General features: G+C 44.4%; 3 protein-coding genes across 45 annotated transcripts; 1 reads left to right on the top strand and 2 right to left on the bottom strand.

Annotated features, from left to right (window-relative positions):
* Positions 1–37,789: 37,789 nt before the first annotated feature.
* On the bottom strand, positions 37,790–98,940 carry SH3YL1 (SH3 and SYLF domain containing 1). Of its 6 annotated transcripts, none has more exons than XR_014078766.1 (10): positions 98,729–98,940; positions 79,049–79,159; positions 75,815–75,928; positions 73,191–73,255; positions 64,822–64,934; positions 63,543–63,671; positions 60,076–60,330; positions 59,293–59,409; positions 45,936–45,992; positions 37,790–38,621 (listed from the first exon to the last, which is right to left on the bottom strand). XR_014078766.1 is itself a non-coding variant. In XM_081576475.1 (10 exons), coding segments are annotated over exons 1-10 (1,029 nt in total). In that variant the 5' UTR covers positions 98,730–98,940; the 3' UTR covers positions 37,790–38,430. The 6 variants fall into 6 exon arrangements, 5 of the variants coding, with proteins under 5 accessions (XP_081432601.1, XP_081432580.1, XP_081432562.1 ...); XM_081576475.1 differs by having other exon boundaries at positions 45,936–45,988; positions 59,289–59,371; positions 60,162–60,330; XM_081576454.1 differs by having other exon boundaries at positions 59,293–59,371; positions 60,162–60,330.
* A 610-nt stretch (positions 98,941–99,550) lies between these two features.
* On the top strand, positions 99,551–115,551 carry ACP1 (acid phosphatase 1). Of its 37 annotated transcripts, none has more exons than XM_081576650.1 (8): positions 99,551–99,578; positions 100,869–100,896; positions 102,988–103,177; positions 104,106–104,179; positions 104,267–104,380; positions 112,458–112,519; positions 114,336–114,441; positions 114,592–115,551. In XM_081576650.1, exons 3-8 carry the CDS (start codon positions 103,135–103,137, stop codon positions 114,667–114,669), a joined length of 477 nt encoding a protein of 158 aa, XP_081432776.1. In that variant the 5' UTR covers positions 99,551–99,578; positions 100,869–100,896; positions 102,988–103,134; the 3' UTR covers positions 114,670–115,551. The 37 variants fall into 37 exon arrangements, 36 of the variants coding, with proteins under 36 accessions (XP_081432776.1, XP_081432653.1, XP_081432815.1 ...); XM_081576527.1 differs by having other exon boundaries at positions 102,988–103,614; XM_081576689.1 differs by lacking the exons at positions 100,869–100,896; positions 104,267–104,380 and adding exons at positions 100,961–101,037; positions 104,428–104,541 and having other exon boundaries at positions 99,551–99,609.
* A 1,509-nt stretch (positions 115,552–117,060) lies between these two features.
* Positions 117,061–125,316, bottom strand: ALKAL2 (ALK and LTK ligand 2). 2 transcript variants are annotated; one of them, XM_081576419.1, is made up of 6 exons: positions 124,918–125,316; positions 123,962–124,269; positions 122,625–122,678; positions 122,458–122,538; positions 120,027–120,092; positions 117,061–117,658 (listed from the first exon to the last, which is right to left on the bottom strand). In XM_081576419.1, the coding sequence occupies exons 2-5, from the start codon at positions 124,215–124,217 to the stop codon at positions 120,028–120,030; spliced, it is 456 nt and encodes a 151-aa protein (XP_081432545.1). In that variant the 5' UTR covers positions 124,218–124,269; positions 124,918–125,316; the 3' UTR covers positions 117,061–117,658; position 120,027. The 2 variants fall into 2 exon arrangements, with proteins under 2 accessions (XP_081432545.1, XP_081432553.1); XM_081576427.1 differs by lacking the exon at positions 124,918–125,316 and having other exon boundaries at positions 123,962–124,750.
* Positions 125,317–144,179: the final 18,863 nt, after the last annotated feature.

Genomic DNA, 144,179 nt, shown 5'->3' with positions numbered 1-144,179 from the left:
AGCAGGTATAAATCACTACAGGCTGTTGTGACTTACAGACTTTAACCAGGAAACCCGTATTTGCCATCAGTGACTTTATTGCTGTTTATGAAGAGATTTCTTAACTGAAAGAGGTTGTGCTGAGTTCCCAGACATAGCCTCTTTTAACAAGAGATAAAAGTGTATGCTCTTAAATCGGTAAAAGTTTCCTTCTAACTAACATTTGGTTGACACTTTGAATAGCCTGGGAGTGGTTTAGTCGCTAAGTCGTGTCCGACTCTCGCAACTCCATAGAGTGTAGCGCGCCATGCTCCTCTGTCCATGAGATTTCCCAGGCAAGAATATTGGAGTGGGTGCCATTTCCTTCTCCAGGGATCTTCCTGACCCAGGGATCAAACACAGGTCTACCTGCATTACAGGCAGTCTCTTTACCAACGGAACCATCAGGGATTGTGAAAAGACTAGAACTTAGAAAATGAAGAGAAAAGAGATCTCTGCTACAGTGCTGCACAAAAGACATTGCTTCTCAAAGAACAATTGACAAAGGGAAAATTCACTTGGATTTTAGATCACTTTTTGTCTCAATAATTACAGGACTTCAGTAAATCCCTTGGCTCTTGTCTATGAAAAAACAGAATTGAATCATATCTTCTTCGTAATTTCTTCTTATGCAAAATTTCTAGAACTATTTGACTGATGGATTTCAAACAATGCCTATTAAAATGGTAAGCGGACTTTGAAAGGGATATGAGTATTATTATTCTTTCAAGTTCCCAGGATAATTGTAATATGTAGCCAGTTTGAGACCACTGGGCTATGAATGAGTGAGTGAGTGAAAATCTCTCAGTTGTGTCCAACTCTTTGCAGCCCCAGAGACTATACAGTCCTTGGAATTCTCCAGGCCAAAATACTGGTTTTCCTCTTCTCCAGGGGATCTTCCCAACCCAGGGATTGAACCCAGGTATCCTGCATTGCAGGCAGATTCTTTACCAGCTGAACCACAAGGGAAGCCCAAGAATACTGGAGTGGGTAGCCTATCCCTTCTCCAGCGGATCTTCCCAACCCAGGAATCGAATCAGGGTCTCCTGCATTGCAGGCAAATTCTTTACCAACTGAGCCATCAGGGTTGTTACCTAAATCACTTTTCAAAGGCAATGAAAAGTAACCAGTCAAATGTCATGTTCTGGTCACAGTCTATACTTCTCGTGTTTTCGGAGTCTCCTCTCATTCTTAGTTTAGAAAAGTAACCTGAATCAAGGACTTGAAAAGCTCAACCTACCAGAGGGCTGAAAAGAGGTGAGTTTTGGTAATGACAGTGCTCATAATGATGGTACTTTCTGCTTTCCACAGCAACTGAATATTTATGTTGTTTCACTAATGTTCTAAGACATTTGTAAAAAAAGCATGGAGATTCTGTGCTTCTGTTCACCTGGAATCATGTCAAAGCCCAGAAATCTGTGAGCAGAAATAAAATTCACCCCTAGGGTCGGGTCGTTCATGTGAAGAGACACATCTAGAGCTGAATGGCTTCACACTGCACCTGTGAAGTGGAGTGTCCCATGGAACCTGTGGCTGATGCATGACCATTATGTCTTAACGCTCAACACGTGGCTCATATCCAAACGATGAGCTGGAAAGCTGTGTGATGACAGGCTCAGGAATTGCTGAGCTGGACAGCACAGTTCACTGGGATAATGGCCTCAAGAGAACTCAGTGCCCCCTGGAGGACCGGGCCTGGAGCTGTAGGGTGAGCCCGGGACCAGGCCTCATGGGCACCATGGTGCACAGCTGCCGCCGTGCAGGGAGGGCTCCGAACAGGAGCCGTGTGCTCTGATCGCTCCACCGCCGACCCTCCAGGCCGGGGCTTCTGTCACCAGGTCAGCACTGCCTCCAGTTCCAAATGGCCAGGATTATTAATGCTAGACTTCTCTATTTTCTGAACTAAGCTGCAGTAATTCCAAATTACTCAAAGAAACTCTTTAGCTGTTGTTGAGGAACTGGAGAAAGTGGACCCTTGAGCTGAGGTGACTTAGACTAGGACCTTCTGGGACGAGGCAGAAACGGTGCCCTGACACCTGAAAGTGCACAACCGTCAGCAGAAGTTCTCAGCTGACGTGGCAGCCGCGCCACCTCTTCCTTATTGTAAACGCACAGAAAAGCACTGCATTTTGTTTTAGTTTTTGAAGGAAGTAAGGAAGATCAACTTGCAACATCATAACCTTGCAAAACCTCAAGATTTTAGACATAAACTGTGTACATGGGAAAATTCTAGTGCTGCTTATGAGCTACAGCCCTTTGGTGCAAGCGTCAGGACGCTGACAATAGGGCCTGTTTATATCTATCAGCAAACAAGAAGGGGCGCTCCCAGAGAAGGCGGACGCCAACCTCCTGAGGTGAGGAAGAGGGCCCCGCTCAGCGCAGAGTCAGAGTCTGTGTGGCCATTCACACAGCCGTGGAGCCTGCACTTTGTGGAAGGGAAGCGCTCTTCAAAAGACCTACAACCTGCATGCATGCTCTTCCATAATTTGCTTTATAAATACAGTGTTGAATAAATTATATCAAACACCAAAGCACTCCTAGTTTGAGCATTGAGGCAAGAACTTGCGGGGGAGATGTGGGGATCCCAGAGAAGATTCAGCGGCACCCACTGGCACTGGCGCCATTCCTTAGGGCCAGAGCTAGGAGGGACACCCTAACCTCTGTGCACCATACACAGCTTCGCGGTGTACACACGTGGAGAGCCATCACATTTAGTTCTCTTAAAACGTATTAGTTACTGTTCACAGATACAGGACTTTATAGAAATTTGGAGTATCTTTAGTAAAGGGTGAAAATGACAGATTTCAAAATACTACAAAATTATGATCTCAAGAATGTAAAGTGTGTAAATATATAAAAGCAATGTATGAAAACTCCCCTTCAGGGAGACACTTGCCCTCTGTCTGGCTCCTCTGACGTCCCCAGTCTGTGTGCTGACTTGACAGTGCTTCTCCACGAGAGACACACGGGCCGAGGGGCCTGTCCCAGCTGTGTGCTCTGGGGGTTTCTTCATGCTGCCAGCAAGCTCATTCGAACAAAAGTATATACTGGAAATCTTGGACTCTTACCACACTTGTAATGGGGTCAGTTAATTCAGGAAATGACATCAAGGAGTGCCATTTGTCAGAAAAGTTACCTTTGAAGAACATCAATCTAAGGCAAGGAAGCTCACTGGGGTCATCATGACTTGGGACTTGGTGGAAATGGACTTTCTAGAAATTCTGCCATCGGAAGGTAAGGAAATGTTTTCAATGGCTAAAACAAATGCTGCTGACTTGGTGCTCAAGGTCTTACTGAATTACATCACTCCAGTTCTTCCTGGATTGCATCATCCTAACCATCTAGAATCCAACAGGGAAAGCCATTTTGTTTCTGTGGTAACTTAGGGCTCTTTAAAACCCTATATCATCCCCAGGCTTCTGGACAGCTGGAATGATTAACCCATACCCTATAGAATTCTTTGGTTAATTTATATCAAGCCAGTGACTTACAGTGGCCCAGAACATTGCTACTGCTTCTATTAAAACAAGGTCGACTCACAGCAAGCATGCTAATTTTCCCTTGGAGTCAGTGTTTGGAGATCTGAGCCTTTAGAAGTTAAGCCTACTCTTGACCTGAAAACACCGTGATCAGAAACTGCGAGTTAGCTTGTCTCCCTAGCTCATGATGCCATCGTGTGTCTGGACGCTGGAAAGTCAGCTGAAGAGGACAATCCAGTGTCCACCAGGAGCGGAGCACCGGGCCGAGAGTGTCTCGGTGACGGCTGAGCAGCCGCTGTGCTGAACCCAGCCACGCAGAGGACCCTCGAAATGAAGGAGAGACATGCTTCACACACGAGGGTATATACCAATATAGAGCAGCTATAACTCCCATTAAGGGCCTGAGGCTTAAATTCTCCAGACAGTAACCTCCAAGTCAGGGACCTGTAATTAGAACTAATTCATAAACACTATGAAACAGGGCAGTATAATTAAAAAAACATAAAACCTATCATTTACAAAGAATTAATAAAATGAGAGCAAAATATTTGCAGTTTATGAACCTTAAAAAGTTAGAAAGCAATATTGTCAATACATTAGTGATGAACCATACATGCTGTTGTTGTTTAGTAGCTAAGCTATGTCTGACTCTTTGATGACCCCATGGGCTGTAGCCCTTCAGGCTCCTCTGTCCATGGAATTTTTCCAGACAAGAATATTGGAGTGTGTTGCCATTTCTTTCTCCAGAGGATCTTCCCCACTCAGGGATCAAACTGCGTCTCCTACACTGGCCGGCAGATTCTTTGCCACCGAGCCACCAGAGAAGCTCAATGAACCATACGTACACTGGCACTATCTATCTGATGAGAAAAGCAACAATATAAATTTGAACTATTAAAAAGTTCATAGTCTTTGTCTAATTAATTCCACTTTGCAGTGTCCATCCAAATTAAATGATCACATTTGTTTAGGCACATTTGTATGAAGAAATATAAGGCAGAAAGTGAAGAAGAAATAGTTATTAAAAGCCTCCCAACCAAGAAACTGGTTTAAATAAATTGTATCTTTTGGTTAAATGAGATTTGATTTAGCCAATAAATGTCATTAATATTTTTGATATAAAGTATATACAGCATAATGTTTAAACAAGAAAACAGGAGACAAAATAGCCTAAAAACCTTATCTGGAAGAAATCCTGCCAACTGCTGACAGTAACTACTTCTCAGCGCAGGGCTTTCACCCCGTTGCTCCTGCCCTGGTTGAGGATGCTGTCGGCTTTGGCCTGGGTATTCTTGTTGAAGGAAGGCCCCCAATTCCCCCCAAGTCCGGGAGGCCAGGAAGCAAAGGAGTGAGCCCTCCTCCTTCTGCCTTTCCTTCTTTCCAGACCCTCAACAGACAAGATGATGCCCACTGCAGAGGGAGGGCTGTGTGCATGGCTGATTCCACCGATTCAAGTGCTAACCGCATCCAGAAACACCCTCACAGACACACCTAGAAATAACCCTTACCTGGGCACTTTTAGGCCTCAAGTTGACACATAAAAGTAAGCACCACAGAGTTATTGACCAGAGAAACACTAGCCAGATTTTATATGAAAGCAAGTGTGGAAAGCAAAACCATGCAAGTTCAATTTATATCAGGAAAAGTTGCAGAAGTTAATCTAACAACTGTCAAAATATTCAGTGTTTTGTTCCCTGGGCAGAAGTTACTTCAGTTGGATAAACTGAAAGGAAAAAAAGGCCATTGGCATGACAAACAGAGATAAAAACCACAAACTATAATTGATAGTGGCTATGGAAATGGAGCGACTATTTAGTTATAGTTTCTACCGGCTCCGATACAGGAATGCAGTTTGGAGGACAGCATCCATAATGATACATAGGTGCGAGGCTATCGCTCTAACGGGTCAGGTTCACGTGATCCCAGAGGACGGGCAGGAGGCAGAAGGACCGCCCTGAGACAAAAGATCATTTGGACCACAGTTTAAGGAGAAAAGTGCCACCAGCATCTGAGCTCCGAGAAGTCCTCTGAGGAGCACCCTCCCCCGAGAGCAGGGCAGCCGGCCCTTCTCCCGTCCTGTGAGGGGCCAGCACGTGGGGGTCACAGGGCCGGGAGCGAGGCGATGCCCCAGAGGGGGACTAGGATCCTGTGGGGCTTCCCCGGGCTGCACACGAGGCCGGTGCCCTGGTGCAGAAGACGAAAAGAAACTTGTGAACTGGAATTTTCCACATCCTGACACGTAGGAACTTCCACTAGATATAATTTGACTTCTAAAAAGAAAGATATATGGTCCTCTTGCATCTAAACACTGAGGACTAGGTAATGATTACAGCCTGAATGTTCTCGATGTTGAGATCCTTTTAACTGACCATTCACCACCCATGAGTTGATACTTTTTCCTAGTGACCAGAGACCTCACTGCATCAACAGTAATGGCATCTTGACGTCAGGAGTATTAAAACGTGATAAAGTATGCCAGGAATGGAGGAAACACAATGGTTAAGCAGGAATTTAAATATAAAATTTAGACCTTATGAAGCTCCTTGGAATTCTCTCAACACATTTTGAAAACTACTGACTCTGATAACATCAAAGGTATTCAACCTCTCAGGTATCACTAATCTAATCAGATAATTTACCTCTATGTGGGCACCTATTTGGAGGAGGGTAAGAGTCGTCGGACAGACTGAGTAACTAACACTTTTCACTTTTCACACAGCAACCCACTCCAGCATTCTTGCCTGGAGAATCCCATGGACCGAGGAACCTGGCGGGCTATGGTCCATAAGGTCGTAAAGAGTCAGACAGGACTACAGCGGCTTGGCACACACACACAGGAACATATTTCCCTGGAGGTGGGAGACTCTGATAAGCGTCCTAGAGTCTTCTCTGCAGGCTGGACCTCGGCCACAAGGGGGCGGCATGAGAATGCCAGGGTCGCCGCCCAGGACAGAGACCCCTGAAGCCAGTGGGCACCATGTGCCACGCACGGGGACGTGGCCACACAGACCCCTCTCAAATCTACCTGCACGCTACACACCAACAAAAGAGGAGAGACACGAATGTGAGCTTAGTGTGTGAAGGCTGACGCTCACAATTAGCCTTGGCCAAGAAATTCGGAAGGATGGAAGAGAAAGAACATTCAGTTACAAAACATAACATCAGGCCCCATTTCAACTCCACTTGAAAAGTTTCTAAGGCTCGGTTTATGCCTCTGGGAAAGGGTGACAGTGAGAGCTACCACCTTCTCCTTGTTCTCCTCTGAAAAGTCCCCATTCCTTCCTTGTTCCCAGCTGGATGCCCAACTGTCTTGCTCGGTCGCTCAGTCGTGTCTGACTCTTTGTGACCCCGTGGGCTGCAGCACCCCAGGCTTCCCTGTCCTTCACCATCTCCCGGAGCTTGCTCAAACTCAGGTCCGTAGAGTTGGTGATGCCATAAATATCAGGTCATTTTGTCTTAACCAAATGTTCCATGAAAACCAATAAAGACATTTAGAATTCCCAAATAATATATGTTTTGCAAAGTACAATATCTTTATCTGGGGGAAAATTTATGTAGAGAAAAGAATGAATTTTTTCCTCAAATAAAATTTGGTTACACCCTAAGTAGGGCATTAAAGAGTAGTTAAGTAATTTTTTCCAAGAAAACCTATATCAAAATTTGGTCTGTATTTTCCGAGGGTGAACAATATGACACAAGATTGGCATAATATATTTAAAACAAAGCCGAAGCTAAATAATCAACTATTCTCTTATCTCCACTTTCAGGAAACACAATAAGTTGGTGCCTTAAAATGTTAAAATTGTCCCAAAAGTTAAGTTACTGCATATGTTCTCAAGTTTTGCTGTCAGAGGAGAAACCTTCCAGCTTAAAGATGAGAACCAAATATCCCCCTTATTGCCCTTTTCTCCCAAGAAAGCAGTGTTGTTACAGTATCTCTTTCATAGCAGGTGCCTTGAAGCTCACACAAAGTGAAGGAAACCACAGTCCACACACATGGGGAGGAGCTCTGGACACTGAGATTCAGGGCATCTGGAGCAGAAGAGAGACACCCCTCTGAAAACAGAGGGGTTTATGAAAACCTGTACCCGGAACGGTGAGCCCGCAGTGCCCAACCCCACCCTCCCTGCCACCAGTGAGCAAGGGGACAGCAGCCGTGCACCCTGCTCCCAAGAGGAGACGAGGGACTTGTCTCTAGAGAAGCGAAGAAGTCTAGATCAAAGACACCACTTTCTCATATTTGGGAAATTTCAGCTTAGTGAGCACTCCCGATCAAATTTCCCCAAAGAAAGCCCCTTGCTAATGACAATGTAGAGTCTGTTCACCTTTTTGATGTGACAATGTTAAGTTTGAACAGGAAATAAAGGATCACCAGACATTTAAGGGAAACAATCTCAAGGAAAAAAAAAGATGAAAGTAAACAAGCAGATATGCTTATTCTTGAGAAACTAACCCTTTAGCAAAATGAGACACAAATAACACTTGTATGTTGTTCATCTAATGGCCATGTTTAGGTTTTAGCCATGCAAATATACCACTTTGCTATATTTTTAATTAGTAGGATAAACCACATGAAAGTGACTTTCTTACAGGTGAAAATAGTCTAATACTAGCAATTTCACACATAATAATTTCTTTAAATAGAAAGGATAAAATTAATTCAGTATCCAGGTCAGCAACCAAGGAAGAAGCAAGGAGTGGAGGATTTTATAATTAAGTAAAGATACAATTGCACTGATTTCACTTGCTAGCAAAGTAATGCTCAAAATCCTTCAAGCTAAGGCTTCAGCAGTATGTGAACCAAGAACTTTCAGATGTACAAGCTGTATTTATAAAAGGCAGAGGAACCAGAGATCAAATTGCCAACATTCATTGGATCATACAGAAAGCAAGAGAATTCCAGGAAAATATCTGCTTCATTGACTACGCTAAAGCCTTTGACTGTGTATATCGCAACAAATTGGAAAATTCTTAAAGAGATGGGAATACCAGATCACCTTACCTATCTTCTGAGAAACCTGTACGCAGGTCAAGCAGTAACAATTAGAACCAGACCTGAAACAACAGACTAGTTCAAAATTAGGAAAGGAGTGCAACAAGGCTGTATATTGTCACCCTGCTTATTTAACATATGTAGACTACAGCATGCAAAATGTGAGGCTAGATGACTCACAAGCTGGAATCAAGATTGCCAGGAGAAATATCAATAACCTGAGATACACAGATGATTCCACTCTAATGGCAGAGAGCAAAGAGGAACTAAGGAGCCTCTTGATGAGGGTGAAAGAAGAGAGTGAAAAAGCTGGCTTAAAACTCAATGTTCCAAAAAACTAAGATCATGGCATCCAGCCCCATCACTTTATGGCAAATAGATGGAGAAACAATGGAAACGGTGACAGATTTTATTTTCTTAGGCTTCAAAATCACTGCAGATGGTGACTGCAGCCATGAAATAAAAAGATGATTGCTCCTTGGAAGAAAAGCTATGACAAACCTAGACAGCATATTTAAAAGCAGAGACATCACTTTGCTGGCAAAGGTCCATATAATTAACACTATGGCTTTTCCAGTAGTCATGTATGGATGTGAGAGTTGGACCATAAAGAAGGCTGAGCATCACAGAAGTGATGCTTTCAAACTGTGGTGTTGGAGAAGACTGTTGAGAGTTCCTTGGATAGGAGATCAAACCAGTCGATCTGGAAGGAAATCAACACTGAATATTCACTGGAAGGACTGATGCTGAAGCTGAAGCTCCAATACTTTGGCCACCTGATGTGAGGAACCAACTCATTGGAAAAGACCCTGATGCTGGGGAAGATTGAGGACAGGAGGAGAAAGGGACGACAGAGGATGAGATGGTTGGATGGCATCACCGACTCAATGGACATGGGTTTGGGTGGACTCCAGGAGTTGGTGATGGACAGGGAGGCCTGGCGTGCTGCAGTCCACAAGGTCGCTAAGAGTCAGACATGACTTGGCAACTGAACAACAATGATTGCAAGATCTGAACTTTACAGTTTAAAAAATGACTGATATATACTGTCTTGTTTTTACTGTAAACAGCTGTGTAGTTAAATTAATATGCCTAAATATTGTTAACTGTGGAGAAGTCCAAGACCAAATAAATGAAGCTTCCTCTGGACATCACTTTAATTGAGCGAGTAACTGGAGCTGGGACCAGTGTGAAGGCTGACTGACTCTATGGCTTCTGCTTCCCCTGCCCAAAGGATGCTGGCCAAGATGAGACCCTGGAAAGAACGTGGGACAGAGGCAGTGGGGACAGAGCAGAGGGAAGGGCAATACGCAAACAGAGGTAAGAGAAGGGAGCCTTAGCTACAAGAGCTTATGCCGATGGAGTCAGAACTCGAAGGAACCATGTAAGCAGAGAGCATCATGTTGGCAGCAGACTCTTGAACTGATCCAGGGAAGGAACGTTCATGACACAATTCCAAAAACGGTGAACTTGACGTATTCCAGATGTGAAGCAATTAAACCCTCGCTTGGAAGGAATGACCCAGATAACTGCACAAATGTCCATGTTAAGGAATTAAAATGAATTTATAGCCATATAAAAATTTAGGAAGGACTGACTTAGATGTTGGGAGACTAAATTAGCAAAAGTACAACCCATATCAGGGCTTCCCAGTACCTACAATGCAGGAGACGCAGGGGGTGTGGGTTTGACCCCTGGGTAGGAAGATCCCCTGGAGGAAGAAATGGCAACCCATTCCAGTATTCTTGCCTGGAGAATCCCAGGAGAGGAAATCGGAGGGTTACAGTCCACAGGGTTGCAGAGAGTCAGACACAACTGAGCATGCACACGCAGGCACACACCACACACACACGCAATGCACACACATGTAGAGGCATGCACACAAACACATATATGTACAAACACACGTGAACATACATGTAGAACACAGGACTCCGTGAGCACACACATGCATGTGCATAAGTGCACATATATACAGACATGCGTACACATGCAGGCACACAAGTGACAAACGCACATAAACATGCATGTATGTGCATGGTCTTGTGTACGTTGTTCATATATGAGTGCATGTCACATGTTCACTCACACGTGTGTGCACATATGTGTTTAGCTGTTCAAGCAAAGGACAAACAAGTTACCTGGGTGGCGGGAGGGGGCAGGGTCACCGCTGTCTCCGCTGGAATCTTCTTGTCTTGAACTGAATCCCATTCACCACTAATGGCCATGTGGTTGCTGAATTCAGCTCAGCTCCTTTTAGAACCAAAAGACGCCTCTGTGACTCATCAGAACTGATTTCCTTTCCATTTTCTCACACAGGCTGTAGGAAAAGGGCAGCTGTGAGAGAGGGAGAAGAAGTAGCGGCTGGAGAGACATGGGGCCCGGAGAGGGGCATGAGCCCCTCAGAGCCCCGATAAAGCACAGACATCCCCGGGGTGTTAAAGACACCCCTGAAAACCAGCAAGTGCAATGGAGTCACAGCTGTGCGGTGTGCGTTTCGCTGCAGCCTCGGGGGAGCGGTGAGAAGCGGAGACGTCAGACTAGATCAGAGGCCTGGTGTTCTATAAAGATATAACACACCGCCACCTCTGTCGATGCAGCAGCGTCGAGGTTGGCAGGAATTCCCCATTTCTTCCCCACTCGCAAACCTCCACTCAAAGCCCAGATCCCTCCGCGGAGGTCAGGGACGCTTGGGATAAACACCTGCCTTGCCTCATTCCCCACGCTGGTGGCTGGGCGCGTCCGCGGGCTTCCATACAACCGCCACTGAGACCAAGCGGCTGCCTCTCCGCTGTCCCAGCTAACGGCAGGGCCTCCTGGGATAAAGAGGCGAATCACCACTCACTCAGTTCTGGCGGCTTCAGACTCTTGGAGGTGAAAGGCGCTGCTTGTCTCCTGTGTGATACAATGAAGCGTGTTCTTGCTACTCTCTTCAGATTTTTCATGCCATGTGAACACAGACCTCTTTGATCTTTCAACTGATCTGTTTTGGAAATGTGTAAAAATAAAACAAGTTGCAATTGTGAGACTCTCAAGACAAAACATTCAGTTTTAATCTTTGCAACCTAGAGCATGTTGCATTACTAATGATGGTGATTTCAAATGCACTTGACATTCCTATCTTGAATAATAAAGAACAATAGAACAAGCTCTTTGCTCTTCTTCTTCTAAACTTTGTGAACATTAGCAAGTCACGTTAATCCTCAGGTTGCCTGTTTCTTCTTTTGGAAAAAAGGGGGAGCCACTGCATAAGACTCTGGACCCCGCGAGAACGCAGGGCGCACTAACTGAGTGTCCTGGGGGATTAGAGTGGGTTATTCTTAGACACCATAGCTTTGCTTTATTGACACCTTATATTAAACAGGTCTCACTTGCCAAATGCCACAGGATACAGGCCGACAAACGTGCTTTGAAAGTTCCTGTGAGCTAAGAGCATCTTGGATGCAAAACACTGAGACAGTTAAAGAGAACACGCGTGTCTCCACACAGCGCAGCCTCCCTGGAAGCCTCAGCAAGGAGATCTCAGTGGCACCATCCCTTCTTTTAGAAATGTGTTTAGATTTTGTAGATTTCTCCTAGATTTTGTCATGTAAGCTTTATATACCAAAAGGTCTTAATTAAAGATTTTTAAATGTTGAGGAAAATGTTCACCAGTCTAGTTTGTAATATATATAATGAACCTGTCATATAATTTATTTTCCTCAGAAACAAGCTTCTTATATAAATTGCCTATAGAACTTTTATTTAGAATTTAAGGTCATTCAGGGGTTAGTGTCATGTAAACAAAATTCTCTAAAATGTTAGGGTCTTTGAGGGGTGTTGCATTCCTACAAGCTGTGATCAAGCCAGGTTTAGTCAGCTATTGGAAAAACAAATCCTTCTTGGTCTAGGAGCTCAAATGCCTAGGGCTAAGCCAGATGAAGTTTTCTATCCTGAGTCATAAATTCCTCAATGCAGTGTATTACAGAAAAAAGACCACCTTTAACTTTGGCATTGTGATCTGGCAAAGGCCTCAAATACCTCTATTGCCATAAAAGTTGCAAAAAAAGACTATCTTGCTAGAGGGCTCTGATTCAGAGTAGAAAGTTGTGAAGAATCCAAGTTCTCTCAGAGCCCTTTGTCCATCAGGAAGTAACTGGACTTGGAGTAGAATGTGGAAAGGCACTGGGTTTCACAGCTTGGACACTGAACCTCAATTTTCTTCTAGTTAAAGAAAAATAGTAATATCTGTGTCTTAGGGCCAAAGTGTGGATGAAACGTGTGGCCTGGTGATGTGCCTAGAACAATGTTGAACCGCACAGGTTTATTCAGTACTGGGTGCCGTGTGAGCCAGGGCAGCAGCAGCAGCTTCGGAGGGCTGGGCATGCATGTGGACCATGCGGGAGGAGAGCTGTGGTTGTACCAGGAGAGGGCAGGGCTCCATCTGGGCCGGCGGCTAACCCTCGCGATTCTTCACTGCTGGGCCTCTCTTGGCAGACAACCGTTTGTGTACCTTTTCTACTTGCCACTCAGTTATTTCTGAGCATCTCTTGTTTCCCAGTAGCCACAGGAGCAGGTTAAATACAGGGTCGGGCCTGGCTCAGGATTTCCCTGAATGCTTTCAGAGTCAGAGAGAAAATGAAGGGAATAAGTGGGCCCAGCCCCAAACCGAGATCTGTCCTCTGCCTCCAGAGGTGAGAGTGTTGGTGGAGGTGCGTCCTGGGGCCCTGGGCCCTCGTGCTCAGAGGACGTGGCCGCCCAAAGCCCCCCGGGTCCTGGCATGTCCCCCAGAGCAACACGCTTGTCCTTAAGCCACGAAAATGATCCTCGGTTAGTCCGACTGAGCACGGGGTAAAGCGGCAATCAGGGAGCCCACAGAATTCAGTTGTGTAAAGCTCCCTTTGCATATTTACAGAAAAATAAACAGAATGTTATGTCTTTTAAAGAAAATGTGAAAATTATTTCATGGCTTCAAAATATTCACTGCTCTTCATTGTGGAAGGGACACTGTTATGAATACGATTTGTATTCTCGTTCCTCCAGAAACGTGAATGTGAACTAATCAGAGGGAGATTAATATTCCATTTACATCAGTTAAGTAATTCATCAATAGAAATGTGTTTCTATTATAAATATTTGAAAGCATTATTGGTTCTTGTTGGTTTTTTGTAACATAAAGCACACATAACCAGCCTGACTTGGGAGAACGTGTTGCGACATTCAGCCTCAAAATTGGTACATGTATTGGAAGTTCTCTAGAGATGGGTGGTCAGAATTGCTCAAATCTTTCTTGCTGTAGGCAGCCCTGAGGTGCCCCCCCAAATGATCCTGTCTCCTGGTTCTCATGCCTTTGTACAAACTCCTACCCCTAGGGTGGGTTGAAATGGTGTTGCTGCTATTCAGTCACTCAGTTATGTCTGACTCTTTGTGACCCCATGGACTGCAGCAAGCCAGGCCTGCCTGTCCATCACCAACTCCCGGAGACTCATGTCCATCAAATTGGTGATACCATCCAACCATCTCATCCTCTGTCGTCCCCTTCTCCTTCCGCCTTCAATCTTTCCCAGCATCAGGTTCTTTTCTAATGAGACAGTTCTTCGCATAAGGTGGCCAGAGTATTGGAGCTTCAGCTATAGCATCAGTGCTTCCAATGAATATTCAGGGTTGATTTCCTTTAGGATTGACTGGTTTGATCTCCCTGCAGTCCAAGGGACTCTCAAGAATCTTCTCCAACACCACAGTTTCGAAAGCATCAACTTTTTGGCATTCAGCTTTCTTTATGGTCCAGCTCTCGTATCCATACATGACTACTGGAAAAACCATGGCTTTGACTAGATGGATTTTGTCAGCCGAGTGATGTCTCTGCTTTTTAGTACGCTGTCTAGGTTTGCCTGGTGACCCACTTCTAACAAACACTGTGGAGGAAGTGCCGGGATGTGCTCGCAGCCGCGGTGTCAGAAGGACCCTGACTCCTGCTTGCTGTGCTCTCTCGCTCTCAGCCCTCCTTGCTCTGACGGAGGCCTGGCATCCTGCTGTGCGTGTCCCTGTGCAGTGGTCCACGTGGCCAAGAGCTGAGGGTGGCCTCTGGCAAGCAGCCATAGGAAGCTGAGACCCCGCAGTCCATGGAATCAGTCCCTGCCAGCAGCAAGGGCCAAAGCAGCGCCAGAATCAGTCACAGCTTCAGAGGAGAGCACAGCCTGGGAGACGAGACGAGCGCAGAAGAGCTGCTGTGTCACCACGGATCCTAAAGCACAGAAATACTTGTTGCTTCAGTCAAGTATGTTTTGGGTAATTTGTTCTATAGCATTAGATAAATCTATTCCTCCACTATCAATTCTCACTTTTAAGAAATATCCACCTAAGTTTCTAGGGATACAGTGGCCCACTGTCTCCGAATTACTCTCAAATGGTTCAGAAGAAACAATATGCACATATACAAACAGATAAATGTCTGTGAAATAATAAGCAGAGGAAGCAAAATACAAACAACCGGAGAAAAAGAGTAAAGTCTTTATAATAGTCTTAACATTATTTCAACTTATAGCAAAATAAAAAATTACCCTTAAGGCCAATGGGAAAGATCAGTTTAAGAAGAGAATAGTTAAAACTTATAAAAATGGTAATTAATAAAATTGCGAGAATAAGCAGAAATGCAAAATTAAAATTTTCATCACAAAAAAATTTGTAACTATAAATGGTGATGGATGGTACTCAGACTTACTGTGCTGACTGTTTCATAATATGTACAAATATTCAATCATTACATTGTACACCTGAAAGTAATAAATACAATATTACATGTCAATTATACCTCGATAAAAAAAATTAAATGAAATAAAAAGAAGAAATTATGTTTAAAAACAAAAACAAAGGAGTTTATATTTTTGATTAGTTACAAGTGTGTTATCTACAAATGGAATCCTGTGGTCAGCATATCAAAGATACAGGATCTTGAAAATCCTGTGCCATTATCTAGTCCAGAGTAACAATAGGCAGTAAGAAAGAAACTTGATTTCCCTAAATAAAGAAAACTTGTACAAGATAAAAGCACCGACCTACTTAGTTTTTAAATAAAGTTATCACTTTTCATTTGAAAAATCAAAAAACAGCCTTTAGGAAATATATGGATGTTTAGCTATTTTAGCTACTTCTTTGCTTATCATCTTTATTTTGATAAACAAAAATGTATTCATCTTTAAATGCACACCTGTATAGTTGTTCATCTTTAAATGCATGCTTACATAGTTGAAAGTGGAAGTCTTAGCTGCTCACATGTGTCCAATTCTTTCCTACCCCACATTCGGTAGCCCTCCAGGCTCCTTTGTCCTTGGGATCCTCCAGGCAAGAATACAGGAGTGCGTTGCCATTCCCTTCTCCAGGGGATCTTCCCGATCCAGGGATTGAACCCAGGTTATTCGCGCTGCAGGCAGATTCTTTACCATCTGAGCCAACCTTCTTTAAATGCACGCCTACCTAGTCGTTCACCATTAAATGCACACCTGTATAGTTATTCACCTTTAAATGCACACCTATATATACTGGGTTGGGAAGATCCCCTGGAGAAGGGAAAGGCTACCCACTCCAGTATTCTGGCCTGGAGAATTCCATGGACAGTAAAGTCCATGGGGTCGCAAAGAGTCAGACACGACTGAGCGACTTTCACTTTCACTTTCATATAGTTATTCATCTGTAAACACACACATTTATAGTTATTCACCTTTGAATGCATACCTATATAATTCTAAGCAGCATGCCTCTATGATTTTTTGGAAACATCATATTGAGAATACTTATTTCTATTGATGTTGAACAAATTGGTGCAACTTATTAAAGAAACAATTTGTTAATATACATCAAAAGTTTTGAAATATAGCCTTTGACTAGTATTTTAGAAGTTTCCCTAGGCAAATGGGTGCTATAAGAAAACTTTACACACAAAGATGTATATGACAATGAAAGTTGAAAATAATCCATATGTATAACAATTAGAAATTATTTGGCAATTGGAGAAAAATAGAATATTATGTAATAATGAAAATTATGTTCAGGGCTTTTTTAAACATGGAGACATGCTAAAATCTAGAAAACAGTATAAAAATAGCAACACACAATGCAGTCTCAATCATTTTCTAATTCTTATAAAGATTGGAAGAAACATTCTTTTTTCCTTACTACTGTTACATATTTTCAAATTGATCTGTATAACTTATAGTCATGTGCATATATGCTAAAAGTACGCAATAATATATATACATATCATACTCCATTTTTTGTAGGAGAAGAGATAATGGCTTATCTGATATTTTCTTTAATAATTAATAGAGTTAAGTCAGCTGTGTTGAAGAAATTTAGCAAAATATAGACATAATTTGTTAAAGTGGACACCAGGAGAGAATTAAAAGGAGGGATTTTGTTGTCATTTTTCAAGAATATGTGTGCATGCCAAAATTCAAGAGCAGTTTCACAGAGAGTTTATTTTTTAAAGACTATTTATAAGTGACCTTGAGAGAGATGCTTTATTTATATTCTTTGAGTACAGTACACGTCAAATATAATTGAAATAATACTAAGCTAGTTGTTTAGTGAACAAATTGTATCTCCATGTTGGCTTCAAACCATTTGCTGATTAGATTTTTTTAACTAAAAAGAAAGTATAAATTCCTCTAAAATATCAACACTTTCCCTTGGAGTCATTTGTATTCCAAAAGTTTAACCAATGGAGAACCTTCAAAAGGAGAATTAGTAGATATCTTCCTTTGGACTCTCTCACCCGTGCTGACAAGGCACACAAAATCACCCTCACTGCAGTGTGTGATATTGCTTGGGTGAGAAAGGCTAACCTTGATAAAGCAGGTATTTGGTATCTTGAGTAACAAGTAGAATAAGACTTCAGTGAGGCTTCAGTATCAAAATGACTCCTGGATCTCATTCAGTTAAGTAAGTGATTCTCAGCTAGGGGTGTCCAGGTCCCTGTCCCCACAACACGTGGCAGTGTCTGAAGTCGTGTTTGCCGCTGGTGAGGGGGACAAGTGTTACTACATATGCGTGATGCACAGAATAGCCCCCACTGCACAGATTATCCAGTTCAAACTGTCAGCAGTGCTGATGTGGGGAAGCCTGAACTAAATGAAATCTAAAAATGATATATTTTTATTTTTAACGCTTGTATATAAACTCTAATATCATATTTTAGGCACATGTATCACTTAAGGGAAAAAATAACTTTTCTTTATTAAGGCAATTGTATCATTTAACAAGTTCAGAAAAACATCTGCTTCTGTTTCATTGACTATGCAAAAGCCTTTGACTGTGTAGATCACAACAAACTGTGGAAAATTCTTAAAGAGATGGGATACCAGACCACTTTACCGTCTCCTAAGAAACCTGTATGCAGGCCAAGAAGCAACAGCTAGAATCGGACATGGAACAATGGACTGGTTCAAAATTGGAAAAAGAGTACAACAAGGCTGTATATTGTCACTCTGCTTATTTATTGTTACTCTGCTTATTTAATTTATATGCAGAATATATCATGTGAAATGCTGAGCTGAATGAATCACAAATTGGAATCGAGAGTGCCAGGAGAAATATCAACAACCTCAGATATGCATATGATTCCACTCTAATGGCAGAAAGCAGAGAGAAACTAAAGGGCCTCTTGATGAAGGTGAAAGAGGAGAGTGAAACAACTAGCTTAAAACTCAACATTAAACAACTAAGATCATGACATCCGGTCCCATCACTTCATGGCAAAAGATGGGGAAAAAGTGGAAACGGTGACAGATTTTACTTTCTTGGGCTTCAAAACCACTTATTTTGTCCAAAAGACTCTGATGCTGGGAAAGATTAAAGGCAGAAGGAAAAGCGGAAGGCAGAGGATGAGATGATTAAATAGCTTCAGAGACTCAATGGACATGAGTCTGAGCAAACTCCGGGAGACAGTGAAGGACAGGGAAGCTTGGCGTGCTGCAGTCCATGGGGTCACAGTCAGACACGACTGAGCAGCTGAGCACAGCACAGCACAGGCTTCAGCAGCAGCAACAGCCACAGAAGATAATAATCTCGTTAAAAATTCTTAACTGCAGCGTCACAGGAATCCACACACATGATAAAATGATATGAAACTCTCTGCACACATTGCATTAATGACTATCTTTTAGTTTAAATATTTGACTATCATTATGTAAAGTGGGCGAATGATATAGAGAAAATCTTGATGCTATTTTGACAGCTTCTTGTGAATTTTTATGTTTTAAAATAAAAAACTTAAAAATAAAAAAAATGGGCAAATGACTTGAAGAGACATTTCTCCAAAGAAGATATGCAAGTAGCCAATAAATAGGAAAAGCTCCTCAATATCACTAGTCATGACAGAAATGCAAATCAAAACCACAGAGAAATACCACCTCACACCCACCAGAATGGCTTCAATCAAAAGAATGAAAAATAACAAGTCCTATGAGGACTTGCCTGTTGTTGCAGATTAGACCCCAAAGTTTGCATAATTTTTCTGCAACCTCAACTGCAAGTTTTCAAATGTCTTATTTCTTTTTGTTTTTCCTGGCTCCCTGGCCCACAGCTTGCCACTTTGCAGAGAGTGAACCCTCGAGACTAATGTTCACTGTGGTTAAGAACTTAGTGTAATTCTCAATCAGTGTGGTGTCAGATCACACAAACCTCGACTTAGGCGTTTCAAGAAGAGGAGAGGACTTTATGACAATGGAGAGGATTGGGGTATTCAAGCATGTCCAGCTCGGGCAGGAGAGACTTTGCCTTTCTGAGGAGCAGTGGACACGGGTGGAGAGAGGTGTGAGCCGTGGGCGAGACTGACGGAGGAGGTCAGACGTCAGCTGCTCATTTTAGTGCTCAAGGGAGTCCGAGTTCAAGGGCCTCTAGCGGGAGAGAATCTAGGCCCAAGGTTGGTTCATAAGCCAACAGGATTTTGTTCTCTGCATCAGTGGAGACAAAGCAGCTGAGCTGGCCGTTTGTGGGCAAAGAAGGGAACGTGCAGTGTCTGCTCCTGGCCTTGCTGCGGGCGAGCAAGGGGATTCTCGTCTCAGACGCAGGGAGGGTGTTCGGGGCGGGGCACAGGGTGGGGCGCCCAGGGCTCTTTGCTAGGACCCTGGGGCTGGGCAAAGTTCAGCACTGTCAGTAGTTAGAAGTAACTTTTGTTTGGGATGGATCTAATTGGGTATCCAGAGTTCAATTTTGTATGCAGTTCTGGTGCTACAGTGTTGCTGACTTCTTACCTTAGGTCCCTTACACCAGTCACGGCAGTATTGAGCTCACAATACTGAGCGCTTCTTCTTAGGAGAAGAATTAAACTGAAAGCAGCACTTCCATTCCATAGAAAGTGGATCCCGAGTGAAACCACTGTAACTGCCTGGGAAAGAGAAACTTGAGGATTTTAATCATCTTGTTTCTAGAATGATGTGGTTTGTGCCTGGTTGCATATATTATGAACTCAACCTTTTTCAACTACACATCTTAGAGCATTTTCAAAGTTCTACATTTAAGAAACCCTTCAAATACTGTTGAGAGCTAAAAACTTGGATCACGTGTGCCCCACTTAACTGCTGCCGCCCCCGAAGGCAGACCTGGGCAGGGGCGGTGAGAGGCCTGAGCAAGGGTCCCTCTGGTGTGGCCCAGCCAGGGAGCAGGAGGCCAGCCCGGCCACTCCCTGTCACTCCTGTTCAGCAGGAGACCATTCGCTTCCGGTGACGGAAACAGGAAACGTACTCGGTAGGTGTGTACACTGTTGCAGATGGCTGCCCAGGCAACTTTCAAAGCCTAGTGACACACTAACCCGTCCACACTGTGATGCGCCGACGTGGCTTCTACAGGGTTGCTGTGCAGCCTCCCGGGAAGTCGCTCCTCAGAACCGACATTGTAATTATAATCCTGAAGCTGCTGCCAGGTTTGGCAAAGGTCCGCCAAACAAAGAAGAGTAAATACCCTGGCCCTTTGGAAAAAAAAATTAATTTCTACTTGAAATCTTTTTGAGGTTTTATTATTATTAAGAAGTAAGACGTGATAGAAAATGTCAGACAAAGGAAAGTCTCGCTTCACAGCGCCCTAGCACACAGTCCACAGCCACCTGTGTTTTCCCTTCCAGCCTCCAGTCACTTCCACATTTTACTGTCATAATGCATATAAAATTGTGTATTCTACTTTTCTCTGAACAATATATTGTAAGCACTTTTCTGAGTTGTTATTTAGTTGTCATAATCATAATTGTAAAGACTGTATAATATTTCAGTGTTTCTCAACACTGCTCATATGACTGTGAATAAAATAATATTGAGCCATGATGGATCTTAAAAAATTAAACAGTATTTCCTGCATGGCCAACAATAGCTGGATTCTCCTTGGGCTTCACATACTTTGAAATTCACTAACTATTTAAAAATAAAGCTAATTGATCCCATTTCTGCATCCTTGGTTCCTGTCTCCATGGTTGGGCCATCTTGCTGTGGTGAATATCTTGTAGCACAGACATTAGGGTCACCCTCCCCGTCATTCTCTTTTCTCCAGCTGGGTCACCTGCAGTCTCAAGGTTTAAAGTTTGTTTTAAACTTTGTCTTTTCCCATGTTCTTTGCTTCTTTTAGATAATGTGCATGCAATTATAAAAATAAATTCAAATCAAGGGTGCCTTTGGAGGGGTGGGTACCGCTCAGAACAGCCAACTTCTGTAGAAAGAGGTATTTCTCCTCTGCTTGTGCTGACTGCAGGAGAATAAAGCAATGAGACCATTTTACAATAATTTGGGGGATAAAAGTCCAAAACACTGACTAAAAATTAGCCTTGCTAGTCTGTTGATCATTTTTGAGTTCTGCAAACATATGCCCATATGTATTTAGGTCTTTTTCTGCCTAAATTTGGTTTTCAACTTCTTTGAAGAGTGCAAGCTACAGACGCTTCAGCTTAGCTAGGCCTTTGCCCACCTGACATGCGCTCTGTGAAAGGCTGACAGAGAGAAGGTGAGCAAGGCACAGACTGCCCATCGCAGCTCATGGCCAGGAAAAGCCTAGTATCTGGTGGGCTCGTGTTCTGACTGTGGGAAGCATCTGACTTCAAGGTGTCTGGGGCAGGAAGGAGAGGGTCAGAGTTCATGCAGCCTGGATGACTTCCAGTTTTATTTCATAGCATCGCATCAGAAGAATGCCAAACACTGCTCCTAATGCCTCCTTGTGTATTTTTCTAGACCCTGGTGAATGACAAGACTGTTGGCATCTCCTATTTTGCACCAATACGGTAATAAAATTTTAACATGGGAATTTTAAGACTCACCCAGCTTCCATTTATTACACTGGCAGTTTAGTTAGTAGGTGAAATTCCAAGGGCACAATGGCAAAACTTCTGTCCTATCGGGGAGATACGGAGATGGAAGCAGGCATAGAAAATACAGTGAACAATATATGTGGGTTCAGTCCTCAATAAACATGCCTCAGAAACAGCAGTTAGAACCAGAAGGTATTCACACAGCCCTTGGGTGCAGAGATTGCTGAATTAACAGTCCTGTGTGACACTCCAGGACCTCCCACTTTCATGTTCCTTGATGATCATGTCTGTTGATGACTGTGCCAGGAAGTGGCAAGAGCTAAATGAAGCCTATTGGCTCTGCAGGCGGCTGAAATCTGAGCACCCAGATGTGTTTATGCATATTGATTAACAGTGATCACTTGTTCAAGTTGCAAAGTTTATGTGACGATAGCAATAATGCTTTGATAATGCTTACTGAGCATTTCTTAGACGACGATCACTCAATGATATTACTTACATGTGTTACCTTGTTTCATACCCATTTTACATATGGTACACCTGAGATTCAAATATGGAAAGTTCCTTATATAAATCATAGAGCTTGTAGACAGTTGAGTCCAGGTCTGGATTTAACCACTGTGCTCAACAGTCTTAATTCTAGTATATATGTTAACTTAAAATTTATATGACTATATAACTCCTTATTGCCAAATTCAGACTTAAACTGAAGAAAGTAGGGAAAACCTCTGGACCATTCAGGTATAACCTAAATCAAATCCCTTATGATTATAGATTCAAGGGATTAGATCTGATAGACAGAGTGCCTGAAGAACAATGGATGGAGGTTCATGACATTGTACGGGAGACAGGGATCAAGACCATCCCCAAGAAAAAGAAATGCAAAAAGGCAAAATGGTTGTCTGAGGAGGCCTTACAAATAGCTGTGAAAAGAAGAGAAGTGAAAGGCAAAGGAGAAAAGGAAAGATATACCCATTTGAATGCAGAGTTCCAAAGAATAGCAAGGAGAGATAAGAAAGCCTTCCTCAGTGATCAGTGCAAAGAAATAGAGGAAAGCAATAGAATGGGAAAGACTGCTGCTGCTGCTGCTAAGTCGCTTCAGGTCGTGTCCGACTCTGTGCGACCCCATAGACGGCAGCCCACCAGGCTCTGCCATCCCTGGGATTCTCCAGGCAAGAATACTGGAGTGGGTTGCCATTTCCTTCTCCAGTGCATGAAAGGGAAAAGTGAAAGTGAAGTCGCTCAGTCGTGTCCGACTCTTAGTGACCCCATGGACTGTAGCCTACCAGGCTCCTCCATCCATGGGATTTTCCAGGCAAGAGTACTGGAGTGGGGTGCCATTGCCTTCTCCATGGGAAAGACTAGAGATCTCTTAAAGAAAATTAGAGATACCAAGGGAACATTTCATGCAAAGATGGGCTCAGTATAGGACAGAAATGGTAGGGACCTAACAGAAGCAGAAGATATAAAGAAGAGGTGGCAAGAATACACAGAAGAACCATACAAAAAACATTTTCACGACCCAGATAATCACAATGGTGTGATCACTCACCTAGAGCCAGACATCCTGGAACGTGAAGTCAAGTAGGTCTTAGGAAGCACCACTATGAACAAAGCTAGTGGAGGTGATGGAATTCCAGTTGAGCTATTTCAAATCCTGAAAGATGATGCTGTGAAAGTGCTGCACTCAATATGCCAGCAAATTTAGAAAACTCAGCAGTGGCCACAGGACTGGAAAAGGTCAGTTTTCATTCCAATCCCAAAGAAAGGCAATGCCAAAGAATGCTCAAACTACTGCATAATTGCACTCATCTCATACACTAGCAAAGTAATGCTCAAAATTCTCCAAGCTAGGCTTCAACAGTACATGAACAGTGAACTTTCAGATGTTCAAGATGTATTTAGAAAAGCCAGAGGAACCAGAGATCAAATTGCCAACATCGGTTGGATCATTGAAAAAGCAAGAGAGTTCTAGAAAAATATTTACTTCTGCTTTAATTGACTATGCCAAAGCCTTCGACTGTGTGGATCACAATAAAATGTGGAAAATTTTTAAAGAGATGAGAATACCAGATCACCTGACCTGCCTCCTGGGAAATCTGTCGGAGATCAAGAAGCAACAGTTACAACTGGACATGGAACAACAGACTGGTTCCAAATCAGGAAAAGAGTAAATCAAGGCTGTATATTGCCACCCTGCTTATTTAACTTATGTGCAGAGTACATCATGAGAAATGCTGGACTGGATGAAGCACAAGCTGGAATCAGGATTGCCGGGAGAAATATCAATAACCTCAGATATGCAGATGACACCACCCTTATGGCAGGAAGTGAAGAAGAACTAAAGAGCCACTTGATGAAAGTGAAAGATGAGAGTGAAAAAGTTGGCTTAAAGTTCAACATTCAGAAAACTAAGATTATGGCATCTGGTCCCATCACTTCATGGCGAATAGATGGGGAAACAGTGGAAACAGTGACGGACTTTATTTTCTTGGGCTCCAAAATCACTGCAGATGGTGACTGCAGCCATGAAATTGAAAGACACTTGCTCCTTGGAAGAAAAGATATGACCATCCTAGGCAGCATATTAAAAAGTAGAGACATTACTTTGCCAACAAAGGTCTGTCTAATCAAAGCTGGTTTTTCCAGTAGTCATGTATGGAGGTGAGAATTGGACTATAAAGAAAGCTGAGTGCCGAAGAACTGATGCTTTTGAACTGTGGTGCTGGAGAAGACTCTTGAGAGTCCCTTGGACTGCAAGAAGATCCAACCAGTCAACCCTAAAGAAAATCAATCCTGAATATTCATTGGAGGGACTGATGCTGAAGGTGAAACTCCAGTATTTTTGCCACCTGATGTGAAGAACTGACTCATTGGAAAAGACCTTGATGCTGGGAAGGATTGAAGGTAGGAGGAGAAGTGGACGACAGAGGATGAGATGGTTGGATGACATCACCAACTCAATGGACATGAGTTTGAGCAAGCTCCAGGAGTTGGTGATGGACAGGGAAGCTGGCGTGCTGCAGTCCGTGGGGTCACAAAGAGTCAGAGATGCCTGAGTGACTGAACTGAACTGAATTGATAAATTACTTCAAACACGGGATCCTGAAAGGTTTGGAAGAAAGGCCCTGAGTAGCAGATGGTGAGAGCCATCAGTGAGACAGCTGGTGTGCCCACGGTCTCAGAGCTGGTTGGCACGCCTGTGTGAGTTTGGAACCAGCACTCCCACCTGTTCTGGAGCTCTGGTTCTGCCATTTACTAGCGGCATGTGGTTGGACAGGACATTCAGTTTCTGCACCACTAATATTTGTACAGTGATACTACATTCATCTGTGAAGAGTAAATGAATGGTTTTGAAAGTAACTCATAAACCATGAGGCCTGAAATACACATTTATTTGACATTTTTATTTGACTTAAATTAAAGCATGGACATTTCAACATGTTAAAAAAACACGGTCTACTTTTGTGAATATAAAATAATTGCATGAGATTTTAAACATTTGTTTTATTGTTGTTTTTAACTAAATTATTTAATCACTATCTTTGTAGTATGACACAGAAGCTATATTGATTTACACTGTGACCAGTAAGGATTAGAGGGTATTTGATGGAGAGATCAGTCTGATAGAGTGAACTAGCCCTACAGAGTTTATCTGAACATGAATCTTAATCATCTGTGAAAACCAAATGAAGTCTGGAAACTACCAGTGGAGCCAGCTGGTCAAGGAGCAGTGTGTCCACAGCTTGGCTTTGTCCAGACCGAGAAAGGAAAGAGAAATCACTCAGGACTCATTTTTGTTTCAAACCAATGTCCAATACTGGGAAGCTTTCGCAGATTCTGTCTTCCTACGTGAGCAGGCAGCCCTAGGACCGCCGGGTGACCTGCTCATGAGATGGAGCCCTTGCTTTGCTTCGGGCAAATCTCCTTCCTGGTCTCCACTTCCCACCCTTTGCTGACGTGGGTCCCACAAGAGCTGGGTCTGAAGACAGACAGCTCTGCTTACTCTGCTATGATAATAAAAACACAGTTATGAAATAATGTAAACGTGCGTATAAAAACATTCAGAAAAGCCAAACACAATAACAACCCAGCCAAGCACAGCAACTTAGCCTAAACCCCAAAGAATGCCAAGTAGAGGGATTTGGGCCTTAAAGCCATACTCAAGCAACGTTTAAACATGCAAACCTTTTAAAAATCTCTTCAAGCACAAAAGTTAATTGCAATTGTGCATAGTTTACTTCGACATACTTCTAGACTTACAGAAAGTTTGTAAAACTACTAGATAGATTTTTCTGTCTTCTTCCCATGTTAATATCTTATTATCAAAACGATTAACGTTAGACTTTATTTGTATTTCACATTTTCCTACCCATGCCCTTTGCTGTTCCAGGAGTCTGTCCTTGCTCTCCTCCAACATGCAACATTGCTCGGTCTCCCATCTTTCATGATGAGGAAGTGCTTCTGAAGAGTACGCAAACTGCTGCTCAATGCTATTATTGACGCTCTTAGCCTTGGTCACTTGGTGAAAGTACTACCTACTGGACTTTCCCATTGTAAGAGTATCATGTTCCCATTTAAGTCAGCTATCTTGGGGAGACACTTTGAAATATGTATGAATCTCCTGCCCCTAATTGTGAATCTGTGAGTGGACCTGGCCTGCTAGAATGATTACTATTGTGTTCTTAGGGGATTTTATATTTTCTTGATTCTTTTCACACTATTGCTTGGAATTCTTCCCTGAGGAAGAGCTGCCCTCCTTTTCCATTTACTTATTTACTCAGTGAGTAATAGCAGTATGAACTCTGGGTGTTTATTTTCTGGGTTATAATAGAAAGCTTTCATTACTTTGCTGCTCAGATTATTCAGCCTGGGTCACTGGGCGCTCCCTTTGGTGAGGGCCTGGGCCCTCCCCACATCCCAGACCCTTTCTGAGCACTTCCTTACTTTCTGGCCCCACAAGATTTCTCAGGCTCATCTAGTATTTTCTCTGCCTCCGATAGTGACATCAGCCAATTCGTTTATTGACGTTTAGATGCTATTGCTGTTTTCATGGTTTTTCAGAACGAGGGTCTGGGGGGCTGGGTGAGCTCATGACAGCAGGGTGTCCTGGCTCCGGGACCCTCTCAGTGCAGAGCTGGGAACACGTGGTGTGGACGGTCTGTGTCCATTTGTCTGCACACGATTGCAAGCCATGAGTGCCTGTCAGTGCCTCTGATTCCAACCCCAAACCGAGGGCTCTTTCTCGTCTTATTCCCGGCGGCTGAACTTGTAACTTATTTCCTGTGAGAAACAGGGCCTTCCTGTTTGTCTAGTCCCCGGGCAGCACAGTTACGACTGCTTCCCCCACCACTGAGCACAGGTGCTAGCTCGAGTGTGGGGCGCGTGCGTGATTTTGAATCTGCTTTTCTCAGTCAAAATCCTGTACAAGTCAGACTAAGGCTTTTCCCTCCTGCCCGCTCCAGGGACTCGCCTGGAGCACAGTAAAGCTCATTGTATGGGTTTCCTGTCATGTTATGTCACGTTCACGTTCTTTGATGCAGTTTAAAACGATGCTTTATTTAATGCAGTTTAAAACGATGCTTTATTTACACGGTTATCTCCAAAGACTGCTGTGAAGTTTACTGGAAACTGCACTCTAGACGTGAATATCAACATTGTAGCACCTTAGACGTCCACTTGGGTTCTTCTACATAAAGCCATTTCCAAAAGCATGAGAACAGAAATAGAGTCCAGAAAAGCACAAAAACTGTCCAGTCTGAGGAACTGTTTCTCAAACATCAGTCATTTATATATAATTTCACAATTTCTTACCACTTTAGAAAACCATCTTCTCTGTTACTAAACACTTATTAAAAGGAAATTTTATTTTGTATTGGCATGCTAGATGGAAAACTGGTATCATCTGACATGAATGAAAACATGAAATATTTATATGTAAGCCTGAGTTCAAGGAAAAGGATCACTTTTTAAATAAAAATAAACATATTCTAATATAGCTATTGGGTTTTACAAAATGAAAACTTAGATAGCTCCTAAATAAGAAAGATTGTAATTGATGAAGAGTTAGCAACAAATGACAAACAAATCAGTTCAGTCACTCAGTCGTGTCTGACTCTTTGCGACCCCATGGACTGCAGTATGCTAGGCCTCCCTGTCCCTCACCAATTCTTGGAGTTTACACAAACTCATGTCCATTGAGTTGGTGATGCCATCCAACCACTTCATCCTCTGTCATCCCCTTCTCCTCCTGCCCTCAATCTTTCCCAGCATCGGGGTCTTTCCAAATGAGTCAGTTCTTCACATCAGGTGGCCAAAGTATTGGATCTGAAGCTTCAGCATCAGTCCTTCCAATGAATATTCAGGACTGATTTCCTTTAGGATGAACTGGTTGGATCTCCTTGCAGTCCAAGGGACTCTCAAGAGTCTTCTCCAGCACCACAGTTCAAAAGCGTCAATTCTTCGGTGCTCAGCTTTCTTTATGGTCCAACTCTCACATCCATATATGACTACTGCAAAAACCATAGTTTGGACTAGACAGACTTTTCTTGGCTAAGTAGTGTCTCTACTTTTAAACATGCTGTCTAAGTTGGTCATAGTTTTTCTTCCAAGGAGCAAGTGTCTTTTAATTTCATGGCTGCAGGAATCATCTGCAGTGATTTTGGAGCCCAAGAAAATAAAGTCCGTCACTGTTTCCACTGTTTCCCCATCTATTTGCCATGAAGGGATGGAACCAGATGCCATGATCTTCATTTTTTGAGTGCTGAGTTTTAAGCCAACTTTTTCACTGTCCTCTTTCAACTTCATCAAGAGACTCTTTAGTTTCTCTTCACTTTCTGCCATGAGGGTGGTGTCATCTGCATATGTAAGGTTATTGATATTTCTCCCTGCAATCTTGATTCCAGCTTGTGCTTCATCCATCTAGCATTTCTCATGATCTACTTTGCATATAAGTTAAATAAGAAGGGTGACAATATACAGCTTTGATGTACTCCTTTTCCTATTTGGAACCAGTCTGTTGTTCCACGTCCAATTCTAACCGTTGCTTCTTGACCTGCATACAGATTTGTCAGGAGGCAGGCCAGGTGGTCTGCTATTCCCATCTCTTTAAGAATTTTCCACAGTTTGTTGTGATCCACACAGTCGAAGGCTTTGGCAAAGTCAATAAAGCAGAAATAGATGTTTTTTCTGGAACTCTCTTGCTTTTTTGATGATCCAATGGATGTTGGCAATTTGATTTCTGGTTCCTCTGCCTTTTCTAAATCCAGCTTGAACATCTGGAAATTCATGGTTCACATACTGTTGAAGCCTAATTTGGAGAATTTTACGCATTACTTCGCTAGCGTGTGAGATGAGTGCAATTGTGCAGTAGTTTGAATATTCTTTAGCATTGCCTTTCTTTGGGATTGGAATGAAAACTGACCTTTTCCAGTCCTGTAATCCTGATAATCTCAATAGATACAGAAAAAGCCTTTGACAAAGTTCAGCATGCATCTATGGTTAAAACTCTTCAAAAAATGGGCAGAGAAGGAACCTACATCAACATAGTAAAGGCCATATCTGATAATCCCACAGTAAACATTATTCTCAATTCTTCAGTTTCTTACTGAAAGCATTCACCCTAAGATCAAGGGAACAAGACAAGGGTGTTCACCTTGACCACTATTCAACATAGGTTTGGAAGTCATAGCTACACCAATCAGAGATGAAAAAGAAATAAAAGGAATCCAGATTGGAAAAGAAGAAGTAAAGCTCTCACTGTTTGCAGATGACATGATACCATATATAGAAAAACCTAAAGTACTATCAGAAAATTACTAGAGCTAATCAGTGAATTTAGCAAAGTCACAGGATACAAAATCAATACACAGAAATCACTTACATTCCTATAAACACTGAAAAATCAGAAAGAGAAATTAAGAAATTAATTCCATTCACCATTGCAACAAAAAGAATAAAATATCTAGGAATAAACTTACCCAAGGAGACAAAAGAACTGTATACAGAAAATTATAAGACACTGATGAAAGAAATCAAAGATGACATAAACAGGTGGAGAGATATTCCATGTTCCTGGGTAGGAAGAATCAATATTGTGAAAATGACTATACTACCAAATGCAATCTACAGATTCAGTTTGATCCCTATCAAATTACCAATGGTATTTTCCACAGAACTAGAACAAAAAAAATTTCACAATTCATATGAAAACACAAAAGACCCCAAACAGCAAAGCAGTCTTGAGAAAGAAGAATGGAGCTGGAGGAATCAACCTTCCTGACTTCAGATTATACTACAAAGCTACAGTCACCAAGACAGTATGGTACTGGCACAAAAACAGAAATATAGACCAACGGAACAAGACAGAAAGCCTAGAAATAAACCCATGCACCTATGGGTACCTTATTTTTGACAAAGGAGGCAAGAATATACAATGAGGCAAAGACAGCCTCTTCAGTAAGTGGTGCTGGGAAAACTGGACAACTACATGCAAAAGAATGAAATTAAAACACTTCCTAACACCACACGCAAAGATAAGCTCAAAATGGATTAAAGGCTTAAATGTAAGACCAGAAACTATAAAACTCTTAGAGGAAAACATAGGCAGAACACTCGATGACATAAATCAAAGCAAGATCCTCTATGACCCACCTCCCAGGGTAACGGAAATAAAAACAAAAGTAAACAAGTGGGACCTGATTAAACTTAAAACCTCTGCACAGCAAAGGAAACTATAAACAAGGTGAAAAGACAACCCTCAGAATGGAAGAAAATCATAGCTAATGAAACAACTGACAAAGGATTAATTTCCAAAATATACAAGTAGCTCATACAACTCAATACCAGAAAAACAAACAACCCAATCAAAAAGGGGGGGAAAGACCTAAACAGACATTTCTCAAAAGAAGACATACAGAGGGCTAGCAAACACATGAAAAACTGCTCAACATCACTCATTATTAAAGAAAGGCAAATCAAAACTACAATGAGGTATCACCTCAGACTGGTCAGAATGGCCCTCATCAAAAAGTTTACAAATAATAAATGCTGGAGAGAGTGTGGAGAAAAGGGAATTCTCTTGTACTATTGGTATGAATATAAACTGATACAGCCATTATGGAAGACGGTATGGAGATTCCTTTAAAAAACTGGGAATAAAACCACCATATGACCCAGTAATCCCACTCCTAGGCATATACCCTGAGGAAGTGAAAACTGAAAACGACACATGTCCTATTGTTCATTGCAACACTATTTACAATAGCTAGAACATGGAAGCAACCTAGATATCCATTGACAGATAAATGGATAAAGAAGTTGTGGTACATATACACAATGGAAAATTCAGTTCAGTTCAGTCCCTCAGTCATGTCCGACTCTCTGTGACCCCATGGACTGCAGCATGCCAGGCTTCCCTGTCCTTCACTATCTCCCAGAGTTTGCTCAAACTTGTGTCCATCGAGTCAGTGATGCCATCCAACCATCTCATCCTCTGTCATTGCCTTTACCTCCAGCCTTCAGTGTTTCCCAGCATCAGAGTCCTTTCCAACGAGTAGGTTCTTCTCATCAGGTGGCCAAAGTATTGGAGTTTCAGTTTCAGCATCAGTCCTTCCAATGAATATTCAGGACTGATTTCCTTTAGGATGGACTGGTTGGATCTCCTTGCAGTCCAAGGGACTCTCAAGATTCTTCTCCAACACCACAGTTCAAAAGCATCAATTCTTCAGTGCTCAGCTTTCTTTATAGTCCAACTCTCACATCCATACATGACTACTGGAAAAACCACAGCTTTGACTAGACAGACCTTTGCTGGTTAAGTAATGTCTCTGCTTTTTAATATACTGTCTAGGGTGGTCATAGCTTTTCTTCCAGTGAGCAAGCGTCCTTAATTTCATGGCTGCAGGAACCATCTGCAGTGATTTTGGAGCCCAGAAAAATAGTCTCTCACTCTTTCTATTGTTTCCCCATCTATTTCCCATGAAGTGATGGGACCAGATGCCATGATCTTAGTTTTCTGAATGTTGAGTTTTAAGCCAACTTTTTCACTCTCCTCTTTCACTTTCATCAAGTGGCTCTTTAATTCTTCTTTGCTTTCTGCCATAAGGGTGGTGTCATCTGCATATCTGAGGTTATTGATATTTCTCACAGCAATCTTGATTCCAGCTTGTGCTTCATCCAGCCAAGCATGGGGTATCACTCAGCCATAAAATGGAATGCGCTTGAGTCAGTTCTAATGAGTCAGAAAGAGAAAAATAATTATCGTATACTAACACATATATATGGAATCTAGAAAGATGGTACTGAAGAATTTATTTGCAGGGCAGCAATGGAGAAACAGACACAGAAAGCAGACTTATGGACATGGGGAGAGCGGAGGAGAGGGAGAGATGCATGGAGAGAGTAACACGGAAACTTACATTACCGTATGTAAAATAGAGAGCCAACAGGAATTTGCCGTATGTCTCAGGAAACTCAAACAGGGGCTCTGTATCAACCTAGAGGGGTGGGATGGGGAGGGAGATGGCATGGAGGTTCAAGAGGGAAGGGATATATATATATATACCTATGGCAGCTTCATGTTGAGGTTTGACAGAAAACAACAAAATTCAGTAAAGCAATTATCCTTCAATTAAAAAATAAATTAAAAAAAAGAAAAAAATTAGCAAATGCATAGGAAAAAACAGACAAAAAAAAAAGGTGGCCAAGAGAAATATCAATAACCTCAGATATACAGATGACACCACTCTTAGGGCAGAAAGCAAAGAGGAATTAAAGAGCCTTCGCTCAGTCGTGTCCGACTCTTAGCGACCCCCTGGACTGCAGGCTCCTACCAGGCTCCTCCGTCCATGGAATTTTCCAGGCAAGAGTACTGGAGTGGGTTGCCATTGCCTTCTCCAGAAAGTGAAAGAGGAGAGTGAAAAAGTTGGATTAAAACTCAACATTCAAAAAGCGAAGATTATGGCATCAGGTCCCATCGCTTCATGGCAAATAGATGGGGAAACAATGGAAACAACGACAGACTTTATTTTCTTGGGCTCCAAAATCACTGCAGATGGTGACTGCAGCCATGAAATTGAAAGATACTGAAAGGTTGTTGCTGAACCATGAGAGACACCAGGATTCTTGGCCTCCGGAGGAGAAGAACTTAATTGGGGGCCAGAGCCAAGGCTTGATCGTTCAGAGCTTTTGTGTAATAAAGTTTTATTAAAAAGAGATAGAAAAGGCTTCTGACATAGACATCAGAAGGGGGCAGAAAGAATACCCTCCTTGCTAGTGTTAGAAATGGAGTTATATACTTTTTAATTACTTATTACAGTGAATCAAAAGGATGTCTGGGGTTGTAAAGATCTTACTAGACCCACTCCCATAATTTAAATTTTAAGATTACAAGATTAGCCAGAAGGTTTTCTTCAGAAACTGGCCTCAAGCAGGATACATTATTGTTATATAATCCTAAGGAATGTAGAGGGAAAAAATGTTTGTCCTTTCCCCCTCCTTGAGAATTCCAGACCACTCTCTCCTTCGGGACCCCTGGACTTCTTATCAACCTGCCTAGGAATTGACTCACTCAATGCTTGTTCCTTGGAAGAAAAGCTATGACTAATCTAGACAGCATTTTAAAAAGCAGAGACATTACTTTGCCAACAAAGGTCCATACAGTCAAAGCTATGGTTTTTCCAGCAGTTGTGTATGGATGTAAGACCTAGACCATAAAGAAAGCTGAGCACTGAAGAATTGATGCTTTTGAACTGTGGTGTTGGAGAAGACTCTTGAGAGTCCCTTGGACTGCAAGAAGATCAAACCAGTCAATCCAAAAGGAAATCGACCCTGAATATTCATTGGAAGGACTGATGCTGAAGCTGAAGCTCCAATACTTTGGCCACCTGATGCGAAGGACTGATTCATTGGAAAAGACCCTGATGCTGGGAAAGATTGAAGGCAGGAGGAGAAGGGGATGACAGAGGATGAGATGGTTGGATGGCATCCCCGACTCAACAGATATGAGTTTGAGCAAGCTCTGGGAGTTGGTGATGGACAGGGAAACCTGGCGTGCTGCAGTCCATGGGGTTGATGAGTTGGACATGAGTGACTGAACTGAACTGAACTGATTGTTTGTAAGTGCAGCTCTGATGGACAGCACACAGTATTGAGTCCCAAAGGCCAGACCACTCAGTGTGACCACAAATTAACATGACAATTAAATAGACAGGAAAATGAGATTACCGAAATTGAAGAGAGAGAGTACAGAAAATACTCCAGATGACAAAAGACAAAACTCAAAAGGTGTTTAGGCATCTAGCTTTTAAAAAAAAAAAAGTATTCTCACTTCTGGTTGAAACTCTTGATAAAGTTTTCAAATTGTAGATAATATTGAAGAAATACTCAGGAGTGTCTTGGATGAACAAAGAAAAGTTTATCTTTTTTTTTTTTTAACAAAAGCTGGCTCTAGGGAAGTCTTAGATATAAAACAAATATCCTGTGATATATGAGTAATGGTTGGAGGATTTTATTTAATCCCATTAAACACAGGGTGTTTCTATAGACTCAGAAGAGTGCATTTTAAGTTCCAGTTCTTAACATGTCCATGAGTCTTGGCAAACTGTTTAATTGTGTTGTCCTCTATTTTTTTCTCAGTTGAGAAATGGAAATTCATTCAGTAACAGAGGATTTTGCTGGGCACTGAAAATAAAAAATTGAGTAAGGCTTGCTCTTCTCCTCAAGAGCTTTGGTGAAAGGAGCAGCATATGAACAAGTGTGATGCTGAGACATTTAAAGTAGGTAGATGCAAAACTAAAATATCCACAAACGTGATAAAATGCCAGAAACTTAGCAGAAGTATGCAAGTGTCATGTGAGAACTTTAGAATACTTCTAGAGACAACATTAGACTTGGACAAATACAAAGACATCCATTACAACTGAACATCATAAGGATAATTTTCCTTATGTTAATACATTTATTATTAATATAACTTAACAAAAAGCCACTAAAAAATAGTAAGTCTATTTTCCTGAAGAGGGTTAAGTTGATTCTTAAGTTCACATGTAACATAAGCAAAAAGAACAGCCAGGGAAACATGCAGGAAAAAAGAAAAAAAGGTGAGAAGAACTGCTTGCCCTGCTACATGTAAAAAATACCATAAAGTCTTGTAATTGATCAGTTTGGGAAAATGTGCAGACAAGTCTTTCCTGTGTTTTCAACTCGCTATGCTTTAGATCTACCGTCCGTTCTCTGTTTGCTGAGTCTAAATTATCGTTTAATCCATTTATTGTGTTCTTAGTTTACTTTCTCATCCCAATTTTTTTCATTTAGTTCTCCCTATAGTGTCAACTTTCTGTTGAAATTCTCCAACATGTTTTTAATTCCTTGAATGTATACATCATAATTTCTGATAATCTTATTGCAAATGAGTACATTCAAGTATAATTTTTAAAAATTTAAAAGTTTAATTTTCATAAGCTTTCAAGTATGCAAGACAATACCACATAGTGCTTAGGGACACATGCATAAATAATACAAATATAAAGAAATATATGGAATTAATAAATAGCTAATTCAGCATGATGATTATCTTTGAGTTAGAAAAGGAAGTTTGTTTTATTTCTTGCTGGGTGATGATAATATGGGTCTTTATTCTCCTTTTTCCATGTTGAAAGAATTATTGTATGAAAAAGTCTACACATTTATGCATAAACTGTAAGGCAATGAGATCACAAAGTAGGATAAAAAAGCTGAAGTACGAGGATCATTTGGCTGCTGTGTGGAGGCAAGAAATTGAAACTGGAAGCTGAGAGAATAGTCTAAGTCTAGCATTAAATTCAGCGCACTCTACTGTTGTAATTGTGGTGGTGGTTAAATCACTTATAAATCTAATATGGATGTTAAATGACAAAGTGCTAAAATAACTGTAAGAATTTGCTGATGGACACACAGATAAAAGAGATAAATTGTAACATTAAAGATACAAGCAGGGAAAGGGAGAGTGAAACTGCAGAGCTATGTATGATATGTGTGCTAAGTTGTTATCAACCTAAAACAGACTCTTACAAACACGTGTTATGTAAGCCCTCACGGTAACCACAAAGCAAAAATCTGCAGTAGATACACAAAATCTAAAGAAAAACGAATGAGCATACCACCACAGAAAACCATCAGATCACAAAGAAAGAAGGGGAGATGGGAACAAAGGAATCGCAGAACAGCCAGGAAACAACGACCACAGCGGCGACAGTGAGCCCACACCGCTCGGCTATTACTTTAAGTATAAACAGACTAAATTCTCTAATAAAAACTCTTAGAGAGGCCAAGTGGATTTTTTTAAAAAAGACTCAACTATATGCTGTCTGCAAGAGACTCACTTCAGCTTTAAGGACACATGTAGACTGAAAATGAAGGAATGGAAAAAACATTCCACATAACTGGAAACCAAAAGAAAGCAGAGGTAGCTATACATATATCAGGAAAAACAGACTTTAAGCCAAACGCTATAATAAGAACAAAGAAGGTTGTTATATAACGATAAAGGGGTCAGTTCAACAAGAGGCAATGGCGTTTATAAACACTTCTGTGCCCAACATAGGGGCACTTAAATATATAAAGCGAGTAGGAACAGACGTGAAAGGAAAAACAGACGGCAATACAGTAATAGTGCAGAACTTTGATATCCCACTTTCACCAATAGGTAGGTCATCCCGACAGAAAATCAGCAAGGAAACATTGTCCTTAAAGAAGCTGTTAGGCCAATAGCAGCAGAACGCACGTTCTTCTCGAGCGCTCGTGGCACACTCCCCAGGACAGAGCCTGCGTCGGGCACAAAACAGGTCTTCATGAAGTCAGGAAAACTGAAATAGCATCCAGCATCTTTCTGACTACATTTCATGAAACTCGAGTAAGAAGAAAACTGGAAAATTCACAAAGAAGTAGAGATTAAACAACAAGCTTCTATATGACCAGCCCACAGTTAACATCATACTCAACAGTGAAAATGTGAAAACTTTCTCTCCAAGGTCAGGAACAAACAGGATGCCATTGTCACCGCTTCTGTTTAGCCTAGTACTGGAATCCTTAGCCAAAGCAATGAAGCAAGGGAAAGAAATAAAAAGCATCCAAATTGGAAAAGAAGTAAGGTTATCTGTGTTTGCAGATGGCATGTTACTATCTGTAAAAATCCCAAGCGTCCATCAACAGAAGAATGGACAAAGAAAATCTGGTATACATAAATAAAAGCAAAGAATCCTGGAACTTGTGACAATATGGCTAGACCTAGAGGGCATTACGCTAAGTGAAATCAGTCAGTCTCTCTGAGAGAAAGGCAAACACTGTATGATCTCGTGGGGGTGTGCGCACATGCGTGCTCAGTTGTATCCAACCCTTTGCAACCCTGTGACCTGAAGCCCGTCAGTCTCGTCTGTCCATGGAATTTTCCAGGCACAAATACTACAGTGCGTTGCCATTCCCTCCTCCGGGGGGTATTCCTGACCCAGGGATTGGAACTGCGTCTCTTGTGTCCCCTGCTCCGGCAGGCGTGTAGTCGTTACCACGGAGCCACCTGGGAAGCCCGTATGATCTCATGCGGCAATCTGAAAAAGTCACACTCACAGAGACAGTCAACTGGTGGTTATCAGAGACTGGGAGGAGGGGAAATTCAGAGATACAAGTCAAAGGCTACAAACGTCTAGTTTCTATGAGCAATACGTTCTGGCGATCTAATGTACAGCATGTGACTATGGTGGATAATATTGTGTTATATAACTGAAACTTGCTAAGACAGTAGAACTTGTGTTCTCATTAAAGAAGTAAATATGTGAGGTGATGGATGTGTTAACTGGGAATCCTTTCACAATGCATATGTATTTCAAATCATCATGCTGTGTCCTTTAAATATTTTACAATTCTGTCAATTACATGTTAAGAAACCTGTAAAAAAAAAAAAAAGAAGTTAGCAACACAGTTGTGGAGGTGGATTTTAACCTCCAGACCAACCACAGACCTCTGGTTACAAAAAGAAAATAAGAAAAACAAAATCAAGACAGTAACTTAGCATTTTAAAAACATTTATTTAGAGACAATGGAACCACGTCAACATAACTTTATTCTACTGCTACATATGAACGAGCACAACCTCATAAAGAAGGAAAGCTAACAGATGTCATCTTTTTTTAATGCATAGTTGAATTTCTTTGAAATTCTTTGTAATGTTTCATATATACATAATTTTTGAAGATATAGAGATAATTTTTAAGGATTACTATTCTAGTCAATATCTCCAACTCTAAGTATTATTTAATATAATATTTAAGCTGATTTATTCTTTTCTAGTCATTTTGCAAATATATGAAGTGGTATTCATACCCTAATCCTTAGATTCTCAAGATACAATCAAGTTACCATATACATAGCCAAATCAAATGTTTAGTGTATGTTTGAAAACGAACATAAGAAAAATGTGATATTAACTATTAAATAGTATATGTGATAAAAAAATCAGTGGAAAGTAAAGATATGTAAGTTAACCATATATATATATAAAACCAAAATCTTTGACACACTGGATAGAAGTTTCAGGAATAAACAGAGGTGTCTTCACATTCACACTAAACATTATTTACCTGAGTAGTAAATCCCTCCAGTGTAGAACGAATGTTTTTGTGATTCTCAAAGAACAAATAATACAAACTTTAATTCATGGTAACATAGTTGGCTGGAAAAATGCCAGTTTGACCTCGAAGCTTTCCTTCCCACCAATCAAAATGTGAATCTGTTTTTGATATAACTGTGATTCTGTCTCCAGCTTGAAAATTCAAATCTCCTGGCTGTTGTCCTTCAAAAGAATATAGTGCTGTCACTTCTACGGGTTGGTTTGAATTGCCTAAAACAAGAAAAAAATATTTATTCACATTTTTATTATGAGAAAAACAGGAAGTATGTGTAGGGAAGAATAAATTAGCAACTCAGGGCTTGGGATTCTAATGTGGGAGGCCAGCAGAGCCCAGAGCACACGGTGTGTGTGATTTTTCGTCACATCATTAACCTTATGTTTTTCTTTGTAAAGAGCAAATATTTGGTAATAACATTTCCTAAATCACACAAGTCAAACTGTACATTATTATATACTTAAATATGTGTTTGGCAAATATCTGTGGTTATAACTGTTTAAATTTGTCTAGTCTATAAGATAATATTATTACGTTTTCCCTATTTTAATAGAATAGTCATGGTAGCTTCACTGAATTACGTTATTAGGTAAAAGCTGATATTTTACACTCTTGATTGTATCATAAAAGATTAAATTTAAAAACCATGCTCTGTGGTCACTGATAATGAGGGATACAGCTCAGAGGCATTTGCTGTTTCATCAGTAGACATTTATTTCCCCCTAGGCTTTTATGGCTGTTTTCATTTCTATATTTGATTCTTTCTCTCAAAAGAGAGACAAAATTCAAATTAGCACATCAAGAAGCATGTCTACATAAGTTTAACCAGAACTTCAACAAGTATTCGGAAAAAATACTTTGAGGACCGAGTGGGTAACATGAGCAAAAGACATTAACGATTATAAATTGTATAGAATCATAAGAGATTAAAAAAAAAACAACAGACACTTGCTGTATACTCAGCTACATGGAATTTGGTCTTTCCATGTTTCACATAATTTTGTGCATGAATTAGGCAGTTAGATGCTTGTTAAATGCACCTTAGTACAGATATATTGAAAGCATATATAAGCAAACTCTAAATCCAGTTACTTGCTTGAATCTATAATACTATAATCATAAAAAATAAAGTGACCCTGACCTATTAGTAAGAAATGAAAACAGTCAACACTCTAATAAAATTACATTTACTGAAGCACTGAATTTGTATCTCACACAAGATGGTGCTACAGTTCTTTCAATAAAGCATGTACCATGTAGTTGAATTCTCCTAAAGAAATAACTTTAATAATAACTAACATAACTATATTAGTGATATTGCTGGTACAGTTTTTATCTATAAAACACAGAAGTTCTATATATTTTTATATTTTATACTATATTTACTTTTAACCTGTTACTTTAACAAAATAAGAGTAAAAGTGTGTCACTGAAAGAATAAAGTTTTGCTATAGTCTGGATAAACTCAGAGCAGTTAAGTGACTATTGACATATATGAATGAATGGTCATCACTGCACACTGTGAACAGTGGCTACACCACTACACTGAGAGGGATGTGCAGAGAGTCTGCGTGACAGGCCTCACTGCGATCAGATCGGAAGAGTGCAAGCTAATGTCAAAGAAAAAATCACTCTGAAAATGATGTTATCAATAATTATATCTATGACCTCCATACATACACAAAGCTCAGTCTCAATATACCAAACGTAATTAATGAAAGCCCTCAATAACTCCTCCTCCCCCTTCTTGTCTCCCAAACATTTTCGATAACACAAGCAAGTAAAAAGAGTGCCTGTGAATATGAGGGAATGTTCTGGAAGCTACAGCCACCTTAGCTGCAGTACAAGCACACACCTGTAGCACTAATTACACAATTAAGGACGCACAGGATGGTGAACACCGTGATAGCAGGCGCCACTCCACGTGGATACAGTAGAGAGAGCCGCTCCGGGTCCCTGAGCCAGGCGATGTGATGAACACACTTGCTCCTCACTTCCAGGGAGGGCGCGGCTCACCCCACTTCACAGAATACGAACCTGAGACTTGCAAATGTTAAGAGATCTGCCCAGGGGGTGAGATTTGAATCTCGGAAGCCTGTCTCCAGGCAATCTTAATCACTACTGAGATTAAGCCACAGGGTCTTCAGCAACCATAGGAGTCTTAAATTGCATTCAATAGATTGAACTTGGATCCATCAGTGTATTTTACCTTCTTAAAAAATTATTTTATTCTTAATGGAAGGATAATTGCTTTACAGTATGCCATGATCTTAGGTTTTTGAATGTTGAGATTTAAACCAGCATTTTCACTCTCCTCTTTCACCTTCATCAAGAGGCTCCTAAGTTCCTCTTCACTTTCTGCCATAAGGGTGGTGTCATCTCCATTTCTCCCTGCAATCTTGATTCCAGCTTGTGCTTCATCCAGCCCAGCATTTCACATGATGAACTCTGCATATAAGTTAAATAAGCAGGGTAACAATAAACAGCCTTGACGTACTTCTTTCCCAATTTGGAACCACTCCATTGTTCCATGTCCAGTTCTAATTGATGCTTCCTGACCTGCATACAGATTTCTCAGGAAGCAGGTAAGGTGGTCTGGTATGTCCATCTCTTGGAGAATTTTCCAGTTCATTATGATCCACACAGTCAAAGGCTTTGGTGTAGGCAATGAAGAAGAAATAGATGTTTCCCTGGAACTCTCTTGCTTTTCCTATTACCCAACAGATGTTGGCAATTTGATCTCTGGTTCCTCTGCCTTTTCTAAATCCAGAACATCTGGAAGTTCTCAGTTCACATACTGATGAAGCCTCGCTTGGAGAATTTTGAACGTTACTTTGCAAGTGTGTGGTAGTTTGAGCATTCTTTGGCATTGCCTTTCTTTGGGTTTGAAATGAAAACTGACCTTTCCCAGTCCTGTGGCCACTGCTGAGTTTTCCAAATTTGCTGGCATATTGAGTGCAGCACTTTCACAGCATCATCTTTCAGGATTTGAAATAGCGCAGCAGGAATTCAATCACCTCCACTGGCTTTGTTCATAGTGATGCTTCCTAAGGCCCACTTGACTTTGCATTCCAGGATGTCTGGCTCTAGGTGAGTGATCACACCATCATGGTTATCTGGGTCATTAAGATGTTTTTTGTATAGTTCTTCTGTGTATTCTTGCCACATCTTCTTAATATCTTCTGCTTCTATTAGGTCCACACCACTTCTGTCCTTTATTGAACTCATCTTTGCGTGAAATGTTCCCTTGGTATCTCTAATTTTCTTGAAGAGATCTCTAGTCTTTCCCATTCTATTGTTTTCCTCTATTTCTTTGCATTGGTCATTGAGGAAGGCTTTCTTATCTCTCCTTGCTATTCTTTGGAACTCTGCATTCAGATGGGTATATCTTTCCTTTTCTCCTGTGCCTTTTGCTTCTCTTCTTTCCTCAGCTATTTGTAAGGCCTCCTCAGACGGCCATTTTCCTTTTTGGCATTTCTTTTCCATGGAGATGGTCTTTCTCCCTGTCTCCTGTACAATGTCACGAACCTCTGTCCATAGTTCATCAGGCACTCTGTCTATCAGATCTAGTCCTTTAAATCTATTTCTCACTTCCACTGTATAATCATAAGGGATTTGATTGAGGTCATACCTGAATGGTCTAGTGGTTTTCCCTACTTTCTTCAATTTAAGTCTGAATTTTGCAATAAGCCGTTCACGATCTGAGCCCCAGTCAGCTCCCGGTCTTGTTTTTGCCAACTGTATAGAGCTTCTCCATCTTTGGCTGCAAAGAATATAATCAATCTGATTTCGGTATTGACCATCTAGTGATGTCCTTGTGTAGAGTCAACTCTTGTGTTGTTGGAAGAGGGCGTTTGCTATGACCAGCGTGTTCTCCTGGCAAAACTCTGTTAGCCTTTGTCATTTCATTTTGTATTCTAAGACCAAACTTCCTGTTACTCCAGGTATCTCTTGACTTCTTACTTTTGCTTTCCAGTCCCCTATGATGAAAAGGACATTTTTTTTTGGTGTTAGTTCTAGAAGGTCTTGTAGGTCTTCATAGAATCGTTCAGCTTCTTCAGCATTAGTGGTTGGGGCACAGACTTTGATTACTATGATACTCCATGGTTTGCCTTGGAAATGAACCAAGATCATTCTGTTGCTTTTGAGACTGCCTCCAAATATGCATTTCGGACTCTTTTGTTGACTATGAGGGCTACTCCATTTCCTCTAAGGGATTCTTGCCCACAGTAGCAGATACAATGGTCATCTGAGTTAAATTCACCCATTCCGGTCCATCTTAGTTCCCCGATACCTGGAACATCTATGTTCACTCTTGCCATCTCCTATTTGCTTCCAATTTACCTTGATTCATGGACCTAAGATTCCAGGTTCCTATGCACTATTGTGCTTTACAGCATCAGACTTTACTTTTACCACCAGTCACATCCACAACTGGGCATTTTTTTGCTTCGGCTCAGCCTCTTCATTCCTTCTGGAGTTATTTCTCCACTCTTCTCCAGTAGCATATTGGGCACCTACCGACCTGGGGAGTTCATCTTTCAGTGTCCTATCTTTTTGTCTTTTCATACTGTTCATGAGGTTCTCAAGGCAAGAATACTGAAGTATTTGCCATTCCCTTCTCCAGCAAACCACGTTTTGTCGGAACTCTCACCATGACCTGTCTCTGGGTGGCCCTACACAGCACGGCTCATAGTTTCACTGAGTTAGACAAGGCTGTGGTCCATGTGATCAGATTGGTTAGTTTTCTGTGACTGTGGTTTTCAGTCTGTCTGCCCTCTGATAGGGAAGGATAAGAGGCTTGTGGAAGCTTCCTGATGGGAGGGACTGGCTGTGGGGAAAACTGGGTCTTGCTCTGGTCGGGAGGCCACGCTCAGTAAATCTTTAATCCAATGTTCTGCTGATGGGTGGGGCTGTGTTCCCTCCCTGTATTTTGGTTAGGCAAACTGTTTTCCTGAATCACTGAGTTATCCAGACTGCACAAATAATAGGAATATCTGCTGCTGCTGATCCCTGAATTTGATAACTGAATTTGTTCTTAGCAGTTTTAGAAATATATTTTAATGAATAATTAGAGGAAGAAATATATTATGACCTGAAGAAAAGACAGACGGGATTGCAGAGCAGGTTCAATCTCTGCCCCTGCCCCCACTGGAGGCTGCCTAACTGCCTCTGAATTGCGTTTCCAAATAAGATAAGGATAAAACAGTAACAGGAAAAACGGGTCTAAGGACCAAGCAGGGGTTCTGAGTCGCAGCAGAGGACAAGGCAGTGCCGCTGGGTGGGAGGAGGCTGACAATGAGCATTCCTCCTGGCATCCGTTCTGAACAGAGGTGAAGCAGAGAGGGAGGGGTCACTGCTGGCAGAGCTGGTGAAGAGCGTGGGCAAGAAGGCAGGCAGAGGTGTGCCAAATTCCTCACCAACTCACCAGTCAGGCAAATCCCTCTATTCTAGGAGGGTGCAGGAGGATCTTGAGTTTAGGGATTGTTGGGAAACTTCATCCACAGGGAACAAAGGAGAGAGCTGGGCCTGGGTGAGAGCAGGTGCCCCCGGCAGAGATGGGTTCATGCCCACTCAGTGCCAGGCCCCCTGCTTTTTCTTCAATAAACTCAAAATGCAACATTCCTCTTTACTGTAAATAGTAGGGACAGTTTCCATAAGGAGGAGGAGTTTAATGTCCACAGTATAATTCATTAGAAGAGCTCAGCCAGGAGGATGCGTCCTTCCAGGAAGGGAGACAACCTTGGAGACCAGGGAAGTAAAGCCCACAGGGTCACTAAAGCAGCCAGTGTCCACAGACGCCTTCCCTGCTGAGGACACATGCCTTCAAGATCTATATTCCTACAGTTAAAAAAAATCTGGAGGATCTTTGAAGCAATTAACTATTTTATATCCAAATATTCAAGTTTATTCAAATAGAGGTTATTTTTCTCTCCCAAATCAGGGCTACACTTAACAGGAAGATTACAGTCAGCTTTGGTGACTGGCAGCTGCTCTGAGTTCATAACTAGCAAGTCTGTGTCCACGGGATGCTACTACTTTATTTCACTTCTCAGTGGAGCCTGCATAATGTGACCCATATGGCATCCACACATCTGGCCCCAGACATGACTCAGAAGAATCTCAGACCTTGGAAGGTCCCCTCCAAGACGCACTAGAAGTGGCGCCTTTGCTGCTGTGATGAGCTGGGCAGCTGACTTGGCACCCACATGCCCCAGGATACGGGTGGGGTCCACGACCCTTAGTGACCGCGATCTCTGCAGGAGCGTGAGTGAGCTGGATGGGGCCACCAGGAGAGGTCACGAGACCCGCAATTCTCAAATGGCAAAGTCAAAAGATGAAGAGCATTCGTGGTTGTCACATTTGGGGAGGGGGCACTACTGGCATCGAGTGGGCTTCATCCTCAGGCACACACAGCTCAGGACAGCCCCACGGCAGATGGCTGTGCACCAGGCCCAGATGGCCCCGGCCAGTCAAAGGGTGGACAGGGGGCGGTGATGGATGCTGACCAAGGAGGTTCGGACCTCCAGTTACGAAAACCTCAGTAAACAGGGCTACGGATGCTCACCCCCCCGCTTTACCGTGAGGCCAGAAGACTTGGAGGCTGGAGCTTCCAAAGGTGTGAGGCAAAAGCGCACACAACCTGGAGAGCCATCGCTGTGCTCACTCAGCGCGGAGCGGGCCCAGGAGATCCGGCCTGGGGGCCAGGTGTCCTGCTCAAACGGGCTTCCACTCAAGCCTCAGGACTGAGGGGTCACAGGGCTGGGAGTTTTCTCTGCAAGGCTGATAGACCAGGTGTAAGGAAGTCCTCAGTAAGAGTTTAACTGGTTTCACACAGCAATGTAAAGTAAGCTTTATTTTTAAAATAGACTTTAAATCTTTCCTTGCATTTTCTTCTTCAAAATCCCTTATATTTTGAGAAAGACCTAAAATAAATTAATATTAACTTATTACCTACTGTTTGAAACAATTAGCTTGTGCTACCCTCAAATATAAAAGCAAAACCCAACCAATCGACCAACCATGGGAGGCAAAGTGTTTGGAACATGCAGCCAGAGAATAAAAGTACCAGCTGTAAGTCTGAGCCTCTGTCTCCAGATCCCACTTAGGGTTTTGTTTCTTACCTTCCCTCACTGCTTTTTAAGAGACATTTCTAACGTTTATCGGGTACTTAGACTACAGGTGCAGACTTTAGAGGGATCTGAGAAAAGGAACCTAGTCCCCAGACTCACACTGCCAATGCCACTTCTGCCCAACTGCAGTCAGGGCCCCTAACCCCTCAGGGCCCCTACCCCTCAGGGCCCAGCGGCCCTTTCTCAAGCGGGTCCAGTCTATCTGCTGACCTCATCAAGTTTGATCAGTCCAATTGTGCAGCGTATGTTTTAAATGAAGTGCTTCTCAAAGTAATGTGAATATCTTATAAACGAAAAAAGAGGTATTGATACTTTCACAACCTGCCAAATTAGTTAGGAAGTTTGTGATTATAAGATGGTTACAGATCTTTTTAAAACAGAAATATTTTTACTTACCAACTCTCTCACGATAGCTGGAAAGTTCAGGATACAGATTATATTCCTTTCTGCTACCTGCAAAAAGTAAACAGATACATAAAAGAGGGAACATTTAGAAAAGGTATTAGTATATAGTATATAAGATACCCAAAAATGCCAAGTACTGTTCTTGATAAGCAGGTATTTTAAATCACTCTAAGTGATCAAAATATAATTATTTTATCCTCTTTTAATCAGGAGGAATACCTGAATATACACAGAAAATAGACCAAACATAAGGCAGACAGTAAATGTCTCATAGCTGTATGACCACATGCACATAAACTACAGCTCAAGGTGCTGCAATTACACATCACAGAAAACACAGATGCATCTTTTTCCAAAAAACCAGACTAAGAAAACCTGCAATCACCAGGCCAGTGGTCTTCAGACAGCCTTGCTTGTTTAACATCTAAAATAACTTTTAAAGAAGTATTCACATGTATATCTTTAAACTGATACCTAAAATTGTTAAATGTAAGATTAAGGATGTATTTTTAGCATATTTTAATGTCAATTACTTAAAATCGTATCACTCCCTTTTTGGATAAAAGGATCTAAATATGATAGTGATCTGAACCCAGCACCATTCATTAAAGAAAATCAACAAGATGTCTTTAAGATTCAGAAATTATATACTCTTCATTTTTAATCTTCAAATCATATTTTCATTTGTTCCAAAGATTTTTAACCAGTGTATTAATATTGTACTTTTGAACTGTGGTGTTGGAGAAGACTCTTGAGAGTCCCTTGGACTGCAAGGAGATCCAACCAATCCATCCTAAAGGAAATCAGTCCTGAATATTCATTGGAAGGACTGATGTTGAAGCTGAAACTCCAATACTTTGGCCACCTGATGCAAAGAGCTGACTCATTCGAAAGACCCTGACGCTGGGAAAGATTGAGGGCAGGAGGAGAAGGGGACGACAGAGGATGAGATGGTTGGACAGTATCACTGATTTGATGGACATGAGTTTGAGCAAGCTCTGGGAGTTGGTGACGGATAGGGAAGCCTGGCGTGCTGCAGTCCATGGGGTCGCAAAGAGTTGGACACAACTGAGTGACTGAACTGAACTGAACTTATGCAAGTTTCTACAACAAGAATTTGTACATAAATTCATTTTAAAAATTCTATTTTACATAACACAATCATCTACTTAATAATTTCTTATAGATTGAGTTATCATGATCATTATAAGCACACATTGATCAAAACTTTAAAAATATTATATATTCATTAATTTACTAAACATTAAAGTGTTATTTGAAATGCATTTCAACAAGTGGACCAGACTTTTAAAAATTAGTTCGTATACACAGTTCAGTTCACTTAAGTTGCTCAGTCGTGACCCCCTCTTTGTGACCCCATGGATTGCAGCACACCAGACTCGCTCAAACTCATGTCCATCAAGTCAGTGATGCTATCCAACCATCCCATCCTTGTCATCCCCTTCTCCTCATGCCTTCTGCAATCTTTCACAGCATCAGGGTCTTTTCTAGTGAGTCAGTTCTTCGCATCAGGCGGCCAAAGTATCAGAGTTGCAGCTTCAGCACCAGTCTTTCCAATGAATATCCGGGACTGATTTCCTTTAGGGTCAAGTGGTTTGATCTCCTGGCAGTCCAAGGGACTCTCAAGAGTCTTCTCCAACACCACAGTTCAAAAGCATCAATTCTTTGGCACTCAGCTTTTTGTATGGTTCAACTATCACATCCATACAAGACTACTGGAAAAAACATAGCTTTGACTATATGAACCTTTGTTGGCAAAGTAATGTCTCTACTTTTTAACATGCTATCTAGGTTGGTCATAGCTTTTCTTCCAAGGAGCAAGCATCTTTTAGTTTCATGACTGCAGTCATCATCTGCAGTGATTTTGGAGCCCAAGAAAATAAAGTCTGTCACTGTTTCCATTGTTTCCCCATCTATTTGCCACGACGTGATGGGGCTATGGTTTTTCCAGTAGTCATGTATGGATGTGAGAGTTGGACCATAAACAAATCTGAGTGCCAAAGAATTGATGCTTTTGAACTGTGGTGTTGGGGAAGACTCTTGAGTGTCCCTTGGACTGCAAGGAGATCCAACCAGTCCATCCTGAAGGAGACCAGTCCTGGGTGTTCATTGAAGGGACTGATGTTGAAGCTGAAACTCCAATACTTCGGCCTCCTGATGTGAAGAGCTGACTCATTTGAAAAGACCCTGATGCTGGGAAGGATTGAGGGCAGGAGGAGAAGGGGACGACAGAGGATGAGATCGTTGATGGCATCACCGACTCAATAGACATGAGTTTGGGTAAACTCTGGGAGCTGGTGATGGACAGGGAGGCCTGGTGTGCTGCGGTTCACAGGGTCGCAAAGAGTCGGACACGACTGAGTGACTGAACTGAACTGATGGGACTGGATATCATGATCTGAGTTTTCTGAATACTGAGTTTTAGTATCTCCTCTTTCACTTTCTTCAGGAGGCTGTTCAGTTACTCTTTGATTTCTGCCCTGTGGGTGGAGTCATCTGCATATCTGAGGCTGATACTGATATTCCTCCCGGCAATCTTGACACCAGTTTGTGCTTCATCCAGCCTGGCACTTCACATGATGTGCTCTGCACATAAGTTAAATCAATAGGGTGACAATATACAGCCTTGACATACTCCTGTCCCATTTGGAACCTGTCCGTTGTTCCAAGTCCGGTTGTAACTGTTGCTTCTACACTTGCATGTCTATTTCTCAGGAGGCAGGTCAGGTGGTCTCCATCTCTTGAAGGATTTTCCATAGTTTGTTGTGATCCACACAGTCAAAGGCTTTAGCACAGTCAATGAAACAGAAGTAGACGTTTTCCTGGAACTCTCCTGCTTTTCCTATGACCCAATGGATGTTGGCAATTTGATCTCTGGGTCCTCTGCCTTTTCTAAATCCAGCTTGAACATCGGAAGTTCTCAGTTCACATACTATTGCAGCCTAGCTTGGAGAATTTTGAGCGTTACTTTGCTAGAGTGTGAAATGAGTGCAAATTATGTGGTAGTTTGAACATTTTTGGCATTGCCTTTCTTTGGGATTGGAATGAAAACTGACCTTTTTCAGTCCTGTGGCCACTGCTCTGCTTTCCAAATTTGCTGGTATATTGAGTGGAGCACTTTACTAGCATCATCTTTTAGGATTTGAAATAGGTCAGCTGGAATCCCATCACCTCCACTAGCTTGGTTCATAGTGATGCTTCCTAAGACCCACTTGACTTTGCATTCCAGGATGTCTGGCTCTAGGTGAGTGACTACACCATCGTGGTTATCTGGATCATTAAGATGTTTTTTGCATAGTTCTTCTGTGTATTCTTGCCACCTCTTCTTAGTATCTTCTGCTTCTGTTAGGTCCACACCATTTCTGTCCTTTATTGTGCCCATGTTTGCATGAGATATTCCCTTGGTATCTCTAATCTTCTTGAAGAGATCTGTAGTCTTTCCCATTCTATTGTTTTCCTCTATTTCTTTGCGTTGATCACTGATGAAGGTTTTCCTTTCTCTCCTCACTATTCTTTGGAACTCTGCATTCAGATGGGTATATCTTTCCTTTTCTCCTTCGCTTTTCACTTCTCTTCTTTTCTCAGCTATTTGTAAGGCCTCCTCAGACAATCACTTTGCCTTTCTTTTTTTTGAGGATGGTTTTGATCACCCCCTCCTATACAATCTCACAAACCTCCATCCATAATTCTTCAGGCACTCTATGAGATCTAATTCCTTGATCTATTTGTCATTTCCACTGTATATTGTAAGGGATTTCATTTAGGTCATACCTGAATTTAGGTAATATACACAGGATAACTATTATTTATGGAATGACATAGCTTCAACATAAAATTGTATTTCGGTGTTCTTTTTTAAGGATATAGATGCTAAGAAAGCTGGTTTTTAGAAAAACTAGAGAGGGTAAGAAAGATATTTTATAAGAATATAACAGAATTCTTTTATATTCCTTCTTGCTAAGTCACTTCAGTCATGTCCGACTCTGTGCGACCCCACAGACGGCAGCCCACCAAGCTCCCCCAGTCCCTGGGATTCTCCAGGCAAGAACACTGGAGTAGGTTGCCATTTCCTTCTCCATATTCCTTCTTAGATAGAGGTAAAAAAATTCTCATAGAGATCTATCATCAAAACAATAGCAATAATAAAATATTACTTATTAATTAATAAACTATTACTACTATAATTTTTATTTTGGTGATAGCTATGTGATTTTATAAATAATTCATATATAATGGTAATATTAATTACTATTCTTATTGTAAATTCAGATAACAGTGCCATTAGATCTCCCTTTAGCTTTGTTGAAAGCTAAAAAAAATGTAATTCATCTAATTTACAAAACTATTTACTGTTCATCAGACTTACCAACTACACTAATATCAACTTTCATATTTCAAATTGTATCATTGTCCTTACATTTTGGGGACAATGCTGTAGTAGTACGATTAAGATAGTTTGGAGTTTGCTTTTCTTATTCAAGTGTGAAAAAAACTACTGTGAAAGAAGAGAAGACAAAGAGGGCGATGTGAGCATCACGCTCTCAAGGAAGAGCATGTGTGGAAACGGGCTCTCTGTAAACTGTGTCTTAAATTACCTGTGCCCAGAAGCGCTTTCCCAATCTCTGTGCACCCCTCAGGGCTTTCCTGGTGGCTCAGTGGTAAAGAAGCTGTCTGTAATGCAGAAGACCCAGGTTCCATCCCTGGGTCAGGAAGATTCCCTGCAGAAGGGCATGGAAACCCACTCCAGTATTCTTGCCTGGAGAATCCCAGGGACAGAGGAGCCTGGCAGGTTACAGTCCATGGGGCCACAGAGTGGGACATGACTGAGCAGCTAAGCACACACTTTCCTCATCTCTGTGTACCCCCTAAGGACAGAGGTGCATCAATGTGAAGGCCATTGGACTAAGAAGTTTATGAATATAAAAATATAGAGATAAGCATTGGCGAGGTGGGGAAGAGGGTATAAACATCAGAGATGATTTTAAACACTGACCAGAAGTAAGAGACGTTGGGTGGGCAACCACGTATAAGACAGAGTATGTGCAAATTAGGGCTTTCTCAACTATGAAAGGAGCACTCTGAAATATAAACGGGAGAGCATCTTCCACTCAACACAGCAAAACAAAATTACAAAGCACCTAGAATAAATTTAAAAAGAAAGGCACAGAAACTATGAAATCTTAGGAAAGACACAATATAATATCTAAACAAATGGAAAGCATAGAATAGGAAGATTATCATACAAATGCCAAATTTATTAGTTTATATATGTAATATTATTGTAATTAATATAAAAAATCATAGAGTTCATATAAGTACATAATATTACCTTAACCAGAATTGCATATTGGTAGTTGACAGGAATATTGGTAAAATGCTCTTAAATCAACTGAGGAGTAAGTATCTAATACCTGCAAGAATGAAATACTTCAAGAAAACCTAGGACACTATGAATGCAATGTATAGGAGAGAAGACCCTAACCATGCTAAAACACTGATGCTTTCAAATTGTGGTGCTGGAGAAGACCCTGAGGGTCCTTGGACTGCAAGGAGACCAAACCGGTCAATCCCAAAGGAAGTCAACCCTGAATACTCATTGGAAGCACTGATGCTAAAGCTGAAGCTCCAATACTTTGGCCACCTGATGTGAAGGGCTGACTCGCTGGAAATGACCATGATCCTGGGAAAGACTGGAGGCAAAAGGAGAAGGGCATGACAGAGGATGAGACGGTTAGATAGCATTGCTGACTCAATGGACATGAATTTGAGCAAACTCCAGGAGATAGTGAAGGGTAGCAGAGCCTGGTGTGCTGCAGTCCATGGGGCTGCAAAGAGTCGGACACGACTTAGCGACTGAGTAACAACAACAACCACAACAACAACTACAGAATATAAAATCTATAAAAAATAAGTGACAGATATATTTTTATATAATGCTAAAACTTTGATATATGAAAGTTTTATATATCAAACTTTTATGTTTCATATAGATTATGAACTACATGAAAACTGAGATCAACAAATGATACATCTAGAGAAATAAACTGTCATCCAAATGAGAAACCCCTTAATATACAAAACACTCCTACAAGTTGAAAATGCAACAAGTATTCCAATGGAAAAAAATTAACCAATGAAATAGAGACTTTTAGGATAAGATTAAATTCCAAACACCAGCAATAAGATGAAAAAAATGTTTAAATAACTAATAGGGACAAACACAGTCAATATAACCAACCCTCAGACTAGTAAACACTTCAGTGTTTTCAACATTACCAGCGACGAGGGATGACCGTAGGGAGCATAGGTGGAGTGTGCATGGTAGGGAGTGTAGATGGAGTGTGCACAGTAGGGAGCGTAGGTGTCTGATGGGGGTGTGCACGGTAGGGAGCGTAGGTGTCTGATGGGGGTGTGCACGGTAGGGAGCGTAGGTGTCTGATGGGGGTGTGCACGGTAGGGAGCGTAGGTGTCTGATGGGGGTGTGCACGGTAGGGAGCGTAGGTGTCTGATGGGGGTGTGCACGGTAGGGAGCGTAGGTGTCTGATGGGGGTGTGCACGGTAGGGAGCGTAGGTGTCTGATGGGGGTGTGCATGGTAGGGAGTGTAGGTGTCTGATGGGGGTGTCCACGGTAGGGAGTGTAGGTGGAGTGTACAGGGTAGGGAGTGTAGGTGTCTGATAAGGGCGTGCACAGTAGGGAGTGTAGGTGTCTGATAAGGGCGTGCACAGTGGGGAGTGTAGGTAGTGGGGAATGGTTGACAAGCCTCTGCAGTAGTAAAAACTTTTAAAAATCAATCTACCAAATCTGTTAAAAATTTAAAAATATATCCTTTCACCTATGATGTTTGTTCGTAGAAATTATCTTTAAATTTCCCCCACGTAGACAGCTTAAGAAATTAACCGTGACACTGCTTGGTGTGGAAAAAACTGAAAGTTCGTATCTATCAGTAGGAGAGTGGCTGAATAAAATATGTCCATCTACAGGATGGAGGACTGAATAGCCACTGCAAAGAATTAAATTAACTGAGCAATAAGTATCCGGTAACTGCAAGAACGCAGTTGACTCAGGGATTCCCATGAGATGTCACTGAGCAAAGGGACGAATAAACCCCACGAACAAAGAAGCTGTAGTGCAGCATGAGCGCTGTAGCAGCGTCTCTGAGCGGTGACAGCAAACCATCCGGCCTGTGCGTGTCCACACGTTTGTACACGTGTTTGTGCGGAACTACATGGAGAAAGTAGGGAGGAACTACAGCAACACGGAGAGAAGTGTCATTGCTACTGTTCCCGCGGGCTTGCCGGTGTGAGCATGGAGGAGAGCGACGTGCAGTTTAGGACAGTGGAGGAGTGGGAAAAGGGGAAGGACTCCTAAAAAACCATATTTATGAATCACATATATACACTTAAATAAAATTAGATATGTGAGGATATATAAGAAATTAAAAATTAAGATTTTTGTTTTTAATAAAGCACTTAGGAATAAGTCATATTTAAAATGAAAGGTTAAAAATAGATACAAATTTTAAACTCTCCTTTTATTGAATGAAAACCAGGTGTTTACAACCAGGCATAATATGCTGCATGGGAAAAGATGATGGGCATGTGAGAAAAACAGGAATCGAGCAACAAATACTGAAGCTGAAAAAGTAAAGGGAGAAGAGTGGCTGGTGAATAGAGCTGAGTCTGCAGAAACGTGCCCGGGGGAGAAGGAGCGCGGCAAGCACACTGTGGAAGCCAGCGAGAGCGGCCCCTGCCGGGACAGGACGCTTCGGAAGCCCGAGGCCACGGCGGCAAACAGACAGGCCAAGGCTGGCGCAGCAGGCAACCCGTGACCCCTAAGGCTGAGATGTTAAAATACTTGCTCAGGAAGAATATGCAAGAGAAACAAAGCTTCCAAGATTTTTCCATTGTTAGCTGAGAGGGGTTTCTTGAGATAAGGTAAGTAGCTTTTCAATCTACACTGACAAGTAACGGTAGTGAAGACCAGCAGGACTTCTACGTAGGTGTGACATAGATATCAAACCCTCAGTGAGGGAATTTTAGAAACACTATGTATTTTGAAGTATTCACATAGGTCGAATTTTATGTAATCACTCCTATCTAAAATAAAAATAGATTCAATGCTCACATCTTGCTACTGAAAATAAAAGTGCAAGCAAATCAATCACCAGAATATAAATAAAAATAGACTATCCCTTTGGAAGAAGAAAGCGGCATCCCAAGAGAACGGGATACAGAGCAAGCTGTGCCCGTGTCTAGGGCGTGGGGTGGGGCTCAGCAGCAAAGAACACGCCTGTCAACGCGGGAAATGCAGGAGACACAGGTTTGACCCCTGGGTCGGGAAGATCCCCTGGAGCAGGAAATGGCAACCGACTCCAGTATTTTTGCCTGGGAAATCCCACAGACAGGGGAGACTGGCGGGCTACAGTCCATGGGGTTGCAAAGAGACAGACACGTCTGAGTGATGGAGAGCGCGCGCACACACACACACACACACACACATTATAAAGAAGATCCTGTTCCTGAGGATCTTCCTAGACAAGGTAAATTTAGACAAGCTAAAGGCAGAGCCAGGAATCAGTATGAGGGCCATGAGTCGGGTTTTATGCTCACTTTTCACCTGGGCATGAAAACTGGGCAAATGGATACAAAACATGGAGGGGGAGGGCAGGACCAGCTTTACCTCCTTGGCAGCACTTTGACACTTCGAGTCCTTTGCCCAGACCTTATCATATACTGTTGACCCTTAAATAGTGTGGGTTTGCATTGTGTAGGTTCACTTACAAGTGGATTTTTTTTGATAACATTAGAAAATTTGTCTGAGATTTGCCACAAACTGAAAAAACTCAGGTGAAACACACAGCCTAGAAATATCAAAAGAAATAAGAAACAGCTAGGCGTGTCATGAATGCATGGAATTTATGTAGATACTATTCCGTTTTAATCATTTACTGCCGTAAAATACACACAAATCCTTTACTAAAAGTTAAAATTTATCAAAACTTATGCCCATGAACACTCACACTCTGCATTTGCAGTAGAGAGAAATGTAAACAAATGTGAAGCTGCAGTATTCAATCATAACCGTATAAATGAACATACTAATAATGAACGTACTTATTGTACATACACAAGTACATATACTGCACCACTGTAATACTTGTATAGCCACTCCCTGTTGCTGTGGTGAGGTGATGAGTATTGCAAGTACCGCTTACACTGCTGACCTTAATCGTCTCCACATGACAAGCTGTCTCTCCAGTAAATTGTGTATCACTATGGTAAGTTCTCTTTCATGGTTCTGGTATATTTTTCATTGTGTTTAAAATGATACTATAAGCCTTGAATAACACCAAGGGCACCCATGAAAAGTACCACTAGTGATCCCGGAAGTGCTCCCAAGAAGCAGAGAAGTCATTACAAGCAAAAGCTGAACTGCTTGAAGTGTGGAAACTGAGGTGTGCAACTGGGCCTGCCTGTCATTCCAACATAAATAAATTCAGTGTAAGAATCGTTTTTAAAAGAGAAAAGGAAATCCATGAAGTTGTTACTGCAGCTACACCAACAGGCACAGAAACCTTGCATCTTTTGTGAAATACCTTTTTATCTTATATTGCAAATGCAGGTTTTATGCGGGTGCAATAGACTTGAATAAGATTTGAGAAAAAGCAAAGTCAGTATATGACACCTTAAAGCAGAAAGAAGGTGAAGGATCTAAAACTGGAGAACTAAATGCCAGCCAAGTTTGCTTTGATAATTTTAGAAAGAAGTTGGGCTTAAGTAACATCAAGATAACAAGAGAAGCAGCTTCTGCTGACCAAGAGGCAATAGCCAAGTCCCAGACACCATTAAGAAAATCACTGACAAGAAAGAATGTTTGCCTGAACAAGTTTTTAATGCAGATGAAACTATACTATTCTGGGAAAAACTGTAACCAAGGACGTTTATGAGTAAGGAAGAGAAGTGAGCACCAGGATTTCAGGCAAGAAGGGACAGACAAGCTCTACTCTTCCGAGCGCAGGCACTGGAGCTCATGGTCAGGTCTGCCCTCCTCCATAAAACTGCTAACCCCCAAGCCTAGAAGGGGAACAGACAAACACAGGCTGACAACCTTTTGGTTGTACAAAAAGAAGGCCTGGATAATGCAACTCTGTTTCTTTTTTGGTTCCTGAAATCAGGAAGTACTGTGCCAGTAAGGGACTGCCTTTCAAAGTTCTTTTGATACTGGACAACGCCCCCGGCCACCCAAGGACCCCGAGAGTCCAGCTCCGTGAGCAGACCACCAAGTGGTGGTGTTGGCCTCAAACCCAACGTCTCTAATTCCAACCTCTGTACCGGGGGATCATCGGGACTCTTAAAGGCTCACTGCACATGGTCCTCCACAGAAAGAACTGTCGATGCTGTGGAAGAGAAGGTCTAGAGCGAGAACAGTATGAAAGTCTGGAAGATTACACCACTGAAGATGCCATTTCTTACAGAAAAAGCCATGAAAGCCATCAAGCCTGAAACAATAAATTCCTGCTGGAGAAAACTGTTCCAGATGTCATGCATGACTTCAGAGAATTTAACATAGAGCCAATCAAGGAAATCAGGAAATAGATTGCAAATACAGCAAAGCAGGTCAGGGAGGGGTGGCTGTGAAGGGTCTCAAGACATGGATCTTGGAGACTTTCAAGAGCTAATGGATACACATCAGAGGAACTAACAAAAGACGAAACTTGGTGCAGATGAGGGCTCCTGAACCAGTGCCAGACGATGAGGAAAAAGGCACAGGAGCCGTGCCAAAGGGAGACTGACACCAGACAATCTGGTAGAGGGTTCAGGGTTCTGCTTATTCAAGCGAAAGTGAAAGCAGCAGTCGCTCAGTTGTGTCCGACTCTTTGTGACCCCAAGGACTGCAACCCGCCAGGCTCCTCTGTCCATTGGATTCTCCAGGCGAGAACCATGGGGTAGATCTTCCTAACCCAGGGGTCAAACCTGAGTCTCTTACATCTCCTGCATCGCCAGGCAGGTTCTTTAACATTTGAGCTCCCTGGGAAGCCCCTTCTTATTCAAGACCACTTTTAAACTTCTTTTTCAACATGGATCTTGTATGATACAGGGACCGAAACTAAAGCAAACAGTGGAAGAAGGCCTGGGATCCTGTACACACATTTTTAGAGAAATGAGAAAGCTTAAAGTCAGACAGAAACGATGAGGTATTTCCATAAAGGTACATCGAGGGTGCCTGTCTCTCTTGCCTCTCTCTCCCTAACCCCCACCCACTTCTGCCAGCTCTGGGGCAGCAGGACCGCCCCATCCTCTTCCTCCTCCTTCTCCTCAGCCTGCTCAACGTGAAGAAGAGGAGGATGAAGACCTCTGTGATGATCCACCTCCACTTAATGAATAGTTAATCATCATCATGTCATTCAGTTCACAAACTTATCTGCTGTGTATGTGCATGTCCTCACGGGAAAATCCAATAATTGTGAGATGTCTTTGTGTCATCACCAACATCGCCTAAGTGTTCATCACGTAGAACACTGTGTGCAAGACCCGTATAGAAGTGGATAGGCTACCCTCACAGAGGCTATTACATGTGACTCATGTCATACGAAATTAATAACATGTTAGTTTTCTTACTGTTATATAACTTGGCTTTCAAAGAATTATATCACTGTATAGCATGCCTCTCTCTCTCTTTTTATAATTGTAGAAACTATCAGTCTTCATCACATGTAAGTGGTTTTCAAAAAATGTACCAATGTTTCTAATATTTATTATATACATGGCTGTAATACTGTGTGCCAAAAAAATTTTATTGTTCTTCATTCATCAGTATATAGGCTGCTGCTGCTGCTACTAAGTCGCTTCAGTCGTGTCCAACTCTGTGCGACCCCATAAACAGCCTCCCACCAGGCTCCTCCGTCCCTGGGATTCTCCAGGCAAGAATACTGGAGTGGGTTGCCATTTCCTTCTCCAATGCATGAAAGTGAAAAGTGAAAGTGAAGGCGCTCAGTTGTTTTCAACTCTTAGTGACCCCATGGCCTGCAGCCTACCAGGCTCCTCCTTCCATGGGATTTTCCAGGCAAGAGTACTGGAGTGGGTTGCCATTGCCTTCTCCAAGTATATAGGCTAGGCTACCATAAAGCAATCATATTGCTGCTTATTTTTATCAATGCATGAATCATTATATCTGTAATGTGAGTTTCTTCTTCCTATTAATTTTTAATTTTTTATGTTAGTATTACATATAACATTTATAGCATTTTGTATCACATAAGATAATATTGACATGGGTACTGACAGACAATTCATCTTGTAAACAGATGATGTAAACTTTTGGAATAAAGAAATACAGTACAGTACCATCAATATATTTTCATTTCCTTATAATTTTCTTAATATTTTTTCTAGTTTATTTTATATAGGAATACAGTAGGTAACATATATAACATACAAAATGTGTGTTAATCAACTGTTTATGTTATCAGTAAAGCTTCCAGGTAGCTGTGGGCTATTAGTAAAGTTTAGGGGGAGTCAAAAGTTATATATATATTTCTGACTTTGGCAAGGGGGGTTGGTGCCCCAGACCCTTGCATTATTTGAGGGTTCATGGTACTTCTTCCTGTAATTGCAGTTACTTTTCCACATGTGATCTCTCCACTCCTAGAGGGAAAGTTCTTTAAAGGCAGGAGATAAGTTAGCTTCATCACTGTGCTCTTAAAAGCCACAGCACAATGCCACTTGCATAATAGTTAATTATTGTATGAAACATTGCCTACTTCACTATATTACTATTTATTGGTAGCCTCTATACATGAAAAGCAGAATTCCAAAAGTGACTGTCATAAAAATGAGTGATGGAAAGAGGAGTAAAGGCCAAAAACCTGATGCTTTATGAATTTATTCTATTTTACAAACACTTTGTGAAACCCTGAGCTTCCAAGAATGTATGGTAAAATCAATATTCAGAAATATAAATCTATGTGTATATGAGAAAAATGGGTTTATTTGTTTTCATATCAAATCAGCAAGATAACAGTGTTTGGAAGAGATGGAAAAAAAAGAGAGAGAGAGAGAAACTTTAAAGGTAAATCTCTTTGTCACTGGAAAAAGAATTTTCTGAATGAGAATAAACATTTTCACATTTACAGGATTACAGGAATTGTAGGGATTACAGGAATGACACTTAGCCTCTTGTGTTTAGAAGAGGTCAAGTATTTGGTTTTTTCTCTTTAATATGCATCAGTTCTTCTATTGGACTCTAAAGCGGTAACTTTTGATTTCTTAACAATATTTCATAATTACTTAATTATAACTGTATTTGAATTGCAACAAAAACACTTACTCTGAGAGCCAGAAGAACTCAGTTGTACTTCTGCAGACGATTGCTGTGGTCTTGACGATGGTTTTGGAGGCAATTTAGCCTGGGAAGAGCAGGAAAAATGCACATGATTTTAAAACCCTGTTTTTACTTAGGAGCATATGACGCTTTTCCGCCCCCGCCCCCGCCAGGGCGAACATGCAAACGCCAGCCCCTGCACTCCTTAGCAGAGCACACACGGCTCTGGGCCACCCCTGGCTGAACCGGACCACATGCGGGTGACCGCAGGGGGCGCGCTTCTGCAGCCGGAAGCGTCCCTCCTCCTGGCCCCGCCACCGCCACCGCGCAGGAGGAGCACGCGCTGGGCCGAGGAGCTACGAACCCGGCGCGGAAGGCTCGCCGCACATCAGCCACCAGGCCAGCAGTGGTTATTACTATTATTAATTGATATTATAAAGGTAGGTCTATCCTCGCAGAAAGGCAATCAAAGAAAAGCGCGTTTCTTCCTGAAATTTGTATAGATGATTGTCAAGGTTTTATGACATTTTTCACGAAAACTGTATGCAAATGAAATTCCAAGGGAGGGTTAGTAGGGTGTTTAGAACCCGATATCAAGGATATGTGTGTTAGTCGCTCAGTCCTGTCCGACTCTTTGTGACCCAATGGACTGTAGCCCACCAGGCTCCTCTGTCCAATGTCCAGGCAAGAATACTGGAGGGGTAGCCTTGCCCTCCTCCAGGGGGTCATCCCTGGCTCGAGATGGAACCCAGGTCCACCGCATTCCAGGCAGATTATGGACTGAGCCACCTGGGGAGCTCAATATCAAAGACAGAATAGTCTATATGAAGAAATTCTCGGCAGCTACTAAGAAAAAGGGAGAAACCCAGCATCACCGAAGCCTTCTTCTGCTCCCGGGCAGCTCTTCTGGCATTGACTCGTTGTCCTTCGCTTTCATACTTCTCAGTAAAGGAATCAAGAATTTCATAAAGATCTTCTGCTTGAGCAGGCCGTGGTGTATCGCCAAATAAAATGTCATAAGCTCGAATGTCTTGACAATAAAATCTAACAGGAAACATATGAAGAGCATTTATTTTGCAGACATAGATCTTTTCTAGAGGTAAATGTACACCCATGTATGTGTGTGTGCTTCTCTCACCTACTGTACTTTATATATACTACTTTTCAAACACTAACTACAAGCCATAACCCATGAAAAGGCCCTAAATTTATCCCTCTAAGCTCACCTCTACAGGCAACTGCCATAAGTGGTCTCATATTTATATCGTTTTCCCAATAATATAAAAGCACTTCCCATACACATATATTTATACATAAAAACATATACATAACATTTATGTATAAACAAACATAATAAACATATATAAATACATATATTAAACACTTATGCACATGTACCTACAAGCACATACATTTTTTACAGGTTTTTGCTTTTTAAGTTTCTTATAAAAATGGTGCCAACCTATAGTTACCTAAAATGTTTATTTGTAACAAAATTATGTAAGGATTTGCCTTATGTGCTTGGAAGCCCTGCAGTTGATTAAAAAGTATATTTGGTTTACTTTATCCAGGAATTAGGTGAACTTTACTGGGAAAATCTTCCAAAGGCCTAGAATCACACATTTCTAAAAGCATTCTTAACTTAAATTTCTCAAATTAATAAAACCAGACGTAAAAGCATTTCTCTTGACTTTACAAGCTAGAGAGTTCTGCAAGCCTTACTTTCCCCCATTCCTCCCATTTTCTGGTTGTTGAGGTCTGCTCTGAACGTTACTGAACGAGTGTGGGATTCCAGGTGGAAGAGCACCACGCACGTGGCTCCTGACTCCTCTCTGTCAGCTGTAAGCGGCAGACTGATGTCCACCACCAGCGGGGCCAGCCCTGTCAGGGTCACTGCTGTGGGACTCCTGCCAGTGTCTATAAGTAGTCCTCTCAGCCCTAGCTTTTTACCTTTTTCTGGGCAATTAGACACATTTTAGTGGAAATCTGGAAGTGCAGTTTGGGGAACTATTAGCTAGATGCCAGGTTAAAGGGGAAGTTCCTTGATCTCTGTTAGGATACTTCCAACTCTTGTATTTTTTTTAGATCAAATTGGTTTGTGAGTTATGGAAGAAAGACAAAGGCTCAGTGTAACAATAGGGAATGTCTTATAATGGTGAACCCTGCACTTTTATTAGGTTGCTACAAAAGTAATTGTGATTTTGGACCGTGAATTTTAAATCATTATAACTATGTTCAAAAATATCTTTATTAATCAAAAGAGGAACCATTACAATCAACATATTTTTTCCAACAAGAAATAAGTTTGCTTATCCCTGTAAAAATCTGTGCTTCGGGATTCAGTGAGCTCTTGGAAAGCATTTTCTGCTGGTTGTGGAAGAATTTTGCCTGCAAACAGTTGTCGAGATGCGTCAAGAGTGGTAGTCAGTTGGCGAGAGATCAGCTGAATATGGTGGATGAAGCGAAACTTTGCAGCCCAATTTGTTCAACTTTTGAAGTGTCGGTTGTGTGACGTGTGGTTGGGCATTATCACGCAGAAGAATTAGGCTCATTCTGTTGACCAATGCCAGCTGCAGGTATTGCAGTTTTTGATGCATCTCTTCCATTTGCTGACATACTTCTCAGAGGTAATGGTTTTGCCAGGATTGAGAAAGCTGTAGTGGATATCAGATCAGCAAAAGACCGCCAAGCAGCGATCATGATCTTTTTTGGTGCAAGTTTGGCTTTGAGAAGCGCTTTGGAGCTTCTTCTCAGTTCAACAACTGAGCTGGTCATCACCAGTTGTCAAATAAAATCCTCCTTTCATCACACATCACAATCCAATCAAGAAAAGGCTCATTATTGTTGCTTAGAATAAGAGAAGACTACACTTCAAAGCGACTTTTTTGGTTTTTGGTCAGCTCATGAAGCACCCACTTATTGAGCTTTTTCACCTTTCCAATTTGCTTCAAATGCAGAATGACTGCAGAATGGTTGACGTTGAGTTCTTTGGCAATTTCTTGTATAGTTGTAAGAGGATCGGATTCAATGATGGCTCACAATTGATTGTTGTCAACTTCTGATGGCCAGAGACTATGCTCCTCACCTTCAAAGCTCGCGTCTCCTTGCAAAACTTCTTGAACCACCACTGCACTGTATGTTCATTAGCAGCTCCTGGGCCAAGTGCATTGTTGATACTGCAAGTGGTCTCTGCTACTTCATGACCCATTTTGAACTAGAATAAAAAAATCACTCGAATTTGCTTTTTGTCTAACATCATTTCCCTAATCTAAAATAAACATAAAATAAACAGCAAGTAATAAGTCATTAGCAAAAAACATAAAGCGAGAAATGAGCATTAAAATGAAGTGTACATAACCACATTTATTTAAGAATGTATTCCAATATCAAATGGCAAAGTTCAACCATGTAAAACTACTATTACTTTCACACCAACCTAATATGTTATGAGGATGGCTTCTTTCCTTCAACCTCATGAACCAGCCTCTGCCAGCTTCACACTTTTTTTTTCTGCAGCTTCCACACCTCTCACCATCTTCGTAGAGTTGAAGAGAATTAGGGTCTTGCTCTGGATGAGGCTTTGGCTAAAGGCAATGTGCTTGCTTTGATCTTCAATCCAAACCATTAAAACTGTCTCCACATCAGTGATAGGGCCGTTTTGCTTTCTTATCGCTCGTGCTTTCACTGGTAGAACACTTGTCACTTCCTTCGGGAACGTCTCCTTTGCAGTCACAGCTTGGCTGACTATTTGCACAAGAGGCCTACCTCTCGGTCTGTCTCAGCTTTGACCTCCCTTCCTCATTAAGCTCAGGCATTTCCAGCTCTTGGTTTAAAGTGAGAGATGTGCAGCTCTTCACTTGAACCCTTGGAGGTCCTTATTAATCTCAATGCATTGTATCTAGGGAGCAGGGAGGCCGGAGGAGAGGGACAGAGGCTCGGGGAGGGATGGTCAGAACACAGACATGCTTACTGACGAGGTTCTCCCCCCAACAGGGTGCAGCGCCTGGTGTCCCAAACAATCACAACCGTAACATCCAAGGTCACAGATCGCAAATCACCAGACCCGATGTCATAATGAAAAGTTTGACATCCTGTAGGAATTACCGAAACACGAGGCAGAGAGCAAGGCGAGTGGGTGAGACACAGCGCCGGCAGACCTGCCCGTACGGGAGCGCTCTGTACACTCCTGAGAACCACATGAACCTACAAAGCCTGATTTTCTTCAAATCAATTAACATTATTTGCCTTAGACTTACTTTCGGTTGGTTTCCTTCCTCTCAATCAAACAGCTGCCTTCTAAAGATATGCCAGCGAAGAGGCCTCTTGACTTGCAGTAAGTAAAGACGGCAGCTGAGCTTCTCAGGGAGACGTTTCCTTCTAAATTTCTGCAAAACAGAAGGTGAGCATCCCAGCACTGTGAGCATCTTCACCTAAAGGTGACTGTATGACTGGCACTAACTTCCAACCCCAAAGAAGGATCTCGCTGTATACCTACTTCTTGCTCTATACCTACTTTATTTTTATGTATTTTACTTCCTGCTGGCCTAGGCTAGGTGTGTTGAAAGTGGTTCAGAGGAAGGACAGTTCACGGCACAGACACAGTAGGCAAGATGGTTGTAAGACAAGGTGATACACGTGAAGAACACATGTTAAGCTAAGATTTTCCAACTTCGCCTTCTTTTACCAAATCAGGGAAGTGCATCTCAAGAGTAAAAGACTGTGGTTCTTTTTACTGTGAGTATTTTCATAGAACTCAAAAACATTTTTAAATGATTTTTACTAACTTCTACAAACAGTCTGAGTTTAAAATATTTAATTGCTCGATTAACTCAAGAATAGTTATTCCTTAATAGAGAAGGGAAAACCACAGTATTGTAAACCTCACTCAAGTGAAACACTTTCACTTCAATTTTTCACAATGTAGTTTGGAAAAATGCTTTTTTTTTTTCCTGATCAATGCTGCTCTTTCTCAGTTAATTAAAACTGACTTGACCTGGCTCTTTCAAAGCATCTATATAAATTTTATGTTAGTTCTGATAGCTACAACAGCCTGCACTTCTGAAAATTTAGTTTCTTTTTACATGTGTTAGCTTCAGATTTTCTCATTTTATTACACTGGCTGTGTTTTGTAAGTTTCTTATTTGTAAGCAACCTCAAAGCCTCCGTGTGTGTGTGTGTGTGTGTGTGTGTGTGTGTGTGTGTGCGCGCGCGCGCGCTCAGTCGTGTTCGACTCTTTGGACCCCATGGACTGTAGCCCACCAGGCTCCTCTGTCATGGGACTTCCCAGGCAAGAACACTGGAGTGGGAGGCCACTGCCTCCTTCAGGGGACCTTTCTTATCCAGGAATCCTCATCACTCTGTCTCCTGCATTGGCAGATGGATTCTTTACCAGTGCTCCACCTGGGAAAATCCTCTGGGACACATGTAAATCATAAATTTGTGTCATCTAATTCAAGTTTCTCTTAATGCAAAACAATACGGTTTTGAAAGTCTTTACTGTCCATAGCTGTTCAGAAAGGGTTTCAGAGCACTTACCTTCCCAAGGGCCCAACCGCCACTGTGAGGTTCCCGCCAAGTGTTAGGTTCCCGCCTTTCGCAAAAGCTTCTACTGCTCTGTCATAGTTCAAAATTATTACCAGGTCCGATACCTGAAAAGCAGAGAGCCATGTATTTTTAAATAATCCCGCCTGCATATCATTTACAATATGTTTATTACAACTCAAATCTGCAATATGTAATGCAGCAAGAATTTCAGTGCAGTCACAGAAAGAGGAGGCAAGCAGAGTCGTGCCTCACTTTCAGCTGAGGACTTAAGCAGCCCCTGTCCCCCAGGCAACGAGGGGGCCGGGCACCCGCCGGGGGCCTCCGCGCACCGCTCCAGCTTCTCCACAGCCCCGTGGGTGAGTGAGGCCGGGTGGGCTGTCCTAGTGACCGGCTCACACTCAGGTGGGTGTGAAAGGTCAGAGGACTTCCTCAAACTAAACACTCGGCGAAGGCTGAGCTGGAGAAGGAGAGGAGCAGGTTAGAAGGTCGGGGGTCCGGAGTCTGGATCCCACCTGCGTGCCCTCACCCCACCCCGCAGAAGCCGCAAAGACATGCAAGACGTCAGGAGGAAGACTTGTTCCCACTAGTTGTGCCTATCACCACGGTTAGTCCTCCAAGCACAATAAACACGAAGCTGGAGGGAGAACACGCCCTGGGAGTGCATCCTTCAGACTCTGTGGCAGGACCACCAGGAGGGCCGACAGGGTCCCAGGGCCACCAGGGGTAGGCCTTTCATACATAAAGTCCACAACAGGACCCGCCCCCCGAACTACATGGAGGTCAAGTGCCCAGAAAACAGAAGGCAGGAGGGCTTAGCTGGATATCTGGGCTAAAAATGAAAACCATCTGGGTGATAACTCCACTCTTGCCCCCTGCACACTGTGTGTGTGTGTGTGCGTGTGTTAGTCGCTCAGTCATCTCCAACTCTTCGCAACCCCATGGACTGTATCCTGCCATGCTCCCCGGTCCCTGGGATTCTCCAGGCAAGAACACTGGAGTGGGTCGCCATTTCCTTCTCCAGCACACTGTGTGACCTTGGGCAAATTGAGCAGTTCAGAGTCTCAATCTCCTTCTCTGAAAAATGGGTATAATAATAGTACCCACATTTATAAGTATATGTACTCACATAGGTATGTGTATTGTTGTTGTTCAGTCACTAAATTGTGCCTGACTCTTTGCGACCACATGGACTGCAGCATGCTAGGCTCCCCTGTCCTTCACTGTCTCCCTGAGTTTGCTCAAATTCATGTCCACTGAGTCAGTGATGCTGTCTAGCCATCTCATCCTCTGCTGCCTCCTTCTCCTTTTGCCTTCAGTCTTTCCCAGCATCAGAGTCATTTCCACGGAGCTGGCTCTTATGCATGTATATATGTGCATGCACAGACATAGTTGTTTGAAAGATTAATAGAAATAATTTGTAAAGCCTGGCCTATTCACCACATCTCAATAAAATATGCAAAGGCCAAGCAGATTAATGCTTAAAAGATGACTTCATTTATATTGTTCTTTTCATTTTTCAAGTCAATGTCTTCATCTGACAGAAGAATCCAATTATTATCAAATGTGATTGCACTTGGAAGGGCCTAGTAGAATTCCTGATACAGTTTAATTTGAATCACTTCATGAAAAAGTACACTCAGGTTCTGTAGGACTGAGTAAATATGCCAGCTAATTGACCCATGCAAAACACACTGCTGACTCATATCAATTGTTATTTCTACTTTATACACGAACAATTCTGAGGATCATGGTGTTTAATGACACAGAATTATTTAGCATTTTTCATGCAAAGTTAAGGAATTTTGCCAATGATTGTGTCACCAAATCTTACATACTTTTAAAGATAACATACATGAAAATACTTTGCATAATGCTTAGTGTATACACACTAAGTACTAAATCTCCAGTCATGACCTTGTAGGTACTTTAGTTATTATGTCTCCTTCTGCTTGGTACATCTTAGTAAAGTAAGGCACAACTATGAGTCAATAAAGAAAATAAATCAATCCTTTAAGTTTATGTCCAATCTCAATTCAGTTCTCCTAAATAAGAGTAAGATACTCCTGTGTTCTTTGGTGACTAATCAGACAGAGAGCCAGGTCCAAAGCTCCACAGTGTGAAGAGCAGCAACAGTGCCAGCGGCCCCCTGCGTACTCCCGCGGCTTAGAATGAAAAGCAGGAGGGATTTCCTGAAAGAAAACTGGAGCAGCGGAGCAAACAAGCCGCGTAAGACCGACCGCTGAGAATCTGATAAAAGCTTCTTAAGAAGTTTGAATTAAGATACAATTAACTTGTAAATAAAATGCAAGTTTTACAATTAAATCCAATTCTTAAACAAGAACTAAAAAAGAAATCACTATCGTGCAGGAAAGGCTAGGGAAACGTGTTCTCAGGAGCCACTGGCCACGCTTCCCCGACCCCCTGCCCCACACAGCACTGCCCTCTGCCCTCAGATGTTCACCCACCGTGGACCCAAGTCCCCGATGCTGCTGTCCTGTGATGAAGCCCCACATCCAGGCAACCCGGTGAGAAAGCCCAGGGCTCCTTCTGTGGTTCTGGCGAGACCTGCCCCCACCTCCTCCACCCTCTGCAGAAGGTCAGATGGTCTTTTTTTCCATCTCTCCAGCCATTCTGCTCAGGAGTCTGCCCCACTCCCCTGGAAAGCCTCCTCTTGTGGGTGAAAAGCTTCACGCTCTCACTAAGGGGCATCATCAGCCTCAACATCCAACCCAACCTTGAGAGGCTCCCAGGGCCTCTCACTCCTCACACCAACGGAACCTCTCTTGCACAGCAACCTGAGGGGCCTTAGAAACTGAACTCTGATCTCCAACAGTAGCTTCTCGGCTTAAGCCTAGATCTAGCCTTTCTCATTATTAAAGTAAAAGAGTTCATCCAAATTCTCCTAGAAAAGACTGAGCCATTTTTCTCACATTACAGTCTTGGGTGAGGTTGATCAGACTTGATGGCCCAGTGTGGATTCTGGCTTTTGGTAAACGACAGACAATGGGATAATCCGAGGTATCAGGGTTTTCAGAGCTTTGGGCTCTGTTATAATGGTCCTGGAAAGAAAATATTAGTAGCATTTAAACTAGGTCTTAGCATTCTCTTTCCTGACTCCACTGCTTTTAAAACTTTTGCTTGTTGTTGTTGTGTTTGGGGGGTGTGTATGAGTTATACAACCCTGGGAATTCTCAGCAGTTCTCTCAAGCGGACCAGTGCCAGGATGTATATTTAACTAAAGTCCAAGCTAATAAAGGCCAATAGATCCAGTCAAAAAATGACAGTCCTACGAAGGACTTCATAGCCTTAACCTGGTCTAGATTGCAAAGCAGAGATAAATCTAGACTTTCTGGTGGTCAAATCCACATGTCCACGTGTATGGAAGGGGTCACCACCCGTGGGAGGCAGCGTGGAGGGCAGACACTCACTGGGGGCCTGGGCTCAGGAGAGGGGTCTGGTCACACCGCAGGGACACCACCGGCTCCTCCAGCCCCGCACCCACCACTCAGCACACCCTCACGCTGACAGGTGGTGAGAGCAGCTGTCCCAAACACCAGCGGCTTTGTCTCTGTCGTAGGAGTCACCTCCTCTCCCTGTCATCAGACCACGGTGAGTTTAGCTGGACGACGGCCTTGCCCGGACTCTTCGCCTTCTCTGTCTGCTTCCCTGGGCCCCTCACAGTCCTCCCCTTCCCCCCGAGAACACGTGCTCAGTAAATCACACGTGCGCCAAGTCCCGTCTCAGGCTCTGTCTCCAGCGAAACCAATCAGAGACAACCACACACAACCTCTGCGCGGTGCTGAGCACCTCTGTGCACCGAGATGCTCTCACGCACGTGCCCTCAAACGCACAGCATGTTACAGGGACGGCAGTTACAGTGAAGACCGGATGGGGCACTGGAAGCCGGGAGACTCACCCAAGCAGCCCCTGAACCAAGCGCACGGAGCTGAACGTCTCTGAGCCCCCTCTCCTTGCCCGTGAAAGGCGGCCCAGACGAGACGTCTCGTGAGGGAACCAGCACCCAGGGTTGCAGACAACGTGCGAACTGTGTTTGGGGCCAGAGGCCTCCCTCTGAATAACCAGCCTGTCACTCTCTGCCTGTCTTCACTGGAGGGGTCACATAACTCAGTTATCTACACAATGACATCCTTCATGACTATGGTATGGAAATGATTCTGTAAGAAGACAAGTGAGCGTTTTATGAGACTATTAACCATTACTGCTAACTATTCCATTCTAAAACAGAATGGCAGATAATTAAAGTATTCAACAAATATTTGATAGTCTGAACCACTGACACCAGTGCTTTAAAGAAACAGACTTATTTTGTGTGTCTATTTGTTCAGTTCAGTCGCTCAGCCGTGTCCGACTCTTTGCAACCCCATGAATTGCAGCACGCCAGGCCTCCCTGTCCATGACCAACTCCCAGAGTCTACCCAAACCCATGTCCAACGAGTCAGTGATGCCATCCAACTATCTCATCCTCTGTTGTCCCCTTCTCCTCCCGCCCCCAATCCTACCCAGCATTAGGGTCTTTTCCAATGAGTCAACCCTTCGCATGAGGTGGCTAAAGTATTGGAGTTTCAGCTTCAACATCAGACCTTCCAATGAACACCCAGGATTGATCTCTTTTAGGATGGATTGATTGGATCTCCTTGCAGTCCAAGGGACTCTCAAGAGTCTTCCCCAACACCACAGTTCAAAAGCATCAATTCTGCGGCACTCATCTTTCTTCACCGTCCAACTCTCACATCCATACATGACCACTGGAAAAACCATAGCCTTGACTAGACGGACTTTTGTTGGCAAAGTAATGTCTCTGCTTTTAAATATGCTATCTAGGTTGGCCATAACCTTCCTTCCAAGGAGTAAGCGTCTTTTAATTTCATGGCTGCAGTCACCATCAGCAGTGATTCTGGAGCCCAAAAAAGTAAAGTCTGACACTGTTTCCACTGTTTCCCCATCTATTTCCCATGAAGTGATGGGACCAGATGCCATGATCTTAGTTTTCTTAGTTGAGCTTTAAGCCAGCTTTTTCACTCTCCTCTTTCACCTTCATCAAGAGGCTCTTTAGTTCTTCTTCACTTTCTGCCATAAGGGTGGTGTCATCCGCATATCTGAGGTTATTGATATTTCTCCCGGCAATCTTGATTCCAGCTTGTGTTTCTTCCAGCCCAGCGTTTCTCACAATGTACTCTGCATATAAGTTAAATAAGCAGAGTCTATTTGTGGTTGATACTTAGTCAGTCTAAGGACGTAGGTAGGAAGGACTCACAGTTCAGATAAAGGCCAGACAAGAAAATCTCCAGGCTGGAGCGTGTGTCAGGCACCCCATCTCATCAGCAGCAAGTGTCTGGTGGAAGAAGAACAGCAGAGAGGACCAGGGAGCCCAGGGAGCTGCAGACTCTGGGGCGTGGGTCTTCATCCCCCACTGGCCACGGGTCTACTGCGTCTCACTGGGACCGGAGCTGGGCTAACAAGGACATCCAGCAGCAGAACCTCTGTGGGCTCGGGGCCAACAACCCACCCGCTTCCTCACTCATCCTGGCTCAGGGGTGCGCCCAGAGGGAAACACACTCCTGTCCAGGTCTGAGATGCTTCCTGGAGGACCACCTCGGCCTCTTCCTGGCACTGAAAAGCAACTGACGGCTCTAACCTTACAGCTGCACTTAGGGAAGCAAAGCTGGGTCATATTCAAGAGGCACAAACTCCTAAGACAGTCTAATCTTTACTTGAAGTGGATATTTTTCAAAGTTAATATGTATTTTCCATGTACAGTATTTAAATAGAATTCCAGAGTTAATTTCTATACAGCCACAAGGGTAAGTTGTGTTCAAAGTTTCCACAGTTTAGTTGCTCAGCCGTGTCCGACTCTTTGTGACCCCATGGACTGCAGCATGAAAGGCCTCCCTGTCCATCACCACCTCCTGGAGCTGATCAAACTCATGCCCATCCAGTTAGTGATGCTATCCAACCATCTCATCCTCTGTCGTCCCCTTCTCCTCCTGCCCTCAAACTTTCTCAGCATCAGGGTCTTTTCAAATGAGACTCTTCTTCGCATCAGGTGGCCAAAGTATTGGAGCTTAAGCTTCAGCATCAGTCCTTCCAATGAATATTCAGGACTGATTTCCTTTAGGATGGACTGGTTAAATCTCCTTGCAGTCCAAGGGATTCTCAAGAGTCTTCTTCAACACCACAGTTCAAAAGCATCAATTCTTCAGTGCTCAGCTTTCTTTATAGTCCAACTCTCACATCCATACATGACCACTGGAAAAACCAGAGCTTTGACTAGATGACCGTTTGTCAGCAAAGTAATGTCTCTGCTTTTTGGTCATAACTTTTCTTCCAAGGAGCAAGCGTCTTTTAATTTCATGGCTGCAGTCACCATCTGCAGTGATTTTGGAGCCCAAAAAGATAAAGTCTGTCACTGTTTCCATTGTTTCCCCATCTATTTTCCATGAAGTGATGGGACCGGATGCCATGATCTTAGTTTTCTGAATGTTGAGCTTTAAGCCAACTTTTTCACTTTGCTCTTTCACTTTCATCAAGAGGCTCTTTAGTTCTTCTTCACTTTCTGCCATAAGGGTGGTATCATTTGCATATCTGAGGTTATTGATATTTCTCCCAGCAATCTTGGTTCCAGCTTGTGCTTCATCCAGCCTGGCATTTTGCATGATGTACTGTGCATATAAGTTAAATGAGCAGGATGACAATATACACACTTGACATACTCATTTCCCAATTTGGAGTCAATCTGTTGTTCCGTGTCCAGTTCTAACTGTTCCTTCTTGACCTGCTTCCAGATTTCTCAGGAGGCAGGTCAGGTGGTCTGGTATTCCCATCTCTTTAAGAATTTTTCAGTTTGTTGTGATCCACACAAAGGCTTTGGCATCATCAATAAAGCAGAAGTAGATGTTTTTCTGGAACTCTTTTGCTTTTTCTATGATCCAGCAGATGTTGGCAATTTGATCTCTGGTTCCTCTATATAGTCCATGGAATTCTCCAGGCCAGAATACTGGAGTGGATAGCCATTCCTTTCTCCAGGGGATCTTCCAAACCCAGGGATTGAACCCAGGTCTCCAGCATTGCAGGCAGATTCTTTACCATCTGAGCCACCAGGGAAGCCCCAAATTTTCCAAAGATAGCAAATATTAAGCAAATGTTATTTGAGATGGAGCCCCAAAGTCTGGGGTCAGAGGGCAGTGACAACAGGGACACGTGGGTACAGTGTCAGGAGGTGTGAGCAGGGGTGCACAACAGATGCTGCAAACACACTTTGCATATGAGCCATGTTGTCAAAGGCTATGATTTCACTGAATATACAACAAAAAGGCAGTCGTAATAGCAAAACTAAAATATGTTCCTCTTTTTATAATACAGATTTATGCAGCAGCAAGTAAAGGTCAAATAAAAATGAAAAAAAAAACAGTAGTGGAAATATTTCCTCCTAATAAGGCCACGTGTGTGGGTTCTAAGTCGCTTCAGTCATGTTCAACACTTTGTGACTCCATGGACTGTAGCCCGCTAGGCTCCTCTGTCCATGGGATTCTCCAGGCAAGAATACTGGAGTGGGCTGTCATTTCCTTCTCCAGGGGATCTTCCCAATCCAGGGATCGAACCCAGGTCTCTTATGTCTAACCAGTATTGGCAGGCAGGTTCTTTACCACTAGTGCCACCTGGGAAGCCCAAGGGCATTTTAAACTATGGCAGCAGCGCAAATTCATAAAAGGAGAGCTTAGGAAGAAACTGACTGAAATTTGAGAAGAAAATGATTTGGGAACATTAGGAGATTTGATTTACCAATCACTTAGCAGTAAAGCAACAGATGAAAGATTAATATCTTGCAGATGCTCCCTGTTGAAGCATGAAAAGCAGTGTGTGCTGGTGTAATGTCTAGTCCATTTGATAGAAACCATAATTAGAGCAAAGTTGCAAAATGAAATAATACAAAGACAATTTGTACTTAAAAAATTTGAAGTAACTTGAACATTAGTAGTAACACAAACTGGATTTTGCCACAAATGATGATACATAACGTTAAGCTGTTTGCACCCACGACTGCAATCAGAAGCCAGAAGCTGCCAATTAAATTTTGTCAGATCTGAGAATAACTGCTCTGCAGATGTGCTAAAGATGGGAACACATGATATGGTAAATGGAAGAAACTCTACAGCCGAGGAAAGAAAAAGAGACAAATGATAAACATTACATAGTTTTAGGCAGAGATTCAAGAAAATAAAGGGGAACAATTTCCACAGGTGGTTAAACAAGAACAGGAGGAAATCTCAGATCTCTCACCTTTCACGTATCAGCTGCTTTTAGAGAATACGGCAACTGTACATACACAATCACCCACTCACCTCTATTCCTAGTTCAAATCCTCCACCAAGCCCAGCTATCCCGATGGCTGAAGGCGCAGACCATTCTATTAGAAACAAACACGCAATTACTCTAACAATAAAATTCCTTGGCATATAAATACAGAGAGGAAAGATGCTAAAAGGTGAATGAATGGTGTTTATTTTTAAAATAATGAGACTTTGGCATTTTTGCCTATGTTTTTAAATGTTCTTTAATAAACATATATAATTTTTTAAGTTAAAAATGTTTGAAAGGTGTTAGATATGCATTATGAGCCTCATAGATCACAAGTCTATGTTTTCTAATCTTTCCCTATAAATATGCATAATACCAAACTATTGAATTCTCACTAAGTAACTATATGTAGCATTTGATAATTTCAACCATCACTATTTATAATGTTTTGCAACATAATTGAGCTGGAATTCTAGTCTTTAGTTAGAATTTTATCATAGATATGAGAGCAAAAGTATTCAAAAGAGTATTATAATCACTTCTAAGGGTAACATGATACTAAACTGTTTCTATTGTAAGTCTCTGAGGGCAAAAAACTGTTTTGACACCCTTTGTGCCTAGTCTGAAGCACAAGAAACAGATTATCAATTCAAGATTATTAAAATTCTAACAAGATACATATCCTGACATTTGGAAGCTAAGTAAAATAATTCCATTTGCCATGATATGGTACATTTCAGGATTATTTGTGCTTATATTTCCTGATGTAGACACAATTATGTTAAACAAGTCTAGAGAAAAGTAACTGGTGGGATGGGGGTAATCTTGATGGAGTACTGCAGGAACATGCTCACCAGAGCCCTGAGCTTAGCTTCCCTTGCTTTCAAGTTTTCTGGATGACAGGCAAGTGCCTGAATGCATCCAGAACTCATCTGTCTGGGCTTAGGGGAGTTTTGACTATAGAAATTAATGTCTCGTAATCCCAAAGTTGTTTTCCACTTTCTCTGTTAGGGACTGTCCCTGTTTAAAGACCACCCACCTGGCCAGGGTCCAGGGATTTGCTCGCCCCACTGGGTGGCTTTTGAAATACCCTCTGCAGAGTGACCACCAGCTAACAGGGAAGACGGGAGAGGGACACTCACTCAGACCAGTGGGCAGGGCCCCTGAGGCTCTGAGAGGGGCCCAGGGTGGACGGCCCTCCCCCTTCCCTGACAGCCGCCTGTCCACCGCAGCGCTGGCCTGCAGGGCAAGATGGGGGGCTGCTTGCAAACCTGGAGCCTAACAGTGGACACAATTTGAACGTGTCTGGTTGTACCGCTGAGAATCTGCCTATGAAAATTTGGGTAACGCTTCTTCTTTTGAGAAAAAGAGAATTTTGTCATTTTTGTTTCATAGCCAAGCCTGGAGCTATGAAATCTGAAGTACAAACTCAGGGGCGAACTTTCATTTACTGTGGGGACACCTCACAGGGGACGGTAAATCCCACTGACACACGTTCCAGAGCTGCGCAGCCCACACATGCCAGATGCATCTACTGCAAGTGGATGGCGCATGTTCTCTCTCAGAAGAAAATTAAATTATTGACACTAAAAAAAGCTATTAACAGAAGTGAAGTGAAAGTAGCTCAGTCATGTCTGACTCTTTGCGACCCCATGGACTATACAGTCCATGGCATTCTCCAGGCCAGAATACTAGAGTGGGCAGCCTTTCCCTTCTCCAGGGGATCTTCCCAACCCAGGGATCGAACCCAGGTCTCCCGCATTGCAGGCGGATTCTTTACCAGCTGAGCCACAAGGGAAGCCCAACACGTTAACACATAAACAGAAAAATGCGTTCAATTATATAACTGAACAGCTAATGTTAAATTCATATAGAAAGGCTTTTGGATGGTTAGGACACATCCGGTGGTGGTTTAGTCACTAAGTCATGTCTGATTCTTGCAGCCCCATGGACCGTAGCCTGCCAGGTTTCTCTGTCTGTGGGGTTCTCCAGGCAAGAATACTGGAGTTACCATTTCCTTCTCCAGGGATCTTCCCAATCCAGGAATCGAACCCTGGTCCCCTGCATTGTAGGCAGATTCTTTACCAGCTGAACTATGAGGGAAGCCCCTACACACATTTCAAATATGATAAATGTTGGTTCTTGAGATTCAAGGCAAATATATTTTGATGTCATATCTGAAAAATCAGGTATTAGATTTCACCCCAGAAAGTAAAACCAAATTATACTGATCTTGATATGATTCTGTCCTGGGGATGGATATTCTTTAAAATGTTTCTGTTTTTAAGGTCTCCTACAGGAAAAATGGGGTAAAAGCTTACAGATGATCTTTCACCTCACCAGCTTCCCTAAAACAGAAGAAAACAGTAGTACCCTGAAACTGAGGAATAAAAATTCATATTTGACAAGAGAAATATAATGTCAACGTTTAGTATTTGCTCCATGGAAGGACGAGAAAATATGTAAAGGCAGGGGCGCGCCTTCTGGTATCCTGAGCGGCTCTGGGCTGGCTGGCTACCAGAGAACACCCAGGGAGCGGCTGAAGGAAGGCGCTGCCGGTGGAACCAGAAAGCCCGCCTCCCTCCCTCTGAACCCTGTTCACAGTGCAGACAGAACACAAGTGGGACGGAGGTTCTCTGTGGCTCCCGGTGAAGAGACACTGACTTACTTCCGTCTGGAAGGCGCGCCAGGACGATCCCGCTGCCTCCTCTCGCGGTGACCAGAAACCCAGCCTTTATCACAGACAGGATCGCAAGGCCCTTGGCTTTGGCGATGACGTGTGCTGCAAAAGATGAGGACAGGTGTGCGCCCCAAAGGGTCAGACCTGTGTACAGAGCTTTGCTTCCCGGACCCAGGTCTCCTTGGTCTTAGTGGCACAGGTAACTGAGGAAAACCCACCCCGGACGAGCCTGAAGCCTTTGGTGGCCAAACCCGACAGAACGGGTGCTCAGAAATTCTGCAATGGCCACAAGAAATGAGACCCTGGGATGAGACTGTACTGATGTCTAGTAGCAGGACAAATAATTTGGTGATTTCAATTAGTTTAGAACATAATGAATAATTTTAAAATTTATTCAAAGAAATTAAGATCTACAAAGTATTAAGCAGAAACTTAAACAGTGACTGATAGGCAGTGTGTGGCAGAGTGTTTAAGCTTAAAGACACATCGCTGAGCTCACCTGCTAATAATATGGAAATCTGGATTCAAAACCAGAAAAAATTAATGATTTTGCCACTTAAAAAAGGTTTTTAACTTTATAAAAAGATTTGATCAGTATTTGAATAACACATAACTACAAAGGCACTGAAAATATAATTTGATTTATAAAATATTGGTTTATTCACATTTCAGGGAAGTTCATTCCATAAAAGGAAGGTTATTAACATAGGGCCCACTAAACACAGCGCCTCACTATCCGGTGGATTTATTTACACAATAGTACATCTTTCAAATAACAAAGGAAGCCTAAAGACTGAAATTACTCTTGGATCCCAACACTACTTTTAAGGTAGTTTAATTTACCATCATTTTAGTCATATATTATTTTGAAGAAGTCAAACCAAATAGTGTACTCAAATACACAAAAAAGAATTTGTATGTATCCCTAGGGGACACTAAATTTCAAATACAATTATGCACACCATTTCAAAATTTAAATTAATAACAGACTCAACCAAAGGCACAAGGAGGGTGACACGCAGATCGTCTCTGCAGCTGCTGGTACTGAAGTGTCAGAAGTAATGCTGTTCCGGGGCCGCCTGCTGAGGGTGCCGGAGCTCAAGTGCTAACGTGTGTAAGAAGGTAATGATAACGGGTGGTTTCATTACAAGCCAGGGAGCCTGGTTTATGCAGCACACGCGGCAGAGCGTGCTCAATGCCTCACAGGCCGTGCTCACTGCTTTTACAGTGAGCACTGCCTCTGTTCAGAAACATTAAATACAACAAGAGCAGATTTTTTTCATGAACACATTTCAAACTTCAGGTGTGTTTTTAATATCTTATCCACCCAAGTTCAGGAACAGTAAACTACCAATAATCACTAAATAACTGTCCAGTTAGTTCTTCATTTGTAACGAGGATGGATTGATTGCAAATTTCCTCTCTAAATTCAGTCTCACATCTCAGAGCCCTTATACCAGAAAACTGTGATCTCACAGCCAAGGAGGTCTAAAGCCTGGGCATTCTGTTTTAAAATGCTCTGAGATTTCATCTCCTGTTACATAACAGAGCTCCCCATAACGCCCCTCCCTCCGCATCCCACGGAAAGGCAAGTCTTGGTCCTCTGGCAGCTGGGCCTTCCTGCCTCCCACCCCTACCCCTCCACTCGCAGTCTGTATACCCTGGGAGCAAGCTCTTCCTAAGGCTCCTATGTAAACAGATTTTCATTTTCTGAGTGACAGCCAGTGAAGGGAGTTGGGTGGTCTTTAACTGGAGGCAGAAAAGGCAAGACAGAATTCTGCTGGACAAGATCCATTAGAAATAATCCATATCCAGATATTTTTATGGTAGGAAATACATCTTATCTGTAATTGGGCTAGCCTGATATGTAGCTGATATATATCAAGAAATGTCTTCTACCTCCTGCTTCAGAATAGAGCTACAGAAAATTCAGATTTCCTAGTCAAATTTGCTTCAAGTCCTATGCTGCTGCTGCTGCTAAGTCGCTTCAGTCGTGTCCGACTTTGTGCGACCCCATAGACGGCAGCCCACCAGGCTCCCCCATCCCTGGGATTCTCCAGGCAAGAACACTGGAGTGGGTTGCCATTTCCTTCTCTAATGCATGAAAGTGAAAACTGAAAGTGAAGTCTCTCAGTCGTGTACGACTCTTAGCGACCCCGTGGACCGCAGCCTACCAGGCTCCTCCGTCCATGGGATTTTCCAGGCAAAAGTGCTGGAGTGGGTTGCCAGTGCCTTCTCCCAAGTCCTATGCAGTGCTTCTCAAACTTTCACATGCATGTAACTCACTGGAGATCTTGTGAAAAATGCAGATTCTGATTCCTTGGGTCTAAGAAGAGCCTGAGCTCCTGCATTTCTAACAAGCTCCCAGGTGATGCCCAGATGTTGTTCAGTCTGCACTTCGAGTATCAGTGCTCTAAAAAGCCCTGTTTTCTTAAGATGAGAGGAGTGGCTAGGCCAAAATAAGAGCAATTATTATTATTATTATAACAAATTAGTAATTTTTAAAAATATTTAAAGGTCTGTTAAATAACTTCAGAAAATCTAGCTTAAGCAATTGAAACTCCTTTCTTTAATGAAGGATGAGTCCTGCACTGAGGGAAACCAACCTGCCCAAGCTGGTCTGCATATGAGTCTCTTTGCATCAGACAAGTATTTTCTGAAACACCTTTTAGAAACAACTGGTGGTAGTAATGAACAGACAGTGGTTCCCAAAGGCTGGCCTCTGGACCAGGTCTGCTGTAGCCAGACTGACTACAGGAGAATCACAGTGACTGATTCAGCAGGTCTGGGGGAGCTTAGGAACTGAAGTTTCTGACCCCAGGAATACAGATTTGTAGTTGTACTGGGAATCATTGATCAGTCTTCTTAAACCACTGTAAGGTATAACTATCTTATCGAGAAAGAAAAAACACAAATTTAAAATTTATTTATGAGATTAGCTAGTGAGTTTGCAAAGTCCTCAGAAACTGAGGACAAGGCCCTGTGAGTCTGGAGGAGGTGGCGCCGGCGAAGGACACGGGACACTCACGGCGACGGGCCCTGAAAAGCGGGGAGGAGCGGGGGCTTAGAAGGCGGGGGGAGAGGGGCCACCCAGAGCCTGGGGGGGAGGCAGGCCCAGAGCAGAAAGGCGGGCTGAGGACCTGTGTGTAGCCAAGGGTTGAGAAGATAATTTGGGAAATAGAGCACATGTAGAGGTGGAAAGTACATCTATTATTCACCTACCAGGAATGATCTTATCAGGTCCATTTCTGGAAGTTATTTCTGTGAATTCTCTTAGAATTTTAGCAGCCTTTTTTGCTTCAGATTTCAAATTGGAAGGTATCGGGTTGTTCACTAAAAGATTAAAAAAGTGATTTTAATGAAAAAAATCTACTAAATAGAAGTTAGAAGTTTGTTTTAATTTCATTTTTGTCATACACCATTAAGCATTAACAAACTGTATCCTACCAGACAAAGGAAATAAATTGAAAATCCTTACTTGGTGATCATTTCATCTCTATTTTCCTAATCAATTAAATTCACTCTGAGATTGGGAAACCTTAAACTCTCAAAATCTCAGAAATTTAAAATCATGGAGCTCTAAAAGGACTTAGTGACCAAATAGCAATAATTTGGAAGGAGCACATGCCGAGGTGGGCTTCTCTCCTGTGCTGAAGCTTCCAGGCAGAAAAGCAGGAAATCGTGGACCTCACCTCAATTCTCTCTCCCCTCAGGGATCCCAGACCCACTTGCTTGTCATTCACTGTAAAACTGATGCTCTCAACATTCCCCCCAGCTTCTGCTGTTCACGCAGATGGCAATTCCAATACCGGTTTCTTTGTTTGAAGCTCGCAGTGCACTTTCAATTTGTTCTTTTATGATGAGTAATATTAACATCCTTCCATTTCTGTCACATCTTTTTTTTTAATATTTCTTGTCTATTTAGGGAGGGTATTTCTCTGTTTCTTATTGATTTATATATTAAAGGAATTAACCTTTTTTTCTAGAATACAAGTTACAAACATTGATTTCCTCTTTGTCATTTGTCTTTTCAATTTTCTTATGATAGTTTTTCTACTTTTTAAAAAATGAAATCAAATTCATATCCTCTTTTAAGTCTAACAAGTATTTTTCTACTAAACAAAGCAGTCCTCAAATTCGTTTGGAAAAATAAGCAAGAAAGGCTAGAAGAAAATGTGTGAAACAAGAAAAATAAGGGTGAAAAGCTCCGGTCTAACATATTATAAAGCCTCAATAATTTACCTCCTAGTGCTACCAATATGGACAGAAAAATCAATTTTACAAAATAGAAAATTCAAAAATTGGCCCAAATGTATAAGTGAATTTAATATGTGATGAATACCGCATCTCAAATAAAGGTGGAAAAGTTGTCTTACACAATAAATAGTAGTCCTTTAAGGGAAAAAATCATCCGCAGCTTCACATTACATAAACTCCAAATGTATCAATGATTCAAAATGCCAAAAGTCAAACCATAAAAGAACTAGAAATTATGGGAGAATTACTTTTAAAATTCATAGTGTAAAAGGCCCATGAATTTTGAGATGAAGATTTTTTTAAAAAAAAAAACAGAAATTATGGCATAAGTGCATTGTAAAAATAAAGGAAAAAGTATAGGTATGCAAATACCGAAGAAGACTCCCCTACCACTGATAGTCACCAGAACTGCTGTCTGCATTTAGCATGTGCTTCAATTGGTTCCTATTGTTAAACAAGTAGATTATTTCATTTTTAGCTTTTATTGATACCACTGTTGGATAGTAATTCTCTTGAGAGAATCTTCGGAGTTGGAATTAATGATTTAAAAAATTTTTTAGGCTTTTTTCCATTATCAAGTCACCTTCTAAAAATACTCTCCAACCCTGGAATCACTGAGTGTCACCACGAGACGAGTGCCGTCAGCAGGGAAGCATCAGAGGCGAGGAGTGCGCAGCGGAGCAGGACGGCAAATTCACATGTGGATTTCCCTCAACACCGGCCGGTTTCTCGTTTGTTTACATTCTGTTTTGCGTATTTTCGGCTGGTGTTCTGTGTCTGTTTTTCCGGTCCTATACTCCTTTCTCTATAATTTTAATCATGTCACAAGTCTGCATCTCAGCTTCTTGTTTTTTATACTTTTATGTATAGTTTTTCAGTATTTGTTTTCATTTCTGTGGCAATATCTCTCTGGGCTTTCTACCACTGTCATCTTCCTATTATTGTGACTAAAAGCTTTATTTTAAGAAAAATGTTATACAAGTATTACTTCAGATTTTCTTTCAGAGCTTTTATTTTACATTAAATATTTGACGTACTTCAAACTTGTGTTTGTATAGGATGTGAAGTTATAACCTAATATTTTAAACATATATGACACAATTTATTGAATAAACCACAGCACTTAATTAACAATGCTACATTCACAACAAAAGAAAGGAATATTCATATAAATATATATACTCATATATTTAAAAATATATGACAGAGAGGACACAGAAGATTAATAAATTGTTCTGGGACAAGTCTGGGTCATTCAAAGGAAAACAAAATAAAATTAGATTACAACATCACATCATACAAAAAATTCAATGTAACTGAAGGCCTAAATATTAAAAGCATAACTTTTTACTTTTAGAATAAAAACAGTAGGGAATATCTTTATGATCTGAGGATGGAGGAATGGTATAAATAAGGCACAAAATAAAGGGAAACTACAGATATATTCAACTACATTAAAATTTAAAAAGTTGTATATCAACATACATTTAAAAATAAAAATATAAGCCACAGACTAGAAGATATTTGTCATAAGTATAAATGAGAGATTTAGAACTCATAATATATAAAGATCTTTTACTTTTTAATACATAAATTTAAGTGTATTTACATTTATTATGATTGATATAATTTATGGTAAACTGATTTATTATAATTACAAATCATTGAATTTTTCAATTTGTATTTCTATCATATCCTTAGTATTTTTTGTTTTGTTATTTAAAATTTAGAGTTCTTCATGTAGACTTAAGTCCTTCTTTGGTTCTGCACATTTTGCTTCTTCAATTTCTCTTTTAAAAAAAATTTATTGGAATATAGTTGATTTACAATATTGTGTTAGGTTCTTCTGTACAGAAGAGTCACTCACACACATATTTATCTACTTTTTTTTACACTCTTGTCCCATATAGGCTAGTGCAGCATATTAAGCAGAGTTCCCTGTGCTATACAGTACGTTCTTATTAATTATCTATTTTATACATAGTCATATGTATATGTCAATCCCAATCTCCCAATTTATCCCTCCCTACCCCTTAAGCCCTGGTAAGCATAACATTGTTTCCTATGTCTGTAACTCTATTTCTGTTTTATAGATAAATTCATTTGTACCTTTTTCTTAGATTCCACATATAAGTGGTATCATATGATATTTGTCTTTGTCTGACTTACTTCACTCAGTGTGACAATCTCCAGGTCCATTTAAGTTGTGGAAAATGACATTATTTCACTCCTTTTTATGGCTGATTAATATTCCACTGTATATATGTATCACATCAAGAATATACAAAGATCTTTTAATATCAAAGTATATGAAATTACTATAGAAAATTAGACAAACTATTCAACTAGCTAATCCACAGAAGAGACCACCATGGCCAATAAATACATGAAAAGTGGCTCAAACTCCCAAGAAACGAGGGACATGCAAAGCCAGAGCATAATGCATTATCATTTCTCATCCTCTAGGTGGACAGCAATGAACAAAGCCTGCCAGTGGGCATGTGCCAGGGGCACAGAGGGAAGCCTGTGCCCCGCTGGTGAGGTCTTGAGGAAGGGCAGCTGCTGTGGGAGCTCTCTGAGGACAGCAGAGATGACCCACCAATTCCACACCTGGATGTGCTCATGGAGACACTGGCAGCTGGGCGGGACGGTGGCCCCAAATTCATGTCCACCCGGGTCCAGTGAAAGGGGTCTTACTTGGCAAAAGGGCCTTTGCAGATGTAACTAAGTTAACCACTGCAGACTCCCCAGGTGGTCCCTAAGTGCAGGGATGACTGTCCTTAAGGAGACAGAAAGGGTGAGACCTGGAGAGGGGAGGCGGGACGGCCATGAGGCGGAGGCTGCACCGTGCGGCCGCCAGCCTGCAGCACGCGGCCCAGGAGCTGCGGAGAAGGCAGGCCTTCTGGAGACGTGGGACCCTCCAGGTGCGGCTGCTGACACCCCACGGGAGGCCTCCCCCATGGGAGACGGCCTGCCTGTTGCTGTAAGCCAACCAGTTCCTGCTAGCTTGTCATGCAGCCCAGGAGACCAGTACTCCATGTGTAAGAAGGTTGGTTGAGGCAACGCTTTCAATAGCAAAATAATAAGAATAGCACATAAAAATTAACACTTTCAAACCAGGAAACAAATTTCCCTCAAGAGGAGGATGGATATACCTAGTTTGGTATAGTATTAAAACTGTATTCTATATAGAACTTCAAATAAACTAGGTTTACATGTATCAGCATGGCAAAATATGAATATTGGGAGGAAAAGCAAGCTACATAAAGTATATAGAGTATCACACTTATGTAAATGTTTATATAAATATTTGTATATAAAAATAAAGTATAATGATACTTGCTGTGGGGTGTGGGGAGGCTCAAATAGGAAGCTTGCCAGAAACTTGTACCGTGTATAGTAAGGCATGAGGCAAAGTGTTAGTCTCAACAGCCCTTTGTAAGTTGTATGTATATTCCATAACAAAGATTGCTCAGCATAAACTGAATATTGTACAATTAAATATTTAATGTAGTAGTGGAACTGCATGACTCCAGCTGTTAAAAATGTAATTATGAATAATTACTCCATGCGTTATCTTTTGTTTAAAATGTGACCTCTCACAGTGAACATGTCTTGTATGAAGAGGTGTAGAAAAGTGAAAAATATACCTTTATATTTTACACAAACAAGAGTATAGATAGCCTCCCCGTCCCTGTGCATGTTTGGACACACATGCACACACAAACATACAAATTCACAGGACAGGGATTTGGTGAATAGCTACACACTAAATATTCAATTATTATTATATGCATTTGTATATCATTGACAATTCTTAAATTTTAACTTTACGAACTAATGTACAGTTGCTCTTTGTCTTCCCAGTCATGTATTTAAAATCACACTGTCCTATTTTGCTGATGGTTCTAAGATACTGAAAGGCTGATACTCTCAGTACTCTGCCGTCACTTTCAGTGGTGGATATGAAGCACACAGATGAACACAGAAAAATTCTCAGAAGCACATAATTTTTAAATAGGGAAGGAATCTTAAAACACCCATTTAAAAGTATGTCAAGGTATTGCTGCTGCTGCTGCTGCTGCTGCGTCGCTTCAGTCGTGTCCGACTCTGTGAGACCCCATAGACAGCAGCCCACCAGACTCCCCCGTCCCTGGGATTCTCCAGGCAAGAACACTGGAGTGGGGTGCCATTTCCGTCTCCAATGCATGAAAGTGAAAGTGAAGTCACTCAGTCATGTCCGACTCTTCTCGCAACCCCATGGACTGCAGCCTACCAGGCTCTTCTGTCCATGGGATTTTCCAGGCAAGAGTACTGGAGTGGGATGTCATTGCCTTCTCCGTGTCAAGGTACTAGTGACTTTTAAACATTTCCTATTATCGGTGCTTTGGTTATACAGTCTGGATTTAAAAGGTTTTAGAAAAAATATAACCTAGAAAAATTCCAAATGAACATATTTATGTAGATATTTGGGCCGTAAAAGTACATTTTATGGAAGTAGCTGTTAGTCATGACCTGGCTAATGTTGTGTTACGTTGCTTCAATCATATCCAACTCTCTGTGACCCTAAGGACTGTAGCCCGCCAGGCTCCTCTGTCCATGGGATTCTCCAGGCAAGAACCCTGGCTGCTGCTGCTGCTAAGTTGCTTCAGTCGTGTCCGACTCTGTGCGACCCTATAGACGGCAGCCACCAGGCTCCGTCGTCCCTGGGATTCTCCAGGCAAGAATACTGGAGTGGTTGCCATTTCCTTCTCCAGGGGATCTTCCTGAGCCAGGGATCCAACCCTCCGTTCGTTACCTCTCCTGCATTGGCAGGTGGGTTCTTTACCACAGTGCCACCAGCAGCAGGCTAAAGACATATAACTGCTTTTGCTATTCCACAGTGATCAAGAAAAAGTGTATATGGTGGGGGCATTTCCAAGTTTTCAATGCAGTACTGACAGAGTGAACAGATTCTGAAAACCGCAGCCAGAGTGAACACAGGATGGAAGCCAGCCCCACTTGCAGTGATCACAAAGGAGGGAGGAGCTGAGCCGGCAGGAGTCAGCAGGGCACACGGGACACAACGGGAAAACTGACGAGTGTGCCCGTCTGCACACTGCACCCGACCAGACAGGCCTCGGTTCTCCTACGCAGCCCTGCTCCTAACAGAACGAACGGCCTGCACGCGCGGGGGCTGCTGGGTGAGTTGCGTGGCTGGGCAGGAGTTCCCCCCTACACGCGTGCTCATCAGCACAACGCCATCCTCGGGAGCGGCTGCTCAGACAGCGACGCGGGGCGCTTCTCGCCGGGGCGAGGAGGTGTGTTTCCCCACCCTCTCTCTCTCCTTCACTGGCTGCGGGGAGGGGTCTCAGGGCACAGCCACAAGCAGGGCAGATGGAAGACCCCCGGATCAGCACACAGGGGGAGCTGCCCAGGACCTGGAGCGTGATGGGGAAATAACTCTTATCGTGGCAAGAAATCAAGATTTGTGGGCTTGTTGTTGCAGCTGAAACTTATCATCTCTCCATGGAATCTGCCACAGAAGAAATATGGAAAAGTATTTGCAATTTTTATTTTATAACCTAGAACTAGACTTGTTTTATATACAGTCTAATCACTCAGTTAGTTTGGGGAGGTAGATAAATGGGTAAAAACACTTTTAAGATATAACATACATATGTTAATATCTTTCTCTTTGATTCCATAGCTTTTATAATAGACTATTTGCAAGTCCTTCTTAAAGAAAGCCAAGGTGTGGTTTTTGCCTTTTCATTAAATGTTAAAATGGATGAAAAGATGGATCTTGGCGGCACCAAGTGCTTCGTTAGCACGAGCCTGGACACAGCCTCACGTCAGAGGGCCCTCCCTGCGCTCGCCCCCTGATCCCCGAGTTATGCCAGCTCCTGTGGCTGTAACCTCCCTGCTCGCCTGGAGGAGGTGCAGCAGGTCAAGTCAGAAGGCAGGTGGAGGCATGCAGCGGGTTAACCCGGGGACCATTTGCTCTGAAGAGGGACGTGTGCAAGGACGCAGCCCTCCTTGGAGGAGGTGAGGCTCAGCCGCGGATGGCAGAGCGCCATGCTCCACCAGGCTGGGGCCCTCTGGGAGCTGTGCCCAGTGGTACAGGCAGGCATGGGATCTGGGTGAGGCGGGGACAGGACCCTCAGAGCCCGTAGGGGCTTCAGTTTCTGAGTGCAGGGGGCTATGCAGAGTTCTCTGAGGGCCTTTTTTGGGCCTGTGGCTCAGAAGGCTCTGCCAGATGACCTCTCACCACTCGCTGACCCTGCGTGACCCTTCCTGAGGAAGCTCGGCATCGGCCCCTCTAAAGGAGCTCTGCTGGTCCTCCAGGAGCACACCCTGAAGGCCCCGCGCGGAGCCGAGAGCACCAAGGACTCGGCAAATCCAGCAGCCACCTGTTCTCCTACGGCCTGCATGTGAGAGTGGTTGGTTGCAAAAAACTGAATCGAAAGAACATTTCGGGTGAGAACATACTTTCAAAGATGAAATAGGTAAAATCCCATTATAGATCAGCACTGACCGCTGAACATCCTTGATCTGTCCTTATAAAAGGGCACTAAATAGTGAGCTCAAGTTGAAAGTGTTCCCCCACAAAGAGAATCACATTCCACGCATCAGTACACTTGGATTACAAAAGAAGCGCTCAGTCATTATCATAACCCAGGTCTCACCAATAAAAACGTGTGGAGCACTATCTTCTCTCCTGTTGTATAAGTGTCGACGCACAGTTTTGCCTCTTGGCTGCCAAAGCCTGATCTACCGGCTGTCTGGCCCTACAGGAAACAAATGGCAACTTCTGACCTCTTAAAATACCATTCATTCTTCAAGATCAACTTTAAACGTTGTTTCTACTTGAAATCATTGCACACTGACAGCCCTTTGAGGAACTGAAATCTTAGACCAGGCCTGAGATTTGGCACGAAGCCGTCCCACCCACACCCCTGACCCGGGCGGTCCCTTCCTGGGGCAGCTGGGCAGAGCCTCACCATTTGGACCACACAAAACACGGGTGAGCTGAGGGGTGAGGAAGACCCCGACCCCACGCCTGGAGGGCGAGGCCCAGGGCGACAGCAGCAGCAGGTTGTTAACGCTGACGTCACCGGCCCTGCCAGCTCAACACTGTCCCTTGTCATCTGACTCTACAAGACTAGGGCACTGCAGCTGCTGCCCTTCCCCACACCCTGAAAGTAGTTCGGGCTGGAGATCAGGAACAAAGCCCTCTGTGCTCTGGAAAAACTGGTGGAACAGGCCTTCAGATAGTTAGGTATTTTCAGAAGCGTTTAAGAGCCCATTTTCTTGTATTTTCTCCTATCTAGAAAAGCACTAAAATCATGAATGGAGACACCTCTTCCTTGCGACGAGCAGCAACTTCCTGCCAAAATGTGTGCTTGACTGCAGGTACCCCCTTCCGCGAAACAAAAGTACTGGCCTCCCTGCCCCATCTCTTCAGAGCAGCTCCTCAGCCATACCTCGAGTCGGTCTGCTGGGTTACGGTCCTTGTTTTGCGCCGAATAAAACCGAACTCTCAGCTCATGCTGCGCATCTCTTTCAGTCATCAGCTTCCAGGAATGAGCCAAGAGGTGGAGGCTAGGGTCCTCTCAGCCTCCCCAAGGCGCCATCCTTTTCTATTCGCACTCGACTCTAGGTCCTGTGACTTTAAACACCATTTATATCTGGTAGTCCTTTCCCGAAATGCCAGACTCAAAGTATCAGTTACTAATTGAAACTTGAAATAAAGTATCAAGTCAGTATCTCAAATTAATCACATTTAGACTTTACAGGGACCCCCAACTCCTCTCCAACCTGCTCCCCAAGTTCCCTTTCCAGGTGGGCTTCATCCATCAGGGAGCTCACTCTCAAACCATGGGCCAGCTGGGACTCCCACTGGGGTTTCTCTCATGCCCACTGCCACCCCCCAGTACCCAGCACCGAACACAAACCTCCAGCTTAGAATCTGACTGCATCTCACCCTCCTCCCGCCACCAGTCTGGCCCAGGGAGTATCAGTCCTGTGGTGTCCATTCCACAGCCTCCTCTGGGGTTTCTGTTTCCAGTCTTGAACTCCTGTGGTCATTTCTCCAAAGAAATGCTCTAAGTAATACCTCAAATAATAGCACTCCACTGATAACATCCCTTAAAGTTCCTCCATCATATTTAGCCTGCACCATGACCTATATCAGTGTGGGGCAGACATGGGGTGGCTGGGCTTGCTGGGACTGAACAATAAGGCCGAGGAGCCAGAGGAGAGGACAGACCGGGGCCAGAGCTCGGCAGGCTGCGGGTCGTGCGGGTGGCGGATCAGCTCCAGGGCGGCCAGTGGCAGCAGTGAGGCTGAGGAACCACACGCTCCGGGTCTCCTCCAACCTCAGCTCCAGCCACCCCAGGCCCCTTTCCAGGCACTCCAGCGTGGCTTCTGCCAAGGCCTTTGGGCGGCAAGCTGATCAACACCGGGCGGCCAGTAAAGGTTTACATGCTCCATGAGGACCAGCCGTGGGACAATCAGGGTGCCGGCATGCCGTCCGGCTACAAGGAGGGGCTGAAGAGCACGTCCCTGCTAGTCAGGGCCTGACAAAACGCGGTCCCTTGGAGAAGGGCATGGCGAAACACCTCAGTATTCTTGCCTCGAAAACCCCATGAACACAACGAAAAGGCAAAAAGATATGACACCAGAAGACGAGCCCCCCAGGTCAGTAAGTGTCCAACACACAACTAGGGAAGAGCAGAGAAACAGCTTCATAAAGAATGAACGGGCTGTGCTAACGCAGAAACATCCCTCAGTTATGGATGCGTCTGGGGGTGAAAGTCAAGTCCAGTGCTCTAAACAACAAAACTGCATAGGAACCTGGAACGTTAGGTCTAGGTTCAACGAATCAAGGTAAATCGAGGTAAATTGGGCATGGTCAAGCAGGAGATGGTAAGCATGAACATCCACATTTTAGGAATCAGTGAACTAAAATGGACAGGAATGGGCAAATTTATTTCAGAAGACCATTGTATCTACTACTGTGGGCAAGAATCCATTAGGAAAAATGGAGTAGCCCTCACAGTCAACAAAAGAGTCCAAAATGCAGTACTTGGATACAGTCTCAAAAACAATAGAATGATCTTGATTCGTTTCTAAGACAAACCATTAAACATCACAGTAATACTCCAACCACTGGAGTGTTATACTATATACTTCAACCACTATACTGAAAAAGATGAAATTGAATGGTTCTATGAAGACCTACAAGACCTTCTTGAACGAACATCAAAAAAAAAAAAAGATGTCCTTTTCATCATAATCTGCTTCCCTCATGGCTCAGATGATAGAGAATCTGCTTGCAATGCCAGAGACCCAGGTTCAATCCCTGCCTTGGGAAGCTCCCCTGGAGAAGGGAATGGTTACCCACTCCAGTATTCTTGCCTGGAGAATCCCATGGATAGCGAAGCCTGGAGGGCTACAGTCCCTGGGATCACAAAGAGTTGGACACGACTGAGTGACTAACACTTTCTTCATCACAGGGAACTGGAATATAAAGGTAGGAAGTCAAGAGCTATCTGGAGTAACAGGAAAGGTTGGCCTCAGAATACGAAATGAAGCAGGCCAAAAGTTAACAGAGTTCTGACAAGAGAATGCATTGGTCATAGCAAACATCTTCTTCCAACAACACAAGAGATGACTCCACACATGGACATCACCAGATGGTCAATACCGAAATTAGACTGATTATATTCTTTGCAGCTGAAAATGGAGAAGCTCTGTACAGTCAGCAAAAACAAAACCTGGAGCTGGCTGTGGCTCAGATCATCAGCTCCTTACTGCAAAATGCAGGCTCAAATTGAGGAAAGTAGGAATAGCAAGGAGAGATAAGAAAGCCTTCCTCAGTGATCAATGCAAAGGAATAGAGGAAAACAATAGAATGGGAAAGACTAGAGATCTCTTCAAGAAAATGAGAGATACCAAAGGGAACAATTCATGCAAAGATGGGCACAATAAAGAACAGAAATGGGATGGACCTAACAGAAGCAGAAAATATAAGAAGAGGTGGCAAGAATACACAGAAGAACTATATAAAAAGATCTTCATGACACAGATAACCACAATGCTGTGATCACTCACCTAGAGCCAGACATCCTGGAATGCGAAGTCAAGTGGGCCTTAGGAAGCAGCACTACAAACAAAGCTAATGGAGGTGATGGAATTCCAGCTGAGCCATTTCAAACTCTGAAAGGTGATGCTGTAAAAGTGCTGCACTCAATATGCCAGCAAATTTGGAAAATGCAGCAGTGGCCCCAGGACTGGGAAATGTCAGTTTTCATTCCAATCTCAAAGAAAGGCAATGACAAAGAATGCTCAAACTACCACACAATTGCACTCATCTCACACACTAGTAAAGTAACGTTCAACGTTCTCCAAGCCAGGCTTCAATAGTATGTGAATCGTGAACCTTCTGATGTTCAAGCTGGTTTAGAAAAGGCAGAGGAACCAGAGATCAAATTGCCAACATCTGTGGGATCACTGAAAAAAGTAAGAGTTACAGGGAAGTATCTACTTCTGCTTTATTGGTTATGCCAAAGCCTTTGACTGTGTAGATCACAACAAACTGTGGAAAATTCTTCAAGAGATGGGAATACCAGACCACATTACCTGCCTCCTGAGAAATCTGTATGCAGGTTAAGAAGCAACAGTTAGACCCAGACATGGAACAGACTGATTCCAAATCAGGAAAGTAGTATATCAGTTCAGTTCAGTTCAGTCGCTCAGTCGTATCCGACTCTTTGCAACCCCACGAACCACAGCATGCCAGGCCCCCCTGTCCATCACCAACTCCCGGAGTCCACCCAAACCTATGTCCATTGAGTCGGTGATACCACCTAACCATCTCATCCTCTGTCGTCCCCTTCTTCTCCTGCCCTCAATCTTTCCAAGCAACAGGGTCTTCTCAAATGAGTCAGCTCTTCGCATCAGGTGGCCAAACTATTGGAGCTTCAGCTTCAGCATCAGTCCTTCCAATGAACACCCAGGACTGATCTCCTTTAGGATGGACTGGTTGGATCTCCTTGCAGTCCAAGGGACTCTCAAGAGTCTTCTCCAACACCATAGTTCAAAAGCATCAATTCTTTGGCGCTCAGCTTTCTTTACAGTCCAACTCTCACATCCATACGTGACTACTGGAAAAACCATAGCCTTGACTAGACGGACCTTTGTTGACAAAGTAATGTCTCTACCTTTTAATATGCTGTCCAGGTTGGTTGTAACTTTCCTTCCAAGGAGTAAGCGTCTTTTAATTTCATGGCTGTATATTGTCTCCCTCCTTATTTAACTTATATGCAGGGTACATCATGTGAAATGCCGGACTGGATGAAGCAAAATCTGGAATCAAGATTGCCGGGAGAAATATCAATAACCTCAGATACACAGATGACACAACCCTTATGGCAGAAAACGAAGAGGAACTGAAGAGCCTCTTGATGAAAGTGAAAGAGGAGAGTGAAAAAGCTGGCTTAAAACTCAACATTAAAAAAACTAAGATCATGGCATCCAGTCCCATCACTTCATGGTAAATAGATGGGGAAACAATGGAAACAATGACAGACTTTATTTTTGGGGGCTCCAAAATCACTGTAGATGGTGACTGCAGCCATGAAATTAAAAGACACTTGCTCCTTAGAAGAAAAGCTATGATCAACCTAGACAGCACATTAAAATGCAGAGACATCACTTTGCCAACAAAGGTCCATCTAGTCAAAGCAATGGTTTTTCCAGTAGTCATGTACGGATGTGAGAGTTGGACATGCAAGAGTGAGAACTATGGACTAAGGCTTATAACATTGTACAGGAGTTGGTGATCAAAACCATCCCCAAGTAAAAAAAAATGCAAGAAGGCAAACTGGTTACCTGAGGAGGCCTTACAAACAGCTGAGAAAAGAAGAGAAGTGAAAGGCAAAGGAGAAAGGGAAAGATATACCCATGTGAATGCAGAGTTCCAGAGAAAAGCAAGGAGAGATAATAAAACCTTAAGTGAACAATGCAAAGAAACAGAGGAAAACAGTAGAATGGGAAAGATCTAGAGATCTCTTCAAGAAAATTGGAGATACCGAGGGAACATTTTATGCAAAGATGGGCAAAATAAAGGACAGAAATGGCGAAGACCTAACAGAAGCAGAAGATATTAAGAAGAGGTAGCAAGAATACACAAAGAAGTGTACAAAATGGTCTTAATGACCTGGATAACCATGATGGTGTGGTCACTGACCTAGAGCCGGACATCCTAGAGGGCAAAGTCAAGTGGGCCTTAGGAAGCATCACTACAAACAAAGGTGTTGGAGGTGATGGAATTCCAGCTGATCTATTTCAAATCCTAAAAGACGATGGAGTAAAGTGCTGCACTCAATATGCCAGCAAATCTGGAAAACTCAGCAGTGGCGACAGGACTGGAAAACATCAGTTTTCAATCCCAAAGAAAGGCAATGTCAAAGAATGTTCAAATTACAGTACAATTGCACTAATTTCACATGCTAGCAAGATTACACTCAAAATCTTTCAAGCTGGCTTCAGCAGTACATGAACAGAGAACTTCCAGATGTATAATTTGGATTTAGAAAAGGCAGAGAAACCAGAGATCAAATTGCCAACATCCGGTGGATCACAGAAAAAGAAAGGGAATTCCAAAAAGAAAACTACTTCTCCATTGACTACGCTAAAGTCCTTGACTGTGTGGAATATAACAAACTGTGGAAAATTCTTAAAGAGATGGGAATACCAGTCCACCTTACCTGTCTCCTGAGAAACCTGTATGTAGTCAAGAAGCAACAGTTAAAACCAGACATGTAACAATGGACTGGTTCCAAATTGGGAAAGAAGTATGCCAAGGCTGTATATTGTCACCCTGCTTATTTAACATACATTCAGAGTAGATATGCAAAATGCCAGGATGGACTACTCACAAGCTGGAATCAAGATTGCTGGGAGAAATATCAACAATCTCAGATATGCAGATGATGGTCTAATGTCAGAAAGCGAAGAAGAACTAAAGAGCCTCTTGATGAGTGTGAAAGAGGAAAGTGAAAAAGCTGGCTTAAAACTCAACATTCAAAAAACTAAGTTCATGGCATCTGGTCATCAATTCATGGCAAATAGATGGGGAAAAAATGGAAACAATGACAGACTATTTTATTGGGCTCCAAAATCACTGTGGATGGTGAAATTAAAAGACACTTGCTCCTTGGAAGAAAAGTTAAAGTGAAAGGGTTAGTTGCTCAGTGGTATCTGATTCTTTGTGTTCCTAGGGACATAGTAGCCTGCCAGGATCCTATGTCCATAGAATTCTCCACACAAGAATACTGAAGTGGGTAGCCATTCCCTTCTCCAGCAGATCTCCCCAACCGAGAGACCAAACCCGGGTCTCCTATAATGTAGGCAAATTCTTTACTGTCTGACCCACTAGTGAAGAAATGTTATGACAAACCTAGACAGTGTATTAAATAGCCGAGACATCACATTGCCAACAAAGGTCCATATAGTCAAAGCTATGGTTTTCCCAGTAGTCGTGTACAAATGTGAGAACTGGACCATAAAGAAGGCTGAGTGCCCAAGAATCGATGCTTTTCAACTGTGATGCTGGAGAAGACTCTTGGGCTGCAAGATCAAAAGAGTCCATCCTAAAGGAAGTCAACCCTGAATACTCACTGGAAGAACTGATGCTGAAGCCTCAATATTTTGGCCACCTGATGTGAAGAATTGACTCATCAGAAAAGACCTGATGGTAGGAAAGACTGAGGGCAAGAGGAGAAGGGGGCAACAGAGGACAAGAAGGTTGGATGGCATCACTGACTCAATGGACATGAGCAAACTCCAGGAGACAGCGAAGGACAGCAGAGCCTGGAGTGCTGCAGCCTATGGGGTCGCCAAGAGTCAGACACCGCTTAGCAACTGAATGACAACAACATGGGCTATGTCACTACCCTCTCTATCTAATCTTTCTAACCTAATCTCTCTCTGTACAATGGAAGTGCCACAGGTTAAGCACATTGACTATTTTATTCTGTGTAGTATCCCAACACACATCATAATGACATATAGTAAGTGCCCAATAAATATTTGTTAAAATAAAGCATTTGTGATTTCTGGGAATTAAAGGTCAAATCCCTGTGTGGAGTAGGATAGATTTATTTATTTAGAAAATCCAGTAGGTTTAGAAGAATATGTGATGAATAAGAGCTAAGGTGCCTCTCAGACTCTGTAACATTTTCCAGACCTTAAAAGAGTGGAGGGTAAGGGGGTAGTAAGGTATAAGTGGATGGTGTAGTGCCCTAAAATAGTCCTTTCAAAGTCGTCGCAGGAAAGGGAAGACAAAGCCAAACCAAACCAAAGCTGAGGAGACCTGCACGCGGCTCCAGGTAAGTGGGCTCACCCCACCAAGACCACTTCCACCCGGCAGGCACAGGAGAGCCGGCTCGGCCTGTGGGAGGGAACTCCACGTGGTTCCATCCCAGAGCTGCAGTGTCAGACCTTGTGAATGCAACAAGGGTCATCTTCAGAAGTAATGATAACTGAAGATCAAAAGCAAACCTGACTGGGCAGAGATGGCAAAGACTCAGTTCCTCTTCTCAAAACCCACTCTGAAAAGTAACTGAACGTGAGGGCTCAGGATAAAATGCTTACATTTCTGGCACTTGAGTGTGTGGTTTGAGACTCACCCACACACCTGTCCACCACTCAGCGGCAGTCCTCATGAGTCAGCAGTGCTTTTACAAGCACTGCCCTGCAAAGCCCCGTCCATACACACAGATGCTCAATATCTCTCTCTGCCTTGCATTAATAAACCGCAGTGGAAATTGGTTCCTTTGGCTGCTAAATATCTATGTCTTTTGGGGGGGACAAGCAGTTTGTTCCCCCTGCTGCAGCATCCAGAGCAGGACAGGTGACCTGCCTGCTGAATCAGGACAAGTGTCCTCCCTGTGCCACAGCAGAGCTTTGTGACCAAAGCTGATCCACATCAGCATCAGGCCGGGCTTGTGTGGGAGCTGCCAGAACTCTCTTGCCGGCACTTCTGTTTGGACTTGTTGCAAGATTTTTTCACCACTGGGGAGAGCCTGAGAGCAGAGCTGTGTGGAGAAGCTCTTGACTAGTTAGAGAGAGAACCTGGGCTCTGCCGGCTCTCCTTCAGGCCCGGGCTGGGCCACAGCTGAAGCCACAAGCAGCCCTTGCAGGCTCTTGCGTTTCCTGCACTGGAGGTGGATTCTTTACCAGTAGCACCACTTGGGAAGCCCCCTCTTCAGGCACATGGGCCAGTAAAATCCTTTTCTGCTAAAGCCAGTTTGGATCAGACTTTCTGGAACGTGCAACTAAAGTTTAGTAAATGATCATAAATCCTACCCCCAAAAGACCTTCTACTTTGAACTCTATCAACCAAGCAGAGTTAAACCAGTTAAACAAGCAAATTCCATGTTGAGAGTTGCTATTGCAAACATCCTGTTTAGAGAAGGTCAGAGCCTTTTATAAACATGGGAAAAGAAGCTACTGGGCTGGGGAATTCAGATCCAGCTGGGATGCCTGCAGACCACTGAGCCTGAGTGCCAGACACAGCCCTGGTCACTGTGAAATGGTGTCACAAGGCTGGCCATGGTGAGGACAGCTTCATGTTCAGCTGAACTCCAGAAGAGCCTGGCTCCTATTGAATCTCTAATAAAAGCATATTGCCCAGTCATAGTCGTGTATAGTGAATTTCTCTGTCAGAGCCAACAAGTAACAATAATGATTTGGAGACAAGCCTCAATTCCAGTCCTCAGTATCATGTTGTGGCTCTTCCACATTCCTCTGCTGACCATAAGGCAGAGGGGCGTAGTCTGATCAGAAGGTTGGTGTCATTATATTGCTGAAGTTATAAAGATACAGGTCACTATTAAGTCATGGTTTGCATCTGAACATTCATAAAAGTTTTAAGTCTCTTGAATTCCAAGGCAAAGCAAATTCTATGTAAATATTTGAGTTTCCTCCTAAGAGAAGGACAGCTGCCAAATATCAAGCCAAGAAAACAGAGGCAAAATTTCCTTTAAAAAGTAGCTAAAATAGGGCTTCCCTGGTGGTCCAGTGGTTAAGAATCTGCCTTGCAATGCAAGGGACACTGGTTCGGTCCCTGGTCCTGGAAGATCCCACATGCTGCAGGTCAACTAAGCCACGACTACTGAGCCCGCGTGCCTAGAGCCGGAGCTTGGCAACAAGAGAAGCCACCACAGTGAGAAGCCCGCACACTGCAACAAAAACCCTGGGAAGCCAAAAATAAAATAAAATTTTTAAAAGTAACTAAAATAATTGAAAATTCCCATACTAAATCTTCTTTTTTTAAAAAAAAATTGAGGACTTTCTTTAAATACTGAGGAGAAAATTTTAACTTTTGAAACCTCAAAACCGTGAAATGACCTTAAGATGTAGAAATAATCTCCATATTGATCAGAGGGTATTAAACTCAGGGTGGGGGCACTAGGGGCAACCAGGACAGCAGAGTCTACTTAGAGAACGTTGCCGCCTGGGGCAGAGGACTGACTAGTCTCCGGTCTGGTCCTTCAGAGGTCTGGGAGGAATGCAGGAGAGGAACAGCCCCTCCCAGCACCTCAACACCGTAAGACTTCAAGGGCTTCCCAACTTTCCTTCTGTCGACGACAAGCATCCAATATATTATTTTCAACAGAGCCTCAATTCCAAGAAGGCCATCTATAGGAAATTTTTTGCAAATTTTTATTTTGGCTATAAATCTTAGCTAAAGAAACTTTATATGCAATCTTTCAAAACCCTTGGAAATATTGCCTTTAGCTTTATTAGTATATTATCATCATGGATACCACTGCTTGATAACTATGGCCATTGTTTCTTAAACCAGTTCTTATCTTTCCATGGCCCAGGCTTAACTGCTTCCTTTGTCTTAAGGAGACAAAGTCTGTCAGTTCTAGAAATCAAAACGGGTCTCTCTGGTCAGGTCATTAACCTTCTAATCCAAACTTCAAACCAAACTGATCATTTGAACCCCAAACATTATCGCGGCCTTTACCTCTTTTCCCTTCCCCTGACTGCAGGCTTTGGACAGGGGACAGAAGTATGGAGTGACGAGACCCATAACTTCCAGCATAAGGAGACCCTTGACTTTTACTCGCTTTACCATTTCTCAAACTGAAGAGTGATCCTGGCTCAGAGTAAGACTACATATGCCACTCTAGTCTGATCACTGACTGTGAAAAATTGATTCCTCTCAAAGAAAATAAAAATTCAGTGTGCTTAGGTCTTCAATTGGACAGGATGACGTCTTGCTCATAAAGCAACTTGTAGAAAGACATCTGTGCCCACCGGTCACTTAGCGACACGGCAGCAGCATCCCCTTGACTTGTCAGCAGTCTCTTCCTTCCAAACATCACTTCCTAATTTCTAAACAGAGAGAAACTCCCTGAGAAAATTTCCTAAATGGAACAAAAGCATGAAATCACTCTTGATGAGCAAAGATTTCTTTTAAATATTTTTTTTAAGCTTTCAAAAGATGAGGAGCAGTATTAACTAATTTTATAGAAACTTTGTTTAAATAGAACATTTGTAAACCAGGTAACCAATTCTCCTTAGGTTAAGCATGATAAACAGGCTGGAAGTAATAACTTCCTTTAACCTCCAGCTGGTCACTGCACAGGTATTTCAACAGCAGGCCACACAAAAGAACTGAACAGTACCACTGGAGACTTGTTTGTCTGAGATGGGTGTGTGCAGAGCTTCTGACTAATCCATTATTAACTCAGGCATCTCTCACATCTCAATAAAACTCTCATGAGGACAAAAATGCAGGACACTGCATGTTCTGTATATAAAGTAAAACCTAAAAACCTCGCCCCTTTGGTAGAACATTCTGGGGCCATCAGCTTCCTATTGTCTGTGGGCAGGGGTCCCCCGTCTGTGTCATTCTCTCCAACTCAGCCTCAGCAGCAGCAGTGGCGACACTCAAATTGAGAGGAAGTGAAAATGACACACTTCCAGTTAGTAGCGTACATCTCATTACCGTCTGGTCATCTACCAACTCAGAGCAGTTTCCCGCTTCTTTAAACAAGGAAAAACTACCATAGCAAAGAGATACGGGGTCCAGGGCTCTCAGAGCCAGGCTGCAGTCACTCTGCCCTAAGCGATACCAGCAAAGCGCGGCTGATCACAGGCTGGGCCTGGTGAGCCTGGGGGGCCTGGCAGTTACGCCTCAGGAGGTCGCGCAGCAAGGGCAGCACCCGGACTCCTGCCGAGTCAGAGGCAGGCTCAACCCGGACGGCTCTAACAGAGGTCCAGAATGACCTGCAGTTACACACAGGAAACGGGAAGGACAGCAACTAATACCTGGCTTTTCAAGCTTTAGATATTTACACATCGTATAAAATGAATGATACCCGTAAAAACTGAGAACAAGAGCTTGTCTGTGAAAAGAATCGACGGGGGCTGAGTCCGCATCGCAACCACGGCTGTGGAGAGTCCTTTTAACTTCTGACAGCTGGTGGGATGACAGCATTAAAAGACGCGCAACAGCAAACAATCGCAGAGACACAGCTTCTGCCTCTTCCCCCGAAGACTGACCCTCCCCAGCGAAACTCTCGAGGCCCAGGGGCGGCCCCGAAGCCAGGAGAGGCCCGCGCCGACGCCCCTACTCACTCGCGACCCCGAGCCTCGCCCGCTCCGGCGCCCCGGCGCTGTGGACCGCGCCCGGGGAGAGGACGGGCGCTGCTGCGGCTCCGCCTCCGGGCGGGGGCCGCTGTGGGCGGCGCACACCTGGGCAGGTGAGGGCCGCTGTGGGCGGCGCACACTGGGCAGGTGAGGGCGGGTCCGCACGCTGCTGCCCCGGGAGCTCCGCTCTGGACTGACTCACAGTTAGGGGGCGCGCCCGCCCTCGGGCCTGGAAGCAGCCCGTCGTCGACGAGCGCGCAGCCCACGGCCGTCCCGCGCGGCGCGGCCGAGCGCGGCGGTCCCACCGGGCGGGGCGGGGCCCTCAGGTCTCAGGAGGCGCGCGTGGACCCGCCCTCCGAGGGCGACCGTCACGTGCCGCCGGTGGCTCGCTGACGGGCGCTCACCTGAGCCCAGGACTGGCCCTCCGCTCTCCGAGGACCCGACGGGACCGAGCAAGCCCCGCCGCGCTGGCTTCGCCCTGCGGCCCCGAGAACCCTGTGGCCCGGGGCTACGCCCTCTCGGCCCCGGCGGTCACTCGGCGGCGCGCACCCCGCTCCTCCCCGGCGCCCTCCTCCCTCAGGTGGCCCTCGGCGCCGCCCCGCCCTCCCCTCCGCTCCCCTCCCCTCCCCCACGCCCTCCAGGTGGCTCGCGGCTCCGCCTCCAGCTGGCGGCGCTGGGGCCAGACTGCGCAAGCGCAAGACCGCCCGCTCGCCCCTGAGATCGGCGCCGGACTACGCAGGCGCACGGGCGGGCCGCTCGCGGTGCGCATGCGCCGCGCCGGAAGCGTTCCGACGTTATCACTGGGCGCCTGTGCGCGCGCGGGAAGATGGCTGAGCAGGTGACCAAGTCGGTGCTGTTCGTATGTCTGGGTGAGACGGCGCCGATCTAGCCCCGCTCTGAGCTTCCCGGAGGGCTGGGGAGGGCGTCATGCTCTCTGAGCTGCGCTGCGCCGCTGGACCAGGGAAAGTGATGGGGAAGCGGCCAGAGAGGGAAGACCCGAGGGTGGTCGGTGCGCGGCGCCCCTCGTCTGCGCCCCGCGGCCGCCGAACGGCTCTGCACGCGGGGTCCTCTTGACAAGCCCGGTTCTAAGTCCGGTGTCTGAGTCAGAACCTCTGTCGCCTGCCGACCCCTCTGTGCAGGTCTGGGTCTCTAGCTTTTGTTCAGTCTTCTCAAGCCCGAGTCCCCGCTCACCTGCAGCATCTGCACTCCAAGCCGGGGCTCTTGGCGTTGTACTTGCCTATAATTACTTCCCCTACAGGTAGACCCGAGGCCACGGGACTGATGTGACCTTTAAGGGTCTGCTGATACCCGAGACCCGTGATAGCACTGGTTTGCTGGTCTGTTTCCTTGCCTCAGGCTCCCAGATGGAGCGCACTTAAAGACAGATGGAGTGCGAAGGCTTAGGATTTCTTGTAAAATTCAAACCCAGGAGATTTGATTCTCTAGGTCGCTGTGTAACAGCCCCATGTGCCAATATTTCTCTACATGAAATGGAGATTTTTTTTTTTCCCTTTTAATTCTTAAGGTACTTTCCAGCTCGGAATTATTTCTTTCTTAAGATTTCAGCAGTCAGCCTTCTTTTCTTAAAATAGAGTTCTGTGTCCCCTTAGCTTTCAGGACTATTCCTTTGATACCACATCTCAGCACTTCCATCCATCTCCTTAACTCCCAGAGAGAAAGGCCTAAATGGCCAATAGTCCATAAAAAGCTCTGGATGAGTCTGCATTTCCTGCAGAATAATAGTTTTTCCCCTCCTCCTTAGATACTCTTTTACAGAAGAGCACAGAGAGCTGCTTGGCCTTTCCCACTTTCCCTGGTTTCCTGTGTTAGCCACGCACCCTCTGGCTGCCTGCTCCCCTGCTTTTCAGCTGCTCAGCGTGCACTGTGTACTTCCTGGGAGCTCACTTTGCATTTTTCCAGGAGAATCTTTCTAAAAGGTCAGACCCAAGCATTCCCTTCTTTACTTTTTCCAGATCATCTTGGTACAGGTAATTGTTCCCATGACCCTTTATAGACATCTTTCCTCACACAAATTTTATTATAATTACTTGAAAGCCTGCTGCAATTATAGCTAGATTTAACTCTCTTGAAGACAATGACTGTGGCTTATTTTTCTTTCTATTTACAGCTTTAAGACAAAATATGATGTTCACCAGGTATTTGTAGAGTTGAATATCTATGAAGGAAAAAGTAAAAGGCTTCCTTGTTTCACGTTGACAGTGGTCGTCGTTTGATTTTAAGCTCTGCACTGAAGGCTGACTGATGGACTCAACAGCTTTATTAAAGGGCAGTCTGGTGTATGTTGGGTATCTAAGAGGGTTCCATTGCCTTGCTTATTTTACGTAGCAGTGTTGACGAGGCTGACGTGGTGCGCTCTGCTTGCTCTGGTTGGGAGATACCTGCTTGTGTGTGTGTTTACCTTCAGTACGCTTTCTTTTTCCAGCAACTGCCATGGTACCAGGCACTGTTCTGAGTGCTAGGGATATAGTGGTGAGGAAAACAGACAACAGTCCCTGCCTCTCCAGAGCTCACATTGTGTCATCAACAATCAAGTATTGGGCTACTCAGTCGGTTGGTGTTACCACTAAGACAGGAAGCGGGGATGGGAGTGGAGTGCAGTTGTAAGAAGGGTTTAGGGGGGAGGCCTTACTGAGAAGGCAATGACACCCCACTCCAGTACTCTTGCCTGGAAAATCCCATGGACGGAGGAGCCTGGTAGGCTGCAGTCCGTGGGGGTCACTAGGCGTCGGACACGACTGAGCGACTTCCCTTTCACTTTTCACTTTCATGCATTGGAGAAGGAAATCGCAACCCACTCCAGTGTTCGTGCCTGGAGAATCCCAGGGACGGGGGAGCCTGGTGGGCTGCCATCTATGGGGTTGCACAGAGTCGGACACGACTGAAGCGACTTAGCAGCAGCAGCAGCTTACTGAGAACGTGCCATTTGAAGAAAGACTTGAAAGAGGTAGGGAAGCAAGCATAGGGTATTTTCGAAAAGCATCCTGGACCTGGAGGAAAGCAGGTGAAAGATTTTGGAATGCGGGTTCTGGCCATGTTCACGACCCAGCAGGGAAGCTGCAGCACTGGGCCTGCTGCCCTAGTTGCTTCTGGACAGACTCGCCTCAGTTCCCAAGGACTCAGATAATGTTGACTGTTTTCTCAGTGCCCAGTAGATCCGAAACTTGTCCCATTCTTGGTGCACATACAGTGAGTGTTCTGGGGCGGGAGTCAGCAAACCCTTTAAAGAGCCAGAGAACAAATATATTGTGCTTTGACAGTCATACCAAAAGTGTGGTGCAGAAGCAGCCCTAGCCAGTACATGAACAATCATGTGCAGTGTGATTGTTCATGCACACCGGAATTTGAATTCTGTATAATATTCTCATGTCACAGTACACTGTACTTTTGAGTTTTTTCAGTTGCTTAAAAATGTAAAAATTATTTTTAGCATTGAGAAGTGTATACAAAGGTGGTGGGTGCTGATTCCTAGTTTTCAGACCCACATTAGGTCCTGTGGGGAACGGATATGGTGAGGCTGTGTAAGGACTTGGATCACCGAGTGAGTTAAGCCTTTGGAGGATTTTGAGCAGAGGTGGGAAGTTCAGGTGTTGTGGCCGTTCAGCTGTCGTGTTGAGATTGGACCGAAGAAGGGTGAAAGCCACGAGAGGGAGACCCACCGTTGAAAGAGAGCTTGTGTGTTGGACCAGAGCTTTGCTGGTGGAGGGGTTGAGCCGTGGAGTTCTGAGGGGATTTGAGGTCACTGTTTGCCATTTCACTTGGCAGCCTGTATGCAGGACAGTTACAGCAGTGCATTTCCGAAAGGTGAAAGTTCTATTCCTTCAAAGCATTTATATGGACCTTTTTCAGACTGAAGTGCAGAAAAGTGTCATGTGTTTACCATTGGTAAGGGTGATAGCAGAAAAGAATGGAACTCCTTATTTGGGCAAGATTATGAAGTAGTTGGTGTTTTTGTGAGGTAGACGGACTAGAGGATGTGGACTGTTTGTGTCCCAGCCGGCACCGTGGGAAATGAGAGAACACGGTGGTGTCTGGTTACCTTTTTCCTACAATTAATCAGTATTTATTGATAAATACTTCTCATCCTTTACAAACCAAGCCTAATTGTTCTTTTTTTCTTATAAGAAATGTTTTTTTCTTCTTTTCCTGTTCTCTTGTATCTATCAGCATTTATTTTCTTGTTTTAATTGAGTTTAATTATAGTTAATTAAGCTATAAATTAATTACAGATATTCCCAATAAGTCCTTGGCACTGGAGCTCTGGGTGGCATCCTGGATTGGCAGTACCCTGCGTATTGTCACGCATGGATGATGGGAAGACGACGTGTCCCTGAAGACCAGAGTTTCCTGTTTGGAACTCTTCCAGAATCTTCCATATGCCCTCTGAGTTCGGCTGGTTCTGTTTTGTGCCTTTTTGTAGTAAGATTGAATTCTACAATCCTGTTAGAGAAATATTAAACCTGTTGTTGTTCAGTCGCTCAGTCTTGTCCAGCTCTTTGTGACCCCATGGACTGCAGCACGCCAGGCTTCCCTGTCCTTCACTATCTACTGGAGTTTGCTCAAATTCATATCCATTGAGTTGATGATGCCATCCAGCCATCTCATTCTCTGTCACCTCCTTTACCTCCTACCCTCAGTCTTTCCTAGCATCAGGATCTTTTCCAGTGAGTCAGCTCTTCACATCAGGTGCGGACCCCCAAATTTGTGGCCAGCTAGTTTGAACTGAGGGTGGTCCTGGGAATCCATGAACTTGCAGCTGATAAAAGTTCTGGGCAGACTGGACGGCTTGAAGGACCATCCCTACCCAAGGTGGCCGGCTCCTGGGTCCACGGCACTTAAGCAAGGACTCTGCACAGGTCCTTTAGTAGAAGTCTGTGTAGAATCACTGTTAGGCCTAAATGTATTTGCTTCTGTATTTTATGAAACAATATATTGTTTTATTGTGTGCAGTATACTTGAAAGTACATATTTTAAAACTGTATTCTAGATCATTTTAAAATAGACTGGTTGCAACCCAGTTCACTGATTCATGATTAGCTTCTGGGTCAGTGATAGCAAACTGAAAAACGATGATTTGGGTCCTAACTGTTGTGATTTCTAACGTCCTTGTCATTTGTACTTTGTGTACTTGGACAGTTGGTTTGAAGTCATCGAGTGGGGTTGGGTCAGCTGTCCTGCTGGCTCCTGCCACATGCTGGTAGCACAGTCACCGCAGAGAAGAGTGTTGGCCTTGCTGCCTCGCTGCCCCAGCTGTGTGAAGTCTCGTGTGCTTGTGCTGTGCTGGGCTCAGCACCTGCACTTCCCTCAAACCAGACGCTCACTCTCTGCTCCCCCATCTCTTTTTCAGGTAACATCTGTCGATCACCCATCGCAGAAGCGGTTTTCAGGAAACTTGTAACTGATCAAAACATTTCAGATAATGTAAGTACTGTTCACTGTCTTAAAGAGGCCAACTTGAATGGCTTTAGGGCAGAAGATTGTGAAAAGAATTCTTTTTTTCTCCTGCAGTGGAGGATAGACAGTGCAGCGACATCCACGTATGAACTAGGAAACCCTCCTGATTATCGGGGGCAGGCTTGCATGAAGAAGCATGGTATCCCCATGAGTCACGTTGCACGACAGGTACCGTACTTGACCTTGAAAGTGCATTTGTGTGTTTTATGTTGCAGTGGGTCATTGACAGTGGTGCTGTTTCTAACTGGAACGTGGGCCGGTCACCAGATCCAAGAGCTGTGAGCTGCCTAAGAAATCATGGCATTAACACAGCCCATAAAGCAAGACAGGTAGAAGAAACCTTGTTTAATTTCTCATACATTGATCCCGTAACCTGAGAGTTGTGAGAAGCTTAACGAGACTTACGTGTAATGAATGTGTTTATGTAGGGTTGGCTTAACCAGCCACAGTGCACCCGTTCTGGTGCCACAGTTCTGAAAGGTTTGCATGGTCTTGGAATTGGCTTATTAGAGTAGGAGGTCGAGAGAGCCCTGACTGAGTGCTGGGTGACCTGAGCTGTCGTGTCCTTTTTATTTCTGGTGCCCTTTTATATTCTGGTCCATGGCGACTTAGTCTGCTTCCATTACAAGGTTGTTACTATTGGCTTGGCCCAAAAGTTTGTTTGAGTTTTTCATAACATCTTACGGAACAACTTGAATGAACTTTTTGGCCAACCCAATAGAATACAGTTCTGCTATTAATACAAAAACATTTCCAACTGTCAAGTGCCTTAGAAATACAGGGTAATGCTGATATTTTTATGGAGGCGTATTCTGCGCACGGCAGTTTTCCTGCTGCGTTTGGGTTCTGGAGCGTGGCCCCGCAGGACATTCTGCGCTGAGGCTGGTGCACCTTACCTGCTTTCCAGGGCGGAACCCACTGGCTGCATGTGGCTCCTGCTCTTTGAGATACGACCAGGGTGATGGGAGCTGAATTTCAAATTGTAACACATTTCCGTAGCCACTTGGTCTGGTGGGTGCCTGTGGGGTTCCAGACTCACATGGGACTGTGGGGTGGGGGGTGAAGTTTCCATGGTAACATGCCTGGCAAGACATCGTGGCCCAAGGGCAGCCCCTGTCCCTCCTTGTCTAGAAGCTGCAGTGGGTGCTGGCACGGGGAAATTCTGTAGCCACAGGGACCAGCTTCTGCAGAAATAGGCTTCGTTCCTGACTGCTGTGTGGTTCTACAGGAACTGCTACTTTTATCGGTGCGATTATTTTGTGGAGATTCAATTGCATGTTTTAAAAAAACCTGTCTAAAACCTTTGAACTTTGTTGTGTATCATCCTAAGAAAATGTACAGCTCTGTGGACTGGGATTCCAGCTGAACCACTCACAGCCCAAGAAGGGCTGTGGCTTGATGTCAGAGCATGACATCCCACGTCTGGAGAAGAGCTTTTGAGGCCTTCCAAATGAGAAGCCAAATACTTTGAAAATCGCTTGTCAAATATATTGCATGTTTATAAGTATGGATGGCAGTGTGGGAACTATAATTGAGTACTAGTGCTTAAATCAGAACTTTTTGTAAAACCAGATAAAGATTCCTTAGTCATTGTTACACTAAATCTTGTCTCTACTTAAAATTTTGCAGATTGCTTCGCCACACGTCATGTTTTAAATTGTTATTGTCTTAATTTTCATCAATTACGGGAGGGAGTAGTTCATAAACACATTGTGCAGATCAAGACACAGTTCCAGCCGGAGGGAGAATAAATGACTTATTAAAGGTGCCCAGCTGCCAAGTAGTATAACTTTGATTTAATTACAGGTTTATTTGGTGGAATGTGAGCCAAAAAATTCACAAAACAAAATTGCTATAGAAATACTTTTAACACATTTATCTCAGGGATTAGTAATACACAGATTATTTTTGTCTTAGATTAATTTATTCTGAGATATGTGAATAATTTTCCGGCTATGTCAGTTGACTGTGTTAACAATTTACTATTTAACTATTTCAGAAACCCTTTCTTAAGTGGAATTTCACTGGAGAGAGATTACACATTTCTTACATCATTTGTCCATTCTAATCCCTTCAGGGTTTTGGATGCCTTGCCAATTTCTGCTTTCTGTTTTTTAAATAACGCAGATTTATTTTGAGCAGTTCTTGAGAGCCATGAGCAATCATGCTTTCCTGTTTTCTGTTCGTAAGACGAGCTTGTTTCTCGGGCACTAAGTTTATGATCACAGCAGGCACAAAGGAAATACCTCAAATACGCGCCGTAGAGACCAAGCGAGGGTCGCCGCCCGCGCCAGGGTCGCCCGTCTCAGAAGCAGTATCTCCGCATGATCTGTGTTTCCTTTTCCTTCTTGCTTTTAAGAAAATTCGCAACAATGATTTTTTTAAAAATTTCAAAGTCCTAGTAGGATGTGTCAGTATCACATCAGATCTTTGTTATTTTTTAGCATTTTCTAATGTTTACAGGTTTCCTGTTTAGTGTCGCAGCTTGTATGAGAGCTATACTGCTTCTGCTAAACCTGAGTCTAATAGACAAAATGCATTGAGGGTGCTTTTTCCTCTGTACCACGTGTAAATCAGTTCTCTGGAGTATGTGAACTCACATCCGGTTAGTTCGCTGGGGTCGTTTGCTTTGTCGTCCATTCTTTCCTTTTCAGTGAACTGGGACATGTGCGCGGACGGCGGCTGCTCGGTGCGTCTCGCGTCAGGACCAGCTCCACCGCTCTGCTGCGGAGAGCCCCGCTCAGCATGCCCTCTGACCTCTTAGCTTTACTGGCATCCTCTAGTGCGTGTCTTTCTGTCCGTGTTTTCCTTTGTGAGAGTCTCCGTATTGTTCATAGCAAAGCTTCAGTCATCTTCATTTGTGGAGTCAGTGTCATTTCACAGTTAGTGACAGTTTATTTATCAGTTCCACACGGTGGAGCAGCCTCGTAACACAGGTAGCCTAATGCTCTCCTCGCTTACAAAACTTTGGCCAAACAGCAACAGCCTTTCTGCTTTGACAGTTTGGGAAGGGTTCATCTGCTCCATCCTAGTTGTGTTGTTTCTTGCAGTTGCTGTCATTTCTTCTGCTGTCTTTAGCTTTTCTTTGGTGTGTTCAGTTCAGTCGCTCAGTCGTGTCCGACTCTTTGCGACCCCATGAATGGCAGCACGCCAGGCCTCCCTGTCCATCACCAACACCTGGAGTTTACCCAAACCCATGCCCGTCGAGTCGGTGATGCCATCCAGCCATCTCATCCTCTGTCGTCCCCTTCTCCTCCTGCCCCCAGTCCTTCCCAGCATCAGGGTCATTCCCAGTGAGTCAGCTCTTCGCGTGAGGTGGCCAAAGTATTGGAGTTTCAGCTTCAGCATCAGTCCTTCCAATGGACACCCAGGACTGATCTCCTTTAGGATGGACTGGTTGGATCTCCTTGCAGTCCAAGGGACTCTCAAGAGTCTTCTCCAACACCACACTTCAAAAGCATCGATTCTTCGGCGCTCAGCTTTCTTCACCGTCCAACTCTCACATCCATACATGACCACTGGAAAAACCATAGCCTTGACTAGACGGACCTTTGTTGGCAAAGTAATGTCTCTGCTTTTAAATATGCTATCTAGGTTGGTCAAACCTTCCTTCCAAGGAGTAAGCGTCTTTTAATTTCATGGCGCAATCACCACCAGCAGTGATTTTGGAGCCCAAAAAAATAAAGTCTGACACTGTTTCCACTGTTTCCCCATCTATTTCCCATGAAGTGATGGGACCAGATGCCATGATCTTAGTTTTCTGAACGTTGAGCTTTAAGCCAACTTTTCACTCTCCTCTTTCACTTTCATCAAGAGGCTCTTTAGTTCTTCTTCACTTTCTGCCATAAGGGTGGTGTCATCTACATATCTGAGGTTATTGATATTTCTTTGGTGTGTAGTTTCTGGCAATTTTATGTGGTCAGCTTCACGTCCTGAGTTTGTGTCTTGATGGTTTTTATCAGTGCTGGAAAATTCTGGGCTGTTATCTGTGTGTATTTTTCTTCCCCTCATGTGTCTGAAATTCAACCTAAATGTGTTTCGAACATAAATTTCTTACGACTTTTCTACTTTCCCCATTCTTTCACTCTGCTTTTTAGTCTGAGATTTTCTACTAACCTGTTTTGTGATGTGCTAATCTTTCTGTGTCTTCAAACTGTTGTAAGTCTTTGTTGAATATTTGATGTCTGTTATTTTACTTAATAAATTTTATTTTATTTCAGTTAAAAATTAATTCCAGCTCTCGGGTGAAATTCTGCATCTTGCCTTATGTTTTTTTGAACAGTTCTGATCATAGCTGTTTATTTGGTTGGCCAAAAAGCTTTGACAAACCTAAAGAGCGTATTAAAAAGCAGAGACATCACTTTGCCGACAAAGGTCCATATAGTCAAAGCTGTGGTTTTTCCAGTAGTCATGTATGTATGTGGGACCATAAGGAAGCTGAGCACCAAAGAATTGATGGTTTCAAACTGTGGTGCTGGAGAAGACTCTTGAGAGTCGCTTGGACAGCAAGGAGATCAAACCAGTCAATCCTAAAGGAGATCAACCCTGAATATTCATTGGAAGGTCTGATGTTGAAGCTGAAACTCCAATAGTTTGGCCACCTGATGCCAAGAGCCAGTCCATTGGAACAGAGCCTCAATCTGGGAAAGATTAGGGTAAGAGGAGGGGGTGACAGAGGACAAGATGGTTGGACGGCATCACTGACTCAGCGGACCTGAGCTTGAGCAAACTCTGGGAGATAGTGAAGGATGGAAGCGTGGTGCGCTGCAGCCCACGGAGTCGCAAAGAATCGGACACAACTGAGCAACTGAACACCGACAACAATGTTTGGAAGAATTTTGTTTGGAATTTTCCATAACATATTCTGGAAAAAACCAAATGAGTTTTTTGGCCAACCCAATAAAATAAGGGCTGGAGACTGACCCCGGGGTCCCCTGCGAGCCTGCTCTCCTTCCCCTTTGTGTGTTGCTTCTGCGCTGGTTTGGATTCAGTGCCGAGCGTGATGTGGGGGCCGTGCGGACGCTCTGGGGGCAGGTCCTTGACCCCCAGGGCTTGGTTTTGCTGGGGGCGTGTCTGGTTCTCAGCTGACTGCGAGCTTATCCTGCTTCACGGGGCTCTGGCCTTCCTGGCCGGCTCCTCTCGGGGGAACTCAGGAGCCCCACCTGAGCGGGGGACCTCCTTCCGTTTGGAAGCAGAGTTCTGTTCCTCCCTGGGTCTGCCACCTGCCACTTGTCCTCTCGGCTTCTTGCGCTGAGTCTGTTAGGAGCACACCAGGTGCTCTGAGAGAGACCCTGTGAGGGCCAGGCTCCCCTCTCTGGGGTCTCCCTCCTCCTCTTGCCATCCTTACCTCCAGCTTCTCCAGCTGCTGAGGTTGCTGGCTGTCCTTTGGTGCTTACGCCCAGGCTTCTTGTGGCCCAGGAGGCCGCATGGTTGTACCCTCTTGATGCTGAGCACCCACTTTCCCAGGCTTCTTGTGGCCCAGGAGGCCGCATGGCTCTACCCTCTCGGCGCTGAGCACCCACTTTCCCCCCCACAGTGATGATCACAGTGTCCTCAGATGTTGCTGGCAGCCCTTCCTGTGAGTCTAAAGCATGGTCCCCACAGTGGGGTCCAGGGACCCTCGGTCATGAAGTCAAAATGTGTGAATGAGGGATCCATTCAAAGGGTCACACTAACCAGTGAACATGGACAGAGGAGGAAAAGCTTACTGGTGTGTTTTCATATTCCGTATTGCAGTAACCGGTGAGAAACCACCACTTAATGAGTTTTGGTGTTATAGCAAAGAGAATCCGCAGTTACACAACAGGTGTTAAAAGACTTCTTTTAAGCTGTGTACTTGTGTGAGGCTGGGTTTGCTTATTTCAGCCGATGAGATGCTGGAGCACACAGGATAACCCCCTGTCCTGAATAAGCAGACATTAAAGAGATTTGCAGAAATGGGAACAGTGCAGCTCTTCTCCCTGTGTTTCAGTGTGGAAAGTATAGCTGTTTTTCATTAACAAAAATGTTATAATAACAAGTAATGAATTTTTATTATTTTAAGCAAATAGTTTATAACAATTTTACTTTTTAATAACTTTGGTAAATATTTTAAGAGTTAAAACATTCTGCAACCAAGAAGTTTAAGATCTCTCTTCCGATCTCAAGCCAAGGTGCAGGGTCAGCAGTGCTCTGAGGGCGGGAGCAGGCTGCCAGCTACTTCTGGCAGGTCAGCTTCTCAGGCAGCCAGGCTTGTCCACAGCAGCAGAAAGTCCCCAGGTTTGCACACCTGGCTCTGCGCACGCACTTGGGATTTTGGCCTTTCTCAGCCTGGCTGTCGTGGGAGGGTGTTAATGATTGTGCAGAAGTGTTCCGTTTTGATGGGCGTTTTCTAGTTTTTTTCTGACAATAGGGTTGTTTTGTCATAGCTATTTCATTTATAGGTGCAAGCGGAAATCCTTTACCATGCATTCTTTATGTTAATTGTGAATTCTTTGACAATTATTTTAACATCTTAACATCATGTAGCTACATGTTGCTGTCAGTTACTAAATCTTAGGATCTGCAATCACAGTCTTCCCAAAATTAAAAACAGTGTTTAATCCTAGGATATTTTCAGACAACTAACTTGGGGAAATAGCTTGTAATATTTGTTCTGATACATTTTGAAATAATGTAGTATCTTGGGAATGTGAACAAAATTTGATTCCGGTATTTTATTAATTTGGTATACTGAAAACTAATGCAGATGCATACTGAGAGCCAAAATTGATTATTTTTAACAGAATAATGAGTATATTTATTATTATTTTGCAACACTGATTATAGCCCAGTATCACTTCTCTGCTTAACCAAATTATCAGAATCTTCCTTGTGGTATCACTATACCACTGTATTTCAGAGGACTTTTTTTATTGATGAAGATGATTATTGAAATTGCACTCCTAGAAATTATTTCCACCTTTGATTTGGGGCATGTTTTCCTCCCTCCCTCCCTCCCTCCCTTCCCTGCCATGTGTTTAGCTGACATATAGTTAACTCACAATATGCTGTGTTAGTTTCAGGGGTGCAGCGCAGTGATTCTCTTACATGTATTCATTCTCAGATTCTTTTCCCTTACAGGTTATTAAAATCGAATCTAGTTGCTCCTTTCTTATTGTCATTATAACAGTTAAAAATCATAAGATAATTTTTCATTTATATTTTAGCAGGCTTGTGTTTATAAATGTCAAAAAATGCAAAGCTTATGTTAGATTTAGTAAAAATGTTGAGTGGCACTCTCTTCTGTGTCATGTCCAAATTGTAGATATTCAGTCAGAAGAAAGAAGACCCAGAGAGTGTTACTCATGCATTTCTTTCTTAGTTCTGGATGCTGGAGTGGGTAACCTTTCCCTTCTCCAGGGGATCTTCCCAACCCAGAGATCAAACCCAGGTCTCCCACATTGCAGGCAGACTCTTTACCAGCTGAGCCGTAAGGGAAGTCCAGGAACACTGGAGTGGGGAGCCTAGCCTTGCTCCAGCGGATCTTCCTGGCCCAGGAATCGAACTGGGGTCTCCTGCATTGCAGGCGGATTCTTTACCAACTGAGCTATGAGGGGAGCCCCCCAAAATGCCAAGTTTAGGTTAGAATTAGTAAGAATATTGAGTGGCACTCTCTTCTATGTCATGTCCAAATTACAGATATTCAGTCAGAAGAAAGAAGACCCAGAGAGTGTCACTCATGCGTTCCTTTCTTAGTTCATCTTCCCTGACCCCTACTCACATGTTATCTTCCTCTCTTCCCTCTTCTCTGCTTTATTTTTCCATGAGACGCAGTCACTCCTGTGAGCTGCCCGCCCTGCATGGGGGAAGCCCACAAGGACAGCTGTGTGTCCTGCAGTGGGCGCACGTCACTGGGGCTCGGAATGAATGCTTGGAGAGTGAAGAACAGGACTCAGATATGGAATGTGTAATAAGCTAGCTGTTTGACACTTTGTCTCTAAGAAGTCTAACATAAAATATAAGCTTTGCATGCACATATTATACTATCTCATGATTACTCCAGGAAACTTTATAAAACTTCTTTGTAATACAATTTTAGGAAATTTTTAATAGGTTAACTCTGTTTTAACTTTAAAGTACCCTAAATTAATTAATTCATTAACTAACAACTTAATTAGTAGCAGATTTAAGTATAGCTTTCTTTTTTTAAAGTTTTGTTTTCAGTCCTCTAGGCTTGATTGGTCTGAATGTAAACACTATGTTTTGATTTCTCATTTGCTTTTAGGTTACCAAAGAAGACTTTGTCACTTTTGATTATATACTGTGTATGGATGAGAGCAATCTGAGGTAATCACATTTTTAAAGGGTATTTCTCTTCAACTCATTTCAGTAATAGGCGAAGCAGTTTGTTGTCCAAATGATTTTTTTATTACCTTAAACTTTTAATGTATAGTGATGGTCATAATATGCAGAATTCTTTATTTAGAAGAGTGAGAAATCCAGAGTCATTTAGAGTTGAGTCTCCTAGGTGTGTTTACACTGAGGCACACCTTTTGATAAGGAGCAGTCTGATATGTAAAGTGATGCTCTGTTTTGCAGAAGAGAGAGTTTGTTATTGCTGTAATGATTCACGGACAGCACGGGGTTTGATTGTGTTTCTCATCTTACTCCCCTCTGTTGCTGCCCCACCCCCACCTGGAAAGAAAGACTGACCAAAAAAGACTTTTTACTCTGTTTAAATTGTTGATTGCCTTAATCAATTTAAAAGCAAAAGCTGTCAGATTAAGGTATTAGACGAAAGTGGCTCTGCACACCAGCGCACTTAACCCAAAAGTCTGCACGCTTGCCCCGTCTTATCAAAGAGGAACTGGAGGCACAGAGGGGTTCATTGCTTGCCCCGGTTCCCGGCTCAGTGGTGGACGTGGTGGCCTTCAGGCCTCAGCTCTGCGCGGCGTGTCACACCACCACCGCTCTCACCTCACGGGGTTTGACCCTCGGGGACCTAAATCTGGGCGACAAGGAACTCGGTGGCATTTCTTCAGCGGTGTGTGCCTGGCACGGTGCCTGGGCCTCTCTTGTGAACTCTAGGGTCGGCCACGTGTGTGAAAATTAAACCTAACAAACAGTATGATATAATGTGCTGACGGTGCAAAGATAAGTGAATACAGTGTATCTGACAGTTGAGAGGACTGTATGACTGCGTGCCCGCCGTAAGACAGGCGCCAAGCTGCTTGTCACAGCAGGCCACAGTCTGCCTGCAGGCCCCCAGTGTCTGCCCGCACCGAGGGACAGAGACCAGCCCTCCACGTGAGCACAGGACCACACTGACTGCTTCCCTGCCCACCCGTGAAGGTGCCTGCGTTAAATTAAGAGAAACTCTTGCCTTGAGTCGCTGTTGAGGGGTGGACAGGTACAGGTACACCAAGCTTACCTAGGTTTTCATTAAGTTCATTAAAATACATAAATTTTCTGTTTTTGTTTCTCACTTGTTTGGCCTCATTTTTCTCACTGAATAGCTTATCAGTATTATCAGCAGCATCTTGCTAGAGAGCTCCATGTGGCATATTTATTAGAGACATTTCCAGGTCCAGTTGGCATTTGGTGGTGCAGCCCTTGCCACCCCATTCCTACCCGCCCTTCGTGTTTCAGCCTCATGGCTTCTCAGGGGAGGTCTGTGCTCTGAGGCCTGCAGGTTTCCTGGTGTCCGCCACGGAGATTTGTTAACCAGGCCCCACGAAGCTCAGTGAGAAGGCTGAGGTGGGAGTGGCCGTAGGGTCCGCTCAGGACACCTCCCCAGGGAGCCTGCCGCCCTCTGGGACCTGGTCTTAGTGGCTTTTTGAGTTCCATTCTCCCACCTTGCTCAGTTGCTGACCCTTGGGTCTTTCTGAACATGTGCTTCAGAGGAGAATGCTAATGATTGTCCGACCTGAGGGTGCACATTCTGTGTAAACCTGCTGCTGTCGAAGCGCCCTTGCCTGGGAGACAGAGCTCGCGGGGGCAGCCACACGGAGGCTGTGCGGAACTGCCGAGTGTTTGGTTTCTTTTTTAAATCAGGTCACTTTTGCTGGATTTTGATACGGATACTTCATAAAACCCGAGCAGATGTCCCAGTTTAACGTGAAGCCATAGATCAGAAAACTAAGTTCATGTTTCAATTTTACAGAGATTTGAATAGAAAAAGTAATCAAGTTAAAAACTGCAGAGCGAAAATCCAACTACTTGGGAGCTATGATCCACAAAAACAGCTTATCATTGAAGATCCCTATTATGTAAGTGTGGCCTCACTTCCGTCCTGATGCTCACAGACGGGCCGTACAGGTCCGCCTGTGTGTGCGCCTGCCGTCGGGGGTCAGAGGCAGGCTCCCTGAAGGCGACTTCCTTAGTGGTTTTGTTCCTCTCCCTTCTCCCTGTCCTTCCAGGGCAACGATGCTGACTTTGAGACCGTCTACCAGCAGTGTGTGCGGTGCTGCAGAGCCTTCCTGGAGAAGGTCCGCTGACCCGGCCCGTCGCGCGTGGCCCAGGCTCGCCCCCCGCAAGCTGTATGTCAACAGCGTCACCGTTCCCGAGCCAAGGCCGCAGCCCTTTCTTCAGTTGACTCACTGTTTATTACCTGAAAAAATAACTGTAGATGGAAATCAGTCTTTGTGTTTGGCGAAAGAGTAAATAAAAAATCTTGAATTCAGATAGCTTATGGGGTAAGAGTTCCTTAGACTAGCTAAACCTCCCCCTTTGCCCCAGTTACCAAAACAGTGGAACAGTCAAAACAGTGGAACAGCACAGGAGAACATAGTGAAGTGAAGTCAGACGTCCCTCCAGGAGCCTGCACTACCTCTCCCTCTGTGGACGGGTCCCTGCCTGCACTACCTCTCGATGCCAGGGCCCGGCGTCCAGCAGTCGGTGAAGTGTCACACGCTCAGTGCACACACGTACATTTTCAGGACAGGAAGGAGGGAGATGTGTGGGATTAATCTTTAGCACCTTCACTCCTTCTTAGTTTGTGTGGTTTATTTCATAAGGAAGTCAACTTATTTGTTCCCATTTGGACCCCTTTGCCTCTGGAAACATTATTATATCCAGGAGAGGGACATGTGTGTGCTGGTTTATCTTACAGTCAGTTTGGGGGCTGTGTCTGCTTCTACATGTGTATAATTGCCTGAATGTCAATTATAGATCACCTTGTGTGGGAAAAACTATTAAGTTGGAAAAAGTCCTTTTATGTTGGAATGCTTAAATATTGATATATTAAGTATTCTTTTATCAGTGCCTGGTTATAGGCAAATATACATAATTTGTGCACACTTTGAAATAACTGATCTAAAATTCATATGAATATATGTCAGAAAAAATTGTTCTCAAATAAACTGGGGAAATTACAAAAATACAACTGAGGTGCACGTCTGGTGTCTGCCTGCTTTTTCCTGAGAGGCGAGGAGGAGTCAGAACGCCTGGCCCTCCCGCCCCTGCCTGGGGGGTGGTGTGCCCGTCTGCTCAGGGTCAGGCAGTGACCTGAGGAGAGGACCTGCTGAGCGAGCACGTTGCTTCTGCTTGACTCATCTGTTCATGGAAGAAGCTGGTGGCCCTCAGCCATAGCCGCCTTGCCTCCCCCTACCTTCAGCAGAGTGTGGGGCTGGGACCCCAAGAGAGACTCCACGTGGGGGGCTTGATGAGGGACAGCGTTCCTCCACTGCAAGTCTTCAGCCCAGTCCACGGTTGGTGACCTGAAATCATGGGAGGACTGAGTCGCAGGTCAGTCTGAGTGATGGTCGCTCAGAAGCAGGGAGAGCGCAGAGGTATGCTTCCAGTCCTCAGTCTCATGAGGGTCTCAGGTGGGGGCGTTTAGTCCTAAACTAACTTGGGCCTGAAGGACAAATAAGGCTGTCGTCACCCCAGGCCGTCGGGGTAGCAGAGGTGAAACACAGGAGGTCATGGCCAGAAGCCTGTGCTACATGAGACTCATCCTGAAGACTCGAGAGTTAGGTGGACTGAGGATTTGATAATGGTAGCTCTAAAAAGTAAAGAAGAATCAAGGGGAAAAGTTTAACTGCAGCTAGAAAATAGGAAAGTAAAGTACTTTAAAAGTTATACCGCAGTCTTCAGTGATTGCTTAATAATCTCAGAGCAAGAGAATTTTTTACTCTTTCTGTTCTTTCATGTTCATAGTTTACTTTCCTTAATGTTTATGTCTTATATGCGGATTATCACACAAATCCTAGGATTCTAGTTGACTTTGTCCCTAGGCTGTATCTGGGGCGTCCCTGGTGGCTCGGGTACAGAATCCACCTGCAATGCAGGAACCTCAGGAGCCACAGATTAGATCCCTGGGTCGGGAAGATCCCCTGGAGAAAGGCATGGCAACCCACTCCAGTATTCTTGCCTGGAGAAGCCCATGGACAGAGGAGCCTGGCGGGCTACAGTCCATGCGGTTGCAAAGAGTCAGACACGACAAGCAACAGCACACGTTCGGCTGTATTCAGACCAGGGATCGTGTGAACAGAAGACTCACTGCTGAATTCACTTGTCTATAAAAAAATTAGATCCAGTCAGATTTGTTCAAAACACATCTGCCTGTAAAATCTGGAGCTTCTTGGAAGTTTTAAGGTCCCTCTTAGTTTAACGTTTCCATTACAAAGTCATATAGGAAATGCAGAGGCAAACTTACTTGAACTATTCACTACTAAATCACGTTATCTTATGGAGTATGTCACCAATATAGTACCACTCTCTAGAAAATGCTGATTGTCCCTTACAAGAATTTGTAGCTTTCTCATTTTATTTATGCCTTTTATATTATGTGACTTCTGCCTGTATTTGTCTCATAAAGATTTGTAAATCACAAATTCCCCAGATAAACTTGTTCAGAAAGTAAGGAGTCACTCTGAAGACTTCACTGTAACAAACACTTCATTTATTACTTGTGTTTTATTTACAATATTTACATATTGCACAGTATCTGGATATTATTTTACATTTATTTTACAAAAGGACAAATGAAATTAGCCTGAGCATGTACACAGATGTCTCCACACTGAAGTTGTTTTTTTTTTTTTTTTTAACTTTTCATGCAGTTCCAAATAATACTCTGGGAATTTTAATTGTAAAAATAATAAAATATTAATACCATATGCTATATGAAAATATATTTTTAGATTCTGCTGACTCTGCTTATGTTTCTAAAGAAATATCTGTGATGTCACCTAATCAGGAAAAAGATCTCTCTCTGCCAATTCACAGCATGACATATCAGATGCGGTCCTGTTGTCTAAAAGGATGAGTGGCAAGCATTACTGTCAGGCACACACATTTACTGAATATGTGTCCACAAGTGGTGTCAACAACATACGAAACTCAAGGTAAAGGAATTATGGAAGAGTCTGTCTGAAAAAATAAATCTCTGTTCACGGGGTGTGTTCAGAAGGCAGTGGGTTCTGTCCTGTTGGTCTCCAAGGCACTTCTCACGGGTCCTGGGCTGCTGCACAGCTCGGCTCACTGCAAAACAGACAGGCTTGGTTTCCTAGAATGACTCACACTGGAAGACCTATAAGTTAAATTACATGTAACATAATCTACCTGTGATGCAGGAGACCCAGGTTCAAGCCCTGGGTCAGGAAGTTCCCTTGGAGAAGGAAATGACAACCCACTCCAGAATTTTTGCCTGGGAGATCCCGTGGACAGGGGAGCCTGGCGGGCTACAGTCCATGGGGTCGCAAAGAGTTGGACACGACTGAGTGACTAACACACTGATGTGTGTCCAGACCTGAGGAATTTCAGTCTGCGTGTGTTTCCCTGTGTTCCTGTGTGTCTTTTACTGTAGGAAGTAACTCAGTTCTGCCGTCATCACGGGCCTGCTGTGCTAAAGGAGTGAAACCATCTCAGATGAAGAGAAAGCCTGTCGAGCTGAAGACTAGAGGTTGATGTTGCTGTGTCTGCTGTGAGTTCTGGGCAGTTCAGTCTAACTGACTGGCGCAGTCCTGGGCTGCTCAGATCAGGCTGCATTCTGTAGAATGAGGTGGATGCTTGTTACTTGTTTCCTCTGAAAATACTCCAGGCCTGAGGCCTTGAAATTACCCAAGGGGAAGCCCAGGTCAAGGAAAGGGTGTGGGGGAGGCTGTCTTGCCATGCGGGAGAGGGGCTGGAAAGCTACGACTCCTCTGGCTGTAGGAGATCAGGTCGTGAGGTTCAGAAAGAAGGAGAGGGCTCTGCTCTGAGATCACAGTGTGGAGGGGCTCCACAATCAGGACCTCCTGAAGCCCGACTTCCTTCAGACCAGCCTTTAAGAGGTTGCGGTCATGGTCTGGCGTGGGAAGAGGCATCTCCCTCTGCAGGTGCGTCCTGACGTCTTCGTGTGTTAGGACCACAGAAGAGGTACTTGGGCACAGCTTAATGACTCATGAGCAAAGTCGGATATTGATGCAGGATGTGAGCCCTACCCTCCAGGGGGTCAGGGCAACCCTTGACTGTCTGCACTGTCATCAACCAGTTAAGTGTTTGCAACTGTGGCTTAAAGAATTGGAAGAAATTAATCTTTTAAAGTACTATAAAGTTATTTTAGCATAAGAATCTGTATTCTAAATGACACCTTTCTTGGCCAAAACGAACACGGTTACTGACAGTGGTGACAAGCGTGCCGTGCTGGGAAAGCCCTTTCTGACCCAGAGCAGAGCGGGACCACGCCTGGGAGCAGCTCCACAGCCGCATGGGCTCCTGGGAGCCACCACTCTTGCCTTTGCACTCGGGTGAGCCATCTCTGCAGGAGAGCAGTTGGGGGACGCGGGGGTCAGCTCACAGGCAGGGAGACAGGGAGCCTGCAGCCTGAGTGGGCCGAGCATTCGGTCTCCCCACTTGTGAATAAATGGCAGTTGTTTTCCAAGGATGTGCCTGGTTCATCTTTGGAAACAGTGATGCTTTAACTATAAAGAAATACTTAATAAAAGCATTCTCATCTCTCCTGGCAGGTACTTTGGGAGACTTATAATAATCCATTCATTGCTTTAAAAGTAAGTGTTCTGTTTGCCACGTGGGCAGTGGAAGAGAAACTGGACAGCATTCAGATGAAAAATGAAGGATGAGGAATTTCTCAGCTTTCACTTTAAAAAAATGTGCTTTCACTCCCCCCAAATAGGAAGTGTTGTAAGTTTCATGAGCCTGTGGAGGGCGTGGGGTCACACCCTCCAGTAACCCTTGTTTCCCTAAACCCCTGTTTGCTAAGGGGCTCCTGCTGGGGAGAAGCAGTGCTGTGGATGGAGCTCAGGGCAGCACCCACGGCAGCTGCCCCGGGCACCCGCACAGACCTCGGTCAGTGTGGCCTTCACCACAGCGAGCACCCCTCCTCGACTCACGGGAGATGAAGGGGCAGCCATCAGACACAGGTAGACCTGGCGCCTGGCCGTGCCCGGCACACAAGACACAGAGGATGCCTATTCTTAGCTGTTCTTTATAGTTTTCTAAGTGCATTGACATCCTGATAGAAATGCGCCTCAAACCGTATGTCTCTAGAATCTGCATGGATACGGTTAGTCATATACTCATTTATGAATGTCTGAATGAAAGCCTGTAGGTGGGTGAGCAGGACTTCAGCTATGCATCCAGCGCGTGCTGAAGTCAGTAGCCAGTGGGCTGTGTGCAGATTACCATGCACTCGGCCAGCACGTCCTCCTGTGCCTGGGTCCCAGCGGCTGCCTGCAGTGCTGTGGTTTTTACACAGTATTTAGAGACATTTTGAGTACTCTGTCAACCTTACCCACAATAACTTTGCTTTCACCGAGAATGACTGTCTCTAAACCCCCGTGAATTTTTCACGTTCCAGACGCACCCGGTCGTTGGCGTGGAGGCCACAGTGACCGGGCCGCCAGCTTACCTTATCCCTCCATGCACATCGGACTGACTGCCAGCCGAGTCAGAAGCCTGGCACACCTCTTGTAGTCTGCAAGTGGGGACAGATCACAGACCCTCGTCAGATACCTCAGCAGCTTAGATGAACAGCATTCACTTTAAAAACCACAGCAGCTGCTAAAGCCATTCATTCCTTTAAACACTCTAAATTCCCCGGAAGCAGTATATAGACTGTCATCTGCAATCATGGCTTGAAGCTGCTGACTTAATAATTTATGGCACCTCAGGGCCGTTCGTGTCACGTGACAGAAGTTAAGTGATGTGACTGGGAGCCCGTGGGGGGCAGGGACGCAGATGGCCGCACGCCTGTTCTCGGCCTGTTTGCTCCTCACAGCGGTTCCTGGGCTCATCACAATGGCTGTCGTTTGCTGTGTTCTTTAACTTTTAGGTCACGTGCAGGCCGGGTCCCCTCTTGAGCTGATCATAACATAAAGCCTTCCGCACAAAAGTTCTAAAGCCAGTGGGTCAGCAGCCAAAAGTACCGGAGCGAAAACACCCGGCTGCACGATGGAGGGCTGGGCTCTGAGCACGGCCGGGCCTTCCCAGCGATCGCATTGCTTTCCTGCTCCACTCGTCTCAGAGGACAGGCAGCCCAGCAGTCATGGGCATACAGGGATTCCTCGAGACAGAGTTTACTGCTCAAGAGTCACAGAATCCTACTTAAAGACAAAAGAGTTCATACTCTTGGCCAAAATTCCGAGTGAATTAATAAACTGACAGCAATAAATAGGCACCGCATGGTAGCCAAGCAGCTAATTCTTCAAAAATCACACCTGATAAATATTTAGAGGACATAACGTGGACTCAAAGGATGATCTGACAGCTGGAAGCAGGGTCACAGGGACGCCTAGCTTTTTGACTCTTCACCAGATGCACCACGTTTTTTAGGATGTGGTTTTCCTAAACAGGCCATATGTGATGCAGGGGATTGTATGAGCTCAAAGAATGTACTGGCATTTGACACACGCCCTAAGATCCCGAGGCCAACCATCTCCCTGCTGGACAACATGTTCTCCACTCTGATGTCCACCTGGGGGGGGTCCCCTTAAGGTGCAGACTTTGCTCAGCGGGTGTGATGGACTCAAAAGTCCTGCTCCTCAAAGGAGCTTACCTCAAGACCACACCTTGAGTGAGAAGGTCTATTGTTCCCTCTGTCTGACCTGCCAGGACTCTGGAAACTGGTACATTCAGCCTTGAACTGCACTGACGTGCCCAGATTGGTTCTGCAGCTCATTGTGAGCTGAGAGGGCTGGGAGCCGTGTGAGCAGCCACATGTCCAGGGCACTGACCAGTCTCCAGGTCCGGGTGCAGCCGTGATACGTCCTGGTCCTGCCACCTCACCTTCGGGGTGACCAGGAGAATCGCTGCCTCGGTACTCAGTTACATCAGCAGAGGAGGCAGCAAGTGTGGGAGGGGGTCCCAGGGAGGGTCTGCGGATGAGCGGGTGGCGTCTGCGATCAGGCACGCACAGCCCGCTGGCCCCGTGACAGCGCTGACCGAGGCCACCGCCCCTCCCTCCAGGAGGAGCTTCCTTCCTTCCTGCGGTGTCTGGGGGTGTGAGAGCTCCACAAAGTGGCTCTGCTGCCTACACAGAGCAGTTTCCCCTTTACGGAAAGGGGCTTACTGTTTTGAGTAGGACAGGCAGGTCTGGTCTGCTGCCCCTAAGGACAGTCCTGAAAACAGCTGTTAAGAGGCTTGACTTATTTGCACAGCTGTCCTCCTATGAGCTTTAAAGGGAAGGAAAGTTGTGGTCCCTGCACACAAACAAATTGGTTTAGGGCTCTAGCACATGTCACTCTAGCTACTAAGCTACTTGTCATTATTGCATGTTTTGTGAAGAGCACAAGAAGCCACTTTTGGGGGAAATGAAATACATTTTGTTGTAGATAACCCAGACAGTTACAGCTGAGAGCCACATGGAGAGGGGCATCTGCATTTCTGAATTAATGATGAAGCCACGCAGAAGAGCAAAGTTTTGAAATGGCAGTAAAATTCTTGGGTAATGAGGTTATAATTACTGGTGGAAACAAAAAGTCTCTGGCCAGGGTGGTGGGAATGGTCCAGATTCATCCTTTGATACTTTATACCCTACAGTAGTCATTTTAGCAACTCATTTTAAACGTTTGCTCCACTGTCAGAATTGAGTGGATACAAGGACAGGCATGAGGCCAGAATTCGAGAAATGCATGGAAGAGTCCAGCCCATTCCAAGAGTTGATTAATTCCAGCAAATGTAAACTGTGTTCTCTCTGGCACTAGCTGCTGCGTGTAGCTATCTTCCTCAATGGCCTACTCAGCCCAGCCCCTGACTGCAGAGTCAACAGGGAGTAAACATGAGCAAGTCCGGGGCTCAGAGTCACGTCTACTCTACACAGCGATTCAGAGGCGGTCACTTACATGCAGGGATGGTGCAGTCTCGCGTGTTGTGGTAAAGTCTGTGGAAGTGTTTGCTGCACTTTGGGCTGAAATACAGAGGACCTGGAGCGTGCAGGAAGAAACGGATAGTGAGAGCTCCTGAGATGCCAGTATCTGGGGAGAGGCGAAGGAACGAGGGAAAAGCTTACCTGTAAGATGTTTTAAAAACTTGTCTTTCATCCTTAGATCTCGAGGGACAATTTCTGTTTGAGGGAAAAGAAATAAATTATTAACTTGACCTGAAGTGGATGTTTAAAATTACTGGATATTCTGCTATAAACAGCAATCATAGCAGTCCCTTGATTGCTGTACATGGCAATATGAGGACGGGTGGGCAGGCACATTGTCCTCAAATAAGGTTCACAACTCTCCAAGATCTGCTATTAACACCCATCTCTACCACCAGGAGAGAGGCAGGGACCATGAAGTGTGTGTGTGTGTGTGTGTGACAGTTATCCTCCAGTGAATAAATCACTCTAGACACTTTCATCTTGAAGACCTAGAGAATCAAATTCAACAATCTCTCAAAGTTCTAAGAAGAAAACCTGATATCATCCTTCAAACAAACAAACAAAAAATCTGCTATAGACACATTCTTCTAGGTATTTACTTAGAAAAAGGGTGAGATGCTTTCAGTACCACCTGTTGTGAAGGCTGGTATGAATGCATGCAAACAGATACAACCAGGTCTGCGCAGTCCTAGCTGGCGTTGGTGACTAGCCTGGCTGACATCCTTTCTGCTTTCAGCCTTGTTTTTGCTCTTTTTAACAGTCATCTGGATTCATTTTTACTCACCTGATCTGCTCTAGTAATGTGATGGCGTGTGGTCACACTACCGCCAATTCTCCTCATTCAAAGAGGGAACATTTCCATAAGAATCTTACTTGCAAGGTTTAGACATCTCCTAAATGTCAGTCTCCGTTTACAACTAACTTTAGTCAGTCTATATAAAATTGACCTTATCATATTTGACCTGATTGTGTCATGAAAGCATTAAAAGCTTGCATGCTTTCCTTGGAAATTTCCCAGAGGGCAGCCACTCTGGGAAGGCTCTGCTGTGGGGATGGGGGCGGGGGGTTCTGAAACATTTCTGTCTCAGTTGAAACTGCTTTGCTGAAAATATTTCCATCTCCAAAATAACACATGACAGTTCCATGCTGTAATTACCGACCAGGGTAACAACTCACACGTCTTAGGTGTGGATGAGGAGTAGTTATGTTATCTGCTGGGCATCATTCATGGAATTCCTATCTCCTTTTTGAAATAAAAATATTTCCCAGCTTAAAAAAAAAAAAACAACAGTAGAAATGCATTTATATTTTAAAACTACGTATGCGTTCTCAGAGTTCTATTTCCAAGCAAGTCCTGGTTCTTCTAGCGTCCCCTGATACAGGACAGGCAGATCCGGGCGGCTCGGCCAGCCCCAAACGCGGGAGGCCTTTGCAGGCGGCGCGCTCGCCTCCACAGCGGGCGGGCGGCGACTCACCCACTCTCTGCTCCTCGGGGTAAGCGTAGTCCGCGACCTCCCTGCGGTCCAGGGCGTAGTCCTGCCGTCCCGAGAGCTGCAGCCTCTTGGACTCCCCCGAGTGGTACTTCCTGAGCTCCTGGACGATCTCCACGATGAGCCGCAGCAGCGTCTGTCGGTCCGCGGCCTCCCGGGGCTCCGCGCCGCCCCTGCCGAGCCCCGCCGCCCCCAGCACGAGCAGCAGCCCCAGCAGGAGGGGGCGCCCGGGTCCGTGCATTCTGCGCTCGGCCGGGCCGGGTGGGGTCGGTGCGCTCCCGGAGCTCGGCTCGCTGGAGGGACAGGGTGCGGGGAGACCCGGAGAGCCGGTCGGCAGGGAGGGCGGGGAGGCCACTCCCCTCGGACCGCGCACCCCGGCCCCCGCGCCTCGGAGGACGAGCACCAAGCCGGTGGAGGGGCGCCCCGCGCCGTCCGGGCCGCGAGGGCCGCTGCGGGGCCGCGGCGGGAGGCTGGGCGGGGTCCCCACGAGGACGCCCCCTCCGCGAGGCCCCTCGCGGCGACGTGGAGAGCGCGCCTTGGGTGCCGCGCGCCCTCCGCGCCGGGCGACACGCGCCTCGGCCCCGCCGCGGCCCCGAACTTTCCTGGAGATGGCGCATCGGCCGGAGCCCCGCGACGCGGCGCGGCGCCTCAACTTTCCGTCCCCCACGGGCGCCAAGCGGGGGCAGCGGCGGCTCGGGGGGTCTGGCCCAGGCGTCCCCCTCAGGGAGCCGCCGCGCGCCCCGGCGAGTCGAGGCGGGGGTGCGCCCTCCCCCGGCGGCCGTGCCCAAGTTTCCAGCAGCGCCTTTGTGTGGTGGTCGCCCCCTCCTCCCGGTGTTGCCGATCTCCGCCGAGAAGCCCCCGCGACGAGACTCTCTCCCCAGACACCCGCTGGGCCCGCTGCTGGAAAAGCCCCGGCCCCGGGGAGGAAGCCCGGCTCGTACCTGCCCGGCGCCGCCGCGGGGCCACCTGCGCGCAGGAACCCGGCCGGGTCGCCGGTCCCCGCGCCCCGCAGCCGTGCGCGTCCCCCGGCGTCGGTCCCCGTGCCTCGGAGCTGGCGCCCGGCTCCCTACTCCATGCCCGGCGGCGCCCGGTCGCGGGGCGCACTTGCTGCGCGGGGAGGGGGCGCGGAACTCGCGGTGGCTTGGGGTGCTGGCTGGCGGAATCCAGCCTCGGACCTCGGGGCGCCTCTTATCCCCGCGGCTGCCGACGTCAGGCGGGTCCCCGAGGGCCCGGCTCGGGTCTTTAATTAGAAGCCGCCGGAGTGTTCGTATCCCCGCGCGGATCTTCGTCAGACACCCCCTTCACCACCCCCATCTCCTCCCCGTCTCCCCGCCCCGTCTGCTCCCCCCGCATCGCCCCTCGCGTCTCCCCCTCCCTCTCCCGTCTCCCCCCTCCCCTCCCGGCCCTGACCCCCTCCCACACCCCCCTCCCCCGTCTCCCCCTCTCCCTCCCCCCGCCCCCCGCACCCCCACCCGGCGGCCCCCCTCTCCCATCTCCCTCCCCTCCGCGTCCCTCCCTTCACCCCCCCTTCTCTCCCTCAGTCTATTTCCCTCCGTTCCTGTCACTTATGACAGGATGAGAAGAAACGCCTTTACCAGGAACTCGGATCTGTTTTTGTCTAAATGTAGATCTTGGGCTATTAAAAAAGGAGCTGCCTGATTGCCTCACATTTAATAAGTCGACGGGAGTCTGTGTGTTTGGGGGATCTGCTGGCGAGGCTGGGGACCACTCCCGGGGGCGAAGTCGCTTCGCCCCTGGCCGGTCCGGGGCGCGGAGGGGAGGGCAGGATCTGGGTTAGCGCTGGGACCCCCGGACCCAGCCCCCCGGCTGGACCGTGGCGGCCCCCGGCCACCCTCCCCCGCCCGGCGAGCCCCCGGGAGGACGGCGCGCCGGACCCTCGGCCCCGGGCTCGCCGGCTCTCTCGGCAACGCCCTCGGGAGCGCTCCCGGGTCCTCCGTCCAGGCCCGCGTCTTGCAGAAAGTTTTAGGTTGTAGGCAGGCCCATTTGTGATAGTTCAACAGTTTACCTCCTTTAATTTTTCTTCTTGTAAAATGTATTATCAATCAGTTGCGCACTTTCCCATTTTATTGGCTCTTTCTGGGCAAGAGCTGGACATCCTCCAAACCGGCGATCTGGTTGGGAAAGGTATTCTCGGCGCAATACCCGCAGGGAGCGCGGCGGCCGGAATGGAAACCTCGGCCGCGAGCGCGGCGGCCGCCCGCTGGCTGGATGCGCCCGGGACGCTGCGGGCGCGCGGCGACCCCGGCCGGACTCGCGCCCGTCTCCGCGTCTCTTCCTCCCGCTCCTTTCCCGGAGGTCGGCGTCCTCAGGAAAGTGTTTGGCAGAGTCGGGTGGGGTCAATAGAATAGAGCTGAAAAATCGTGGTCATCTAAGCGCGATTCCTTCCGCACACACTTGTGGGGTATGTGTTTGAAGGAGATGGTTTGATTTCTCAGTGAACTTTTTCCAAGCAATATGACTACAACGTGAACGTTTCTGTCAAGGTGTACTCTAGAAAAGTAAAAACTCATATCAAACTGCTCTGAGGCAGATAAAAGAGGCATTTTTCCTCTTCCCCCTTCTGTGTGCAGATGGAGTTCGCGCTCCTCTCCGGAGAGCTCCGCCTAGTGACAAGTCTTCCCCAGCCAGCTCCCGGCAGCACCCTATGCGGCCGGGCTGTCTTTGGACTCCTCTCCAGCATAGTGGAAGCCTGTGACGTTTCTATGAAAAAAATATTTTGGTGTAAATCTGTTTTTGGAAAAACATCGTGCTGCAGTGAAAAAAAAAATTAGCCCAATCTCATATTATTTTTAATTTGCATATTTTCTTTCTAAATCTTACCATATCAAAAGCTAGGTTTTTTTTCTAAAAAACACCAGTAAGAACTATCTTCCACTGCACCTCAAATTATACCAGTCAAAGAAGCCTTGATAGTAATCACTGTTGTCCTGTTGTATTTTGCAGTTTTTAAATGGGACAGACAAACGGATTTCTTGAATGAATCCTTCTATCACCCAATTATTATATATAAGCCAACACTTCAGGTCAGTTTATTAGGTACTTAGATGTATAAACAATAGTGACAAAACTGGTACTTAGTCCGTCTTTAGATTCATGAGATCTGCCAATGAAGGATCAGACAGTTTATGTGTTAGTTCATCCATTTTTGCACAGGCTGAAATGACTAGGTGCCCTCAGTTTGGATGAGCCTTTTCAACAAACTTTTTCAACTTAATAAAAGGGTGCCCTGATTTAGAATCTCTACTGAGCTTTTTCACTTGTGGTATTGTCAGAACGAACTTTTTGGAGCTCTCCAATCACCAGAAATATGTGCATTTTACAGACTGTTAACACATCTGATTGGCTAAATTAATTTGTGCTGGTTAAGGCAAATTGAAGTATAATATATGTAAACTGGCTCACACGAAAATGTGAAATTGTATTTGCAAATTGTTTAGACTCTCCACTATCTTTTGTGGGAAATGGTGGTTGGACTGGATGGTTTCTGAAGTCTAAAGCTATGTAATTCTATGATGGTTACCAACAAAGTTTAAAAACAACAAAATGGAACTTTCCTACAAAAAGCTGAAGATAATTCACTGAAATAATCTCTACGAGTTTCACATCTGTTTTTAGGCAAGAAGAGGTGATATATTCATATTAAGAAATGTAATTCCCTCCTTTAGTAAGTGAACAACTTTCCACTCTGAAGTGCCCAGAAAAGATAAGGGAGAAAATTACACAACAACAACAAAAAATTAATAATTTATTTTGCTAGATTTGATTTAGTTTTTTGAGAAAGCAATATTGGATCATAAAGGGAAGAGCTGCATTTAACTTGTATTTACTGTAGGTCTACGTTGTAAGATAGAAAAGCTTTTTTTTTTTTGTGACCAGTGTAAAACTCCAGTGTTTCAGCAGCAATCAATTTTCTCTTTCCCTCCAAAAGGAATATATTTTATTTGAGATAACTATTAACTAACTTCAAAGGCTTCCAAAGTAGGTGTATGTTAATTAACTACATGTTTCAAAATGAATTGTTACATTTGTTCAACCATTATGCTGATCATTTAATAGTCTAACTAAACTCTTATTAGGGAGAAAACAACTACCGTTCATAAAGGGTAACATTATGTGCTATAATGAAATTTTGTTTAATGTTTAACTTTTATCAGCTCTGTTATTTTCACTATTAATATGCTGTTAGTATGCTAGGCGTGTACTAGAAACTGTGCATTTAGGAAGACAACCTTTCTAACAGGTCCAACCTTCTTAGTATAAATGTGATACATATAACATTGTTATATGTACATAGAAGTACATATGTTATATGTTACATAGAAGTAACAATACTACCTAGCAGTGTATTCTGGATTAATGAAATATAGCTTCCACATAGTTCTTTCCCTCAGATATGAGAAGTGAGTGAAGTCACTCAGTCATGTCTGACTATTTGCGACCCCATGGACTGTAGCCCGCCAGGCTCATATGTCCATGGGATCCTCCAGGCAAGAACATTTGAGTGGGTTGCCATTTCCTTCTCTAGGGGATCTTCCTGACTCAGGGATTGAACCCGGGTCTCCCGTACTGCAGGCAGATATGAGAAGGGAGCACACTATTCTAAAGATACATAGGTCATCCACCCCCTTTCCGTTCCTTGATGCACACTTCTGAGTCTGCAGAGCCACGTTCATGCTGGTCCAGAAAGGACAGGGGCCGAGGGCCGTGTGCAGGTTGGAGCCGAGCATAACTGAGTGATTCATGCTCAGATCTTTGTCCCGGGGCCGAGCTGAAGAGGACGCCCCCCTAGGGGTCGAGCTGAAGAGGACACCCCTCAGGGCCAAGGTGAAGGGGACGCCCCCAGGGCTGAGGTGAAGGGGACGCCCCTCAGGGCCGAGGTGAAGGGGACGCCCCCCGGGGCCGAGCTGAAGGGGACACCCCCCTAGGGGTCGAGCTGAAGAGGATGCCCCTCGGGGCTGAGGTAAAGGGGACGCCCCCAGGGTCGAGGTGAAGGGGACACCCCCCGGGGCCAAGCTGAAGGGGACGCCCCTCAGATGCAAAGCTTAAAGGGAATGTGGACCTTACCTTGTTCCTTGGAACTGGTTCAGTTATAAAACCCAGCTAGAGAAGGTGTCTTGAGGCTTGGTGACCATTTCTTTCCTTAGGGGCAACACTCTGGTACATTTTGATGGCAACAATGAGAGTAAATTGAAATGTATACACCCCACATCAAAAAAAAGACCTCCTTATTTGGTAAATATGTCTCAAATTTGTGAACAGTCAGGTTTGCCCATGGGAATATCTGTATAGACTATAGTCCTGCTGAGGAACAATGTGATATACCCACTCTAGTCTATTAATATTTTCTGGATACTTTTTTCTACAGGAGATCAAACATCCTGATCAGAAGAGATGTATGTAATGATTGGGGTCATATAGGCAATTCCAATGTGCCAAGAAGGTGCCATATTCCAAAGATATTCCCAAACCAAGTAGTACTTTTTAAAGTAAGATAACTTCTCTAACAGACGGTCCTTGTGTTTCAATGCCTTAATGCAATGAAGCCTTCCTTCGATTCTGGGTCTGTTATGTGGAGGGGTGGTCTCCCCGCCGCTCTCACTGAGAGTCTGCCTTTCTTCGGGTCGGAGTCCCCACTGGGTCCTCTGCCTCTGGCCTGGGGCGGGGGGTGGGAGCAGGCCTGGAGCTGGCACATGGTCCTCCGCCCAGTTCGCGGAGTCAGCACCCCACCAAACATGCCAGCTTGTCCTCTCACGGGGGCTCAGATCAGTGTGAGTGTCAGGAGCAGGCTCTCTTCAGAAACCCCAGACCTGTTTTCTTTCCCTTAAGGAATTCAGGAAGCAACAGCTCCCAACCCCTGGCCTAGGGTCTAGGCCCCTGTGCCTGCGTGTGCCAGCAGACAGCCCTGTGCTGCCCAGTGCCAGGCTCCGGGCAGAAGGGCTAGACTGCAAGGCTCGCTGGCCTCCCTGAAGGAGACCCCAGTCTCAAGATCTGTGCTTCAGCCACACGCTGTGCTTCAGGAAGGTGCTTCATGAATTCTCGCCCCCTGGACCTTCACCCTTCTGCTCTTTTTGTGCAGAACCACTTCCTTCCACTCCTCACTTTCACTGAATGGCTCATTCCCGGTTCAGACACAGATCTTCTGGGAACCCCCAGCCCCCGCCTCCCTGAGCCTTGCCTCTGTGCTTCTTCCTATCACAGCACTAACCTCACTCACTCCATTTAGTTCCCGAAATATCCTGCATTACTTTTCTGTATCCTCTTGCAGCCGGGAGCTGTTTTAGATGGCCAATGTTGATGTCATATGGGGAACATTGTGCATACAAAGTAAATATGTTTGAAAATATGAATAAAGATATTATTTTTATGTAATTTTTCTGACAGATACTCATAAAGCATGACTTAAATACTTGTCAGGAAATGGCAACCCAGTCCAGTATTCTTGCCTGGAGTATCCCATGGGCAGAGGGGCCATCTCTTTAGAAAGTGTTGGATCATATGGTAAGGCCACGACTAATATACTGTTAATAAGAAAACATTACATCCAATTTAAGCTATCTCATAAGACTTTGTAGGAAAAGTGATATTTGAAATGCACTTGAATGATGGGGGTTGCCCGTGGGAATGAGGGACGTGCACGTCCAAGGCCAAGATGAGAGCACAAAGCCACAGGAGTCTGGAGCGTAGCAAGGCTGGTGGGAGCAGTGCTGCTGAGCGGAGAGCCCAGGAGGGTGAGAGCGTGGCTCAGTCTGATTCCCGTGCCCCGCTCCGAAAGTCTTTTTTTCTGCACTTCTTACAATACACTGTGAAGGAGAACATTATCCAAATCCTACAGTGTCTGGGGCAGCAGAATTTGGTGACTCGTTCACAGCTGCACGGAAAATCTATAGTTAGAAAGTGGACTGAAACATCCCGAACTGTTAACAGTCCATGTGACTAGCTGGCACTGAGACCAGCGGGTGAGGGCTACTGCCCTAATCTGAGGCAGCACAAGACCCCCTGCTAAGTGACGAAGACAAGTGTGTGTGGTTGGCTTGGGACATGAACATAGAAGAATGGTCTATTTTTTGATCCCCTGGCCCTTACTTGTAATCATGGGACATTTGAATGTGGCAGCACTACTTCTATTTTTGCCACTTTTATGATGCAATCCATCAGACAGGGTATTTGGGATACTTGGTACCCGTCAGATGCAGGCTGATACCTGGTCCTGATGGAACTCAGTTTCAATGACATCAAACAGACACAGTGCTACACTTCTACCAAGGAAGGGTGAATTCACCTGGAGAAACTTCAGCTCACACCTTCAGCTATTATAAGTCCCGGAAAATCTGAGGAGTTCCTCTCTAAGGGAGAAATGAGGAGACAAGGCCATTCTGAGTTCTGTGGACTCTGTCCTGTGGTCTGTGATAAATGTTCTTGGGGTCCTCAGGTTTATATTTTACATGGACCCTACTGGGGGTGGATGTAGAGAATAGACTCAGAGGGTGTTCCAGCAGCAGATGGACCAGTGACGATGCCCACAGTTCACTCCCTCACTCACCCCTCCCTCCAGGCAGCAGCTGTCCTTCGCGGGGCTGTGGACCTCACCGTGGACCTCACCGTGGACCTCACCGTGGACCTCACACCGTGGACCTCACACCGTGGACCTCACACCATGGACCTCACCGTGGACCTCACCGTGGACCTCACTCCGTGGACCTCACACCATGGACCTCACCGTGGACCTCACCATGGACCTCACACCATGGACCTCACCGTGGACCTCACCGTGGACCTCACACCGTGGACCTCACACCATGGACCTCACCGTGGACCTCACCGTGGACCTCACACCGTGGACCTCACCGTGGACCTCACTGATTGTCCAGCGCTACATCAGGTCCCTGCCCGCTGCTGCTCTCATGCCAGATAACAGATGACTGAGTAAAAACACAAATTACAAAAGGCTCAGAAGAAGGAAGGAAAGAAATGCTGAGAAAGATGGGATCACAAGACGTGGAGGGGAACCTGTGTTTCACAGGGTAGCAGAAGAAGTCGTCTCTGAAGAAGTGTTGTTTGAACAGAAATCTGAAGAATGGAAACAGCGGTAGGAGTGAGAAAAGGACAAAGCCCAGAACGAGGGCGTGGAGACGAGGCTGGAGAGGAAGGAAAGTCTCGGCTGCCTAAGAGAACTACCTCTTTTACTTTCTTGTTTCATCATGAGGTCAACATGCCCATTGAGGAAAGGTTCCCCACGTGCATTAAAAATACAGTGAAAAGACCAAATGTAAACTTGAACCCTCATTAGCTTATTCATCTGTCCATTCAGCAAATACTGGTCTTGTGCCCACCATGTGTCGACATAGTCTTAGCAGATTTAGGAACACTGCAGTGTGCAATGGAGAAGGCAACGGCACTCCACTCCAGTACTCTTGCCTGGAGAATCCCAGGGATGGCGGAGCCTGGTGGGCTGCCGTCTATGGGATCGCACAGAGTCAGACACGACTGAAGCGACTTAGCAGCAGCAGCAGCAGCAGCAGTGTGCAAAATCTAAGTTCTCACTACTTGGCTTAAGAGGTAATGTTAGCCACTTAGAAAAAATGAGCAACAAAAGCAAAAGCTTAAACAAAGGCCATATCCTGCTCTGCGGCAGGGGACACAGTCACACACCTGGCTGCTTCTTGCTACTGCCACAGAAATGTGAACAGTGTCCTGTACAGCAGAGTTTAAGCTAGCGGCAGTGGGGTTTTCTCACCACGGAGTGGGAACATTTGAGTTTGAGAAGAGACAGCACCTTAAAAGGGGCACTTTGTTTAGCATTGTATTGCGTTTATTTTATAAAATAGTAACTGGATATAAATAGCAAAAAGTAAATCCAGTTTGCATTGTTCAGAATCTTGGTTATCGGACTTCCTTCAGGCAGGCCCTGACTAAATGTCATCAATACCGTGGCATTGATGAGGATGTAACCAGTCTAATGGAGATCTGTGTTGGAACAACTTAGAATTGATTGGTGTATTTTTAAAAGCATTCCTAGTTGAAGTGATAACAATAAGCAGTTTTCAAAGAATGTTTTTGCTAAAATTAATTGATGTCCTATTTAAAGTGGTTGACAGCGCTTCTTACTTCGTAACTGTGCTCCTACTCAGATCCTGATGAATATTTCTACTGATGAATTCCATGTGCATACCACAGTATGAAGAAATTCCATTTTTATTGCCAGCATATTGAAATTAGAGTGATAGAAAATGGTAGAAACAAATTTATATCAATTCCAAAGTTGCAGCTTTCACTGGGTCCAGCTTTTTCCTGATATAATTTGTATGTACAGAAAGTAAAACAACTCTTTACACTTTTGACTTTTATTTGAACCCTTATGATTAGCAGATTTGTGAAAGAATAGTCCCATATGTAGAGGTTTAGTAATTATAATTTCCTCCATCTTCTAAAATGCACTCAGTTTTAAGAAACTGATATATAGTATGAAAATATCCACTCTACAAAAGGCAAGAACATTCAGATGAAAAATGAATAATGGTATCAATCATTTCTATGCTTTCAAATGTTTGGCATCTGTAGAAATTCCATCTAAATAACCAGCTCATTTTTTAGAAAGTATTTTGGTAGAGCTGACCTTGAGAACGTGCTTGTAATTACTTACGTATATTCCTGTGAACATAAGTGAAATTTAAATTGAGTTGAATCCTAAACATGCTCAGGGTGTTTGTTATTTAAAGAATCTGGTTAATTTGTTTCTAATTTTATTTTTAAATATATACTTTTTTAAAATGAGGAAAATTGATATTCATTATAATTTTTTGCAAATTTAAATTTATTTCACTAAGTAGAAATAGATTTTTAAAACAATCTTGGATGCCTTAGGATTCTTTTGATTATTTCTTCTCATTTTTACAATAGTTATTTTAATCCTCATATTGAAATTAAAATAAGCTATATAAGAACACTGTGATATTTGCAGGTATACAAAGACTTCATGTTTGCCACTGTGGAATTCTGCATTTCTAAGCCTCATTACCTCCAAGTGGACTCTGGCTAAACTTGAATTGGGGGCTTTGAAGCACAATGCAGCCCTTTTTCTTACTCAGGAAGGGTTTGTCTTTACTGTGGTCAGTCTTATTCTCCTCATCGTCATCATCATTCATCATCACTTGCTGGAAAATCTTCAAAGGTCAAGGAGGGACCGCTTGCTCATTATGCCACATTCTCTATGTACACACTGTCCTTTCCAAAAATGTTGACTTATAATGCTCAGATCAAGTAAACAAGCCTCAAACAGAAAAAGACCTCCCTCGGCCTGAGACCCTGAGTCCTTTCCTCTCCAAGAAGACAGTTCCTGAAGCCGTTCCTTGGGCTGGCGCTGGACCGCAGGGGCAGGTGGTGCCTTGTGTCACCGGCCAGCATGGCATCCCCTTGGCATAACCGTCTCCACGCCCTTCACCAAGAATCCGTGTCTACATTTCAGTAAGACCCGGTGATTCCGCACGCCTTAAAGGTTAGAAGCAGTCATTTACATTATACTAAACTCGTTGGACGATTGAAACTTGCCCTGTGACGTTTGGATGTGGTCTGCGTCCTCTCAGCTCTCTTCTCCCATGTCCAAGACAAACAGAATGATTTCTGTGTGTTTCGCTTTTCCACTGGTTCCACTGGAAATACACACACTTTACTCTGACTCTTACTGTAGATAATCTCCCTGCCCTTCTGCTCTACAAGCACTTAACTTCTTTTACTCGGCCCCTCCCCGACCTCAGCACCTAGGCCTCTGCGTTTTACCTTCAAGGCTGATCAGTCACACGTTCTGTTCAGACCACCATCAAGACTGTCATGCTTGGCTACAGCTGACCTAAAAGTTCAGAATGAAGGATTTAGCGATGATTTTTTAATAATAACAGGAAAAGCAAAGGGGGCTAAAAATGTATGTGCACAATGCGTATACGCATGTATATGTGTGTGTACCTCACACAGGCGCACAGAGCCAGGGCAGGAGTTTCGGGGGTTGGTCAGCAGCTCTCGGATATTGGTCTGGCGCCTCCGTCGTCTGTCGGGATGTTGTGTCCTGGTCTCACACTGGCTGCCTGAGACGCAGGGTTTTCTTCCCAGTCCCCGGTGGAGAGTCTTCCCAAGTCAGTGACAGAAGACGTTGATGACCAGGTTTACTGTGTGATTTAGTTCTGTTCCTGTTTCTGCTGCACCAGAGCTCACGCATGTCAGCAAGCTCTAGCCTTTAAGAGAATGGGTCGGTGGACTCGGGGAGACACCTCTCGTCTTCACTTTGTCTGCAACCCTGGAATTTTGAACTGAAGGCAGAATGCAGGTGAAGAGAGCGTGAGGCCCTGCAGAGGAGAGTGTTCGGGGACTGCTGGCCAAAGGGGGCACTCTGCGATAGCACGGATCATGGCTACACTCATCTGTCATCAGACTTAGGAGGGGACGTTAATGACGTGATGACTAGAGACAGGCCATGGGAAACCACAAGGGCTTCCACCTCCTACATCCAGAGCGATGAGGGTGAGAACACTGCAGAGGATCTGGTTTCAGGACAGATAGATCAGCTCAGGTGACTTCACAGGGAGGGAGCAGGGGGTGACAGTGAAGAGTATCCTCTCCCTCCCTCTGATGGGCTTCCTGCTGGCCGAAAGAACCTCGCTAAGTCTAGGGTGTGTGAAGCAGAAAGCCGGCGGGAGGCTGGTGATATTGTGGATTTGCTGTTTATCTGCTAGGTTGCCTAATGGCACTTGCTTATTCTATGCAAAATATAATTCTCTATGTGGTCAAGCCATTGCAAGTTGGGTGTCCTGGTCCATGTGACCAAAAGTGAAAGAAAGGAAAGAAAGTGAAAGTCTCTCAGTTGTGTCTGACTCTTTGCGACCCCGTATTCTATACAGTCCATGGAATTCTCCAGGCCAAAATACTGGAATGGGTAGCCTTTCCCTTCTTCAGGGACTCTTCCCAACCCAGAGATTGAACCCAGGTCTCCTGCATTGCAGGCGGATTCTTTACCAGCTGAGCCACCAGGGAAATCCAAGAATACTGGAGTGGTTAGCCTATCCCTTCTCCAGGGGATCTTCCCAACCCAGGAATCGAATCGGGGTCTCCTGCATTGCAGGCAGATTCTTTACCAGTTGAGCCACCAGGGAAGCCCCATGTAACTGAATTCAACCTTAATACATGTTACTTTATCAGTGAAATAACCTACCACGCAATCAACTGCTGTGACTTGAGGCTGCTATTGTTGTTAACCTGGGGGATTCTCTTCACAAAATTACTACGTCCCTGTATCTTCTTTCATCAAGAACTGAGACATCTTCGTTTTAGAAACAGCACCATTTCTCTGCTTACTGTGTCTTTGTGTGGAAAACCCCATGTTTTTCTTGTTGTTGAGTTACTTGATACAATCATGTCAAATTGCATTGGAACTAGCACCAGTATTTCAAGAGCTTCCAGGAGCCCCACGATGGACCGGGACATCTGGGCTCTGATAGTAGGGCCCTTAATCTAGGACAACTCTTTCATTTTCAAATTGAGCTTCTGCTTAACATTACACTTTGGAAAGAATTAAACAATTTCACTGCTTCATAAAGATTGAAAATTACTAACCTATGCTCATGCTCTCACCTTTGTAGGAATGTATTCAAAAAAGTTATTGGGAATCCATTTTTCTTAAGATTGCACAGCTTGTTAAGTGGCAGATTTGAGACCTGAATCAAGGCTTTGGATGTTTGCAACTGTACTCTTCCCACGAGACTCCTAATTTCTTTGGTAACCTTTTAAATATAACTATGTAAACAAGATGAACATACAGGCTTATTTTATAAAAACAAGAGTTGATTATCTGAGTGGACGTCGGTGTTCATGGGGACCAACTGGGCAAATGATGGACAGGGGCTGGGCCACGCCTCCCACAGAAGCGGCACGAGGAGGAGGCGAAGGTCCTGCGGTTCGTGAGCCGGAGCTTCAGCGTCTGAGCATCTCAGACATTAGGAGGCTGACGGGGAGCAAGTCCCCCGTGGTCTCCAGGGCTTGCTAGGACCCCTGGACATAGACTTTAGGTGAAGTGAGTTTTCAACCTGAAGATATCTGGAAAATCTCAGTGGTGACTTATGGTCAACAAAATTCATCTGTCTTACATGTATTTAGTATTTTCTGTTAGTTTATTTCTTAATGTATTCAATAATTTATGTAAACACACTGGTCCTGTATGGCCCAGTGTTTCTGAGACAGGGTGATGTGCATCAGGTGAGGGTCAATGCAGTGAGTGATCAACTACAATGTTACCTGTTTTAATGCAGGTACCCCAATACCCATAGTCTCCCTTTGTTGCTATGGTAACCACTCTGTTAATTTATCCTTTCTGCCAAATGGAGCTTTAATTAGTATTCAGTTTCAGTCTTTCTGCTGACCAAAGGACTTCAATCTATGGATTTTATAGCCAGTTATTCCTTTGCTTGCAAGCATTTTTCTCTCTTGAATCTTTTTTTTAAACAGTATAAACAGTTACTTATTGTGCTGTGTCAATGGCTAATCTTCACTAACACATATCTGAAAGTACAGTATGATACAGTATATTTTAAAAAATTTTGCTTAACAACACCAGTGATCTGAAAACACATTTTCACCATAAATAATTTATTTTGATGCAATGGAGTAAATCAGGACAGTCCTCTCACCTCACTTGCCTCCTAAGTGTTTGGAGACTCTCCAGGGGTCTGTTTGTACACATTTCATGTAAACAGACAAATACAGCACCCCCCCTCTTTCTCTCTCTTGACTGCTCTCTCTCTCTCTGTCGCTGAAACTTTTATACACTTGAAAATAAAGCAGTTCAGTTCAGTTGCTCAGTCATGTCTGACTCATTGTGACCCCATGGACTGCAGCATGTCAGGCTTCCCGGTCCATCACCAACTCCCAGAGTTTAGTCAGAATCATGTCCATCATGTCCGTGATGCCATCTAAACATCTCATCCTCTGGCATTCCTTTCTCCTGCCTCAACCTTTCCCAGCATCAGGGTCTTTTCTAAGGAGTCAGTTCTTTGCATCAGGTGGCCAAAGTATTGGAGCTTCAGCTTCAGCATCAGTCCTTCCAATGAATAATCAGGACTGATTTCCTTCAGGATGGACTGGTTGGATCTCCTTGCAGTCCAAGAGACTCTCAAGAGTCTTCTCCAACACCACAGTTCAAAAGCATCAATTCTTCGGCGCTCAGCTTTATTTACAGTCCAACTCTCACATCCATACATGACTACTGGAAAAACTATAGCCTTGACTAGATGGACCTTTGCTGGCAAAGTAATGTCTCTGCTTTTTAATATGCTGTCTAAGTTGGTCATAGCTTTTCTACCAAGGAGCAAGTGTCTTTTAATTTCATGGCTGCAATCGCCATCTGCAGTGATTTTGGAGCCCAAGAAAATAGTCTGTCAGAGTTTCCATTGTTTCCTCATCTATTTGCCATGAAGTCAACAAAGGTCCGTCTAGTCAAGGCTATGGTTTTTCCACTGGTCATGTATGGATGTGAGAGTTGGACTATAAAGAAAGCTGAGTGCCAAAGAATTGATGCTTTTGAACTGTGGTGTTGGAGAAGACTCTTGAGAGTCCCTTGGACTACAAGGAGATCCAACCAGTCCATCCTAAAGGAGATCAATCCTGGGTGTTCATTGGAAGGACTGATGTTGAAGCTGAAATTCCAATACTTTGGCCACCTGATGCAAAGAGCCTACTCATTTGAAAAGACCCTGATGCTGGGAAAGATTGAGGGCAAGAGAAGGGGATGACAGAGGATGACATGGTTGGATGGCATCACCGACTCAATGGACATAGGTTTGGATAGACTCCGGGAGTTGGTGACAGACAGGGAGGCCTGGTGTGCTGCGGTTCATGGGGTCGCAAAGAGTCGGACACGACTGAGCGACTGAACTAAACTGATGGGACCAGATGCCATGATCTTAGATTTTTGAATGTTGAGTTTTAAGCCATCTTTTGACTCTCCTCTTTCACTTTCATCAAGAGGCTCTTTAGTGCCTATTTGCTTTCTGCCATAATGGTGGTGTTATTCGAATATCTGAGGTTATTGATATTTCTCCCAGCAATCTTGATTCCAGCTTGTGCTTCAGCCAGTCTAGCATTTCCCATGATGCACTCTGCATGTAAGTTAAATAAGCAGGGTGATAACATACAGCCTTGACATACTCCTTTCCCAATTTGGAACCAGTCTGTTGTTCCATGTCCAGTTCTAACTGTTGCTTCCTGACCTGCATACAGGTTTCTCACGAGGCAGGTCAGATGGTCTGTTATTCCCATCTCTTTCAGAATTTTCCACAGTTTATTGTGATCAACACAGTCAAAGACTTTGGCATAGTCAATAAAGCAGAAATAGATGTTTTTCTGGAACTCTCTTGCTTTTTCAATGATCCAGCGGATATTGGCAATTTGATCTCTGGTTCCTCTGCCTTTTCTAAAACCAGCTTGAACATCTGGAAGTTCACAGTTCATGTATTGCTGACCTGGCTTGGAGAATTTTGAGCATTACTTTACTAGCGTGTGAGATGAGTGCAATTGTGTGGTAGTTTGAGCATTCTTTGGCATTGCCTTTCTTTGGGATTGGAATGAAAACTGACCTTTTCCAGTCCTGTGGCCACTGCTGAGTTTTCCAAATTTGCTGGCATATCGAGTGCAGCACTTTCACAGCATCATCTTTTAGGATTTGAAAGAGCTCAACTGGAATTCCATCACCTCCACTAGCTTTGTTCGTAGTGATGCTTTCTAAAGAGGCCCACCTGACTTCACATTCCAGGATGTCTAGCTCTAGGTGAGTGATCACAGCATCGTGATTATCTGGGTCATGAAGATCTTTTTTGTACAGTTCTTCTGTGTATTCTTGCCACCTCTTCTTAATGTCTTCTGCTTCTGTTAGGTCCATACCATTTCCGTCCTTTATGGAGCCTATCTTTGCATGAAATGTTCCTTTGGTGTTTCTAATTTTCTTGAAGAGATTTGTTCACTTAGGACAGTTTGAAAGGAGCATTTAGTGCAGTTCAAAAAGTCGCAACAATCCTCCAGTTAAGTGAGTCCGCAAAAACAGAAAGATTACAGGGCAGAGCTGGAGGACAGACGGCTTTGTTCTCCCCATCACCTCCTCTGTTGCCAGGTTCAGGGGGCCGAGCCTTCTGGCTGACGTCTCAGTGGTCTGCAGCCAGGGTCGAACCTGTTTCTCTCTGGGAATCTCTTGAAACAACTGCCGTCTAACAGGAAGGGTATCCAGAGATGTGGTCGCGAGATGGGGAGGGCAAGCTGTATGAATTTACAGCCTCTGGGGTGTGTTTCTGTTCCCAAACTGGAAACACTCTGGGGACTCTGCTGCACCCACCTCCTGGCCCTGAGCAGGCCGCCCACCGCGGGGCCTGGCCCCGGCCCGCCCTGCATCTCCGCGGGCCGGGCCGGGCCGGGCCGCCTCTCCCAGACCCGCGCACCCGAGCTGCTACCCGCCGGGCCAGCTTACCTGAGGCTGCCCAAGGTGCTGCTATGGCTTCAGGTTTCAGCTTTCATTCCTAAGTGCATTTGTTTAACACTTACCGGATTTTTCCCCTTGGGCTTTAAGAAAAGAACGTCTTTGAAGTGAAAACAGGAGAAAGAAGGAAAATGATTTTTTTTTTTGCACAGAAAACTGAGGTAACACAATGCCTTCAAAAGTGAGCCTTACGAGTCTCTGCATTGAGTAACCTGTGGTCCGCATGTGGCAGAATGCCGTGGCCATCCCTCTGGGGTGAAGGTGCGGGCCAGAACCCTCAGGGCATCTCTTGTCCACCGTCCTGTAGTCCAGCAGTGCACAAGGGTGCTGGCCCTGGTGCCCACGGGCTGGGCCTCCTGGTGAAAGTGTGCGATCCTAGAGCCTCCAGCAGTCCTGGGTCGTCAGCAAGTTCAGGGCGAGGATGGACCTGTTCCATCCCTTGTAGACGGCGCCATGCTGAGCTGAGTGCTGGAGACCCAGCAGGCACTCCGTGAATGACTCTGAACTACTGAATCGATGCCTTTACTCAGTTTAATGACCGAGAATGGAAAGTTTAAGCTTTCAATTCTTTCCAAATCAAAACCACTTGTACAGGTGGTATTGAAAACACTACTAAAATAAAAAGCTATTAATATTTAAATAGGGTTATAATGGTGATCATAGAAAAAAATGCTCACAAAGTCCAAATTAATCAAAATAGAAATTAATATTCAAAGAGGAAATGTCTCTTTGATTGGGCCTACCAGCAAGGTAGCCCCAAAATGTACTATGCTCCCAATTTTTAATATGTTTCATACATATATTACATATACAACACAGTGTTTTCTGCATCAGTAGTAAATCAATGCCCAACATCTAAGTCATGGCACGAGCTGGAGGGTCATCCCGTGGAGCTCACGTGGATTTTTGACTCACTGCTAAACAGGTATTTGTAAGTGGGAAGGGCAGGCGCTCTGGTTCCTTCCACTGTCCACCCTGGCTTCGTACATTCGCTGAGGGGGCCCCAGTGTTCCCAAACCACCCATCACCGTCACCCTGGCTGAAAGAATTGAGAAAATGCACTTTCAGTCTCTGAACAGTGATCAACGAGCGCGTTCTTCTGAGCGAGTCCGGTAGGCATCTTGTGGGGGAGGCGGGGCTGAGAGCAAGTTTCAGACTCCGGCTGCCAGATCCCCGCTCCGGGAAGGACTCTGGGCCAGCTGCAACTAATTAGCTTATGACCCTGGACATCGGCCTCTGTGCCCTTCAATGAGAAAAAAGAAGATGAAGTTAGAAGATTTCCTAGGACCATTCACAGACTGTGCAAATTAAGTGGCCCTAGTTTCATGATTCACCATTCATCCAAGTAAATGGCATTTTTCACTTTTCAACTAAATTCATTTCTGTCGTATAGGCAGAGCTGTCAACCCACACAAGAGTCGGGTTGGAAGCTCTAGTTTGATTAACACATTTGCTGTGATGGAATAAAAATCTGAGCCTGTCGCTAGCAGCCTGTGAGTGGCAGGGATCTTTAGCGTGATCTGTGATCAGTGGGGCCACAGGGTCCGCTGAGGGGTCCTCTAGTCTCTGTACTGCTGGCTCAGGGCCCTGAGGCTGTGGCGGTGGACAGGGCTGCAGTCAGGCAGGCAGCGGCTGCAGTGGTACTGGGCTTCCAGTCTCCAGCGCTGCGTGATGTCTTTGACTCAAGAAGACCTGTCGGGGTCCCACGCCCCAGCACCTCAGCACCTCCTCTGCAATCCCCATGGCACGAGAGTTTAGTGAACGGCTCGATCACTTAATGAGCCAGACATGATAGCAAATTGCCCCAGACTGGCACCTAAGTCCATGCTGACTTCAGGAGAACTGATCTCTATCATTTTGGTAAAAAGTTAACCCTATCTTTGCAAATAAAAATTTGGAGGGGCTTCTTTTCCTCTAAGGTTCAGATTTCCTATTGCCTTTCGACATATCAGCTTCGTTTTCTGAGAGACAAACCTTCACGTTTAGTAATGTGTAAATTTGAAAGTAGTGGCTGTAGTAGTGATCATATGAGGAAAAGTAGATTAAGAAATCTAATTTTTAAATTGTTTTCACAACAGAGCAACAACCAGATACCCATAGAATATGGTGTCGACCAAAAAAGGGGCCCATTTCAAGGAGCAGAAGTAATAAAATACTGACCCCACCCCACGCACCTTCTAAAAGCTAACCCCTTATAGTATAACACCAGGACAGGCTAAATTGCTTCACATGCCCAAGTGTAAACCATCCCGAGCGCATGTGGCCTGGCGGGAAGGAGGGGCCATGTGTCTGGCACCTTATATGTCCTTGTTTAATGCCAGGCAAGCATTCTGTTCCTGATAGGAGACATCTGTTGGATGTATCAAGCACGCGGAGTGGGGCGCTGAGGGCTACAGGAGGGTCTTTCATTGGCACCAGAATGTAAGGATAAACTCTTAGCCACCCAAAATCAAAATTCAAAAAGAAAATTGAGTTTTTCATTAAGAAGATATTCTTAGTTTCTATTCAGCTCAGTTGCTCATTTTCTTTCTTCCTTTGGTACCAAATAAAGGCAAAATTCCACCACCAGCTTTGCGTGGTAGGCCACTGGCCACTGTTGGCATCTGGCCAAATTACTTATGCACCACCGGTACTCAGATTTTTCATTTCCCCCATGGTGGCTTAGCAAGTGACAGAAAAAGCATGGAGATGTAAACAGCCTGCACTGTGCTTGCAGGGAGGCTGGAGAGGGGCCAGCCCCACCCCCCACCCTGACACAGCATGGCTAGATTTGACCTCTCGTAATTTAGGCTCTTCAGACTCACTCTGCTTTTGGACACATGCAATCAATACAACGCATGCTAATTAGGGAAGGGTGATTAAATCTGGAGTTTGGCTTTAGACTGGCCTTGGGTGGTACTCCAAGGGCGCCCAGCAGCGGGGCTGACTTCTAATGAAAGGCAGGCGCGGTCTCCATCTTCAGGAGCCCTCACCTCAGGTCAGAGCGCCTTGCTCTCTGGGAGGTGGAGTCCAGTTCAGGGTGCTGTTGGCAGTGGGGCAGGAGTGGCAGATGCACACTTGGGCTTCTGCTTTCCTACTTGCAATTACACAAAATCAAAGCAGAAGATGATGTTTCCTATGGCCTGATTCTCTGCACACATTTGCTTATCCGGGTGGTCTGGAGAGTCTGCGTGTAGTTTTGTTCCAGGGTGAGCACGTCCTCTGACCTCACTGAGTGAGACGACCCCTTCCGCTCACCTGGTGCCTCTCAAGCTGAGGGCTCACTTGGGTTTTGTCTTGGCTTTGGGACCCGCACTTGCCTACCTGCCCTGCCTCCAGGGAGACGTCAGATCCCGTCTGCCTGTTTATAGGCTCCAATTAGTGGGTGCTGATCACTTGGGGCTATTTTTGGACACACCTTTCTCAGAAGGAAATCTGGTTTGAAAACTGCCGTGTTTGAAATGTCAGAATCTGCCAGATTTCCCTCCTTCCTTCCCATGCGGTTCTGGCAGGACTTGACAATGGATACAGCTGAACTTGCAGGAGGAAGCCGCTGCATTGAGAGCCGGTCACTGTAGACATCACCCCTGCCTCGAGTGATGGTCCTGCTAAGTGGTCAGTTAGCAAACAGCACACGTGCCCGAGAAGGGTCAGCGGGGCGGAAGCCAGAGGCAGAGGAGCGTGTGATGAGCAGAGGCTTCA

The sequence above is a fragment of the Giraffa tippelskirchi genome, chromosome 1 (genome assembly GCF_054371585.1).
Source record: "Giraffa tippelskirchi isolate mGirTip1 chromosome 1, T2T-mGirTip1v1.2.pri, whole genome shotgun sequence".
NCBI lineage: Eukaryota > Metazoa > Chordata > Mammalia > Artiodactyla > Giraffidae > Giraffa > Giraffa tippelskirchi.
This window is presented reverse-complemented; position numbering and strand designations above follow the sequence as displayed.

Coding starts and splice junctions, on each gene's coding strand:
- SH3YL1 (XM_081576436.1), bottom strand. CDS start 98,530: ATGCGGACTCAGCCCCCGTCGATTCTTTTCACAGACAAGCTCTTGTTC. Junction 79,160..98,469: donor CTTGTTCTCAGTTTTTACGG/GTATCATTCATT, acceptor TTAATCTTTTAG/TGAACAACCCGATACCTTCC. Junction 38,622..45,935: donor CAGCTATCGTGAGAGAGTTG/GTAAGTAAAAAT, acceptor TTCTTGTTTTAG/GCAATTCAAACCAACCCGTA.
- ACP1 (XM_081576527.1), top strand. CDS start 103,503: ATGAACTTGCAGCTGATAAAAGTTCTGGGCAGACTGGACGGCTTGAAG. Junction 103,615..104,105: donor TAAGCAAGGACTCTGCACAG/GTCCTTTAGTAG, acceptor TCTCTTTTTCAG/GTAACATCTGTCGATCACCC. Junction 104,180..104,266: donor ATCAAAACATTTCAGATAAT/GTAAGTACTGTT, acceptor TTTCTCCTGCAG/TGGAGGATAGACAGTGCAGC.
- ALKAL2 (XM_081576419.1), bottom strand. CDS start 124,217: ATGCACGGACCCGGGCGCCCCCTCCTGCTGGGGCTGCTGCTCGTGCTG. Junction 122,679..123,961: donor CCCCGAGGAGCAGAGAGTGG/GTGAGTCGCCGC, acceptor TCCCTCAAACAG/AAATTGTCCCTCGAGATCTA. Junction 122,539..122,624: donor GTTTTTAAAACATCTTACAG/GTAAGCTTTTCC, acceptor TGCACGCTCCAG/GTCCTCTGTATTTCAGCCCA.